The sequence below is a fragment of the Crassostrea angulata genome, chromosome 9, assembly GCF_025612915.1.
Source record: "Crassostrea angulata isolate pt1a10 chromosome 9, ASM2561291v2, whole genome shotgun sequence".
Classification (NCBI taxonomy): domain Eukaryota; kingdom Metazoa; phylum Mollusca; class Bivalvia; order Ostreida; family Ostreidae; genus Magallana; species Magallana angulata.
The window spans coordinates 6,124,841-6,247,708 of NC_069119.1; the positions used below are offsets into that span (position 1 = coordinate 6,124,841).

Sequence of the window (122,868 nt, forward strand, 5' to 3'; positions counted from 1 at the left end):
CTAACCTGGGATTTTTTTTAAAGATATCAATTCCCATTTTATGTAAGAGTGTAAGTTTATATAGAATCTGGTCATGTGTAATCACAACCCTTATGAAACGACATAATAAAGCTTGAAATTGGCAACATTTGTAATGCTAATAAAATCTAAAAATTATCTTATTTAAAACCATATGATAATGTTTAGACCAAAATACGCTATGTAAACTATTCTTAGTTTTATCATCAATTTTTATATAGAACAAAATTGATGAAAACCATTTCATGTAAAATGTTTCCTTGCAAGCCGGTAAAGATTATTTAATATTGTGGTTTTTATGAAAGTTAAGTACAAACTTAATTTTTCCAACAATTTTAAGGTTGTACTTCAGAAATTCAGTACTTCAGAAATTCAGAAATGCTTCAAATATAAGCACTTGATTTAGTTTAAACTTGTTGATGAACATCGCAACAGTTCTCAATTTAAATTAAGTTGTGCACAACCATTATAACTGGTTAGCAATTCCAATGATTTAAAATATGTGATGAAATCTATATTCAGAAATCCTGTTTAGTTACCTTTGTAACACTTTCAATATTTACATTTCTACATGCTTGTGTGTAGTCGGCAATCTCGCATTGTTCTAACCCTTGGGCTATTATTACTTTTTATGCACTTTCATAACAACTTTAAAGAAGCATGGTCACGATTTTGGTCAAATTTTATTTTTCTGTTTTTATTATTTACAATGCTTTATGAATGCATTTCTAATGATCAAATGAAATTTGGGTGCCCGTCGATGAGTTTTAAATATGATACAGGGCTCACATTTCTCGTCATGAAACAAGGTTCGTGCCCGCCTGTTTTTGTTTACATAGGTTCAATATACGAGAAAAAAATCTTTTTCAAGATGATTTGTCTATACTCTTATTCATTTTAAGCATAAATAAACAGTTCCTAACGATTAACACATACATTTTAGGCCTAAAACTGGAATTTTCAATTCAACATTCAAAATGTAAACAAAAGTTTTGTTTACTTAGCGAGGAATTGTAGGCTATGTAACTCGCTTATTACTCAACAAATGACACTTAACTTTTGGTTGCCCATTAAAATGCCTTACTGGAGCATAATAAACATATAAAATGCCACTTTACTTATCGTGATACTCTGTTCGTGATACTCTGTTGTCGTGCATACTTAGCACCTGTAAATCTGTCATTTTACGTCATTCAATGGCAAAGAAATGTAAACTTTGATATTAATCATTTCTTCTATTAACGCACTGCAAGAAAATATATATTTGATTAATGGTATCAAGTCTTTTTTTTTAATGACATTTGCATTTTTAACTCTTTTGTTTTGCATTTCAGTACCTTGTGGTGGTCCACGTGTATCTTGTCTGACTAGCTATCACTTCCTTGATCAATCATCACAGAATGGTAGAATGCACATATGCAACGCATCTGTCTTATAGTTCTAAAATAAAATTTTACACATTTTTACTTAAGGACATTCTAGAAAAAGGTTTGTGTAAAGATTAAACTTAATTAACTTGTACGATGTACACTTAGTAAAAATGAATCTTCTTTTGTGATAGTAAATGATGCAAAACAAAACTGAATGTTAATTAGTGTTGATTGCTTAAATACATGTACATGTATGTTAACAGAATTTGCGTGTTTAAGATAAGGTATCTTACTGTTAATAATAATGTCATTTATTTTTTCCGCAAATAACTTTATATATATAAACAAAAAATGCTAATAAAAACCTGTATTTTCCTTAGAATTAACATTGGTTCATGACCAGTATATATTATGGAGTAACTGATTGCATTTTGTTGTAAGTTTTTAAAATATATACCTTTTCTACAATTTCATGAAACAAATTCCATTGCCTAGTCAAAAGCTACAAGTGCATGTCGATTTGTCTTGTCCTGCTCTTGTCTCCTGGAATTCCGCACATTTAATGACCCGATCGATTTCAATCACCTAAAAACGCAACAATGAAATCTTAAATATGTTTAACAATACCCATAATATTACGATATCATTCATATTACATGCATTTAGTATTCAAATTTAGGGATACTAATATAGTGATTAAAAAACATGTTTTAAAATTAGGTATGTCAATTTTACTCGGTTGGCTTAGTCGATTAATTGGAGTCTTGTAGGCGAGCGATAGTCGAGTATTCGTTGTCTTATTTGAAAGTAGATTCCTTTAAAATAAGATAATGCTACTGTCACATACAATGTATCTTCGACTCAAAACATTTAAAAATAAAATAAGACGCACCCGATGAGCTTGATTTTGAATCAGTTGAAATTTAAAGAATTTGATCTAAATGTCCGTTACAGAATGTCTAAGCTTTTCCTTTTTCTTGTGACGATTTCACGTAATTGAGCGCCATGTCATACTAGTATTAGGAAAATGTGATTTGTTTAATATTAAGTCATTGTCCCGTCATTAAGTCAACAAATAAAGTTCAATTATTTTAAAAACAACTGCTTTAAAAAATGAATGATTAAAGAACCAAAAATTGAACTCTTTAAGTACATGTTTGCCTCAGTACATGTGCATATATTCAAAACAATAATTTGATGTATAAGCAAAAGTAATTAGTTATTAGCCAATTCAAAAAATATACCATGTTTGATGGAACAGAGTTTTACTTGATCAAAAATGCCGAAAAAAATTAAACTTTTTATTTTTATTCGGAGCACAAAAACAGCGCTGCTTTAAGGGGACTGGGGGGTGGCTGCCATTTTAGACAATATTGATCTCCGTTGAAAGAAGAGCTCCATATAAAAATAATGGAAAATGATGAAATTTCATATTAAAATACACGAAATTTTTCTTTATCAAAAAGTAGTTTATAGATTCAGAAATCACATATAAAAATTTCAAATAAAACTGATGGTTTTATATTATATTATATTTCGACCCCCCCCCCCCCCAGCCTCCTTAAGAAACAAACATTGTTTTGAATTTCTTTTTACTCTTTATAACATGTAATCGACTACAAAATATTTGTTCGATGATCGGTGTAACCGAGCGATAGCCGAGTACAATACTCGTTGACATCCCTAATTAAAATATTAAAATATCATTGCATATCATATAATTCTCTTTTGTCATAGAAAAAATTATCATAGCAAAGATATTTAATCATCTCAATTTCAAAAGACTTTTTTGATGAAAAAAAAATTGGAACCAAATTAGTGATAAGCAACTAATTTTAGATTTCAGTAAAGTATTACATTACAATAATTCAAAAAAGGTTGGGAGAAAAGGTTTTCATTTAAACATCCGTCATGCATTATAAGCACAGTCAAAATTTGTTTAATAATGTTTTAAAATGTTTAACAATTTTTATAAAAAAATTCTTACACAATATTTGAATAGCAGATTAGTGTTAATAGTAACTTTGTTTTTAACAAAGTGGTTGGAAACCTTCTGTACACAGATGTAGGTAAGCAATGGCAAGGCTATACATACGGTGCAATATTTACTTGATGACCGAACAGCACTTGAATTTTTTTTCGCACAAAATTGCAGCTTAAAAGAAAATGAATCATGAATAGCTTGTCAATTGGACAGTGTAAGTTTACATATATCTTTTATATTTACACATCACATGGTATCTTGCTCTTTGTAAAATTGTGAATATTCAAAACATTTAGAATGCAAGATACCAATTTACATGGATTTTAACGAATATTTATATATGAAAATATGGGTAAAGTAGTTAATAGAACTGTAAACCATTACCAAACAAAACGTTAATCTTATCGTCGAGACGAAAACGTTTTGATTGCGTTTCTATAAAAACAAAGCTTCCCAAAACAATACAAAATGCAATTCAGGACTTTTGTTTAACCATCAGTAAGTGCCCTTTATCAATATTTTTAAATTCAATTCAATAGAATTTGTTTTTGTAGTAATCTAACAATTGTTTTTCGATCGAGTCGGTTCAAACTAACGAACTTCCTGAACTTTGTGCATGTAGACTATCCCAGTCTTTTATCATTCCATTCAAGTGATTAATTTCTAAGAAAATATATACCATTTTGTTTTAAAAAAAACAACATTATTTAGAGTTATATTATATGTACATCATTTATAAGAATAATAAATCAAATTGTGTTATTTTATTTTCATATGAGATAAAACAAATGTGCGAACTTTGCAAATATATTCACCATTTCAACTCGTTGAAAGAACGCAATGATAAAATCACAGATATCCTTTTGTAATTCTTGAAAAAGAAGACTTTATTTTAGAAATTTAAAATCTATAAGGATGATATGTACCAAGATTAGTCTAAATTGGCCAACTGGTTCTAGAGGACAAATACAAAATGTGAAAAATTTGCGGACTGATGGACAACAGACAGACGGACGAACGGACAGACAGACAGAATGATGGACAGTCAGACGGACAATAAACAGCAGGTGATATGAAATATGAACTTAAACCTTTGGTTCGGGTGAGCACAAAGGAAGCCAACATTAACTGTTGGATGCCACAATTTATTTATGAAAACAAACTGACTTACCTGATCATTGTTCCAATCCTTTGTGATTTTGAAATATAAATTATCTGGAACTGGAACTTCATCTTGTTTTTAAGGTTCTCTTTTTTTACTACATGTCAAAGTGAAATTAAAAATATTAGAATATTGAAAGATAATCATCTCATATTTTGTCTATTTTTTCTCGGGTTCATAAGAAAACCCAAATACTACGGAAGCGAAACCATTACTGCTTTTATAAAGTTCGCATCTTCAGATAAAAGAAATATATAATTTTACTGTAGGATTTTATATTTTGTATCCGTCTATAGTTATTCATACATCTTACTCAAACGTTTACAAGTTTAATAGATATGGATTATTTAATGCAAATTGCTTTGTCCTGGTTTATGTAAATTGCACTAAGATAAATTCCTTATAAAACATTCAAATAATTCGAGATGTAAGACGTCAATTGGCAATATTATACGTATTAAAACACCATTTAAGGTGTACAAATAATCGTAAAAGTTAGTATGACGCATAATTTATGTTAATTCTTTTACTTACGTAACATTGATAAATTACAGTTTCTTTAACAATCTAAAAATTATATTCAAGCCAGCTTTAAAATCAGACAAAAGAATATTTATTCACGAGCAATTGCAATATTTGAATGGTTAAAAAATGTATACATCAGACTGCGCAGACAACGCTGACAGGTTGGCGCGCTGAAATTCATTTTACTACACATTCTTGTGCAAGTGTACGGAACAAACGAAACTAAAAATTTCAAATACCATTGATTTTATATCTTCAAACACTTTTTGTCGATTAGCGTACATGCTAAACTCATTATGTCAACCCACTTGAAAGATGAATTTAAATGCAGTCCTATACTCATTATAATGAGTTCAAACTTGAAACACTGGACTTTATTTTATTGAAAATCCCAAAAAATATGAATAACAGGATGCAGCGATCCCACTATCTTTAATGTTATCCGATCTGAAAGACTATTCAATAATTCAAAATGTGGTTTTACATTCGGCATGATCTGGGTTTAAACTTTTGTTTTTATAAAGTAATAATGCAAGTCCTAATAATGGATAATCACAAGAAAAGTAATGATTAAACTTGTTTATTCTATTATATTTCAATATTTTTTAAGATGAAACACAGTTGTATTTCAGGAAGGGGGGGGGGATGTATTGTCTTGCCTTACACTAAAACTGAGCACGTGAAAGGGGCATGGTCACGATTTTGGTAAAAAATTATTTGTCCGATTTTGATGTTTACAATGCTTCAGTAAGGCATTTTTAATAGACGACCAAACTTTGAGTTTCGGTTGCTGAGTTATTAGCATGTTACAGGGTCTACAATTCTTTGATAGGTAAACAAAACATTTTGAATGTTGAAGTAAAAATCACTTTTTTAGACCTAAAATAAATGTGTTAAACCTTAGGAACTGTTTATTTGTGCTAAAATGAAAAAAGATAGAGAAATCAGCTTGAAAGAGAAGTCGTTTAGATTTTTTTCTCTTGCGAATAGTCATGAGTGTTGGTTTGGTCGGTTTGAGTCATCGTGCTTGTACAATATAATCTGATATTAAAACACACATCTAGGTCAATGATTGTCGAATGAGTAGTACACGACATATTTCAAGTATTGGGAAAGGGCAGTCTAACTTATGGAACTTGTGTCTATTACCAAATGTATTTTTGTACAATAAAAATATGTTTAAATCATGGAAAGTATTACTATAAATCATTCCAAAAACAAAATCTTTGTGCAAAATATATGCGAAATAAATTTGTGAAAAACATACCTGAAATATATGTACAATCATCAATGTCTAGTTCCCTATCTTTAGTATGTTCCTCAATAGTGATTATGAAGCAAAGTGACTCCAAATGCAACTACAATGTATTTGTTTGTTCAAGATGACGATGTGTTTTAGTTTCGGTAAAGTTTTTATTTTTTTTTGTCATTGTTGATAGATCTCTTTCGGAAATGTACATCTTTGTGTGATCTGTCTTATCGACCTCCAACAATTTTTACATTAAATAAATCTTTAACAACTAAAGATTTGCTTTGTCAGTTTTGATATCTACATGTATATATCATTGGTGGAATTAAGAAAGAAAATAACCATAAACTCACAGGTCTCATGGAGCTGTTCGTAATTTAACAAAGATGGATTAATCCATAACTTAAGTATGTCTTGTGTTGTGATTCACAGATATGTTGACATTTATCTTGTACACTTATAGCGTGGTATGCTTTATATACAGATAAACAGTTTAGTTTTAATAATACACTATTTTTGATATACACAAGAGGTCACTATTACTACTGATAAACAGCTGGCAATAATAGTTTCTCCAGTTAGCCTAATAAACTGGTTCTCACAAAATAAAATAATCTAGCTTATAATCTCTCTCTCTCTCTCTCTCTCTCTCTCTCTCTCTCTCTCTCTCTCTCTCTCTCTCTCTCTCTCTCTCTCTCTCTCTTCCATACAAGAACTATACTTACATATAAAGTTTCTTCAAAATATCTCCTCTGATTATTTTTCGGAAATGTCTGAAATTACAAATATTTTTACTGCAGAACTGTGAAAGAAATTGCGTTTTGACACTTCGAACCAAATTGTAAAAATACTACGATATACAATTTTCAAGATTTAAGAACAGCAAATGTGTGAAGTGTTATTTCTGCAAGGTGCAATATTTAATCAATCATAGTTTTAACATTCTTTGCCCAAAAAAGACACTACAGATCACCACGAAATGATAATGCATTTTGTGCAATGCTCAAAGTATGAACTTTGCTAAAATTAAGCTTTCTATTCATCTCTAAAACTAATAATTTTAGACGGTCCATACAGTATTTTTTTAAGCCCAGTCTTTCGTTCAACAGCACATGTGCATCGATTGTAAACATAACTAAACGTAACTTTCAGCAAGAAAACGAATTTCGGCAGATTTGGCAATAAAATGATCAATAGAGACGGAGACAAAATACGAGTGCAAACTATATATCTTTTAAGAGAAAAAATCAATAAAACTCTTCTTGTCATCAATGCATCATTTATATATAATTAATTATAAGTATATTTTAGCATCTAGATTAGCCAAGTAGTTTCATTTAATTTCTTTGTTGGGTGCTTCATTCAAATAATTTTCCAAAAGCAGAATAATGATCCCCGTAGAACAATGACCTATGGTCATTTTTCGACATTAAATAATGGCCATTAAAATAAGCACACCTTACGCAATGAAAAGTGAGCCTTGTAAAATAATCACAATCCCCCTTAAAAAGTTTTGGTTTTTCAGTTTTCAGTGTCATTTCTAATTGTATCTACATATAAAATTGTATTTAGAATAGTGTCATTTTGATTGCAGTAATGAAAAAGGAATAGAAATTATAATCCATATTCAAATTAACTTAAAGTGACAGAAGATGTATATTCTCGAAAAAAAATGGTTATAACAAGATACTGACATATTGCCCGATTTTATATTTCTCATTACAACGAGTTGCATGTATTTCATCATTTCAAGTGGAATCTCATTAAACTTATTTCAAGATACAAATCATTATATAACGAAATTTTGGTAATTGTCGATTAAAGTGTAAACTCTATATTGTTCATGAATTATACTTGCTTGACGTTCATACTTTCCCCTACTACTAACTAATGGGTATGAAAGTACAGCGCTCAGAACACATGATTAATTAAATCAAAATATTGGAACGTTAACTCCATTGTTATCAATAATTAATAAATTGATCAATATTTCAAATCTACAGCTCTAAAATACATTGTTCACTGTCTTAACAACTTTCCCGCTACAGTTAAAGTACAAAAACATTCACATCAAACAATAAGGCCGGTATTGGCCTCTGTTGTGTGAAATCTTATTATAAAATGATTATATATCGATCCATGGAACCTTGATTTGAAATATTTAGAAGGCTTAATGGTCGTGACCAATTTTAGACTATATAAATCTCCTAAAGAAAAAAATGTCTAGAAATGTAGATAAGAGGTATTCATATCCTTACACAACATGTCTCTTAAGTCTCTCTTCGGACATGCAGATCATTCGTCGATTGAGGTTTTTCCACCAATGAATATTGCCAATATCATTGCAACAACTGTATCACTTTCACGATTATTGTTCGTTATCTAGCACGTTATCTCCTCTGAGAGAGAATGTTAACTATTCATTGTGTATAAAAGTGTTTGTCTTTTCTTATGTTGATAACAGAGTGATTTTATAACACCTGCACATATTCTAATTGCATATATCTTGTGTAGACTTGAGCGTTTTCTATCGGACGCAAATGTAAAGTCGCTACAAAATATAGTTCATTAGGCTGTGCATAAGTTTTGTAAATCAAATATAGTTTCCGAATATCTTATTTTATAATTTTATTCATATAATAAAGCTGTATAAAATTTTGTTAAGTGTTATAAGTATCCATGATAACATGATATCTCACATACATGTACTTTAAACTTTAAGTTAGCAATTAGATAAGTAAATGCATTTCAAATTTTTTAATTTCCTGTTAGTAGAAACTTTTGATATTGATACGGTTTCCGATTTATGCACAAATGTTTGCAAGGAAAAAGGAAATAAAATACGTATATAATGTTTTTCAAACATCTAAAACTATTTTGCGGTTAATCATACCGAAGTGATAATCAACCAATAAGGAAAAAGCTGAAAATGCTTTGCATCGTTTTGATATCATTGCTACATCTTTTCCAATCTGTGTACATGGGATTTCTTCGAGGGTAAGTAAGAAATCTTATTAACCGGTAAAATTATATGTTTGGTTTGTAGTAACTGCATACATGTACAATAGAATTTTTTTTTCGATTTTACAGAAATAAATCATTCTGTTTTGCGGATCACAAGTGGGATCATACAGAACAGAAATGCATCTGTAAGTTTATTTTGAACAACACACTATTTTTGTTAACGTTAAGCGAATCAAAGTTTAAATAAAATTTTTGTTATTGTTTTTACAGCCTGTCATCATGGCTATTTTGGATTAAATTGTGAAGCAAAATGTCCTTTTCCATATTATGGGTTTAAATGCCGATTGGTATGTAACTGTATGGATACGGACTGTCATCATGTAAGCGGATGCATAACAGGTTCAGGAGGTATGTTGTTAAATTTGTTGAATGATTTAATTTTGAAAATACCTAAATATAAACTTAAAAGGATCTAAACACAAAGTCAACTTTTAATTTACTAGCAAGATACAAAGTTCAGCATTCTTTACTTTGTAAACAAAGGTCGAGTGTTGTTTATTTACAAGTGTTGATTATTTACAAGTGTTGAATTGGTAACAGTTTTGATCAAAAGATGGTTTTTGTTGATAATAGTATTAATGAACACATTGAATTAGTTTATCTTGTTTGCCTTGAGTCATTTTGTCATTTATAAGAGATTGTAACTTATGACTTTAACTATAATACTTAAGTTTTGTTTAAATAATAATGAATTCTTGCCCTTCTGTTTTGCTTGTAACACACACACACATACATATATATATATATATATATATATATATATATATATATATATATATATATATATATATATATAATTTTATTAAATTTAAGGAATAAGGAAAGAGACCATTTATTTTTAAAAATCATAATTTGATAACATTGATGCAGGTATTAATTTCAAAGTCATGGGGAAATAAATAGCAATGATCTATATCCACTGAAAATAGTGCGGGATGATGACATAATTTGATTTCCTATATAAATTTCCTGTTTCCTTGTTTTGAATACTTCCCTTAGACTATAATTCCTGCTTTTTATTTGAATTAAGAAATGTTTCGATATTTTTAAGCCTAAATCATTTTTTTGTGATATATTCATTTACAGTTTAAGTATATGTATTTCGCATTGCTGATTTCAATCAAATTTATTAGGAAGAATGTATTTCAATGATCTAAAATGCCAAAATAAACAATGATATATCGAAGATATTTTATACACAAAAATGTAATTTGTTTAATATTGCTGACAGAAAGTCCAGACTGTAAGTCATCGTCTTTATAAATAGTACAATTTTAAAGATTAGCAAAGATAAACGATCAAATAAAAGCTTCAACATACAAACAGTCAAACACCAAAACAAGACTTTATTTAACTTTTTGGCAATATTGTTGAGAATGAATTAAGGTAGGAAATATAAACTATTTTTATTTTATATAGATAAGATTGCATATGCATTTTTTCGCACATATATTGTGCATACAATATTCGATACAGATAAACTTTTTCATGACTTAATGGATATGAACATCATTTATTCATGCCAATTTAGCCAAGAAGCTCAATTTACCAAATGTTGACTGAACCAACAACAAAATAGTTCTTCATTGAATTTGCATTATTTGAATTAACAATGTAAGATATATGAAAGAACATGTTGTTTTTTATAATCCAAATTTGACAAATTATGGTGTTTTATCCGTGCATTACAATAACTAAATCCAGGAAAATGGCTTTTTTAAATCAATAAATAACAGGAGAATGGAACGATCTTAACTTTTGTCTTTTGCCAGATTCCAACAGAACTTTATACTTCCACTTCCCCTCCAAACAAAATTAAACGGTGAATTTGCAGTCAGTCTTAATGCAACACAATTCACGTGGACAAATTTCCTTCGATGCATTTGAGTTCCTGGTATAAACATGTTTAGTAATCATATTAAACACTTTGGAAACTTTGTAAATAAAGGGTCATTGCCATAGTTATAACTTAAGATAACGTGAAAAATTTTAATCGAACAATAAAGTGCGTAATACCTTTGCTCAAATGTCTGCTAAAATACAGTGTATATAATTGAAAGTCATCGTAAAACCGTTCATAAAGTGTATTTTCAATGAGGTATATATTGTCATGCAGCTTGCCGTAATGGATATCATGGAAGAAACTGTGAAGAGAAATGCCCTTTTCCATTTTATGGATTTAAATGTCTTTCGAAATGCAGTTGCGGTGATAAAGACTGTCATCATGTTTATGGTTGTCGATATTCTTCAATAGGTAAGTCTGATTATTGTTTTTTACAGGTGATGCGGTTATTGGCTGCATCAATTATCCAAACCTAAGAATGATTGTTTTCATCATTATTACGATAGATTGCACTTTCACAAAACAGACAAAAATGAGTTTAGCATATTCAAATTATTCTCATTTCGATTTTATGTTACATCATTATACGGTTTGATAGTGTTGATGACTCATACATGTAATCTCTCTCCTTTTTATTAAGAGGCAACAATTTTGAAAGATGCTCTTTGTAAATCATAATTGTATGATTGTTTTAATTTGTACAAAAGGTAAGACAGATACTGGTATGAAAAATGTATTTCACAACAAGAACAAAATGTGCGGAATTTGAAGATTTGAAATTTGATACCAAACAAATAAACTTTACCTTTTTAGATGTGACATCATATGATCCACCCCATATATCTACAGCAAAGACCCATGAACAAGAATCATCAACATCAAGCATTAAAAGCAGTAACTCAAAAGGTCATATAAGAAGCAAATTCAAAATACATTTCATGTTAATAAATTTAGGAAAGGTATATACAAAAAGTAATGTAAATATATTGAACCATATTGAGCGAACGAGATTTTTAAAAGACTTTTTTGGTTGCATTGAATTTATGTAAAAAAATAAAATGGAATATCGTAGTAGAAAAAAAGTTTGGTTGCCACAATTTCTTCTGTTTTAAAGTTTCACTTTTTAGACGTCGACGTTTCAACGAATATCGATGTTCCCAATAAATCTACAATACCTACCAGTGAATGGGTATCATCGGTTTCAAAGGCAAGGAAGAGCACATCACAAGGTTAAATAACTAGCAATTTTCCTAGTTCAAGTACATGTAAAACTGTTAAATCTTATCATAAATCATCATTTGCATTGCTAGACTTTGACCCGTACGTACACGGGTGGACTTTGCATATATGATATCAGACATTCACGAAATAGATACATGGACACACCGTATTGTTGACATTTACACAACCAAGCTGTAAGCCTACAATAAAGCTATTAATTTCACTACACTCTGCTTAGTTAGAATAATCTAAATGTGTCTCAGGACAGGCCTTCATAACAGTTAAAATGCCTCCCATATATGGGTAATGTAGCAAAAAATTGCAGAATCGCTCCGAAACGATTTTGGAGAAAATTAATGAAGCTACACTGAAAACAATAGTAAAATTCGCGACAACAACCCATTTTGAGGCTGTAAATACTTTTCATCTAAAAAAATTGAATCATATATAGAATTCACTTACGATTTTTTTCCCTCGCTTCAAATACACACCATGTTGACATTCGGAACTCTCGGGATTTTTCACATTTAATGCATTGAGTTAGAGTTATCTTCCGTATTTTCTTAGATGAACTGAATACATGTATATTGCAAATTTTCAATGACAATTTAGACGTATTTTTATTATTGTTTCTGAGTTTATCCATGCAAATGTGATATTGTGCAAATATAGACTAAAGATCCTCCCGTGATTTAGCGGGAATGGTATGCACATGCACAAGATTGTAAAATCCAAAATATCCCGATGATTTCCGGATTTTTAAAAGAAATTTTCGTTGATTATTAATTATTGAAGCTTGATTGAGAAAAAAATAAACCAATTCGTAATCTTCAAGTACCAAGATGTTTAAAATAAATAAAACAAAAGACAGTACTCTTCCGATTTCTCGGTATTAAAGCCAAAAAATTCGAGTGTATTATTTTTATATAGTAGTATAGAAATATATTTTGAGATTCTAGCGAGCAAATATTTCACTTTAACGTTAGTAACAATATCCATTTAACCAACACTTTCATTAGTACCCCCCTGATCATTGCATATGACCTGAAAATGTCATTTTTTATTTTGATACAAAACTCAGATTATTCCGCGAAATTGAAGATTCCTTCTCAATATCCTACATAATCACGTCAAAGGCCTTTAATGTAGATGATATATGAACATAATTAATTAATAATAATAATAAATAATATTTATTTACTTTGAAATCGATTTTCCATATGAAAGATCTAAGAAAGCCTACAATACTTTATTACCACTGGCCATTGACGAAAACAACCAATTTGGAGGTAATGATTATAGCTTACACAATCAAATCAATTTCACGCTTTAGCAAATTAATATATCTGCATTATTATCACTCAAATATTCTTTCTTTTTGTTTGTTCTCCAAATCAGTTTGGAAACCTCATAGTTTTAGAATACCGCGCTTTTAACAGTATCAAAAACTATTCGTCGATATTTAGTGTGCACAATCGGTAGTTTTTGGAATTACGCAGCTAAACTTGTCATCATTTATGAATTATTGCTGCTGCTTTACTTCAATATGTACATGTACAAACGCCAAATAGGGTATCAGAAAGGAACTTCTAACACAGGTTGTATATTTTCTTTCACGTTGCTTAAAAGAAAGCCAACAGCGTTTTACTTTAAAATTAAATGATCTGAGTTATGAGTTTCAAGTGATGAACACAAGTGACATTGGTATTTCTAACTTCATGAAAAAATCTCTTATTGCAAAGAAAGTATTTCTTCCTGTCTGTTATACGAACTTATTACAGTTTGCTTATTAGATTCTATTTTTTCTATTATTCTAGGTGCTCATCTCATGATGCCATGACGTGATTCCTCTAAATGGCCTAAAGGTCAAATTAAAAGCTACAAGCAAAGACAATTTTCAGGCCACATTATGAATTCTTTTACGTGTATACAGAAATTCAGGAGTGAAAGACTTGTCAAAAATTGTGCAAAGCAGTTTGGAAACTTTTAAATACAAATAAAGAAGAATATTACAAAATGTTATAAATTCACTTATTACAGTAAATAACAAGGTTTTGTATATAGACTTTAAATAATTAAACAAATACTTTCTAACCATAATATTGTGTATGATTTCATTACACCTTTTTAAATTTTCTCTCAAGTCTCGTTCAGTAGATATACATAAAGCTGACGATTTGATCGTGCAAATTATCTCACTTAAGAGGTTTTGTTTTCTGTTACCGGTAATTGTTAGAAGAATTTATTATATTGAAATCTCAAAACATTATATCCATCCAAATTTTAACACCTCTCAACAGAAAATAAAAGTAGCTTTCAACCAACGTTAGTTAACAAAAATGCAAAATAACTACATTTCGTTAAAATCAATTTTATAAAAATGTCAAATCAAATCACCTTAAACATTGTGCTGTATAAGAATCATGTTACGAACAATTCAAAAAAAAAAATATATCATTGATTAAAGAGTGTATGACCACTTTTTTTTTCAATCTGTTAGGTGAGCTATTTCTCTCTCTCTCTCTCTCTCTCTCTCTCTCCATATATATACGAGGGTTGTTCGGAAATTATTGAGACAACACGGATATTTCCATTTCTAAGTGACGAATTATGGTGAAAGTTGGCATGAACATTAAAGAAACCTTAACAAATAATTAAAGAAAGTAATATTTAAAAAAATGTTTAATATTTTGTTTACAACGGTAGATTAACAAATCGGTGGTTGGGGTACCCGGCGCAAGCATAAACTCTGAGAATAAGAAAACTAAAACATCGTCTATCTAAGTGTCCGCAAACTTACAGCTTATACTAAAAGAAATCAGATTATATATGTTCATTTTGCTATTTATTGTGACTAACTTTTAATCAAGTTTCACGAGTGTTTGAGTTGAAATACGGATATGGTACAGATATATTTACCAAGCAATAGGAATTTGAAAACGACAGTATATAGAAATTTGACGTCAAGGCGGCGCAGCGAAAATACGAAATTTCGGAAAAAGACCTTTTAATACCACCCAACTGCTTTAACAAAAACTATACGATGGCAAGGGATAAAGAACTTCAGTTTATCGTCTTTTTTCACTAATTGTTTAGCTAGAATTCAGACAAAGTGACTAAATATCAAGTACTTTTTACACACTAACTGATGTAAACAGTTCTAAAATATGTACACAGAATCACTGTAGGAGACATTTCACAGTAATTTGACTTTTAGTTAGAAATGACCCGATTTTTTACCACAAAATCAAGAATGGAGGGAATATGCGAATGTTGACATCTTGAAATGTAAACAAACGATGAGAAATGAAGAATTAATTCTAATTTTCCTTCGTTTGTTAGGTTTTTAAAATATAGGATCAATAAGAAGCGTCAAAATGACGTTGCGGTAAGTTTGCGGTTGCGCCGGGTCACTGGGCGATGGCAATTTGGTCTGCTTACCAGGAATGATCCAATCATGCTATGGACAATTATAATTTTTTTTTACATTGATAAACCCTATCCTGGTGTACGTTTTGGTGAAATTTCAAGGATTTATCTTTTTCCCCAAGGAAATAAGAGTAAATGTCTCAATAACTTCCGAACAACCCTCTTATATATGTAAAAACAAAGTTTCTATAGTATATTAAGAATTTCCTACCGAAAATTAAACACTTCTGTTCGAAATGAAAGTTTTATTCCCCTTGGAAAAGATCTCTCAAGCCTGTCTGAATTAAATACATATAGGAAAAAACTGTTTTTCAATAGTGAATATTTTTAGAATGATGTTTTGAAAACCTTGTAGATTTGTTTATTATCCTTTTACAAGATTTTTTTTCAATGGCTTGTATATGAAAAGAACAATGTTTTACTTGACATGTACAGGCGAGACACAAATGTGGTTCATACTTTCAAGGCAATGTCCTATTATTTGATAAAAATGCCTGTGCAAAAATTTTACCATGACTATGGCATGATTATCCGGCACAGTGTTTTTGATTCCTGTAAAATGGCATTCAATTTATAGGCAGATTTTAAGTAAAGGTTGGAGAATACATCAAAGTCAGCTTGATTTGGTTAATTTTTGAAAATGCAGGTAAGCAGAAACAAATTGAAGGGAACATCCTTCAATCGCAAAATGTTGCAATTTCTTTTTTTCTGAACGTGATGCTTCATTTTATCATAAGAAATAGCCAGCAATAAAACTGATTAAAATCACTATACAACAAAATATTATAATAAAAAAAAGAAGAAATTCGGGTTTGTATCAAAACATAACTCAAAATATCTCAAGCTGTTTTTCACACTCATTGTATGTAATTGTTTTAAGATGACTTTATATCATCCTTAAAATGAATTTGCAAAAACTAGTGTATTACCTTATATATTGTCAATTTGCTGTGCATTATTTTGTACTGAATTAATCAATTAATTAAGGAATTAGATAAACAATTTGAAATGTTCAAGGACAGTAATTAATAAAGGTAAGGGAGATTAAATTGAAACAGGAAAAGGAACAAGCTTTTTATATTTACCAGCACAATGTAACATGTGTTTGATAAATTTGCGATCACCACATGTTTCGACTTGGTAATTGTTTTGTTTTAAGGAAGTGTACACCCTTGTTTGTACTTATACAACAATTGCAATGAACGTTTCCCGATCATCAGGAATAAAATTTGAATAAATGATATTTAAGTATTTTGGTAACACTGTATTTTGTCCGGGGAGTCATTATGGCTAGCCTGTAACAAAAAAGATTGTAAGTAGATCGAATAAATTCCTCAGTTTTTAGTTTTATATGTTTATGCCTTGTTTTATGTAATCCGGTTGTAAAACTTATATCGCTATCAAATGATATAAATATGGGGAACATGTATGCAAGCTCGTAGCTTTTTAAACAAAGAAAGCTAGAACAAATGAAGAGCACATTAATACGAAAGGAAAGGTAATCGACATAGACTGACCTCGAACTATCATGGGATGACGTCTTAAGACAACTAGGAAAGACAACTTGCAAAAGTATGCTAACAAAGAAAAACGTATTACAGATATTAGGTTAAAATTTCAAAACGTGTTATTCATAAAAATGAGTACAAGAACATTTTTTCTATAAAATACCATAGAATGCGTTCTTTTTTTTAACATTTAGAAAATAAAAACAGCAATAAAAAAAATTCACAGGCGAGCCAAGTATAAATTGTCAGAAAAAAGCTATAAAAGAGAACCGTAGTAAAGGGTTGATAACTTGATTTCGATGTTCTCTCTACTGATGCTTTCAAAATCTAGCTGAGTGAGTATACTACATAAATAATTACTATTTATCCTTTTTATAAGTTAAGCAACCGAAAACCATTTTTCTTACAATCTAAAAAATAAACAGACATTTTTCACATTTTAATCAAAGATAACTGATTTTCTGTCATATTGAATAAAGAAGTTTTAATATTTGCGTAAAATCAATCATGATGGTGTAATAGGTCGACTCTCCTGATTTTTGAATTATGTTTTACGCTGTGTTATGTTTTGAAGAAGAGATTGGCTGCCCCGTGCGAATTTTTATTGTGCAAGCCGAAAGTCATTTCTAGTGCCCTACATTTAACTTGCTGATTTACTATTTTTAAATAATATATGTGTATATATTCTTCTGTATTCATTCTACAACCCATTTTAGATATATAACACTTATTAACTAAAAATAATTAGTTTTTTTAGTAAAATCTTGCATAACGTGCTTTTCACTTCTTGTCTGTGTATCCTGGGGGCGATTAAAAAGTTTGCGAATTATATTAATTTATCATTAGTGTTTGTACTTTTAAATTATATAGGCGTTGTTTGTGTTTGCCTTTGTTCTCCTTTCGGGCACCAACGCCTGGTGGCTGGTCGGGAAAAATGGAAACAGCAACCAATGCCCAAGTAGAGGTGGTATTGTCGTTCAAGAGAAATGGAAAAGCTCACTTGATCTGTATATGTACAACTAGATACCTCGAATGTATTAGAATTGATTTTTAAAATGTCTGGTACAAATTGGATCAGTTTATCACAATTTCTTATGGATGGGTCTTTTTTTAAATCCTTTTTCTCATTAAGATTTATTTTTCTTGAAATAATGTGAATTTTTTGAAAGGTGGGGCAAACCCATACTACTTTGGTACTACAAGTTTATATTGTATAAAAGGCAGTAGCAGGAGCAGTTGAAAACGAGGGACTCCTTCGAGAGGAATTTGTGAGTTAAGTCATCGATTCATTTACTACCAAGGGTTTTATTTCGAGTTGCTTAGTAAGTATTCTTTTACAAATCGGTAGAAACTGTATTCAAAATTTTATACATTTTTATTAAATATAGGATGCAGTTTGGTTATAGTGCAAAATACGTATCATGCATATCTAAACGCAACCCATATTAACAAACCATATAAGACCCCCCCCCCCTCCCAAAAAAAAAACATGAGAGAATCCACTCTGTAACTACATCTTGATTCCAAGCAAAAGTAGAAAAAAAGTACTAAAACTCATCCTGGTTCAAAATTTTCTCAAAAGGAATTGCCTTTTCTGCAGGTGTAAATTAATATATGATTGGATGCATGCCCTTTTTTGCTAAATATATTTTAATCAATGATGTTTATATTATTAAAACATTTTTCAAAAGATCAGTGATAATAAGTTGATGATGGTTGGAAACTTAAATACTTACATTATTTTTAACTGCCGTCATAAAATTTTGGCTTACTCAGTATTATAAAGGTTCTTCTTTCTATTACAACCAAATTGTTATCAAATTAACTTCCACAAAGCATTATTAAACCGAGAAATTTTAACTCGTGATTTTCAGAACTCTTAGGCCAGCTATATTAAATATTTATCCCCTTGGACAATACAGGGGTGTTGGTGTTCAAAGTTTGTATCAAGTTTTTACGGGTTTGTTTAAGAAGTTTGAAAATTTAAGCTTGAATAATTTTTAAATAACCCTAGAAGTATGAAAGGAGTCATGATATATATCTAAATATGTTATAAAAACATATCTGAAAAGTATGGGAGGTATTGTCTTTTAAGTCAACATTACAGCCAATTTCAGTTTTTCATATCATTACAAAATATTTGGTAAGATGAGTATATTGTCTTGTAATCAATTAAACGTTCGCGGTATGATTCATTTTAGGCAAATAAAGTCGTCCGTCGATTTCCCTTCGTTTAATTTAATCTGTGTTTTAAAAAATCATCAAAGCTATATTCTATCATTTGTGGTTGCTTGATGATTGATTTATCGATTGTTTTGTAAATCTAAATAAATAGAAAAAATAATGCGTTTTAGAAGTACGAATTTGTGTTGGCAATGTTTCTTTCATTTTAAGGCAATTCAAAGGCATACATCGCAAGACATCGGCAAGAAGAAAGGTGTCCTGGGAGACGAGAGAGTTCTCCTGCTGGCTAAAGTGAACAAAGTGTGGATTGCATTAAGGAACTATAAGTGTAAATTTGGAAGCTACAGTGCAAAGCAAAATTTGCCAATCGTCTTTCAGAAGTCCGTTGTACCAGTGGACGATCTTGCCCTTCCTGGTGTCTCGATAACTGTAACGACGCTGTGATGAATTGAATTGATTCTGAATTGATCTATGGCATTGTAAAATAAAACTATAAACGTGTAAAAGATGAATAATCTGTAACAATCAAAGTTAAATACATGTACCAGTTTGGTCTTGGATTGGAGGAAGACAACGTATGATTTGTTTAAATAAGAAATAGTCAAAATATTCAAAACACTCGCAATAAGACTCTAAATGTACGTACATTGCTGTGTATTGGTTTATGTTTGTCAAACACATTTAGTATGGCGGTTCGGTGGCTTATACAAAATTATAAAGATAAAAGGAACTGTTGTTTTAGGGTTTGCTATTAGTAGTTGGTGTATGTGAAATTCAAGGTTAACGTCTGAAAAATGACATGCAATATAAGTTGGTACATTCTTTTTTTTTTTTTTAAATTAGTTTATATTTGTTGTTTTAGTTAATCAATTGACATGTCTTTATTATAAAGCTGTATCGTGATGAGGTAAGAGATAATAAGATTTAACATTATTTGCTATAAATTGTCGTATTTACTTATAATCTAATGCTTTGTATGAATTTAAAAAATACAATGTTCATACTTATAGCGCTTTCGCCCTGCTTGGACTTTAGCACATGTAAACGATAAAACAAGTTACAGGTAAAAGATAGCTGGTATTTGTTTAATCATTTTGGAAAAACCAAGTTTCGTTTTAAACAGAATCACAAACGAGGAAGAATGTTCGGTGCAGGTAATGGTTTCTGTCTTTAGATTCATCTTACTTTAATTTGTATAGCTAAGTTCGTTCTTTTATCAAAAAAGGATTTATCAAATGTATATAAACAAGAATATATTACATTTAGCAAAGGTCATTTTTGTTTAGCGGTAGACGAATCCTCATTCCTTCCTATGGTTACAAACAGTTAACACAAGCGTAAAATTAGTAGGATCATTTAATCAAAACTAAAAGAAACCAGAATTCGAATATAATTTTTGTAATGTGTATTAAAAAATTACAGATAAAGCGGCAACCACAACCGACGTTTTGATTTGATTTGATTCCATCAAACATTGAGCGGAAAAAATCGGGTCAAATTTGTTTTAGTTGTTAAAATTTTTGAATTTTGATAATTCATTTTTTGTAAGTTAAACGTTATTAAGTTTTTAAAGGAATTCTTCATACTGACATATTTACAAGTTGTTTAGAAGATAATAGCAATTCTAAAGCATTGATATAAAATTGAATTAACCTTAGGTGTTCTGTCGCACATAACAGGGTGTAAAAAATGAGTAATCAAAAGTTTAAATATTTTTAGATCTTTTCTTGGAGGATATACGTTATTTGCTAATTACGCCTTCTCAGCAGCAAGACAGTGACAGTGAACGAGAGAATGCGTCTGAAATTTCGCCACAAGAAAAGACTGATGAGATCTCAGAGATTCTCCCTATTCCAGGAAACAATCCGAGCACATCAAATCAACAAATAACTTCAGAACCTTCAGACACATCAAGTAGGTGTACAACATTCAGCAGACAATAATGATAGCTGACCTAACGGAGACAAACATTTAATTTATTTTAATGCTTAAATGATTGTTGAACCATGCAAAATGGTCTTGAGAATGGATTTTCTCTCTCAGAGAGAGAGAGAGAGAGAGAGATCGCGCGCGCGCGTGTGTGTGTGTGTGTGTGTGTGTGTGTGTGTGTGTGTGTGTGTGTGTGTGTGCTAGTTTACTGTTTTAAAATTGAAAGAACTATATATGGTTTATGCTGTTTTTGGCCCCCCATTCAGAAATTATTTATATTTTATGTAGTAAGTGATGGGGCAACTGTGTTATTTAAAATGTATGTTTTAAAATGTTCAGATATTCCGTTGTCATGGAAACGGACCTCAAACATTATATATAGATTTTCTGTAAAACGGGGATTAAATATAGGTACTAAAAAGACTTAGTCTTTGTAGGTCGTACATTTGCATACATATATACAAATATATATATGAATCGATGTGAACAGTCACAAAGCAACATATATTGGTAGGTAAGGGGCGATAGCAACATGGTTACACATTTTTGTAGCAAAAAGTGAGTAAAGTGTAGGAAGTTGGGGTCCATTTGAAAGTATATAAACATACAACGATTAAAATTAAAGAACAAAATACAAAGTTGTAATTTGTTTGTTTGCAAGTAGAATTGGTAGGCAAAACATTATTGCATAAAAAATGTTTCCATAGAGATCACTCATTGTGAGAGCATCATATATCTCATATTGTTTTTATTTGTGAAAAGGGATTACTATTGAACTTTTGTATTTTATCAGTGGGTAGAATAAATCAAACAAACAACTATCAATTAAAACATCTTTGAAGATGATTGTATGTAAATGTCGCTATTTTCTAATTAGAAACATTTGGAACGATCATTCAAGATTTAAAAATATAATGAAATACCAATGTCACTATAGATTTACAGATATCAATTCAACATTGTTTCAGTCCCTTCACAAGAAATGTGATATTGTTTGTACTTGTCAAATCAGTTTAAACATGTCATGTTTACATTATTACTCTTCTTAATCATAATCCAAGTCAACTTCGCTAGCATCCAGAATTGTGTCTGTTGAAATTGTAACTACTCTAGTTGGATTTTCCTGATGGCGCTCATATCCCAGGAACCAAATGACACTGGCGATGTGAGAGCAGCAACCAACTACCCTTGCACCAACTTTGCAAGTACAGTACCAAGATGTAATAGGTTCTTGAATGTCGTTGGGGTCAAATTCAACCCGCAATGTATGGGTTACACTTCTTATGTGCCGTGATTGAAATTTCACTATAACAATATTCTTGTTTTCCTTGTGAATCAGAATGTTGTAAGACCCATTACACATATGTTCTTTTGAATATGAAGGAACTCCGAGTATTATATCACGGAGACTCTCAATTGAAAGCTTTGGAAAGTTGTTAAGCTCAGGGTCATCTTCTTGAAGTTCTTTAAATAGAGTTCTTTTGTGGATAAGATTGTTCTTTTGTAGAAATGTTAGGAGTTTGTTTGGTTGTTGTGATTTTTTCAACATTTTTTCAATAAGAGGAGAATGTTGGTCATTAACTGGTGTTAACGTATCCCGGAATATATTGCAGAGTGCACATACAATACGCACAAAATCACCAACTGCTGGAACAAGTGTGTTTGGAAATGTTTTGCCTAAAAGCTTCCATTGCTTAATTCGACCATTCGCACTTTCAACCACCCAACAATTATTAATCGAGAGAGGTTAGCTTCCTCTGTTGAATGTTGCTTTGATCCTTTTTTTAAGATAAAATGGCATCTTGACGTTGAACCCTTCTTCTTCCAGAAAATCGACAGCATCTTGGAAACCCCTGTCTATTGTAAGGATATAATTTTCCTGGAACCAATTGTTTGCACTTTCATTTGTAAGTAACAAGTGTTTGGTTCTTGCCGCATCATTATTATGGTAATCTGCAAAGTAGGGTCCAATGACGTCGAGGATGTAACCATCTGTCCCTACGATCATCATGGGTTTTAGCAAAGGCCGATTCTTGTGCATGCTGTATGATCTTCTTTGGAAACTGTAATCCGCGCTCTTCTGGATATATATGTAGGTGCCATCGAGGACTGTAATGGCATCACTAATGTTAGTCCCAAACAACTTTGAAGCAGTCTCAGTCGTGTGACTTCTGCAGAACTCATTGTGAAAATATGTTCAAAGCCAAGACGTAACGGCACAAAATCATTAAACAATGTCTTTCGAACACTTGTGATAGATCTTTGAATCTGTGCCTCTTCTAATCCAAGTAAAACCGAGATCATTTTGTTTGAAAGCCTTGTACGCAATTTCATAAAACAGGATGCTATACAAGTTCTAATGGATCTCACTTTCGAGTTGTGTAGAGAAGATAATAAATCGCCAAGTCATGAAATTGTTCTTTGTTGAGACCAGTAAGAGTGAAGTAATCTTCAGATGTTAGAACAGCTGGATTATCGAAGTAAAGATGGCTGCAGTCGGCGGTCATCATTTGGCGAATGTTGGTGACCAATTGGCATATGTCACTTCTTGAAAACCAGTTCTGATCTTTTCTTGAAGCTATCAATCCATGAGCATGTCTGTTGAAGAAGCCAAGTTCCAAATGATGACTGCAACATCTATTACCTGAGTAGACAAACATTCCAGTTTGGATAAAAGCATGCGTTGATGCTGACTGGGAAATTTGTACAAGTCGAAGTCGTCTACTTCCATCCCGTCTGCAGACAGTACAGTACTTGTGTGTTCTAGGAGTATACGGTATTTGTAAAGAAATATACTTTGGACTGTTGAATACTGCAGTAGAAGCAAATATTCAGCATTACCGGATGGCTCTGGTCGAAAAAGCTGAACCTTGCTTTGGGTTGGTAGACTTCTGTAAACCCGCGCAATACATGAGTTGCACGATACATCGGTTTCCAAGCAATACTTTCCAGTGATTCGTTTTATATATCGCCTGAATTTTATGCCAGGTGGAACGTGTCGTCTCGTGTTGAGTTTACAGCGTCTCTAGCATAAACAGCAGTATTCCTGTTTTGGCATCTAAAAAAACAAAATGATATTTCCTATATTTTTTTTTTGGCAAATTATATAGAGAGCAATCATACATTTCTGTATCCAATTGTACATTAGTGAGTATAATCAATAATTTTAAAGCAAACAGCATGCATTTGATAACATAATAAATAAATCAAGAATGAAAAATTTGAATGTTGTATTTTAAAATGATATCAATATCATTACATGTTAATAGCGTTAAAATTTTATAAATTACGGGGGCCAAAAACAGCCCAAACCATATATAGTTCTTTATGAAAATATTAAACAAACAAACGATTTTCTTATTATCTTTTTACAACTGTTTAAAAAAGTAGCGCGTAAATTGTTTTGTTACATTATTTGACAGGCTAAACTTAATAAAAGAAAGTAGAACTGGTGTATAATGAAACTCGGCATTTATTCAAATAAGTTTCATTTATTTCATGTGGTTTTTTTTTTTCGGGGAAGGGGGCAAATACAAACAAATAAGGAAATAAACACATTTCTCTCGCTCATGATTTTTTAATCAAAGTAATCTAAAGTAAAGTGTTCTATGATATGCTATTCAAGTCTTATTTTAATCAGATTCTGTATGCATCCAAAACGTAAAGAAATCATCAGTCGGGATATTTGTTAAGTCACCGTCATGCACACGGTTTTTTTAATTAATTGGACTTATTATTAATAAAACATTAAAACTAATGTGAAACGTGTATAGCATATCGTAGACGATAGACTTTAAATGAATTTGACTAACAACCAATAAAGCGTTACCTTTCTGGTTATTTTAGATACGATACGTAACAAAATACTCATAAGTGCAAAAAATAAAATATTTACGTATGCACATCGGTTTGTGTATATCACCAAGTACACAATGTTTGATCTATCTTAACACCGTTTATGTTAAAAGAATCAACTGTAAAACGGGAGACAAAAATAATTAAAACATAACTATACACACAACTCGCATTTCACGCAGTATCGGCTTTCTCCCGTGGTACAGTACCCGCAACGTTATCTTATGCAACCCTATCCTATCATACCGTGTATCAATCGTATCGTGTGTGTATACGGTTCTATCGTGCATTTATCCTATCCAATATTGCGTTAATCCTATCAGATTTATCGTTCAATTTTTTCCCCCTGAATATGAAGTTATCGTTTCGTACCTTTTCATAAGTAAGTAAATTAATTTCAAAGTCGTCTAGTGCGCCATAATGGAAAATTTATTAAACAAAAAATGTACAATCTTATTCAGCATTTTATCATTATACTAATTATACTAATTACAGACCCTGACACGCACCACTACAACACACACTCGCTGCACGCTCGGTACACGCTTGCTAAACGGTTTACACAAAACGCTGAAAGCGGTTTTCGCGAAACGCTACACGCTTTTCCCGAATTGCTAAACGGTTTGCACAAAACGCTGAACGGTTTATATAAACGGTTTATATGAACGGTTTACATTTCTCACACGAGACGGTTTGCTCGCTTTGAACACGCTTTGACTTTCGTTTCAATCGGGTACTCTCGGATTTTTTCTCTGATGGTAAGAGTTGTTTTAAAATGGCTTGATATAATAGAAAAACTGATATTTGACAAATATATCTTTTTTTTAAATCAACAATATTGAAAATTTATTTGAACAAATTTAGTGAAAAATTATTCATCACAGAAATAAAACAAAACTTCTACAGAACATGCACGTACATGTATTCATCGCTCAAGAGAAATAATAACCACTCGTTTTGATGTAGGAAAAATGAAAATGTTCCGTAAAAATGAAATTAAAAAATACGTAAAAATGAAATTAAAAAATACAGAAAATGTAAATGGTTTAATAATTTTAAAACACTAAAATTGAAATCCGAATCATTACAAGCGTAAATCGATGTTTTCATTTGTCAACATTAGGAACTGGTTTGAGAGATTAAAAATGTAATATTTGATAAATATTGATTCAATTACAATGATACAAATATTAAACAATAATATAAAACAAATATTCAGAAGTAAATGAGACACTGAATTTTAAATGAAGGCTAAGCAATCAAACGATTTTTTTCTTATATCGTATCAACCGCATATTGAAATATGTTCTGCATATTAAACCGGAGAGAAAAATGAGACGATTGGCATAAACAAAATAATTTTTGCATCACTATTTAGAATTTCCTTTTTCTAAAATAAATTTAGTAAGTTATATCGGAAGGAACAAAATCAATGAATAAGATCTCAGACTCAATATACATGTACACATTACGGCTCTTTTACCATAAACTGTTTAAAATTAGTTCCATACATAAAATATATAATGTGAAAGTATATTTTCCCCTGTATCCTTAATTTTTGTTCATTGAGTTGATAAACGTTATACCATTAAAATCATGTCTGTTCACAGATACTGATTCCGACTGCTTTAAAGTCATTAATTTTTCTTATTGTGTGTTGACAAATGAGTGACGCGTGACCATCCAATGAAAAAATTACACAGCGTTTGATTGACAGGTTTAGTCGTCCTACAGGTACGTGTTATCCGATGTCCGAGTACTAACTGTACACAGTCGAAAAGTTTCAGTTACTGATGTAAAAAAAATTATTGCATGCTTATTACGACTTTGACAGTATCACAAAGAGCTGATTTCATTTTTACAAAATGATTCATTACTATATGAATACATGTGTTTTGTTTATCACAAACTAATCCGGGAAGTCTTAAACTCGGTTGCCATTTTAAATGAATTAATAAATGAGAAATGTTGCGAATGAAATTTGATGAAACGTTTCACACGATTCTCGCACGCTTTGCTCGAAACGCTTTACACGCTTTGCCCGAAAAGCTGCACGCTTTGCCCGAAATGCTAAACGGTTTGCACGAAACGCTTCACGGTTCACACGAAACGCTAAACGGTTTACACGAAACGTTTCTCATACGACACTCGCACGCTGTTTTGGTATAGTAGTACGTGTCAGGGTCTGTACCTTATTCTTTAGATCAAAATTAATCAATATCACACGTATATCATATCTGTTATCATTGGAAATGAAAAGGTAATGTAAACTATCGAAGTATTTTTAGGAACAATTCAAGATAACATATTAACTTGTATATCGTTCAATTTAAATCGTACAAAAAGTGTTTACTTGCGTAAACATTAACTTGTAAGTAATATGATTCGTTTTTGATATATCATTTTTTACAGTAAAAAGAGTATTTAGGATATGGTTTATATTTACTTAAAACAAGAGTTGTACATGTACTATAATTTAGCCGCTATTTTCCGGGTGATTTGATCTCTGGCTGAAACGGTCTGGACAATCGACTAGGATGGGAGGTAATAATAATTATGATAACAAATCGGAATGTGTATTTTTGCATAAATATTTACTTAACATGTATGTACATGTAATATAATAGGTTTTTAATGATTCATTTATTCATTCAGAAATTAATGTATTTTATATTCATTTAAAACAAAAGTTTTATTCTAATTTTACCGTGTGATTTATTTGATATCAGAATGGAGTTTCAAGGCGATCGGCTATGGTGTTCGATCATAAAAACAATGTTAACAATACAATGTTAACAATAATGTATTGTTCATTTAACTCATAATTTTTTTAAAACAATTTTATTGGTCATTCTTATACATTATATAAATGATGCAGCGATGATTAACAATTCAGCATTTGTTAATAACAAGACATCCCACGTATATCTTGATTCGTTCGTGTTCTTTTCCAAATCAGTGATTATCTTGTTGATTGTAAAGATTTTTTAATGATTATTATTTATCATCAACATCGTTTATCTTTTCATATCGTGTATCAATCCTCTCGTGTCGTGCGTGTATATTGTTCTATTGTGCGTTAATCTTATCTTATCTTGCATGAATCTTATTCGATCGTTTATCTTGTAAAAATTAACGTTGCAGGTACTGTACTCAAAAACACGTCTGGAAAAAATGTGTAACATTTTGATTCGATGTATGATATGCTATCCGTCTCCCGTTTGATCTAACATTCGCAGCAAGAAGTGCGTACTATACATATCACAGGATGAAGGATCATCTTTAAGTTCTCCTTAAAGATAGTTTAAAGGTGCTTAAAGGTAGCTTAAAGACGATCTTTAAGCCACCTTTAAGCTATATGTGTTGCTTAAAGGTGGCTTAAAGAAAGCGTAAAAATGGCATAAAGGCAGCTTAAAGACAATCTTAAAGCACCTTTAAGCAACCTATAAGGACAACTTATAGGTCCTTAATGTCCGAACTTCTTTAAGCCAACTTTAAGCTACCTTTAAGCTACCGTTAAGCCACCTTTAAGTCACTTTTATGCCATTAAAAAACTTTTAATTCAATATTGTGCTTAATTCATTAACAAAATGTATTAACTTTATGATAGAAAAGGTATTAAAGACGGTTTTTGTTTTAGAAAAAAAAATCAGTTCGCCTAAGACAAGGATTGAACCCGTAACCCTTCGTTTAGCAGCATCACTTCACTACCGCTGCGTCACGGCAACTTACATGATTTAGGTGGTTTTTATATCCTATATATTAGTGGATATTGAATCAATGTATTGAATGTGTATTTTTAGATCAATTATATCTAATTTAAAGATTACATGCATGCATGTATTTAGAATGAAATGCGGAACTTGGTCTTCGGTGAAAAAAATGTATTTTATACCTAAATGGAAACCGTTAGGCTTACTAGTAGGCCTTCTTAGTTAATAAATTTAACCGAGTAGATATACGTTCATCTAATTCAAACATTTAGCTTTATGAAATGCAAGGAAAAAGATAAAATTAGTTCTTTTATTAAATGCATTGAAACTATTAGGGTATAAGTTCTACGCAATTTCCCGGTTTTCGTGATCACGGCGCCGTCCAAGAATGTTTAAATATTTAATTGTATGTACATGATTTTTGACTATCAATTCTATAACAAACAAAATTACCGGTAACGTATTTACTGCATTCGGCAATTGCAAATGATGTATACATATACTTGTACATACAATTGTATGATGTACCAGGCCAGTTATGTGACACAGTTACCCTTATGCATATATTTAACCGCTATTTATGATCACCGGTACAGTAATTAATTAGCCCCTAGATTTTACTCTTAAACACATGTATCTGTAATTGTAAACGTAACATTTTTAAAACCCAGAGTTAGGAAATAATACTTTGAACATGAATTACAAATGTAAATAAACTTTTATTCACTAGACTTATCGTATACAGTACACACTAAAATTTCAACGCCTTTAGAAACCCTGACGTGCACCTGATCATGATTTTTCTCGTTCAAATAAAAGGGTTTTGACAATCTTAATTTCTCTACGATACGCTATATAAGTTTAATTTTCATAATTTCAGTATGCGTCTTAAACGTGAAGAAATTATTAGTCGAGATATTGCTAGTAAAGTTGTCGACATTCACACGTCTTTTTTTTTAATTAATCAGTAAAACGTTAATTATAATATTAGACTTGTATAGCGTATCTTAGGGGATACGTTTATTTATTTCTATTTATTTCTATAGCGTATCTTAAAGGAGATAATTTAAATAAATTTGACTTAATCAATAAAGCTTTACATTATTGTTTTTTGTTGATAAGATGTGTAAAACAAGTGTTCCTTTTAAAGGAATGATCGGCATGAAATATCATTGGTCAGCTCTGTTTATATAATATACGCAACATTCAGTAAACTATATGTAGCACCGTTTTATTGATTTCTGTAATGGCAAGGCATGAATGAGATTTACTGTTAGTAGGCGAATTATACTTCCGACTAATATTCCTACGCATATGTGAAAAAAACGTGATTTGAATCATTATGTATGTAACTCTATAAATGTTTTATTTTCAGGATAAACGGATAAGATTACCCTTTTCGTAATCTACGTCTAATTAAAGATTTAAATAAAGTTGTCATTGCCTAATAAATAAAATAGTGCAAGGCGCAATGCGTGCGCAGATAGGTTAATTTGCCGAATGCCTCATATTGACACAACTGTGATTGGCCGAAGCCGATCACAAAAAAATACACATAAGCGCTTGAAATAAAATACCAACGTATGCACATCGGTGTGTATAACGTCATCATCGAATCACATAACGATCGATTTGGTTCATGTTTATTTTTAAAATCGACTGCAAAACGGGAGACAAGAAGAAAATAACACATGTAAACCCACACAATTGCATTACACGCAATATTGGTTTCTCCCGTGGTATTGAAAGACACGTCTTTAAAAAACGGGGTAAAATTTTGTTTCTATGCATACTAAGCTACCCTTTACCTTTTGAACTAGTCTTTGCTGCAGAAAAAGCGCAATATATATATATATATATATATATATATATATATATATATATATATATATATATATATATATATATATATATATATATATACACGAGACTTTACGGTAATAGTTTAACACATCAAGTTTCGTCAAAAAATGTGCACTATATAGTGCATAACATCTGTAGTACATGAAGTAATGTTTAATAATGCAATGACTTTATAAAAAGATCCACCTGCCTCTCGTTTCGTTTATTGACAGAAACTGTTTGAAAAATAAAACCACTGCTTGCAAAGTATACGTACTGTCGCATTTTTTACAAAGGTATAACACCACATACTATCTTATATGAAAGAGAAAAGGCGTCTGAAATCTTGCCACAAGAAACGACTGATGAGGCCTCAGAGATTATCCCTATTCCAGGAAACAATCCGAGCACATCAGATCAACAAATAACTTCAGAACCTTCAAGCTCATCAAGTAAGTGAACAAAATTCATCAGACAACAACGACAGTTTAGCTTAGGGAGGCAAATGTTTTATTGCACAAACTTTCAACTTGGTAATATTGCATACTGTGGCAACGAACTGTTTAAACAGTGTTTCAAATGCTTAAATAATTGTTGAACAATGCGCAAATGTTTTGAGGACGAATTTTCTCTTTCAGAGATGGAGAGAGAGAGAGAGAGAGAGAGAGAGAGAGAGAGAGAGAGAGAGAGAGACTTTCCCCATATTTTGGAGTGAAAATAGTGAAACGATTTAACAAAAATATAATATTCACAACCGGTTTAAAGGAGACAAAGCAAGTAAAATTTGTGTAATAATGATTGTTATACTTTCATGTTAAATACTGAAATCTGATTGGTTAAGACGCAGTTTATAATATTTTCTATTACCCTCAGCGTTAGCAACGCACTAAGCAACGGGTAACATTAAAAAAATGTTACATACGCGAAAGTTATGCGCGTACGATTCGCTGTAGAATTCATGTTATTCCTATTTAAAAGCAGTCAAATTTTCTTAAAAATTAAGACATTCAGTATAACAAAATAAATAGTGCCTGTTTGGGAGGATAACAGTTGAAATTGACACCCCTTGAAAACCATTGTCAACCTCCGCTTCGCGTCGGTTGACAATGGTTTTCTCGGGGTGTCAATTTCAACTGTTACCCTCCCAAACAGGCACTATTTATATAATGTCGGCCTTTCATCAAATAGGTTTATGTAAATAATGCGAGTTTTCTGTAAGGGGGGGGGGGGGAGTAAATAAAAAAAGATAAAAGATAAAAACACATTTCTCTCGCTTATTACTTTCTATTTGTTCAAATTGAAGGTTTCTGGCATATTAAGTTCTCTGCGATATGCTATACAAATCTTATATTAATATGATTAAGAATGCGTCCAAAATGTGAAGATACACTGTATTATTGGACGATATATTTGTAAAGATACCGAAATCACACTTTTTTAATTAATCGGACTTATTATCAATAAAACGTTAATCATAATATTATACTTGTATAGCGTATCTTAGAGGATACATGTAGGTTTTGAATGAATTTGACTTCATTAATAAAGCCTTACTGTTGTGGTTATTTTCGATAAGATTCGTAAAAAATACTCATAAGCGCTTGATATACAATATCAAAGTTTCCACATCGGTGTGTATAACGTCATCATCGAATCACACAACGATCGATCTTTTAATCCGTGATGTACTTTTTTTAAAAAGCAACAGCAAAGGTCTGCAGTAAAAGTACAATGTTAGGCCATTTATTTTTAACGACCATGGTATGTTTGATGCTACGCTAGTGCTAAATAGCGCAGGTGAGGTTAAAAACAAATGTCGAGAAACATCTATTTCTTTCCCAAGCAAGAACTTTAAAGTTAATGACTTAACAAAGGATTTTTCTTAAAAATATGTATGATTTAATGTCATTAATCACCTGCGCCGATGCGTTTTAAATAGATCATTTGCAGTATTAAGATTCGCCTGTCACGTGATTACGAAGTACATATGACGTCACAAAAATGCATCAAATATAATGTTTAACATCGATGTCAATTAATGAAACATAGATTTTAAGAAATACTCCCAGTCAAAGTATTTTTGCGATGATTCAAATAATATTGTTTTCCAGCCGTACTTTAGCATCGGGACGTCTTAACATTGCTGCGAAAGTCTGATATATTCGACCAGACCCCCCAAAATTACCAAACACATTACTTCATTTTTATAAAAAAAATATGATTAAAAAAATCTCAAAGTACAGGGACTTGTTCTAAAAAATGCACTTTAAAAGAAATGTGTAAAATGCACAGTTTTCAAAGTGCGTGTAAACGCTTTATTTTGCGCACACTGTAAAATATGCAAAAATTAATACCAGTCTTATTTAAAAGGCTCATATGATCACATTCCTGTGTATAACTGAGCTTGCCTAATTATAAACTAATATTAAATAAATATACATTAAAAATATAGTAATGATAAAATAAATTTAATGGGTATTATTTTTATTTAATCAAAAGATTGAACATATGATAAATAATGATAATGGCTAATGACTGTTAGATGATTTTTCAAAATAAATTTATAAAATTAATATTAGAACACCGGGATGAAAGTTAAACTATTTCTAGTCACTTTTTTTACTTTATTTTGCTTTGCAGATATTCCTCGAAATGAGGAGCCTTTGCAAATAATACACATTGAATCAAGTAAGAATACGAATGGAAAAATACTTCACGAGTTGAAACTAAATGAAGAAAACCTCTCAAGGATAATGGAACATGATGATGTAAAAGACAACGTGGTTATGATCGTGTCAATTGCAGGAGCCCTCAGAAAGGGCAAATCATTTCTTCTTGGATTCTTTTTGAAATATTTAAAAGCAGAGGTAACTACTTATGCTACGAAAGCCCATTGAGCTCATTTTTGTAGGTAAAAAAAATATTTTTTTCGCGAAAGTAACGCGTTATATTGCGAAACTTTCGCGAATAAACGCGTAACTTTCGCGAATAAACGCGAAACTCTCGCGATATAACGCGTTACTTTCGCGAATAAACGCGAAACTTTCGCGAATAAACGCGAAACTTTCGCAATATAACGCGTTACTTTCGCGAATAAACGCGAAATTTTCGCCAATAAACGCGAAACTTTCGCGATATAACGCGTTACTTTCGCGAATAAACGCGAAACTTAAATATAGATATTGTTATTTCATAGAAGAACCCCTATGAAGAATAATTACTGAAAACAAATATATCAACATAAATAAAACAAAATAATATTTTATAAAGATGTAAATGAATTAGATTTAACCTTATACAAATTAACATAAATTCAAACGTAGGAAATCTTTAAAATCTTAGTACTGATTTTCAAAGGACATAATGCATCGCGCTTCACACATTCTTATGGGCGCTGTATTTTTGAAAATGAGGCAGCAACATTTTTTAATTATAACAATTTTAATTCGAATTAAACGTTTTATTAAGTATCATTTTAGAATTTAAAGGACATCATTGTTTAAAACGTTACATAATATTGTATATCGCTGCGACATAACTTAACGTCTTACGTCTAGTTTAATATCAGAAAGATAAGTCAAGCTGTGAATAGAAATTTTCAAGCTTTTGTTCAAATCTAGATGACGTAAATTCGTCCTCAAAATTTATCACATATGTCATTTGAAAATTAATACTAAGATTTAAAAGGTTTCCAACGGTTGAGTTTATATCAATTTTATAAGAAAAACATCATCAATGAATGCCTGTTCGAACTCAGGGTCTGCGAACAGCTGAAAATCGTAATATGATGCCCAATTTATTATCTACTTTGGACATATAACATATAAAAATGTTATAAAGTTTAATCAGATTTATTAATACCTATATGCAAAAAAGATAATTTTGTCTTCATAAATCAACCTAACACGGATATTAGAATAATAATTAAAAAAACTTAAAATGTGTTTGTTTTCAATCCTTTTTCATCATAAGGGTTCTCTATGAAATGACAATATTTATAGAATGGTTTCGCGTTTATTCGCGAAACTAACGCGTTATATCGCTAAAGTTTCGCGTTTATTCGCGAAAGTTACGCGTTATATCGCTAAAGTTTCGCGTTTATTCGCGAAAGTTACGCGTTATATCGCGAAAATTACGCGTTTATTCGCGAAACTAACGCGTTATATAGCGAAAGTTTTGCATTATATCGCGAAAGTTTCGCGTTTATTCGCGAAAGTTACGCGTTTATTCGCGAAAGTTTCGCGTTTATTCGCGATAAAAATATTTTGTTTTTACCTACGAAAATGAGCTCAATGGGCTTTCGTATTAAACGATATTTAAGAAACATGTTAATGTAAACATTGTGTAAACCATATCATATACATTTTTAAATTGTCAGATGAGCGATGATTGGTTGAATGAGGATGATACAATAGAAGGATTTGAATGGCGAAATGGAACAGATGCAGTAACTCATGGTATCCAAATTTGGAGCAAGCCGTTTATCGTTGAAACCGAATCAGAAGGAAAGGTTTGATATTGTTTTGTTCTTAAAATCATTTTCGTTATGTTAGATATATAAAATATATATCCCGGGTTTTTTGTTTCATATATTCAATACATTTAATGTACAATCCAACAACAACAAACTTGTACTGGTCGTCTGCAATACATACACTATTTTCATCCAAAAATTGTGTAGTTATATATCATATCAGTGAATAGTTTGATATTGTACATGTATGATAATGTTGTCTACCTAACAGTTAAAGTTTTTTCCAGAATATAATTAAACGACAGGTTTACTTAAAAATTAACATTTTGTAACATAGCAAGATCAACAAACATTCAAGATTTTAATTGCAGCAGGATGTGTTTTTACAAACATTTTTAATATTTTATTGATATATGTAATGTATCGACACATTCTTATAGAACTTAAAGCACATCATATTGAATAGAAAGTGAAGATAAAAAATTACTCTGCCTGCACATTGCCGAATCTAGTACTTCTAAATCCATCTTAAAGTTGTGATAAAAAAAATATTTACCCTTTTAAAAACTACGTTTCAATTTAGGTACACATTTTATTATTTCGTTATTTTAATTTTAAGGTCGCTATTTTGCTTATGGACACACAAGGAGTTTTTGACTGTAAATCAACAAAACAGGACTGTGCAAACATTTTTACCCTCAGTGGTTTGATAAGCTCTGTGCAGGTAATTAAAACATAAAGTGCCTTATACATTTAAGATGTAAATATTCAAAGTATGGCTGTGTATTCTATTTAGCGCTTTTGGCAGAATACGGCTTCTGCTAAATCAAGTACATCACTAAATGTTATGCGTATATGTATAAGGAAAGGCACATTCAGGAATTCGCTAATTCAAATCTACGCCAACTTGTTCAAACACTAATTTCCGCCAAATATCGTACACGCCAAATATAATACGTTTATAGTATCCTTTGAACATTTGGGAGGCGTTTGTAGGGAAAACGTCTTCTTATTCTTGGTCTAATTTGTTGATTACCACTGCAACTGCTCTGAGAAATGGCATAGAAATTCCAAGTGGATATAAACCGGATTAACTGAGATAACCTTTTTCAAATTTATCTGTTAAGGTTTACGTTTACTCAGAATAAAAAAAAATTACTGATGATAATTAAAAACCATACTAGACTTTGACCCTGCGTGCACGGGTTGACATTGCATATGATTTCGGGCATTTACAAAATAGATAAATCGAAACACCGTATATTGTTGACACTTGCATAACCAAACTTCAAGCCTACACTAATTCTATTCATTTCACTACACTCTGCTGAGTTGGAATAATCTAACTATGTCTTGGGAAAGGCCTTCACCCTAGTTAAAATGCCTCCCATATACCCGTAATGTAGCAGACAATCGCAGAATCGCTTCAAAGCAATTTTGAAGAAAATTAATAAAGATGCATTGAAAATAACAGTCAAATTGTTCATAACAAACCATTTTGAAGCTGTAAATACCTTTCTTCAAAAAGTTTAATTCTATAATTGTAGAATTCAACATATTTCAACAACGTTTTTTACACACAATGTTGACATTAGAAACTCTCAGGATTTTATTATAGTAAATGCACTGTGTTAAAGTTATCTCCCGTATTTTCTTTGATGAATAGAAAACAATTTTGCAATGAAAATTAACACATATTTGTTTTATCGTTTCCGAGTTTATCCATGCAAATATGATATTGTGGAAACATGAAATAAAGAGCCTCCCGTGAATGTTATGCGCAAGATTGTAAAATCCAAAAAATTCAGATGATTTCCGTAATTTATTTGAGGAATTTTCGTTAATTATTAACTAACGAAGCTTCATTGAGAAAAAATAAAAACAAATTGGTAATTTTCAAGTTCCAACGATGTTTAAAATATATAAAACAAAAGACAGTACTCTTCTGATTTATCGGTATTAAACTAAAAAATCCGAGTCTATTTTAATATAGTAGTATAGATACTGTGTGTTATAGACCTTCTGTGGTAGTGTTATTTTCCACTTTAAAAAAGGTCAATGACCTTCTTTTTGAGTTAATTCCTTCAAAGCTAATTGGTCGCCACCTACGAATTTATTTCAGCAGAGTTTTTTTTATACATGAAATAATTTCCATTTCTACAAGAAATTAAATGATAGGAAATATATAAGTTTATAATTTTTGCAAATAAATGAAATACATCCACGGCCTAAATGGAAATAATTTATAATATATGTGATATGTATAATAAAAATTGCTCCCAACTATTATTTAAAAAAATATTGTTTGATTTTAATTGCAGCTGCAGAATGATTCTTATAATAAAATACACACAGAACCGCCATTAAAACAACATTTTTCAAGAAAGATTATTATAATGAAATACAATATAAAATATTTTATTAATGGTGATTGCAAATTATTTCTTATAATAAACTTCATAATCAACCACTACTGAAATAATTTATTTCAATAGTGGTCGTTATAAAATTCTTCACTAATGGTCAAAATGAAGTACATCACAAACCACTATAGAAAAAAATTATCTCAATGGGGATATTTATAACAATATTTATCAATAAATAATTATTTGGTATTTAAGGGGTTTGAAGAGAAGTTCTTGCAATTTACAAGATGTTCACTCTTGTACAAATAGATTACAATATTCATAGAACATGGTATGTCTATAGAAAGACAAAGGTCAAGAAAAAATATGAAAACCAATTCTAAATGTTAATCTGCGAGGAATGGTTATTTCTGCACAACAGTGAAACTTCTAACATAAGTACATCAATTGCAATGTCTCAATTACTATTACCGTAAAACATACAAGTTTGTAAAGCCTTAATTGTGTATTTGAAATTGTTAGTTAGATAAAGTGTTTTGAAAAAAGTTTGCAAAATGATATACAACTTCTTTCTTTCCAAAAGTGTTGCAAAAGCGATTACAAAGTAAAACTTATAAAGAAATTCATAGCCAACAACGATTGAAAAATAATTTTAATAGTAGTGGTACTTCAATAGTGTCTGTAACGTTATTCTAATAATGAAATGCATCGCCAAACACTGTCAAAGTAATTGCTTTAACAGTGTTTGCAAATGACTTTTCAAATGAAATACATCCATAACCACTATTGAAATAGTCTATGGGTACACAGTTACTGGATACGTAGGATATTGCTATTGTGGGATTTCGTACTTGCTTTATCCATCTGATTGAAATGGTGTATATATTTGGGAAGCAAAAAAAACATCATTCCACACAAATCACACAACTATAGATTTTCTATTGATCTTATACGGTTTAACTTATATAAAGTTTTTGAGACAGTCCCTTAAATAATTTCTTTGACTTAATCGAATAATGCAATGAATGTTGTGTTATGCGGTTGTGACCTTGCACAAAGAAATGTAGTTCATTTTTTCGGTGATAAATATAGTTTTCTTTCAAAGAACTATCTAAGGAATGAACTGATATAAATTCATGATACAGCCCCTGAAATGATTTCCTTTGTTTTAATCAAATAATGCAACCTACGTTGTGTTATGCTCTTGTTGTGACCTTGCGCAATACAAAGTGTTACGTCTTTTCGGAGATGAAAGAAACCTTTTTGATGTAAGTATCATTTAATATTTATTCGTTTGATGAGATATCGGCGCTTCTGATAGGTCGAAAAATTTCTTTGATACCTGCATCAATAAAAGTTTTGCCGGATCTACTTTTCTCAACTGCTCTGATCTAACACTATTTATAGAAAGGGAGTTTCCAAGATACACACAATCAATAACATGTAAAGTTGTGTTTGTTTAATTGTAAGCAAAAAAATGCAACTTTATAAATTTAAAAATTGAAATTTAATCTAAAAAAATAAACAATACACATTATTTAATTCACGAAATAGAAAGTCAAGCGTCTTTTCACGATTTCGTCTGCTTGAGATCAACGATCAACCTTTTACGTCGAAGCTGGCTGTTCCTGAGACTTCCAATTCCAGTAATGATAATAACGAACATATAGGCATATGCACTTTGACGGAAACACCACAGTTCAAATTTGGTAACGATGAGTTTTAAATTAACACACTTACATGAGCGGTCATCAGAATAAGCATCGTAAAACAAAGCTATGGGTAGTGCATCAAGTGAACTCTTTCGGCGCATTTCAAGCGGCAGATATACCATTAAGTTCATTACTGGCTATCTAGTTACCACAACGTTTACAAAAGTCGTTTATACACACTATTCTTTGTCGACATATCAAATATTTTTGTCCACGATCGCCTCTCCTGGCATGGTTATATCAAGTTGCATATTCCAGTGATCTCACATGAAAACCAGTTTTCACGAATATTTCTGTACAGTGAATAATATATCACAAGCTATCGCATGTATTTTCCCTTCGTTTGTTTTTAATTCAGCCGGTTCAGATTTAAATTCACTATTTGTGTATAGGGTGATTTCACCATGCATCGGACACCTTTGGATTTTTCCCTTTGTTCACGCATCAAATATCGTCCAAATATAAATAAAACTTGTTTTAAAAGTTGCAGGTTTTCCCTTTGCTTAATTATTGGAGAAAAAATTGTGAAATTGTTAAAAATGTAGAAAATAAAGCAAATTAATGAAGTGTTGAACTATTTCACCATGGATCGGACAGTATTTACCGAGCATCGGACAGCTATAGAGGTGCAGTAGAGATTAAAAATAACAACATTTTCTGGTTTTAATGCAAAAATATAAAGGTTCGGAAAAATTAATTTATTCAATTGCTATTCATATTTCTTTAAATGTAAATCCTCAAATCTACATATAGGAATTTAGACTAGTGCTTCTGTTTAAAGGAATATTTATCATAAGGGGTTCTTTATCGTGCCAGCTCCTACAGGCACTTTGGACTAAAAAGGCCGTGTCCGTAAAACTCGATTTTTAAGTAGTTTGAGGAAAATGTTTGTATCAGTTTATTTTTTAAATTTTTATTTTACTTCACATTTAAAGTATATCACAAGGAATGGGCACATAATCTCCATATTATTAGAAGAAATCATGCAGTGAAAACTGTCCGATGCATGGTTAATTTGTGTCCGATCCATGGTGAAATGAACATATGGTGCAATAATGACCTTGACATTAATTGTTCAAATTTCTTGGACTTATTTTAATCAAATTTTTTTTCAAAACTTACTTCTTTCTAATTATTTTACGCAGAGAGTGCATTTTCACTAATTCACAACCAAACGCACAACATTCAAATAATGCTTTAGTGTAAAATCTTCGTAACTAAATTTTCAATTATGGCGTATTTGATATCATTTTACGATGTCTATATTGCTATTTCTTTGACAATGTGACTGTCAAATTCTTAATAATGATAAAGTTCATTTGTTCTAATTCATGAATATACGAAACAACACACGAGCGCATGCACATTTATTTGTATATTTATAAACAAAGTTGTCCGATCCAAGGTATGTGTCCGATGCATGGTTAAATCACCCTAATCCATTTAATTCAGCTTAATAAATCTGCATCAGCTGATGGCGCATCCTTTTTGAATATTTTTGCTGTTGTTGTTTTGTATTCATACGCGGCGCTTCATTTACATTACTTACATTTTGAATCAATGACATCTTCATTTTATGATTTGAAAATGTTTTATTAAATGATAAGAAATGAAGATAATACATGTTCTATTGATCGACGTATTAAAGAAAAATTTGACCGGAAATCTTCATCAATGCGCGTAGCACGTCAATCAATAGAAAAATTAGTATCCTCCTTTTTTCAATCACTGATTATTAGTTGATTTGCAAAAAAAAATTCCAAAAAATCGTTAATTTGAAGTGAAATGTAATGAACTAAAATAAAAATTAAACAGTTGATAGTATTTTGTGAAACAAACATTATTACTTCGAAAGTGAAAAAAAACATTGATAAGGGATACTTATTGGTCGTGAAGTACTGTGATTTCATCAATTATCGTAAATTACCATTGTTCGTGGATTTTGTTGTTAGGCCGAGCCATGAAATGAAATGTTAATCGAAGTGCTTTTTATATTAACATTTTTAGTGATAAGTACATTTTCCACAAATTTATCTTGAAATTATGATTTTCATTGAATCCTTGAAAATTGATACCCACAAATTTTCAAAAAGCCATTGTATTAGGAGGAAAAGGACTAAGTGCGGTTTTATGCATTTTTTGCCCCCAAAATCAAAGTTTTAGAAAGAGCTTTAAAAATAAGGTGAAAGATAGTTAAGGGTGTTATTTACTCAGGGTTTGAGTTCTCAAATTCCGATTGTTAAAAAGTTCAATGTAATGAGTAAAATTTGTTCTAAACACAAAAAGTATTTATGAAATGAATTATTATTGACAAATCATTCAATAGTTTTACTTTATTATGGAATTATGCTCAATCAAAAATTGACTTTTAGCCAAACAGAGGAAATTCGGACTAAATTTTGCTGATTTTGTTTTCTGCTAAAAGTTTTTTGGCAGAAGTCTAATATTAAAAGTTAGGATTTCATATTTAAGTCTACGTAATTTTGCATATTTTCCGTTGGTTTTACCTCACTTATTCATTTCAAAAATCTTATGGCACGAATAATAATAATATTGAAAAATGCTTAAAAACGATAAAAGACATCATATCTCAAAATTTTGATCATTGACCTCATATAAATTTTATGCCAACAGAATAAGGTCAATATAAGTAGTTCAATATCATAAATGTTTTTGTATTATCATCATTCAATTTTTGTAAAATTGAATCAAAAATGGGTACGGATTTGAAAACTGATAGAGGAAATTCGGACTGAATTATTTTTTTTAATTGATGCTGAAATCTTAATGTTGTGTACTTATTTAGTGCCACTACCATTCGTAAACTGTATCTTATTTTTTTAAAGTGTTTAATTATTTGTAATATTTTTATAATAAAGAAAATCTCAATCGTAGTGTAAAATTTTATGGGATTTTTCTTCATTTTTCAATAAATTGTCAATGGCCATTAACTCAAAAAGTAGGTCATTGACCTACTTTTCTGAAAGTGAAAAATAACAATACAAGCAAAGGTCTATAACACACAATAGATGGTTTTTCATTATCATCAGTGGATTTTTTTTTCATTCTGAGTAAATGTCATCCTTAAAATCATATTGGAAATAAAGGTGTAAAAGGTTATCACCACAGTGACGTCATAATGTAGATATGACGTCATGAAGATTGCATTATTTTGATAAATTGATGTTTTGCAGCGAAACATGGGTGTTTTCCGATGGTTTTTCGACTGGGAAACATCGAGCGCAGGCTTGCTCAAGTACCATATTTTAGTATAATGTGTATAACTATCTGAAGGAAAACATATGTTAAAATTGCACTTGAGCAGACCTGCGCTCTATACTTCCGAATGCAAAATATATAGCAAAAATGAGAGTATTTTCATTTGTTTGCAAATTTGCGAGATTTGGGCCATTTAGGTGACGTCATAGATACACAGCGAATGAGCAATGATGACTAAAATCATTATTAAAGTAATAGGCATCCTCTATACAATGATTTGTAAAGATTTTATTTTTATACGATACAATTTAAAAATTGGTTGAAATCGGGGGCAGATATTTGATCATACCGCACATAGTCCTTTGGTGATTTTTTTTTTGTTAACAAACAAAATCAAAACATTGCTTTCAAAGTAGTGTCGATTAGTGGCCTCGATCTAGATCAGGATTAATCTACTTGCAATGGCGGATTCAAAGGAAGAGGGCGAAACCGGCCCCTTAAAGTTGTCAAAAAATTAAATCATACATTTTCTGGCAAACTTTCAACTTGTGAGTCTTAATAATCAACTATTTGGAAACTCATGGGATTTCTCTACATTAAACTTATTTCAACGGAGTAGTATGAGGTAGTATGAATGGTGTAACGTTCATAAAAAGTCCATTTCAGTACTTATAACGATCTCCCTGGTTTCATATAAGACCAGTCACCTACCATTTAGTAATTGGTTATACTAATTTGTGTTTAAAAAGACACTTCTACGTTTATTATGAAACACTTTGACATCGATAGTTCAAAGCTATTTGTTACTACTTTTAAGCATAATCACAAGAAAAAATAACACAGAAATTTTAAATGTGAAAACTTTAATTTTATCCGACAAATATCTAGAACCCAAAAGCTTCCGGGGACTTCGACACTGGACCCCCTAAAAATAAAAGGATATGTGTTTTTATATATTTCTGCAAGACAGAGCTTTTTGATTGGATAACTACAGGTATTTAATCTAAAAACCTTTAATACCTTTGTCAACAATCGCTTTACAAGTATAGTACCTGCAACGTTATTTTTACAATCTTATCATATAGTATCGTGAATCGATGATAATCCTATCGTACCGTGCGTGTATACTGTTCTATTATGCGTTAATCATATCCTATTGTGCATCAATCCTATCAGGTTTATTATTCAATTTGAGCAGTTTTTCCGTCTATTTTATCGTGTGAGTCGTTTCATGCCTTTTCATAAGTAAATTTATTTCAAATTCGCAGGTCGTTTAATGCGCCGTACACGATATTTTATTTTTAAAAAATAGGCCTATCCAGCATTCTATCATTTTAATTTCTTAATTTTTTTTATCAAAATTACTTGTAAACAACATTACATGTAAATTATATTTGTATGCAGTAGAAATAGAATTTGATATAAACTATCGGAGTTCTTGGATTTAACTTGTATGTATTATAATTTTTTTGTTATGAATCATTTTTTACAGATATAAAAGTAAGTGTATTTATGAAATACTTCATGTTTATTTAGAACAAGAGTTGTATTTTAAATAAACTCGCTATTTCCCGTGTGATTTAATCTCGTGATATATTGTTTTTGGCGATCGGATAGGGTGTGCGGTTCTAATGAAAACAATGTTAACAAATCGTACGCGGAGTGTATTTCTGTGTAAACATTTATATAAGGTGTTCGATCCATGTTAGCCACAGAATCAATGAATTTGGGGGCAAACAGATATGTATCGCATCTTGCACATAATTCTCATGTTTAAATATCAGTATTTAAGAGCAGAATGTGTCCTAATAAATGACCTTTCCCTGTTCTTGAAAAGTTGCCTCCTTTGCTTTAAATCTATAAAAATTATTTATATAACAAATCTAAGGGGTAAAAAATTTATTTTTAATATTTTTGAAATCCTAATGATAAAAGGTAACTTTCCACCGAAGCATTTATTGATATTCTTCGTAATTACTTTTTTATTTAAAAAAATTACCTTGTCTCCATAGACCCTAATGCAATATTCACTAATTAATTACTGCTTAGTTAATAATATTTTTGAAAATTCCCCTCGGTAAATCCGTTTCTACTCTTTAATGCTTTAAACTAATATCAGACTATTTAATACATGATGAATAATCAAGGTTAGAAAAATAGGTCCCAATATGGATGGGATATCTTAATGATGACATTTACTCAGAATGAAAAAATCCACTGATGATAATGAAAAACCAGCTTTTGTGTGTTATAGACCTTTGAATGTAATGTGATTTTTTTCACTTTCAAAAACGTATGTCATTTACAGGATGCACCTCTGCCATTTAGTCAACTGAATGTTGACTGAAAGGTCTGGAAAGGTGACTGAATGGCACAGCTATGTAACCTTCAGTCACCTTTCAGATTCAATTCAGTCACCTTTCAGATGACTGAATGGCAGAGGTTCATCCTGTGATTGACCTACTTTTTACTTAATGGCCATTGAATACTATTGGAAAATTAAAGGAAAATCCCTTAAAATTTTACAGTATGATTGAGATGTTCCTAATTCTGAAAATAATACAAATTGCTTAACACTTTTTAAAATGAAATACAGTTAAAGAATGGCAATGCCACTAAATTGATACAAAGAATTAAGTTTTCGTTCACAACTTTTATAAATATTCCAGTCCGAATATCCTCTGTCACTTTTAACATTCCTACCCATTTTTTGATCCAATTTTACACAAAATTGAATGATGAAAATACTAAAACATCTAGGTATTAAACTACTTACATTGATTATATTCGGTTGGCAAATGATTTATATGAGGTCAATGATCAAAATTTTTAGATATGATGTCTTTTATCGTTTCTAAGCATTTTTCAATACCTTTGAAATCCATGCCATCCGATTATTTTAATGAATCAGTGAGATATAACTAAAATTAAATATGCAAAATTATGTAGACACAAATATAAAATCTTGACTTTTAATTATTGAGTACTACCAAAATGTTTTAGCGAAAAACAAAATCTTCAAAATTTAGTTTGAATTTCCTCTGTTTGGCTAACAATCTGTTTTTGTTTGAGCCTAATTCCATGATATAGTAGAAATATCGGGTAAACAACACCCTTAAGGAAGGAGTCTTTTCTGGTTTTCGACTTGTCAAACGTAAATTTGATCAGGCCTAATTGTTCATTAAATGAAGATGAAAGGAAATTAAAATAGTATGTTTTTCTGCCTTTTTTACTATCATACAACTTGGCATAGAAAAAGTAATCAATGTTTAGAAACTAACAAGGATTATATTTTTGGCGGAATATTGGCGTAGGAAAATATCATATGTTTCGCAATTCAGAATTGCTGCAGATTGATGCGTCTGTTTTAGCATTTTAACGAGGCCGAGTACAGAACGAGTGCACACGCTTTCGCACAGCGTTTCATTTGTATTGTGACGTCATCTTTTTGCTTGGTTGACGCTATGGCGTGATAGTTTCAACTGCAGATATTCAGCGACAATTGATAAAAATATCTCGTTTGATGCGTAAAAATAATGTTATATTGTGGAATAAACATAAATGTCTCGAAGTATAAGCAATATTTGGGCTCGGCGAAAACGAGAAGAGGGTTCAGCAAGCCTAGCCCTCTGTCACGTTTTCTAAATATAGCTTAATACATATATATTTCAAGACAGTAATCATGTATTTTATATTAATGACCCTTAATATGTGATGTTATATATTTTTTTTATTACTTTAATATGTCTGAATGTTTAAATAATACTATATAGATCACCTTTTCCGCCTTTGTCAAATAAAAAATAGCCATTATCTGACGAATCTGGGAAATTGGGCATACAAAAATCAACTTTGATAAGACCCCTGGAACAAACCAGGAGGTAAAAGGGTTTTTTTATTTGACCATTTGATGCCTTTTAGCAATAACTTTAATATGTAGAACAGAAAAAGATATCCCTAGGGCAGAAGCTTTGAAAAAAATGTAAAAAATATGCAAAATTGATGCATTTCAAGCAAAATCCCATAGGGTCCTATGTTAAAGATTAACAAACTTTGAGATGACCCCCTGAACAAACGGTGTGGTAAATGTCTTATTTTTTAATCTTAAAATAATAATTATATAAGTAGAAATTCATGTAAAAAGTTTCATCCAAAAATCTAGTGCAGAACAAATTAGACCCGGCCTCGTTAAAAACAATAACATTAATGTTGGATTTTTTTTTTACTAATTTGAACTAATGAGATGATACATGGGTTTCAGAATATATTTTTAAAATATGAGTTGCCCATCAAATTACATTTTTATAAGCTTTCTAAAGGGCCCATTCTATACATTGATTTTTGTGAAAAAATACTAAACTAAATTTGTCTCTCTTTTTAAATTGCTTTTCTGTCTATTCATATCTTTATATAGAGTCTTCATAATATATAAAAATCGGAAATATTTTATTATTGGAAATTTAAGAAAATTAGAGGAAATGCGGGCTGAGGAACATCAATTTTAGTATAAATATTTATTGCAATTTAGTAGTATAAGCTGATAAACATTCCGATATTCTATCATTTCATTGAAGAATATAATCTTAAAATCTGAACAAATTTCAACATAAATACAAAGAAAGTTAGTGACCTTGACCTGACCTTTATGCAAAAACAAAAAGGTCAAATTTGATGAAACTGTGAGAATCATTTGGTATGATGATCCATTTGACTGTGTTAAAATTTCATGAATTTCTTATTATAAGAAGTATGTTAAATAACGAGAAGACTCCTTCCTTAAGATCAAGATCTAGTAAATGATTCCAGAGTGTTTTCTTGGTGCTAGAACCATTATGACATCATAATTGATTTGATGAATCTTTTCTGGTATTTTACGGCTTTGAAGGAATTATGTAGAAAATAAAAAAAAGATTGACATTCTATATTTAGTAACGGAAAAAGTAATCCCGGTACCTATATTCAATTTTGCATCATTTTAAATAGGAGTCCAAGAGCTTGTTAAATGCAGTTTTTGGAGAGCTTGTAGGCATTCTAAATGTATTTAATTGTTCAAAAATGGACATAACTACGTGATCTGTTCGGTGATGAAAACAAAGTAACAGATAATTTATTTATCATTTAAGCCTGTATTTTTTATGATAAATTTTAATTGGTCATTTTTATACATTCTATAAACGATGCAGTGATGATCTGCATTTGATAATAAGAGGAATCCATTGTTTGTACGTGTTTTTTCTGTAAACAAATAGCCATGCTATGACCTTGAATTGTTAATATTAGAATATTATTGGTCACTATGATATTTATGTATACCTAGATACAGCGCAATGAATTGTGGTAATGGCAACTAACAGAATGAATTCTGTGACTCGTGTAGCACTTCGTAGTATTCCTAAATGATATTGTGCAACCAGGCACAGAATGCGGACACAATAATGTCCAAATTGGTAGTTTATATCATATAAATTGTCATATTTGGCGATACTGTGTCTGCATCGATAGTTCTTGTACTCTACACTGGGTTATGTATAGCATGTTTTATATATATTTTGTACCCTTTTAAACCATTAACTAATGTATACTTTTAAATATGACCTTTTGATATTGTACGTATGCGGTGCGTCATACTCAGGCGGAAGACTAAAAGCCTGCATCCCAACAACCTTAGTCTTAATTGACGTTCATTAATTAGGTATGGAATTCGGGAACAGTAAAATTCAAATTGAAAATTTATAAACAAGTAATCAACATATTGTCATATTTGGCGATTCTGTGTCTAAAATGAGGCCCCTGATATTGCAAGTTTGTCATGTAATGCTATTTGACCATTGTGTCCTTTAAGCCTGGTATGAATGAATGTATTCTGCTTAAACGGTGCATCATACCCAGATGGGAGACTTAAAGACTCGGGACTCGGATTCTTTGATAGACAGTTCTAACAGTTTTGTTACTTTATTTAGAAAAAAAAATATATCTCTGGAATTTTATCACTAAATGTTCACTCACGATCATCATAGATAGGCTGAACTGGTCAGAACTGTCAATCATAAGTAACATGTTATATATATCCATGTAAAATGATATTAAGCAGATCTTTGATTTGGGCTGCTTTTGAATGATGTTGTTATTTTGACTATACGATCACGCTTGGTCATAAACTACTTGGTAACCAACAATTGGACTTGGCGATTCTTTAGTTTGAGTTATATTGTAAGCATCAAGTAGATCAAGAAGACGGAAGGCTTACATTTTTCACATGATGCCATTATCAGGTTAAATGTATAGATCGTTTAACGAGATAAAATTCTCATTACCGTTTATCCTTTCCTGTCGTGTATAAATCATATTGTATCGTGCGTGAATACCATTATATCGTGTGTAAATCATATTATATCGTGCTTGAATCCTATCCTATCGTTTTTCTTGTAAAAAAAAATAACGTTGCTGGAACTGTAAAAGAGGTAAAATCACAAAAGTTTAAATTTTGAGACTTTCCTTTTACCCTACACAATCTCTAGAATCCATGAGCTTCTGTGGGCTTCTCCCCTTGCACCCCCACTAGGGCTTTGTCCTGGACCCCCTTTAACGTCAAATCTTAGATCCACCCCTGATTTGAGAGCTAACATTATTTTCAGGTACATTAACTACATACCTGTATTTTCTTCATTTTTTAAGAAAGGAAATCTTCCCTAAATTATATTTTTAATCAATTTTTAGAAGTAGAAATAAAAATGTGGAACATAGGGTAATTTATCAAAAACTAGGTCACGAAAGCGGAAGGTTGTTCTTAAAAAAATAGTTTTGGCCGGAAGTATTTGATAAAGCATCACCCGTTCATAAAGAAAGAGTTTATCACTCAGGTAGTTTACACCACACGTATGAGATAAAAAGACTACTTGTGATAACCTATATTGTGTTCATAGGATGAATGACCATCTGTAAGCTCTCCTTAAAGGTGGCTTAAAGATGATTAAAGGTAGCTTAAAGACGGTTTTAAGCCACCTTTAAACTACCTTTAAGTTTCAATGTGGCTTAAAGGTGACTTAAAGATGGCATAAATGTGGCTTAAAGATTGCTGCTATCAAAGCGGTTTTTGCTCTAGAAAAATTAAATGACAAAAAAAAAAAATTAAAAAAAAAGGCGAGGATTGAACCCGGAGCCCTTCGTTTACTAGCATCACTTAACTCCCTCTGCGCCACGGCAACTTATATATTTAAGGTGGTTTATATATTCTATAAATCTGTGGCTATTGAATCAATATACTGAGTGTATTTTGTACTTGAAAAGATTTCACTTCCATTCAGTTTGTAACAATCAATGATATCTTATTAATAAATTACAGGCATGAATGTATTTAGAATGAAATACGGTACTTATTCTTCAGTGAAACAAATACAGTCAAAACTGCCGAAGCGGCCACCCCTATTAAGCAGTCACCTTTCGTATGCGGTCATTTTATTTCCTCCCGATGAAAAATCCTATATAATTGCCCTCTAAAGAGCGGTTACCTGTCAAACGCGGTCAGCGGTCATCGTATTTTGATCCGAAACTGTACAGTCGACTTGCATTAGGCGGCCATTTTGGCCGGTCACATTATTTACACCTGGGGATTTTAAACATGGCTTCCGAATGTCGGGTGATAAACGTAAACAATAACTATACGCTTGAGGCGAGAAAAACCAAATAAATCGATGTATTTATAATACATAATTGGCAGATCAGATACAAATGGTATTCAAGTGAATTGTTTAAACATGTATTAACAATGTTTGTTTTATAAACATGAATGAAATAGGTGTCAAAAATGTCCGCGGCGAGGCAAGGAAAGAGAAAGAGAGAGAGAGAGAGAAAGGAAAGAGAAACAGAGAGAGATAATGAATGATAGGAGTGAACTAACTTTTAACGAGAAAGAAAAATGTTTGTTTTAAACCTGTTTTTATACCTTTTAAGTATAATTTTTAACTGATCCTTTTTTGTGATGTAATTTCATTACAAATATGATTATTGCTATAGAAAGCTAATGTATCATATTTTTATCCATTCAGATTTATAATCTTATGCATCAGATACAAGAAGATGATTTGGAAAACTTAGAGGTAAAGAATTATATTTAAAGGTAGTGTGTAAAGAAATTTTTACTTTCTACATATTTTTAGCTATATTCCTTAGGGAAAATCGATTCAATCTCATCCCGATTGGAAGAAATTTTTGATATACATGCCTCGACTCGGAAAAAAAGTTAGTTTAATAAATTAGGTTCTAAAGCTTTATCAAAGAACTGAGAACGCTAACACCCGTTTCCCGCCTACATTTTACATCCAAATATTTCGGAATTTCTGTCAGATATTGAAAAACTAATTTTTGTACTAAAAAGTATAATCAAATCCTAATCAATTTATATCAAAACAAAATTTGTAATAATATTATTTATTTTTAAACAAAAGTTTTCCTAACGAGGGGTCTAAAAAAATTCATTGAAATCGGTCTCTATGGGTGAGAAAATTTTATTTAGCGGCCAATATGTGCATAAAAACTTAATGATAACATATTTACTATATATATTAAAGTAAAATTTCATTTTAATTCATATCTGTTAATTAGTTTACGAAAATTTACAAAGCAAAATTCTTTTTTTGGAATGTATTTCGGTCTGTAGACATATGTTCCCCCCGGTGAAACAACAACCTTTAGTGAAAATATGCTAAATAACAATAATTAAAACCCCTCAAAAGGAATTTTTGTTTCACGGGGGGGGGGGGGGAGATGTTTTTAAAACATTTCCGTTTTCCGTTATTTTCTATTATGAAATGAGCTATTTTAACCCAAAATACAAAGTTATCTCGCTATGTTTGACCAAATCATTTATATTCAATGAAAATATACATAAATGTTTACATTATTATAAAAAATAACTTTAATTAGACAACTTTCAAAAAAATGACTTTTAGTTAGGCGGTTAGACAATGCTATCGTTCGCAGTCCTTTACTATTTTTTATATTGTTGATTTCGATTTAGCTGTTTTCAAATTTTCAGTTAATCTGAACTGAAGGATTTAATCTGATTTTCTAAACACACGTTTTCCGTAGTCCGTCCGGCCATCTGTTCCTTTGTATGTTTGAAAACTTTTCACATTTTTTTCTTCTTCTCTAGAACCACTCGGCCGAAAAACCAGTTACGTTAGTACTTGAAATTGTCTCTTTCTTCAAATATCATAAGAACTTTTAAAACAATGTTTATGAAAAGCTAGTTCTAAAAAAATGTTTTTTTCGAAAAGCTAACGTACGGCAATCCAAAAGTGCGATATATATGTACAGTGTATATACTTCGTCATCATTTTTGCAGTGGATTTATTAAGGCAGTCCATCCATAACAATCATATTTCATATCAAATAGATTTTAAGTTTGATCACTACTAAAATTTTAGTGAGAGTTTAAGGGGTTTAATAAATAAAAGGACTCGCTTTTGAAACTTAAAAAAAAAATTAAATTAACAGATTTATCGTATGTTGAAGTTAACATTGCAGTCTATAGGAAAAATGCATTTTCAAATATATTTCTTTAGTACAAATAATTTTCTCACATTTCTCTTAGTAAAAGATTGCAAAAGGTTCCCCTTTCTTCAAATATGCTACAATAGTTCATAGTTTACCATACATATTTTCGGATTTTTTTTTAATTTTCTTAATGGACAGACAACTATTTAAAAAAGTGTTAAGTGCAAAAACGTTTATTTATTTGACTACATACATACATACATACATGTACATCCGAGATTGGTTTATGTCAGCCTCATATTAGCTTAAAAAACGTATAGGTCAATCAAAACTGTTAAATTCGCTTAAGCTATGGATGGACTTCCTTAACATGGCACATTTTTCTGCATTAATATTACCCCAAGAATCAGTATTTCATGATAATAAATTTGAACCTTTTGCACTGAAAATTCAGCAACAGATATGCAACCATATTTTCCCTAAAATTGCCATTAATAACAAGTTATCTAGGATTGCTTGATAGATGTCAGGTGGAAGTCAATAATGTAAATGATATACTGTTTGTGAAGCCCTCAAATTATGTATCCTTAACAAGTTGGCATCAAGTCTCAGGGTTTTAAAAAAGCACCAACAAATCTGGACATGTAAAGATAAATAATAAACACATTTGAAATGCAAAAATACCCCCGTATACAACAAGATACATTTTAAAAAATATTATTTCATTGTGGCTTTAGACTCGTTGTCGATTTCATAAACAACCTCAGCAACAACCTCAGCACGTGAATTAAACCTGCATCACGTACAATTTCCAGCAAGTCCTTGCTCAGTTAAATATTACGTTGGAGTATCTAGCAAAAGACAATACCATACCATATAACGCTGGCAACGTGTGGAAAGATTCCGGTCACTCTTGCACCTGATTAGCAACAACAATATTACGAAGTCATTGCCTCTTCTTCAAATCAAATTCAGTATAAGTAGGAATTGCTTGATGTGTGCCTACTTTGGATCTTTACAGCAAAGAGGCTTTGTTGGTGAAGATCAACCAAAAGTTCATACCATTCTTGGCTCATGAATTCTTGAGTGTAATGTTTGGCCAACTTAATTGGTAAACCCAACAGTAAGTTCCAGGATTTCCTCTTCTAGATGTCTAGGAAAGTCGGGAACATCAATGTTCTTGTCATCTTCCATCCTCCAGACATATTGTTTCTTCCGCAAATTCTTTGATTCAACCTTAATCTGCAGCAGATTAGTCTGTGTAGAGAAATGACGCATCTTTGCAACTGTCTGCAAGCCATTATCCTCATTTTCACTGCTAAGAGGTAGCCTACAATAAAATTACAATTCAGTTAGAACGTTTGTAAAAGGACCTAAAATATGCTAAGGATTATGTTGATTTTATGGGCTTTGAGACTTGGGTAGCCTGGGAGCTGGGTACCGACCTCAAATGATACACTATCTAAAGTTAAACATCGAAAATGGGAAGCATGTTTGACAATCTTTTTTTCCAGAACTACAGTGTAAGTTTGTAGGATTACTATGCAAGCATCAGTGGCTATTGTTGATTCTAAAATGATAAAATCGTGACCCTAAAACTAATACTTTAACATAAAAGTTGAACATAAAAGTAAATAGGAAAATGTTTTAAAAATATTCTTCTAGAAAACTACAATGCTTGAATTACTATGTATGCATATTTGGATAATGTAGATTCAATATACTTTTTTTCGTAAATCGGATTTCCTTTTTTTTTTTTAATTGTGACCCCTTCAAAAATACTTAGGACCTAAGACGAACTAAAAGTGTAGGGTAGAAGCACATGTATATATATAAAATGTTCAAAAATCTTCTTGAGAGCTAAAACGCTTCAATTTGTCAGATTAAGAAGTTTTCTCAAATAGTATAGATTCTAAGTTATAAAAACAGTGAGCATCAATTTAATAATTGAGCCTTAGAAGGAATTCAAAGTCAATATAGAAATAGCATATGCTAGGAAATAGAATGTAACAAGGAACTGTTTACAGGTGAGCGACGTTGCCTATGGGCCTCTTGTATGATCATATATTTAGATATCCAGTTTCTTTTACAGACAAATTGGTAATAATATCATTCTACGGTTTCACACCATTTAAGATATCGTTTTAGTAGTTAATACCACTTTTCAACCACTCTTTAAAACTTTTAGTTTTTTTTAAAGAAAAAAATTATTACACCTTAGCAGTTCCTCTAATAAAACGTTTAGTCTCATTTCTGTTTTATTTTTACAATCGTTAAAAAAACAAATATCTCTCTATAAAGCAGTAGAAAGTGTTCTATCATTCTGAATCATTTAAATGTGTTATATTAGTTTTACAGATATACCAAGAATAAAGAAAAAAAAAAGAAAATCCATTACCAAAATAGATCAGGAACTGTTTTTCTGGAAATTTGATTTATACAGGACATTTCTATTGATTTGAGTCTCAAAATTATATCAACAATACCTTTACCTCTATACTGGATTCTGCCTACCTAAATATTTCTTTATTCCTAAATTTATTTTTAACAGAATTATATAAAACACTCTGTATTTTTAGTAGTCCTTTGTTTGTGAGGTTTGAAACTGGCCCGTTAAGAAGAATGTTGGTATTTATTATACAAACTTGTTATTTTTCTTGTTTTTTTAATAACTCAAATGGTTTTTCAAAATGTCAATATTGTTTTTCTAATTTTTTATTGTAACATACATTACCGATCAAACCCTACCTAACACCAGGGTAGACCCTAACTAAACCCTGGGTTTACTTGGGGTTTACTCTGGGTTTACTTTTTGGAAAATGGGGTCCACTCGGGGTTTAATTTGCGTTTACTTTGGGTTTACTCCGGGTTTACTTAGAAATCTACTTTTGAGGTCAACTGAACGCTTTATTTGTTCATCGTACCGCCTGTAATTCCTGCCCTTGTATAGTTAGCGTCTGCTTTCAGGGGTGTACTTCTAACTGGGTTTACTCTCTGTGCCCATTCTGGGTTTACTTTAGATTTACTCTGGCTTTTTTCGGGGTCCACTCTAATAAAATCGAAGTAAACCCAGCGTAAACCCAGAAAGTAAACCAGGGTTAAGTTGGGGTTTACTCTCTGTTCGGTTGGGTCTGATCGGTCTTGTACGCAACCTTTTACAGTAAAACATATACCTGTAGATCTTTTTAAATAACTAATTTCAATCAATTTCCAAGTACATGTAATTAGAACGCAGCAATTCATATCACTACTTAGTATATCATTTCTTAATGCACTCATAAATACTAGAAATCAATGTTAGTTTGAGCCTGTGGCACAATAGTCGAGGTACTAGACATTTGAAACGCCATTGTTTCGTGTCGATAATTCATGAAAACTTCATTTCGTGTGCAGCCACTTTCTGTACATTTACATGTAAGAAGTGGCATATTGAGCAACATTTTGTACGGTTGTATGAAGTATTGTGACATAAAGTTACGTACAGGTCTTCAACACACTTCTGATTTCTTCAGATAACATTATCAAATTATAAAACTTGTATATTTGTATTCTTCGTGTCTTTTAGTTTTTATAATTAATTTACATCGTTTTTTAGTATTTTAGTGTATTTGGAAATCTTATCCAAGAGAAATCAGGAATTAAGGATGCAAGCAAACCAGTAAGCTCTTCGTTATTTGAACTCACCAAAACAATATCGTCTATTGATTCAAAATCAAATTATTACATGTATGCAAAGTAACTCTTGTACTTAATGGTACATTTACATGTAAATCCTTTACTTTTATTCCGACTCATTCATTTCTATCAAAAGAGATTCTTATTTGTGGTCCGAGATTGGGGATGTCCACATGAATTTCCATACGGTGAGACTGGAGGAGAACTTTATGTTCGAAAGCAATTAACGGTAAGCAAAAAAAATCTCACAATAAATATATTACTAAGTTAAAGCACATATGATAATTAGAACACAAAAATCGTAAGGGCAAGAATATACAAAAAGATTCTAAAACCAGAAAAGCAACAGCATTAACAGCTACATGGTCAAATAAGGACATTTTACTTTTGACGAGCTCCATGAATTAGTTGCAAAAATCAAGTTTAATTATATATTCATTACTAAACAGCTTAGCCGGTCACTAAACATATCCCAAAAAGTCTCGAATTAGAGTGCACGAGACACCAATTCCCTGTTACATTTAGATGAATTACCTACCTACCTATCTAGTCATTGCTATGCCCGGGGGCACATAGGGCAAGGACTAGACTCCTCCACTTGTGCCTGTCTTGAGCCAACTTCTCCAGTCTCCCCACGTAAATTTGTGTTCCGTCATTTCTCTTTCCACGGTCCTTCTCCCAAGTGTTCTTGGGTCGACTGGGTTTCCTTTTCCCTTCTGATGTCCATCGCTGTGCTATTCTTGTCATATTACTATAGATCTAGATGAATTGATATAGATAATGCATCATAAAATAACCTTGAACTTTTCAAAATATGAGAAAGGAAGTTTGATTGCACGATAAAGCCCTACAAAACATGATAAGATAAACTTAATAATCCTGACTTTTTATAAGATAACCCATATTAAATTGATGGATGCATGGATAAAATTACCGTACTAACATACAGTATACATATAGCATGAAAAGATAAACATTACTGATCCAAGGATATTTTTTTTGTAAAAATACTTTGCTGTAATACTTTATGGAATGATATCACAATGTTATAATTGTTGTACATTTTGTATCTTAATGGAAGGGTTTCTGTTTTTAAATACTCATGAAAAACAGGAAGAAGATAATCAACATCAACAGCTGAAGATAGTTCGCAACAATCTGAATGGGGGCTTCCTCGAAATTGGTGGGTGTCTGTTACCCTATCCGGGCAAGGACGTTGCGACAAATCACCAATTTGCTGGACTTGTGAAAAGTAGGCTATATATATATATATATATATATATATATACAGTGGAGCCTCAGTTATCCGGACGCTTTCGTTCCCAAGTTGAATCGTCCGGATAGGCGAAGCGTCCGGATATCTGAAATGTGTCTATTGTTGTCATGAATGATAATGTATTTGTATGCAATGGCTCCCAGTGTTGATACTAGTTTTTTTGCCTTTCATACCATATAGCAACACATGCTAGAGTGAACGTTTTTAAGAGATAAAGAACTCTGCTTTATTTTATTATTTTGTCATGAAATATTAACCGGACAATAATGATAACCGAATCTAGCTGAATTCTTTCTGTCCAAGTGTGATATGTGTGTGATACACTGCAATTTTTCTAATTTTTGAAAGTGATTTGGGAAGTCAGTGTATTTATACAAGCTACTCATGAGGGTCTAGCACGTAAAAAAGGTGTGAAACTTAATTGACAGGGGTAATCTTTTGTACTGAGTAGGGTATCATCAAATTTTACCGACCGGTTAAATGAAGCAAGATTAGTAGTAAATTAGTGTTTTGTGGTAAAAACAGACCGTCCGGATCCGGAACGCGAAATTCCGGATAAATGAGACAAAATAACGTATAAAAAATCTGTTCCCAAATAAAATCGTCCGTAAACTGAAGCGTCCGGTTATCTGGCGTCCGGATATCTGAGGCCCCACTGTATATATATATATATATATATATATATATATATATATATATATATATATTTATATATATATATATATATATATATATATATATATATATGAATTAATATGATAACCGTAAGACCGTCAGTACAACCATTTTTTTAAACAGTTTGATTAAAATAAACCGACTATCGAATTCATTTCATGACCCAGTAGGTCAAATTTTTATTGGCTTAAGTCAGGCCTATTCAAATAAATTACACGTTGCGTGCTCTGTCTCTAAGTATGACGTTATATTAACTATTATTCGAAAAAAAAATATCTTTGGAAATATTTTAGCTATAGAAAGGAGACCTTAGGTATTTCTAATTTCTGATATTTTTTTCTTTCAATACGTATCAAATTTTAGAAGAATTTTAATGTTTATTAATTAAATTTTGGTACTTTATATGGTATCTAGAAATTTTTTAAAATTTTTATTTTCCCAATTTAAAATTTAAACACACTTTAAACAAGTCAAATTTACTGATTAGAACACCGTTGACACTACACATATGTATTTGGATAGCATAATCATTTTTTTTTAAAGTTACTTCAGAATGACGCTTTGGAAAGTTGTTAAAATAGTTTAAGGGGCATTGCATATCGATAAGCATTTGTCATTAAATGATCAAATGGAACATAATGGCGGTCAATATGGCGGGGCCAATGAGCTGAAAGAATGTTCTTTCTTAGTACACCTAATTTAATTCAGTTTTTATTGATTTTCTCATATATACGTGTTACTATTAAGCATCGCTTTGAAATGCGTGGTTTGCTCGCCTTTTTCTGCTATTGATATTACATACTTATAGAATCATTCATTATTACGAGTGTGGGTTAGTGAAATTCAATCGAGGGGACAAGATTCATGGTCTAGGACGAGGTTTTACCGAGACTTGACCGTGAATCTTGGCCCCGAGGTGGAATTTCACTATCCCACACGAGCATATAATGAATGATTTTTTTTCTCGCGTTATATTACCTTAAAAAATGATGTTAGAAAACTTTCTGTTATGACGTTTAAAGGTTTACTTTCAATTAATCCCTCCGCGTGCTTCAAATAGTGCAAGTCAAAATGAGAGCATACGACAATTTTTTAATTAAAAATATGATAAATTGTAATTAATTAAGCAATATAATTACTTAATGTATAATTCCAATGCACCATTTCGCATTTTTCTACCGCGGACATCGTTTGTTTCCGTTTTAAAACGGCGTAGTAATACACAGTGTAAGACAGAAATATCTCACACTGCTGTCTCACACCGGACAACCGATCTCACACCGCAAGAAAAATGTATATTGCAACCTATCACAATGTAATTGATAAAGCAGAAAAAATGCCATTTAATATTTTCTTCAAAATATATGTAATAACGAAGCACTGGTGAGTAAAGCAAACTTTAAGACTGTTAACCTCAATAAGAAATTATTGCAACAACCCAGCATGCCTTCTAGCATTCCGTCGAGAAAGTAAACATTGCGCTTTATTTCTTGCAATGGTCGATCAGGCTTCTGTGTTGCGTATATTAAGCAGTCGCTATAATTTCGATGTTCTAAAGTTCCCTTGTAATATTAGTTTTAAGCTCACCTGAGCTGAAAGCTAAAGTGAGCTTTTCTGATCATTTTTGTCCGGTGTCCGTCTGTCTGTCGGTCTGTTTACTTTTCTACATTTTCGACTTCTTCTCTAAAACTGTTGGGCCAATTTCAATCAAAATTTGCTCACATTGGGTAAAGGGGATTTAAGTTTGTAAAAATTAAGGAACATGCTCTCGTTCAAGGGAAAATAATTAGGCTTTATTGAAATTTTGTTGATATTTTTAAAAAATCTTCTTCTCATAAACCATTTGGCCAGAAAAGCTGAAGATGTGTTGAAGCATTCTTAGATAGTGAAGATTAAGGTTTGTTCAAATCGTGGTCCCCGTGTGTAAAGTGGGGCCAAAATGGGGGTCGAACTTTTACATAGAAATTACACAGGGCGTAAAACAATCTTTAAGCAAGTCCTTAAAGGTGGCTTAAAGATGACGTAAAGGTGGCTTAAAGGATATACAATCTTTAAGCCACCTTTATGTCACCTTAAAGCTGAGCTTATAGGTTTTGAATGTCCAAACTTCTTTCAGTCACCTTTAAGCTATCCTTAAGCCACCTTTGAGCATCTTGAAGTGGCATTTACGCTCCCTTTAACTTGTGTTTACACAAAAATTAAATTCCCTTTAAAGTAAATCCACCCTCCTGTGACGTCATACATTTTACATAAACCATGAATTCATTGAAATTCATGCAAGTAGATTTGTTTTTTCTATGTTATTATAGGTGCACATCAAAAACTCAAATCATTGTTTACTTGGACAAAGGGAAATAACTCTTTTTTACTTTTCTCTAAGTGATATATCTAAATTTATCATAATACGCGTTTTTCATCCTTATATTCGACATAATTCAATAATGAAAAAAGGGAAATAACCCTTTTCTACTTATCTCTAAGTGAGATATCTAAATGCTATAATTTTTCTAATGTAAACATTTTTTTCTTTCTTTTTTTTTAATTTAATTTTTGTTTTCTGGCATAGTAAGTAATACAATTTAAAAAGACAAACAAGTATACATTCAGTTTTAATTAAATGTTTAAATCAAAAAAGTTTGATTTTCAGATGATAATTTCAGCCTTTGGTTTTTATTACCTTACGTCTTAAATAGTATGGATACATATATATTTCATTTATTTGTTGATAAAATTAAAGTCCAATAAGTTAAAAAAGTTAAGTTTTTAACTTTGAACCCATGATTTTATAGGTACGGAGTTACCTTAAGTCCAGTTTGATCAAGCTGAACAGATTCAACTTAAATACATAAATTAAATCGGGCAGGATACTGCCGCTTTGTTTGTCTAGACATAGTTTTGTTCGTTTTTGAATATCTAATTAATGTATATTGTTTGTCCAACTTAAGAAAACCCCTGGAACTAGCACAGAAAATACAAGATATACACAATAGGTGTGTCGTCTGCCCAGGTGCACGTCAGTTTTTCTTTTAAAAAAAAAGCGTTGAAATTGTAGTATTTACGTGTGTACGATTAGTACAGTGAATAAAAGTTATTCATTTACATTTGTAAATCAATCTTAAAGTATTATTTCCTAACTCTAGGTTTTAAAAATGTTACGTCTACAAACTAAAGATACATGTATGTAAGAGTAAAATCTAGAGACTAATCAGTTACTGTACCAATGATCATAAATAGAAGTTAATTATTTTAATACATCTATATGGAAAAATATGTCACATACCCGGCCGGGTACATCATACAATTGTATGTACAAGTCATTTGCTATTGTCACGTCAGTAAATACGTCACCGGTAATTAGTAATGTTGTTTGTTATAGAATTGATATCATGTATGCAATGACATATCTAAACATATATAATTTAATTTGTTATTCTAGATCTGTTGTAAAAATATAATGATCAATATTAAAATCATAACATGCTGGAACGGCGGCGTGATTATAAAAACCAAGAAATTGCGTTGAACTTTTCACAGGATGAATCTCTGCCAATCAGTCAATTGAAAGGTGACTGAAAGGTAACTAAAATGTGACTGAATGGCATATGTGTGCCATTCAGTCACCTTTCCAGACCATTCAGTTATCATTTAGTTGACTGAATGGCAGAGATTTATCCTGTATTTACCCTAATAGTTTGAATGAATTGAAAAATAGTTAGGTGAACGTGTATCTACCCGGATTGAATTTATCATTTTAGTAATTAAGCCTAACAGTTTCCAATCAGGTATAATATATTTTTTTTCACTGAATACAATGTAACGTAATTCATTGTAAATGCATGCATGTAATTTATAAATCAGATAAAACTGATTTCTAAAAACTAAATGGAAGTCAAAATCTTTCAAAGTAAAAAATACACACACATTGCATTGATTCAATAGCCAACGATTTATTGGATATGAAAACCTTCGCTGAGAAATGAGTTGCCGTGGTGCAGTGGAAGAGAGGTGGTATTTAAAAAAACAAGAGATGATATTTGCAAACAAAGGGGCCCGGGTTCAGTACTCGTCTAAAGCATTTTGAATTTTAATTCATTAATATTTGTTCGAACAAAAACTGTTTTTAATACCTTCGATGTCTTGGCATCATTTTACTTGCGACAGAATATACATTACCAGTATTTACTTTTCTATCGTACATGTAGAATTTGGTAGAAAATTCGACAAGTGGCAGAACATATTTTATCAATATTTGAAAAGGATCCAGACATGATTTGGATGCAAAACTCGAATTATATATTTGTTAACAATCCAAATAATGTAAAGCAAATAAGTAATCATTTTTTTTGACAAATTTGTGACAAAGAAGATTCAATTTATTCGTAAATGATTTTATCAAGAACAAAAATCAACAATAGAATGAAACTTATTGTCCATAAATAATATTATGAACAAAGGAAAGCATCTTTTCATTGAAATTTATACCGATAAAATAAAATGACTCAAGCTTTGTTTGCAAAGCAAAGAATTATAACCAGTGGGAACTGTGACTCGCTTGTAACTCAATGATTGACTATCAGATTTTGAAAAAGCATTTCAAGCATCTATATAAACTATTGAACACATTTAAAATCAAAACTTATTTTTTGAAAAAAATGATTTCAAATCGTGTCTGTGTCCATTTAAACAATTATATATGAGGATATATATTTCTCATTTTATATTACAATTAATTATTGCAAAGCTTGAAAAACGAAATTCAGAATTCAACAGGGATGCTGGTGATGTCACTGTGCGTGAAGTAAATTGAAAACTTGTTTCCTCTATTTTGGAAAAGTTTTCAAATTTATAGGTGTAGATTGTACTTTCTATATTTTGGCATACGCACATGTCTTGTCTGTAGGGATAGCTTTGCTCTCATTTAAATCTTTATTAAGGTCTTCTGTTTCCAACGGAATTTTGTGCACGCGATTTTTCAAAAACTATTGGGCTGATTTCGACCTATTTTTTACATATGATTGCCAGAGGTCATAATTCTAGATATTTTTTTTAAATTTTGAAATCGTCACTTCCGGTACCGAGTTACGGTTGATTTTCTTTTTTATTACAACCTATTTTGTGTAGAGCTGATCTAAGAAACTATCAGTTATATGAATACGAAATTTTCAGGAGAGGTAGAATATAGTTTGAAATTGTGCACTCTTATGTTATTTTACGCCAGTGGCGCTTATTGCTTGGAGTTCGCCCGAGCGCAAAAATTGGTTAGGAATTTTGAATCCCCCCTATTTTCTTTGAAAGATTTCTCAGAGATGGCTTCATAGATTTTCTTAAAATTTGCAGGGGTTATAGAAAATGAAAATTTCTCGATGTTTTATTTTCATTTTTTTCAAACTTCGTTTCCTGTCGTCTGTTTCCTGTCACACAACAAAAAGCTTGTGACGTCAAGATCTCAATATTGATCAAGACTTTAATATTCAGGCTTTGTAGGATTATATACCAATAGTTGTAGATTTCTTTAAACTATTTTGTTTTGTTCGTCATAACTTCCGGACATAACCGAAAAGCACTTCAAAAAATAATGTTTTACTTTCCAACGGAAGACCTAGTAATTGTTTTTGTACTGTTTCTTATTAAGGTCTTCTGTTTCCAACAGAGGACCTTATTGTTTTCGTACTGTTTCTTATTTAGGTATTCTGTTTCAAACAGAACACCTTATTGTTTTCGTACTGTTTCTTCTTATTTCTTTTTTCCAAATTTTGTGCACGAGATTTCTCGAAATCTATTCGATCGATTTCGACCATTTTTCACAGATGTTTGGGGGTGTTCTAAACTTCATATAGTTTTTTTTCGTAGTCACTTCCGGTACCGAATTATTGGCCATTTTGTAATGTTTGACGATCCATTTTGTTCAGCTATAAACTCGGAAACCATGAAAGATATGAATATGAAATTTTCAGGATAGGTAGACTATAGTTTGAAGTTGTGCAGCATGTAGTTGTTTAACGCCTGTTGCGTCATTTCTTGGAGCTTGCCTAGGCACGAAAATTGGGTACGAATTTTCATTTAAAATTTTCATACGTTTTGATCCGTATCCTTTTAGAAGTTGCTATTTTTTAAAGACATATCTAACAAAAATAGTAGATAATCAAAAGTTCTTTCCAACAAAATAAAAAAAGAGGCTGGCTCTTTTTTAAAGGGGCCAAGGGACTCGTAAACTCTATTACAAATAACATAAAAACGATAAAGATATTGTAATCCATTATAGAAACAAAGTTGTGAATAATACCAATATTAAATAGAAAAAAAATCATTGCCACGCCCATTTATTACGTAATTAGAGATTTTAAGGGACCAAAGTACTTTAACTTTGACGAAATATACCTAGAGAAGTAGACATATTTTGTAAAGCATTGTAGAAGAGAAAATGTTAGCATTAATAGTTTAAATCTATTCCACTTATCAAAACACCAATGTATGTCCCCATAAGGGATCTAGAGGGCTGGCCCCTTAAATATTTAATCATTTGTATGTCAAAAATGAACAACAATTCTAGATGGGTGTAAGAACAAAAATGTTAGAATTCTGAAGGCCTTTTCAAAAAAAATCATGAAAAAGGGACAGGCCCCTTTAATTAGGGGCCAAGACACTCGTTAACTCTAATACAAATAACTAAAAAACAATAAAGATTTTGTAATGCATTATAGAAGCAAATTGTTGATCGTAACAATATCTCTCAGAAAAAATCATTGTCATGGCCATTTATTACGTAATAAGGGATTTTTAGGGGCCAAAGTACTTTAACTTTGACGTAATATATCTAGAGAAGGAGATATATTTCGTTAGACATCATAGAAAAGAAAATGTTTGCATTAATGGTTTAAATCTATTCCACTTATCAATACACCAATTTCTGTCCCCATAAGGGATCTACAGGGCTTGCCCCTTAAATATTTAATCATTTGTAATTAGGGATTTATAGGGCCAAATTACTTAAATTTTGACGCAATTTATCTAGAAAAGGAGACATATTTTGATAAGCATTGTAGAAGAGAAAATGTTAGCATTGATGATTTTAATCGATTCTATTAATCAAAGCACCAATGTCTGTCCCCATTAAGGATCTAGAGGGCTGGCCCCTAAAATATTCAATCATTTGTATATTAAAAGGAATAACAATTTTATATGGTTGTAAGAACAAAAAATGTTAGTATTCGTGGGACCTTTTGAATGAGTCAAGAAAAAGGGGCTGTTCCCTTAAATTAGGGGCCAAGAGACTCGTAAAGTCTCTTACACATACCTTAAAACGATCAAGATTTTGTAAAGCATTATGAAAGCAAAGTTGTTGATTGTAACAATATTAGTTTGTAGAACTCATTGCCACACCCATTGATGACGTAATTAGGGATTTTAGGGGACTAAAATCTTAAATCTTTAATGTGCTGTATGTAAAAAAGCAAAACCCTTTGTCAGCAATTTGATTTTGACAATCGTATACATTATAAAAAAAAAGGGAGGGCTCGAGTGAAAATTCTGAAATTTCATTGATATTTTAATGGTATCGTTTAAAAAACTGAACGGAAGACCTCCTCGTTACTCGTTATCTTCCGTTTCCAACAAAAGACCTTATTGTTATTGCTTTGTTTCTTTTCCCTATTATTAATATATTTTTTTTCTTCCTATTTTTGTTAACGCGATTTCTCAGAAACAGCTCGGCCAATCTCAATCAAATATTCAAATATGATAGATATTAGTATGAACCTGATTGGAAAAATTTGTGTTGATGACGTCACATCCGTTTTTGAGATATTGAGATTTCCATCTTAATGTTATAATTTAGATCCATCATTTCATCTAAGTTAACAGAAAACTTTATTCCAATTAAATTGAACGTTGTTTCTTCCCAATTAAATTTCCACCTTGTGTGGTGATTAACATTTTTTGAGAAATTTTTGCTACCTATCCATATAAGTTTTGTTTTACTGAAATTAATTTTAAGGCCTGATATTTCAGCAAAATAGTCTAATGTTTGTAGTGTACCATCTAGCGATGATGCTGACCCATCTGATATCAAGGATGTATCATCAGCTTATTGTGATATCTTATATTCTTCTCCGTCAATCTCAATTCCTTTAATATCTCTATTATTTCGGATTAAAATACCTAAAATTTCTGCGCAAAGAACAAATAAGTATGGAGATACTGGGTCTTCTTGTCTACAGCCTCTTTGAGGGTTAAACTATTGGGAGAGTGTACCATTTTGAATAACACAAGAGGATATATTCTAATAAAAACAATTGATCCACTTTTTGATTAAAACTCCAAAATAAAAGAATGTTTAAGTTTTGAATATAAAGTCCCATGAAACTGTATCAAATGCTTTTTTTCAAAATCTATTAACATCAATAGGCCTGGAATATCATTGAATTTAGTGTAACTCATAATATCATATACAATTCTAATATTTTCTCCAATAAATCTTTCTTTTAAAAAATTGGTTTGGTCATCATTTATTATTGTAAGCAGTTTTGTTTTTAACCTTTCTGTGATACAACCTGAAGCAATTTTGTAAACTACTGAGAAATTACTGAGTGTAATAGGTCTCAATTTTTTTAGAAGTTGCCTATTTTTATCAGGTGTTGGTATACAAGTTACCCCTAATTTTTGGTAATTGTAAATTCTCCTTTATTGTAAGAATCATTTATTGATCTTGTTCTATATTCACCTAAGTCTGCCCAGAAAAATTTGAAGAATTCTACAGTAAATCCATCTGCACCTGGGCTTTTATCATATTTCATTTGCTTTAGAGTTTTTAAAACTTCTGCTTTTGTGACCAAACCTTCTAAATTATTTGATTCTTGGTCTGTTAGTTTTTTGACTTTGTAATGTTTAAGTTTTTCAGCTAGATTATATCTTTCTAAAGCTTCCTTTTTTGGTATCGATTTTCATAAAACAACTTTGTTTTATTTAAGGTAACTCCATACTCGTGAAATTCTCTGATGAAAGTTGAAAAATTGAACTGATTTCAACTTAATAGACTTCAATGTCATCAATTGTTAGAAAAAATATACATGTCATCACACTTTTTGAGATGCCAGATAAACATAAACTAAAACATATTTTAGCATCAGAAAATTGTATTGATTTTTTGGTAAAAGTAAAATCCTTTAGGCAGATATGTGTTTAACTGTTTTAATTTTGATTTCAACTTTATCAGAAAAACTAAAACTACAAATGTATTTGAAAATTAATCTAAAAACTATAGGAATTAGACATACAACTGAGAGAAAAGTCAGAAAAGGGGTTATTTCCCCTTTGCATAGATAAGATGTATAAAACATTGGAAATTTAGGATAAAATGAAGCTGCGAAAATATCTTGAACCTACCAATAATTCTAATTACATCCATGTGATTATATTCACATAAGATAAATAAAACTATCTTGCACAAAGTTCAAAGAACTCAAAGTTTTACAAAAAAGTATGACATCACAGAACACTGGATCTACTTTAAAATTTCTTCTTGTGATTGTATAAGTTGACCATTTTCAATTTCTAGCTTTGATAATTGTTTATTGATAAAGTTGCGCGATTCTAGATTACAAAAATATTTTGTTGGTTTTTCTCGTTCTTCAATCCACTGTGCCCTTGATCTGATATAGTTTCCTTTAAGTTTATGTGCTCTCAAGTTTTCAAAATCAGACAATATTTGTTTGCTCGACTCATCTAAAAAAAAAATTTAAGTTTTTAATTTCATCTTCAAGTGTTTTTCTTCTTCTTTTAATTTTCTTTTATTTGTATGTGCTAAAAAAGATAGATTCCCCCTTATTTCCATTAATAGTGTATCAAAAAATAGGCTGTCAGATATTTGAAATACTATTTCGGAGTCTTTGATATTTTGAATTTCATTAATGTTATAAACAAGAGCAGCATATTGTCTTTTTATATCAATTATCAGTGTCTTTATTGTTTGTATATATTCTTTATCAGAAAGAAGAGAGTTGTTAAACTTCCAATATCCTCTGCCCTGTACAAAGTCTGTAGTTTTTATATGTAAAACAACTGGGCTGTGGTCTGAACGGTAACTATTTTCATATTCAATAGTTTGTACAAAGGGAGATAATTCACATGATATAAGAAAAAAAAATCAAGTCTTGCTTGTTTAATTGGACTTTTTCCTCCAGGTAAATCGTTTTAATTGTGGATTTGCACATCTAAATATATCACTCAAATTTAGGGATTCCATTTGAATAATTAATTCAGACCGAGCTTTGGGATCTTTTAAGTTTTTATAATTCATTGTATCTAAGTTCTTATCCATAACCATTTTGAAGTCACCACCCATAACAATGTAGTGATTATTTGCTACTGTTTCAATTTTTTCCCCTATATCTTTATAAAATTGTGGATTGTCTTCATTTGGTCCATATACATTTACTAGCAAGTATTGTTTATTTTCTATAGTTACATCTAACATTAGACTGTTACCATTAATATCTGAAAATGCATCATAAACTTTAAATTCAAAATTGTTTTTTTTTTAAAAATTGCCACTCCACGGGAATTAGATCTATAGGAACTAAAGTACATGTAAGCTTCAAAACCCCATTGTGTTTGTATCATTTTCTCACCTCTTGTATAAAATGTGTATCTTGCAGAAAAAAATGCTATATTTTTTATTATGAAGGTAGTTAATCACAATTTTCCTTTTACTTTTGTCTCCGAGGCCCTGACAGTTAACACTCAGTATTTTTTAGATAGTTTATATTATTATTATCCATTGTCAAACTTCTGATTTTGTGTTGTTTTCTTTGCTATCATCATAAACAATAAAAAAGGGGTCATGGATATTAAAAAGGGGATTGTTGAACTGTTTGGGATAGAGAGGGAAAGTTATGAATTCGGTGTCAATTTACAAAAGAATGATTAGGAGAGAGAAAAAATTGTGGTGTTGGGATATCCAAGGTGTTAGGTAATACTCAATACATTATGGTCCATTGTTTATAAAAATGATAATAAATGGATACAGTAACATTTGATAAAAGTAGTCAACTTTTCCTTAGTTTACAAAGAAATTGTTCTCTATGATCATATAAATTTACACAAAAGATAATTTATCAACAATGGTAGACAACAAAATTACCCGTTGAATATCAGTTTTCTATTTCATAGGTTTTGGGTATTTATTTTCATAAAATGTCAAGGTAAAGAAACCGACTCCAACGTCTTTACAAGATATCAGAATTCCCATTAAAAAACAATTGGTAAGGGAGAAAAAGATGGTAAATTACTTACATCACATGTAACCGTATATTAACCGGATGTTGACAGTCGCTGTATAAAACGTTAAACCCATGCCGGTTGAACCGGACAATTCTGACAAAAAGTAAAGGAGTTCAATGCAAAATAATACAGTATCCAAATATGGATGAGAAATAAATATTTACAACCTTATAATGCATAAGTTGTGTTTATTGTTTTTACATCACCGTCACAACAGCATTCACTTTTACGCCAAATTCGCGGTAGCACTCAAACCAGTTTCCAGTATATGACGGAATCGGCATGGGCCAATTTTACTATGGAACCACCTGGTGGCGACAACGAAGCAATTTTTAATATTATTGTATTTCATCTCTCGCAACAACGCCCGGCCAGCGCCATGTTCTTTATCATCATCACTGCCCTCATGCGTCACTCCTTCTGAATTAGTGAGGATGTATGCGTATACATTGTGGGTCGCGCTACTTACACGGGGTAGTCGGAGTATTTTTTTCAAGGCTTGGTTTACTTGTTTTACCGAGCTAACTTCAGCTACATATGATGAGAACCGGTTTCCGTTATCCTCTGTACGTTTTCCTTCGAATACTTTAGTTTCGATTTTGTCGCTCGAGGCATCGAGTAATTCTTTGGCTGACGGTCTGTTGACCTTTTCACGGTATACAGATCCGTTACTCGGGAACACAAGTTTGTAACCTTTGATCACCGTTGTGATTTGTCTCTCGTTATAACTATGTTGGAGATCGTACAGGCGCTTTCTGCGTTCTCTCATTTCTTCTGGAAAGTGATTGGAAATTCTCACTTGCGATTTTTTTCTTTTAACTTTGGAACTCTTGTCATGATTTTTTCTTTTTGGTGTAAATTTGCAAATTGAATAAATACTGATCTTGGAATCTTTCTATTTGTCTTTGGATCTCCTTGTCTGTAAAGTTTGATGATTCCAATATTGTTTACTTCCGATTCTTGCATTTCTAGAAAATAAAAAAAAATTGAACTAGAAGTGGAAGGTTTTCATTTTGGTTTTTATTTAATAGTCCTGTTATAATCGCATTACATTTCATTCTTTTGGTTATCATGTCAATACTTTGGTTGTTATGGAATTCCACTTTTTGTTCGAGTTTAATGACGATATTTCAAAAGACCAATTTCGTTTTTTCATGTTTTGATTCCAAATCTGTGAAATGGCCAATCGTATCATTGGCTTGCAACTATACTAATTGTAATCGTTCTTCAACTCCGTGTTTACCGTATATGTCCTGCTTAATGTTTGCAATTTTATTTCTGTGAGACTCAAAATTTATCATGAGATTCGCAAGTGTGCTTTGTATGTTTGATATGCCTTGCATAACATCTTTGAGTTCGTATTTTTCAACATATTCAAAGGACTTACGTGTACATTGCGTTTCTCCTTCACTGTCCTGCATACTATCGTGACTTCTTTTGTTACCGTCCTTTGTCCGGTCGACGGTTGCCATACTTTGAAAGATTGTTGGGTGATTACCTGTTCACTGCGCACTTCACTCGGTTTTCAGATAAAAAGTATAAACTGGTTAATTTTTCACGTGTTAATCAATGAGTTTGTTAATATCTTGACTTACTACCTCTAATTTTGATGTTTCAAACCGTCCCTTATATAATTTCTGTCATTTTTTTTCATAACACCCAGGAACTGAAAAAACACGTCTACATACCACCACCGGAACCGGAACTCCGAAGAAGCAAATATGTTTATCTTACTTTTATTTAGCCCAACAATATAACGATTTTCTCACGTGTTACGTAATTTGGGGGTTTTAGGGGTCAAACGTCCAAAACTTCGATCACCTATATATAAAAAAGGAACAATATTTTGAAATGCAGTGTAATAAAAAAAAAATGCTCAAAATGATGTACTATCAACATGCAACCTTAAGGATTTAGTTCAGCGGCCCCAATAAGGGGATATGGGAGTGACCCCTTAAACGTTTTTCACAGATATCTCAACAACTCAAGAATTTATAAAAGCCTGTTGAACAAAGTTCTTACACCTGAAACAAAATAGTGTCTGGCCCTTAAAATGTAGACCCTCTTTTCCTGTTTTAAATCATGTTTAGCTGTTAAATTGCAAAATCAAGATCGAACATAAATCTCAAGTTCTAAAATCAGACGGAAGCCCTCCTTGTTGCTCGCAACGAGATGGTGTCTAGTTTCTTTTATTTTTTCACTCTCATATAAACGTTATACTTTTTTCGATATTGTACTCTTTTCCTTCGCTTTACCGACGAATGGTATAATTGTTTTAAAAACTTTAAAAACTAAAAAAAAGTGGGTTTTGATCCATCCGCCCATTTAACTAAATAATTTCGTTTGTTATTCATAAATTTCGATTTCAACAATTTTTCAACTTCATGCCATTGTCCATTTGGCTTTTTATTATCTTTATCTTGATTAGCTCTGTCATTTGCATTATTTTGACCGATTTGCTTTGTTACCTCATCTCGATTTACATCATTTCGATTATTGTTCTGTACCTCACCATTCTTATCATTAACAGGTGGTGGTCGTATATCTCGCGGATCCTTAAATAACTTTAGGCGATTCGCATGAACCGACAATTTAATTCAATGTGATTATCACATCGACACACCTAAAGGAATGAAGTTTATGTTTTTTCCTGGAGTCAGTTTAATGATTATAAGTAGCACTTGATTTCTTATTTGAAATTGTGGTAGTTTTTCTATCATACCGTTGTTTATTTACTTTTTGTACATCTTTTACGTTTTATTTTGCGATTTCTTGAATAGTCTTTACTTTATAGATTAATTCTTTTACATATGCATCAGATGCTGTTTGTAATTCTTCAGTAGGCAACAACGCAATATCTAACGGTAAGGACATTTCTTTTCCAAAGATCATATAATACGGCGAAAACACCTTTGATTGCGTTGAGGGGCTTATTCTGAATGCCATCAAAATACTGGGCAAAACTTCATCCCACTGCGTTTGTTCCTTTTGACAATGGGCGCGTAACGATCGTGCAAGCGTGGAATTAATTCTCTCACAAGCTACATTGCTTTGTGGGTGATACGAACTTGTGACGTATCGTGTAACTTGGAATATTTTACACAAGACCTGCACTATTTTTGACATAAAATTCTGTCCTCTATCACTGACTAAAGTTCTATGAGCCTCATACCTAGTAACAATTTCCTCAGTAGCCTCCTGAGTTTTCATCGGCAACGCTTCTGACTAATGCGACCATGAATCTGTAACCAGTAGAATGTATTGATATCCTTGCTTAGTTTTTGGTAGCCCTGCCCAAATATTCATATGTCATCTATCAAAGGTACCTTGGACTGGCAAGTGATGCAATGGTGCATTGCGAGCTGATGTGTCTCGCTTAACCCTTCGACAGATGTCAAATGACATTACATAATCGTAGATATTTTGATACATCTTTGGCCAAAAGTATTTTTGCTTAATTGCCACATAAGTTCTTTGAACGCGTAAATGACAACCGCCTGCTATCGAATCATGATATAAACTGATGACATAATTTCTTAGTTTTTATGGAACAGCTAATTGTTTAAAAATTACTTCCGTTTTTGCCTTATTTTTAGTTCTGGGTTGGAATATATGAAACAATACATCATTTATAATTTCATATTGATTTGCTTCATACGGTATTGTTTTTGCATGATTTTTATTTGTTTGAAGAACTCCTTGTTGTATATAATCATAGATATGCTTAAAATATGGGCAATTTTGTTGTTCATTCTTAATTTGAGTTTGATCCGATAGTACATTTATAGTTGCGTTTTCATATCTTGTAACATTTTAAGTCATTTTTAAAATTTTCATTTTCATTTTGAGAGATGTTTTGATCTGGGCATGGCCTTTTTGTAAGAGCATCACAATTTTGATGTTTTATTCCTGGTCTATGTTTAATATCAAATGTATATTTTTGCAATTTTAAAGCCCATCGAATTAATTTTGCATTTGTATGTTTTATAGTTTTTAACCAGGTTAGCGCTTTGAGTTCGGTATTAACAATGAATTCATTGTTAATTAGATAAACGCGAAAATGATCAATAGCTGTTTAATGCTAACATTTCCTGTTCCGTAACAGAATATGATTTTCTTTATTGTTAAGCGCTCTTCCCCCATATGCGATTACATGTTCCTTATCATCATCCCCAATTTGTGACAAAACATAACCTATTGCCATTCCAGATGCATTGCAAGATAAAATAAATTGTTTTTGAAAATTTGGATACACGAAAATGGGAGTATTCGTTAAAGCTTGTTTCAATGAATCAAAAGCAATTTGACAATCTTGTGTCCATTTAAACGGCAATAACCTATTTAAAGGAAGCGCAATTTTGGAATAACCTTTGACAAATTTCCGATAATAATTTGCTAGACCAAGAAAACTGCAATCATCTTGCTGATTTTTAGGTAAAGGATAAGGTTTTACCGCGTCTTTTTAGATGGATTTACTTTTATTCCGTCTTTTGATATAATATGTCCCGAATAATTTACTTCTGGTCTGCAAATGAACATTTGAGTGCTTTTAATGTCAAAATGCGTCTCGTAACCTTTGACAAATTAAAGTAAGATGTTTTAAATGATTTTCAAAATTTTCTGAACATACAATGATATCATCGATGTAAACCAAACAATGTTTCCACTTAAGACCTTTTAAAATCATATTCATCAGCTTTTGAAAAGTCACAGGTGCATTTACTAATCTAAAAGGCATTCGTTAAAACTGATATAAATTGTCACGCGTAAAAAAGCAGTTTTATGTTTTGTTTGTTCATCTAAGGCAATTTGCCAATAACCGAAAGCCTAATCTAGGGTTGAAAATATCTGAGCTTTAGTTTGACCTACCACATCAAATACACCATCTCATCGCATAGAGGGAAATGTGTGAAATTGAGTGACCGCATTCAATTTTCTATAATCAATCGCAAATCTATACTCATTATTTGGCTTTATAACTATGACCACCATAGAAGCATAAGCAGAAGTACTTTCTTCAATTATATCGTATTTCAACATTTGTTTAATTTGTTTTTCAATTTCCATCTTTGCTTTTGGCGATGTTCTATATTGCTGCGATTGAATAGGTTTTTCAGTTTCTGTTTAAATGGAATGATAATAATTGTTGCATTTACCCAATTCTAATAAATCATTTGCAAAGACATCAATGTTAGAGACAATCATTGATTGCGGCGTCGACAGGCTCATCACTGGACTTAATAACACATTTCTTCTATATAACGCATGCACTCTAAGCAATTTCTATAGAATTTCCTTTACGATATATAAGCCAGGCGTATGCACATTTAGTCTTGCTTGACAACTTGTCGTATGTGTTGTTTGAGCATTTTGAATTCATCATGATAGAGACAGATAGAGAGAGATATTGATTCTCTGTCCTATTTACATTCATACATGTATCACAGTATCGATAACTCTGTTTGTTTACAATATCGTGTACATTATTGGTAGAGAATACTAAAAAGAAAAAAGAAAAAGTACCCCCAGAAGAAAAAACAACAAGCTCTAAAGAATCTTTAACTTTAAGTAGGTGCCTGCACAACATAGAATTTGCAGATCAACGTTTTCAATGACGAGTAGAAAGAAGCTATATATTTGATTTTTTCTTGAATTTCCTTTGATTTAAAAAAAAAATTAGTTGTTCTCAGTCTCTTTTTATGCTTGTGTTAAATACTACTCTTTTTCTATTCTAAGTTTATTGTACAAATTTAAAACTTTATGCAAAATGTTATTAGACCCTGAAATTGTTAAATGTTAACACTGAAAATTGTGCACGATTTCTTGCTTTTTTTAAAAAGAAAACTTCATTGATGTAAAAAAAAAAACCTGACCCTGTAGACAAAATGAATTGACATAATCAATAAGAGTTTAACAATCTCTAGGTGCAAGTCTGTAGCTCTTTGTCTAAAAAAGAATCGGATGGACGACCTAGGACCCAGATCGCCCATCCAAATTTCTTGAATATTGCCATTTCTTTCGTACGCGTACGCATGTTCACCAATACTAAATGGTTAGTATTTTAAGTTTTAACTGCATTGAAAGGTGATATTGACATTCCGATAATTTTGAAAATGATGAATAAAAAAAAAATAATTAAAAAATACCGTAAAATTACCGGCACCGGTCTTCCCCATGCGTGGATCTGGGAAGGAACCAGTCCCCTCTCTTCCTGCAAAATTCAAATGTATTCAAGTAACACGTTCACTATAAAATTACCAATTCGGAAAACAAAACTATTCCTTAAAATCCCCGGCTACAATTTCATGATCTTCGCCTATATTTTGTAGTGTGTGCCATACAATTATCAAAATGAAAAAGTGAGATAAAACCAGCCAAAAGTATGCAAACTTTTGTTGAGTAACAAGTAAACCTTAACTTAAAATATTACAGTACTACAAAAAATTTTCAACGTTAAACAGAATCTGAAAAATTTAGTCCGAATGTCCTCTGTTTTGCTAAAGGTTAGTCTTAGTTTGAGCCTAATTCGATTATATAGTAAAAATATCGAAGAAGATGGGGTAATAAGATGGCGCAAATGCCCATTCGGTTTAGTAGTGAAATACAATTAAATTAAATCTACATGTATTTTTCCCCAATTTAATCTATTCAAATATATTTTAATATACTTAAAGCTTTGCAAAAGCAAAATTTCTAACTATAGTCATTCTTTAATATATTTAACAAATGATAAGAAAAAAAAATAGTGTCGGAAATGTTGGTGGTATCGAACCCGTACCATAAAACCCTTAGATATATAAGGTTAGCTTATGCCAGGTACTCTAACCACTGAGCCATTTCAGACACAACAAAGTGGGCTTTTTAAATATTATGTGTGACTAAGGTCACGAACTACCGGACTTGTATTATTTTTTTCAATACAGTTCAGTTGTTGAGATACAAAATTATATTTTTAACGTATAGTGGGTCATCTCTCCACGTTTTTGTTGATTGAAATCGGTTTGTTTTCCAATAGACTTTAGTAAGACTATGAAAAAAATATGGAGCACTGACCCACTCTATAAAAGAAAATGCCTTGAAGTTCAAAAATGACAATATTTGCAGGTTTTGATAGTATGCGCCTCTTTGAGTCAACGCATTCCAAGTATTGAACATACCTATAGGTTACAAATCAATGATTTGTTAAATATATATTGTTTTAAATGATCCATCAGATTTATAGATACTTTAATTTTTCAGTTGTCTGTCCGACTGCGTATGGGCATTTTACACGCCTTATCCACCCATCTTCTTTATGTCAATAATAATTTATTTCATAGATACTTTTTGTTTTTAGAACAAATTTTACTCCTGAGATTCAGTGTGCGCTTGCTGCGTTCGATAAAAAATGCGTGTAAAATGTTTGGTCTTTTTACCTTCATACCCGGCATACCCACTGTGTGAATAAAATAGTCGTCCATATTCTGTCTATATTTGTGATCGGCTTTGGCCGATCACAGTTGTGTCCATATGAGGCATCCGGCAAATTTTACTATTTGCGCACGCATTGCGTCTTGCACTTCTTTATTTACTATGCAGTGACAACCCCATTTAAATGTTAAATTACACTTAGATTACTAAAAACGTTACTCTTATCCGTTTGCATTGAAAATAATACATTTATACAGTTACAAATATAATGATTCAAATCACTTTTTTCTTCGCATATGCGTAAGAATATTTAAAGGAAGTATAATTCGCCTAATAAAAGTAAAGCTTATTCTTGCCTTGCTATTTCAGAAATCAACAAAACGTATTTAAATGTATAGTTTTGTGCATGTAGCGTAATGCTTTCGTATTGCATTAACAGAGCTGACCAAAGATATTACATGCCGATCATTCCTTTAAAGCTATACACGCTATAATTTGCGTCAATTTTGAAAAAATTGGAAAATGTATGTGTTTGATTACTAATAAAAGTTACCTTTATGCTGTTAATTATAATGCTCAATTCGATCACGTAACAACTATATCAAATATTAAACAATAAAAAATATTTATTTTCCTGCCAGGAAAGTAATGCCTCCTCTTGAATATCAACCTATCACGTGATATCGACAGCTAAATTTAGTCTATCATATACCACAACTGGTGAACGGTCAACATCTTCATAATTGTGATAGTTTCACAAAGGAAAGGATATTTTCAGTAAAGCATAAATTTGTCCGATATACGAGTACAGACAAAGGAAAAAAATACAAGCCTGTGAGTAGATATGAATACTTCCTTTAAAAAAATGACGTAGACCTGTGTTTTCCCCTATGTGCTATTTATAGATCCTATAAGTGTTAATGCAGAAGTAAGGGTATCGTGAATGACAAACGTATTTTACTTATTATACATGTATGTATTTCAAATTAACAACTGTTAAGCATATTAAAAATCAAGTTGGATATTTAATTAGGCAAGCAATAACGACCACCTAGTTCTCCGCGGACATGCGCAATGAGGTCGGTTTCGCTCTTCCTTCATCAATATTCATGAAAAGGTATATTTTCCTGGTAGGAAAATAAACAAGTAAAAATTTATATCTTTGTAACGAGATGGAATTCACCATTGTAATTTACAGGTTAAGGATAACTTTTATAAGTAGACAAACACATGCGTTTTCACTGTCATTCAAAATTGACGTATATTATAGCGTGTATCGCTTTAAATGGAATACTTGTTAGTCAATTATGATGATTAAATAAGTTTCCTAAAATAACATGCACATTTAAAAAACAACATGCGGTGAACCAACTATAGACAACTTTAAAAAGTATTTATTTGTCTATATAGTATAGTACCACTTTTAGAGATGATCTTTTTATCAATCGCCTTGGTAATGATGCGCAAAAGTAAGTAAAATGTTGTTTGATTAAAATGAGAGGGTGATGGTCTGGAGGTAAAAAACAGATTTCTATACTGTATTATTGCTAAGAAAAAAGAAATAACTATTTTGTTTTAGATCTAATCAAGTTATGATGCTTTAGAAATAACCTAAATGGTACCGATAAGTTTCACATCCATTACGATGAACACGATGAAATACATTTCTAAGCATGCATCGTTAAAGAGTTTGCAATAGAGTCGTGCGGTAAAAAGAACAATCGATACCAGTTTTTTATCACTTCAAGACAATCCCCGAACAATTGATAAAAAGTGACTAATTAAGCCCTAAGAACCAAGAACCCACGACCAAGATATTTTCTTCCGATCTATGACCAAAAATACATGTATTAGCCTAATAAGGCTTAACGCATTAATATGGCGATAATAATGCAACATATCGATAGTGTGTCAATAAAGTTGCATGTATATGGCTCGAAGGCAATTGTACTTCATACAGAAATCATCATGAAATATACTCTTACGTAAATCAAAAGCACTAATCTTTTTTACTCAGTGTTAATACATCTAATATTGTAAAATAGTCAAGTATCAATTTTGTATTATGTCACAAGTATGATGCAGCTTCGTCGGAAGACTTAAACGTTACTTGCAACGAACCCATCTCTAGTTTTTATATAATTTCTTCTCTTCTACCAGTTTAACGTCATTTCCATCGGCAATTTAAAACAGTCTAAACGCTCTGAGCGAAATTCAACCAAACTGGACGTGTTTGTAATCTTAAGAGCAAAAGTCAAGGTCTCGGGTCGCAAACTGAGATCGAGGTACATGTAAATGCATCGTTTTTAAATATTTGAAAAATAAGTAGAAATCAATCACCCTGAAGACAAGACAATAAATGGAGTTATCTCACATAGTTAATACATTGAACTGGGTGAACACTTAAAAGTTGTGTTGAATGTATCTCTTCCGTACTATCACAGTCAAAGGAGATAAACTTAATACTTTGTTGTTCTTTAAATTATGATTTCCTGTTTTTGAATTATGAAAGTCAGAATGAGTCAGAAGTTGAGACTTTTAGATGGGGCGATGACAGAAATGGCGGTATTATTTCTACGTATTTTCCTTTCTATAGTATGTTTGTTGAAATAATCTGCATGTATGTGAGTACATTACAAATGAAACTGAATACAATAAAAAATTGACCATTAAAGTCCTGCATGTCTCTTTTATACCAAAAGGATACAATGTTTGCTGGGGTGTAGATAATGTTAGATTGTTCCGACTGTTGAACTAGCCCCCCCCCCCTTCCCCCTTTTCATGAATGATTTTTTTCCCCAAACATCAAATAATAAGAAGCAGGGGGTTCATTCAGAGGAGTCTAAGACTAAAGTTAAGACTTTAAAATGAAGCTTAAAATGCAGACATAAGATTCTTTTATATGTCAATCTCAGGGCTTTGATACTTAGGTAACCGTCAAGGCATGTTAGCCTCTGATAACAGTTCATTATATGGCAATTTTGTCTAAATATGCAGACACTTAATTAGAGATACCCGACAAAAGTATGGACAGTAATGATCTAAACCAAGTAAAATTTGATTAGTATTGTCAATACAAATAAATTATGACACAGTGTTTCTTAGAGCAAAAAAGATATGCGTTTCTAAATGAGTTGTTTTACAACATTTCCACAGATATAGAGGAGGATTTCTTGAAAGTTGTCAGAAAACTTGTACCCTATGTAATACCTGCAAACAAAGTGACACCAAAGCGAATGAACGGCAAAAACGTGAAAGGAAAGGAGATGCTTTCTTATATTAAAGTAAGAATAAAATCACATTTTTTAAAGAAGATACATCTATCTACTAGACACGCAGGTACGAATTGCTTTATTAATCTTTCTCTATCTGGAAAAAACCTGTATGTTTTCCTTTTCATTTATCTTTATATTCTATTCATTTATTAGAGTAATTCATTTTCAAAATATGTGAAAATTTTATGTAGATGATTAATAACCCTTTTACTTGCCACAAGCCTATTCCTTTCCTTAAATATCGCATCATCGAATGAGTGTGCTAACTTCATCTCGTAAAGTATGCAACCGATAAACGAATAAAAAAACGAATATTATTCCATATAAAGCAATGCTTTTTTACACAATGATTTTATCATTTTTTTTAAATAAAGTTTTTTGTATAAATAAAATCAATGCAAATATAAGTGAACTACATTGCATAAATTTGTCCCACTACATTAAAATAATAGACTCGAGTTTTCTTGCAAAACAGTATGTGTCTGATAAACAAATAGAAGACAAATATTTTTCTATAGAAAGAAATTGCATGCATACATGCGTTTATTGACAAATGTTTATATTGAAATTCTGAGCACTAAAATCTCTCTCTCTCTCTGTCTCTCTCTCTCTCTCTCTCTCTCTCTCTCTCTCTCTCTCTCTCTCTCCCTCTCTCTCTCTCTCTGACAAATTTGTTGACTGTCTGGGATTAAGAAAAACCGATTTATTATTAACCGAATGCTTAACACTGGTCGTTTAGACATAACACTTGGGTATCGATTGGATTCGGGAAAATGATTAATAAATAATGTTATTTTATTTGCCGACTTACCAGAATTGTTTATCACACAGTTATAGTCGGCAAAGAAAAACTTCAGACAAAAAGAAATATAATCAATATGAAAAAGTAGATAAAATAATTATACATTTGCAAGTTCACTTCCTATAACAACAGCTTCAATCCAACGTTTTATGAAATGTCCGCTCATTTATTTCCCGTCCATATCAATTGGTTTGACTGGAACAGGTTAAACTGACGTAAATTGTATATTTCCAATCTTGCCGGAAGTATCTAGCGTAAGGTGTATTCAAACGGAATACCTCTTGTTGTCTGCAACAAACGTCTAGTTAAAGTCTTCCGTTTCCAACGAAAGACCTTATTGATTTCGTTCTGTTTCTTATTAAAGTCTTCCGTTTCAAACGGAAGACCTTATAAAGGTTTTCCGTTTCAAAGGAAGACCTCATTATTAAGATCTTCTGTTTCCAACGGAAGACCTTATTGTTTTCGTACTGTTTCTTATTAGTTTGTGCACGCGATTTCTCAGAAACTATTGGACTGTGTTGCGATAGTATAGTGGTTACACTCTTTGAGTCAAATAGAAATGAAAACACGTCTGCACATGTTGACTGGTATATCTAGACTGATTTAAACATAAACATATTATTATAATGTTACCATGACGTCATGCTATGATGACGTCATGATAGCCGTGTTTCCTAACGTCACATGCAATTTGACAACGTATAAGATATTTACCAACATACTCCGGGCTGCAAAATGTACAAAATTACATTCTGAATTTATGTGATTCTTTCATATATTATCTTTTGACTATTTTTTAGATTTATGTCGAGTTATTGAGAAAGGGAGATTACCAGAATTTGGAAACAGCAGTTGAGGTTTGCAAATTTTAAACCGTTTAAAGAAAACCCATTGATTACTCTTGTATATATTCTTGTCTTCAATTTTTTAAAACATATTATATCATACACAATAAAGCCCAAGGTGGTCGGTGATTTATAGAAAAAATTAAAAAAGAAAACAAGAAAAACGTTCAATACAGCTTAAGGGGGAACAGGACGTCGTGGTCTGAAATTGTTTGTCAATGATCCCCCCCCCCTTTTTTTAACACATTAACATTAAAATATCCTCTACAACATATATTAATTTCATGACTACTTTCTTATCTTGCAAGGGATATATCTTGATAGGAATTATCCCCCTTTTCTGGCATTATGAATTTTTTAACGATTTTAATTTTTTGCTATAATTATTTTATTTGATGGAGTTTATTTGCAAATTATATTCATTAATATTAACGGAAACAAAGAACTATATATGATAAGAGTTAAATTTGGCTCTCATAATTCCCCATTTTTTAAGTGTTTCGGGTACAATAAAATGTTAACTAATTTTTTAGAAGAGTTGATATAAAATATATTTTTCATTTATTTATTTGATTTATTTGCTCTCACTGGCAGTACATGCAGTGTATATGACGTCAGAAGTGACGCCATTTCTATAATTCAATCAAAATCAGCCAAATATTGACATTTTTCCTATCTATTTACGAATGGGAAATATAAAGTGCATGCTTGAACAAGGACATTTTTTGTCACTTATCAGTCTTGGCTGTATACATCTCTGATTAAAATATTTTATTTGTTCAAAAATGCGCTCTATGTTTTCGGAAAGGAAAAACTGCTTGAAAACTAGCTGTTTTACGCTAAAAATGCAAAAATGGCGGGAAAGGGTTGTCTTTACAATGTCATATTTCTAAATTGTGTGCACTTGAACCAGAATGAATGATATGTAAACACATCAAATACATATCTGTACTAAGAAAACAAAGAATGATAGTAAAATGATGATGTTAATTTTAGGGGGCCATTTTAGGCCCTTATCATATATAGTCCTTTAAGAATTATTTACAACATTGTCTATTTTACATATCAATTACATAATCTTGTCAAAATAGTGCTAAAATTCAGCCCTTCAAATTTTGCAGATTTGTATTCTAAATTTGAACAAAATCTGATGGCTCATAAAAAATGTTCAATGTATTTTTCTTTAAAAGTTAAATATCAACCCTAGCATGTGCTTTATAAACTTTATTTTATTTGTAAATACATAAACAAAAATATTTAATTTCCACTCATACAAAACATAAAAGGATCGCGCATATGTTTTTCATTTGCAAATTATAATTTTGATTTTAATTATTGATGCTGCGATAAAATAATGCTCGACGTTTGTTTTTGTCAATCGTAACGTCAAAGTCTTAACTGACGACATCGTTAGACGTTGATTCCGTCCGATTTACGGTAGAAAGTTTTTTTTTTAAAATCCGTAGTGTCTTGAACATAAATTTTTAGAACGGTTTGCCTCCTTCAATTGCGATTCTACATATTCTGCAAGCTTCTCTGTTGGATATTGGCGTCCATTTACTAATGTTCTATATATATATATATATATATATATATATATATATATAAAACTTAAATAAATGAAAACACAAAGATCGAGTAAAACATAAGCGCTTTCATTTTCTTCAGATGTTTTACAATACTAACATGGTAACGTTTGTTATGACGTCATAATAGTTTAACGGCGTCTTCAAGTCTCTGAATGACGTCATATTTTCCCGTATTTTTAGATATCACAATACTAATAATAACAGATTATATAACACGGTTAAAACATGAATAAAACATTTAGAATACTCAGATGTTACATTAAGCTATTCAATTTAGGTTTAAAAGTTCTTATAAAATGTTTTTCTTTATCACGCCTTTCAACAGTATTAGAATTGTACATTTTATAGAACGGAAAAACAGTGAATGATTTTTTTCCGCACAGGTCAAGGTGTTCACTAACTTTTAGTTTGCGGTATTCCGGTTGGTTGATGTGCTGTTTGTGAATTCGGATTCTCTCCCGTAAGGTACTTCCCGTTTCTCCAATATATAGTTCCCCGCAACCTGAGCACGTGATAACGTATACTAGATTTCTGGTTTGACACGACATGTTGTTGTTAACGATAAACTGTTTCCCACCAAAATTAAAATGATGTCCTTGTTTAATATAGGGACAAGTGCCACATCGCGAATCCTGGCATTTAGTGACTTCAAACTCCGATTTGTGAATTCGGATTCTCTCCCGTAAGGTACTTCCCAATTCTAATTCTAATTCTGATACTGTTGAAAGGCGTGATAAAGAAAAACATTTTATAAGAACTTTTAAACCTAAATTGAATAGCTTAATGTAACATCTGAGTATTCTAAATGTTTTATTCATGTTTTAACCGTGTTATATAATCTGTTATTATTAGTATTGTGATATCTAAAAATACGGGAAAATATGACGTCATTCAGAGACTTGAAGACGCCGTTAAACTATTATGACGTCATAACAAACGTTACCATGTTAGTATTGTAAAACATCTGAAGAAAATGAAAGCGCTTATGTTTTACTCGATCTTTGTGTTTTCATTTATTTAAGTTTTATATATATTTCACCGACCACTGAGGTTTTTCTTGGATTTATCTATATATATATATATATATATATATATATATATATATATATATATATATATATATATATATATATATAATATATATATATATATATATATATATATATATATATATATATATATATATATATATATATATATATATATATATATATATATATATATTTATATATTTTATACAAATATTGACTGAGGTTGAGGGCAACATTGATTATATTAGCCCCCGAGGGACGAAATATTGCCCGACGCGAAGTGGAGGGCAATATTTTCGCCCCAAGGGGGCTAAAATAATCAATGTTGCCCGAAAACATAGTCCACATTGGTTTTGTTATAAGAAGAAACAAACCAAAATTTAAGAAAGTAATTGAAAACAGATCACCGTAATTTTTTCAGCTCAACATAGAATTCACGAATTCAATTTTGCGCAAAGTTCATTTCCAAAATATCCTCGACATCAATTGATCAGATGTGATATTCCACCGCCCGTAAGAATTAAGTTACAGATGTTCTATCTGATTTTACTTCAAAGTAACTCGCAAATCTTTATTTCCGTTATGATAGCAAACCGTCTCATTGCGCGTCCGTTGTTTGCTTGCTTTGACTGATTGCCTATTATGACGTCACCTTGTTTTGGAGTCGCGAAGAGTTATTTACGTCACCGTTTACGAATCAACAAATCAGAATCGATTAATTGAAAAAGAGGGAATATTGTCTAGATACTATTCCTAGCCGGTCAATATTAAAAAAATATTAACCGGTCAATATTTTTCGGACGAGCTTATATTACAATTATTGACTATTCGTCTATGTAGAGTTATATAGTGAGAATATACTACTGAATATAACAAATATATATATATTTAAAATGTTAAAATGTTAGCGTAAGACAATTGTAGCTATCCTTGCTGTACATTAATTTCACCAACAACTATTGACATATTTTTTACAGTCCTAACCAAGTCAAAGATATTGAAAAACCTGATCATATTGACAATTTCAACACGTTACGTTCATCAACATAGCATATATCTACACAGTGATCACGATGATCACACGAATTGTTAATGTTTTCCTATCAAACCATTAGAACATTCTTATTCGACAGCATTCTTTCAATGATGACATTTGTGTTATGATATCAAAAACAGGATTTTGCTAGTACAAAGAAATAAGAAATGGATGTGCCCTGTACATTACTTTTACAGGCGGGCGGGATTTTCCAAGTGACTTTTGAATGAAATCAGTGGACATGTTTAAAATTGTTCTAACAATTAGGAAAAAATAGTTTAATCTATTCAATTGATGTCATAGATGATGTGATAGGATTCATATTTACCATCAATTATTATATTTTAGGCCACAGCAGCAGCATGTAGAAAATCAGCATTTGAAAACGCATTCAAACAGTATGAGGATGAGATGGAAAAGGTAATAACAGTGCAGCTCATGAGTATTATGCATAAAAAAATTAAGTTGTATATGGCTTCACAAATAAACACAGTACAATTACAAATGTTTAAATTAAAAATTCGGCTAAATTATAAACATAGACAATGTTTCCCGAACAATACAATTAGACTGTAATAAGTAGATTTATTAAGTAGATGTATTAAAATAAGGCAAAAAAATGTCGAGTTTTGAACTGAATGTATTGTTAACAGATTTTTGAGAAGAAAAAAAACAAGGGATTCTAAAACTTTAATAAATTTACTTTAAGTGTTTTTTTTAATTAACTACACAACACTGGAACATGTTTGAACGTTATTAAATATTCGCTAAACGGTATGTTATCATGTATCTATTCGTCGGCCAGGCCTTTCTTTCTTGATGTTTACAATATATCATGCGTCTAGAACAACATTATTTTTAATTTTTTAAATATTGAGAGTATGGATGTTGTTCACAGGATTTTGATAAACTCCCGGGTTTTTCATAGTATTGATGCATTATACCATTTTTCGTCAAAAATGCAAGAACGTTGAAAAGGTTTTTTTTAGGAACGGAGTATTTTATGTACTCTAATATTATGAATATTTGAATTTCATATCTTATTTTTAAAATACTCTAAAACATGAAAAAACACGTTATTAACATCCTTATGATAAAAAAAACTGTACTTCTAAACACAAAATTGTTATAATGAGATATCTTTTTGTATAGTTTTTTTGTTTACGGTATTTTTACTAGCGTTTAGAAATGTGGAATTTTGTTTCCTTGGACGAACTGAAACTACATCACACACTTTCAAAGGAACAATCTTTGACTACATTCACGGATTCTCCCAGGATAAAAGTTGTTGAGCATGAAAATTCGTCTTTTATTGATCTGGAAAATAAAATAGAAGAAAAATACCACGCATGTGTAAAAAGAGTGCATGTAAGTACCTTTTCAATATGTCAACATGCGTAAGAAATATCTAATTACATTTATAATTACGTAACAAATATTCGAAAACCAAAAAAAAAACCCACTAAAGTGAAAGGCCAAATTGACCAAAGTTCAAAAGTACACACAACCATGTACGGACGTTGGTGTCAAAGGCAGCCTTCACTCGCATTAGTATCAATTATATTAGATATCAGACTTGATCTTTATTATTGTCCAATTTCTTCAATTTTTTATGTTGAACTTGCTTTGCCCCGTATCTCACAAATTATCATGAATATGCCTTCTAATCGCTTATAGTTACTGCAATTAACTCCGCCCTTATAAAACAGCAGAATAATATTTTTCACCTATCAATTCTGCGGGAACGGTGCATATTGCTTAATCAAATCCTTTCTCTGTGTTTATATCCCTCTGTTTATCTGTCTTAATCTCAGTTTAATAAACGTGGAAAGAGAATATTCAAAATGATATATATATATATATATATATATATATATATATATATATATATATATATATATATATATATATAACAAATAAACAGCAATGCCTTAAAGTTAACCGGGATCTGAAGTTGGTTGGTCACACGATCAAATCCTGGGAAGCCCGAGGGGCTTCTCGGTAGATTTGACCACGTACCGAACAACTTCATATACCGGTAAATTTTTTGACATTGCTGTTAATCAATTATATTTACGTTTGAAAAAGACAAATCATTCAGAACTTAAAATAACCGAGATTTTATGTTTACAATAATCCAAGCGACAAGCGATAAGCGCGTGCTATGATCATTGTGACGTCAGGAAAAAGTTCATACAGAATTGAACGTTTTCGCTAATCTATAGGTTCATATCAGAAAACATATTTGCAAATATATATATATATATATATATATATATATATATATATATATATATATATATATATATATATATATATATATATATATATATATAAAGCACTGAATAGAATCAACAACACTAGGCATCTTTAAAGTGTCGGATCTAATATATAGATACTAAGCCAGTAAACTGAATATAAAAAGCACTAAAAATGGCTAACGACACGAACAATAGAAATTGTCAAATTTTTGGGACAACCAGTCCCTTCTTCAGGACCAAAAAATAAATTACATGAGTACAAAACAAAGAAAACAAAATCTAAAGCTACTACTAAACTACTTAAGAAACTATAAAAAAGAACAGCTACATTATAAACATTTGTTTACATTCTTAAAGAAGGTGTTGCTACTGTCGCCGATCGCTCTAAAGTAATCAATCGACTTCCAGCTTCACGCCTCATTAAGTTAATTAGCTAATTAAAATTAACGTCCGAGTTAATAAATAAAAATTTGAATCCCCGTTGTTAACTCGTACGGCACTTATGATATATACTCGAATTTTTTATTAAAAAGAGATAAAATGAAAATAAATAAATAAAATTAAGAAAAAAATGATTTATAAATAAAAGGTAGTAAAGGAACTAATAAATGAAAGAGATGCAGTTGACAGATTTGATGAAATTATTATGTGGGTGTCAGGTGATGTATGGCTATTAGACGTTCATTGCGGTGAAGTCCATCTGTTTGTTCATGCCATCAGGTCTGAATGATTTGAGTCTGTGCATCCAGAACTTTTCCCTGCTTTTCCTCTCCGCGTCTGTCCAATGAGGATTATGGTCAATAACCAATACTGTCATGTCTTCCCATTTGTGGCCACTTGTATTAAGATGTTCTCCGACGGGCTCCTTGACTTTTTTGGTCTTTATGGTAGAGCGGTGGTTGTTGATCCATCTGCGGTGGTCACCTGTTTCACCAACGTATTGCTTAGAGCAGACTTTGCAACTGATGAGATAGGTGCAGTTGTCTGTGCGGCAAGAAGTGTTGCCAAATATTTTGTAGGTGCGACCCGTGATGGGGCTTTTAAAACTGTCCGCGTTGGTGCTGTGTTTGCACAAAAGGCATCTGGCATCGGAACATGTTTTAACACCACCATTTGGCAACGGGTTGTCTAATCTCGCCCTCACTACCATGTCCTTTAAGTTCCTCGAGCGTTTAAACGCAGCCGTTGGGTTGAGATTTCAAACGTGTACGGGTACGTGTACGTGAACTAGGGGAATCACCTAAATTCTTCGCGTATTACGTCATCAGTTTTTGTGACGACATGGTTTCTACACGTTCTCTAAACTTGTAGAGTGTCGTCTACACGTTAGTAAAAACGTGTAACTTTTTACAACAAATAAAATCTTATTGACGAGTGAATGTATTCTTGTGGTACATTATATAGATTTTTAAGCTTCATGTGCATAAAAATTGATAAGAAATTTGCCATTTATTTGGAATTAACTAAATAAATTCATGTCACAAAACTGCGTCGATTTACGTACACATGTATATCCTATATATTCCCAAATTATATTATATATTAAGAAATCTCAACTGATAAATTACAAAACCGTGTACGTGTACGTGTAGTATTAACACACGTACGCGTACCCGTACACGCTTTAAATCTCAACCTCTCTACTGATGAAAAATTAGGTTAAGTAGGTAGGGATTTTTTTTTATTTTATCATATTTTTTTCTGCATGAATCCTAAGAATGTTTGTTTGTGTAACATCATCTAAAAATGGTAGGATCGGGGCATTTTTGTAGGTTAGGTCGGGTAACCCTAAACACACAACATTTTTTAGGCCTTACAAAGATTTAATTTATGATGGGGTATGTTGAAATTAGATAGAATGATATATCGTTAAAATGACAGATGTCCTACGGACCCGGTTTGACCTGAGCGTAGCCTGGTCACGGTAAGATTATTCTTTCTATGTTGAAATCATTTTGAATTTACTAGGAATGCCGCGTGCAATTTTTCATCGTTATCATCGGAGTCTGTTGCAATATACATCACATTTCTGTACGTGTATATTTCATTGGCCATCTATAAACCACCCTGCAGATGTTAAGGTTACACTCTTAAAAGTATTGATTTTGACTGTTTGAGTTAAAGTGAGTAATTGCACCCCTTTTCAATGTGATTCGCATATAAATTTTAAAATCCTAATTAAATTACTTTTATCAAATATAACTATGCCTGTACGCAGTTCATTGCAAGTTTTGATCCGCCTGATGGAGGAATTTATAATGTAAGCTATAGTTTATTTCTTCGATCCTTCTTTTTACATATTTTTTTTATGAATCAGACTTTTTTCTAAGTTATAATATTCATGGAATTTAGAAATGATGGGGATGGTTTTTTTTAGTTCTTGAGAAATCAGAGAATGTATCACAGTAAGTACATCTGAAATAAATAAAAAGCTCTACTCCCTTCGACCTAGCTCTTTATTAACAGTTTATCTCCTCTTGGAAAAAATTAAAGTTTGTACCTTTTTCCTAAAATTGAAATATAGTTGTAAAGGGAAAAAAGAGGTGTTAGGTTACCCTTTCCCCCGGGGATCTCAACCTGCGAAAACCCAATAAATATTAACATAAACTATGAAAAAAGTTATCCCAAATATTAATAAAGACATCATAACTTTTTTTTGTGGGATTGTTGTTTGGGATGTTATTTAATCATAACCCATGAGAAGAAGACCTGGTCCCAGAATTATGAAGCAGTCTTAGAAAAAAGTCAAAATTTTTACACTCTTTTATTGTCTTGTGATTAAACAAATTGAAAAAATGAAATGCTAATAAAATGTGTCTCTATATTATATTATGCTGATATTTACAAATTTTAAGCGTAATTTATGATGTATTATATTTTTATTAACGATATTTCAGGTTTGATATTGGGTCCCTCCACTCCTCAAACAATCCTTTATACTGTCGGACCAAAATAATTACCAAATCTACCTTATTCTATAATAATTTAATGTGATAGACATTCATTGGCAATAGGTTCCACACCACTTCCACGATTTAAAAAATCGTCTGTTAATTTCAACAAATATATGTCTAATCATTTTTAGCTCACCTGAGCTGAAAGCTCAAGTGAGCTATTCTGATCACATTTTGTCCGTCGTCCGTCTGTCCGTCTGTCCGTCTGTCCGTCCGTCCGTCTGTCCGTCTGTCCGTCTGTAAACTTTTTACATTTTGAACTTCTTCTCTAAAACTGCTTATCCAATTTCAACCAAATTTGGCACAAAGCATCCTTATGGGAGGGCGAATGTAAATTGCAAAAATTAAAGTCCGATCTGTATTCAAAGCGGAGAAAACCTTGAAACTGTAGAAAAGGGGGGGGTGCATTTTTAAAAATCTTCTTCTCAAGAACTACCGAGGCAAATTCAACGTAGTTTAGCATAAATTATCCTTATGGGAAGGAAAATATAAATTGCAAAAATTAAGTGGTAATTTTGTTTCAAATCGAAGTTATTACGAAAATGATAATAAAGGAAAGGCGTATTTCAATCGGGCTCGGCATCCGGTAAAATGGGTAGGCAAGACTTGGCCTGGGCAAAACAAAAGATTGGCAGTTATTAATCTGCCAATCTCATTAAAATTTCAGGATATTTGATGGACTAGTATATTTGTATTCGCTGTAGATATTGCTGCAAAATAATGCGTATTTGGAATTGACAATTGCCGATCTGCCCTGGCATTTATTTTGCCACGGCCCGGGTTTGCATACCCATTTTACCAAGACTCGTATTCATACTTCTAAAACGAGGTTCTTTGTTTAAAGCAGCCATGACATTATACGAAAAAGGGTCGATCTGACTATGATGAATTTGCTTGTTGTGCAACAGTTCGCGTATGAAGGGAAGTTTTGAAACATGAAAAATATATTGGTGCCGATTTTGTGAAGTAAATTGAGGCTAAATATTTCAATGCGTTGACAGTTTTCACACATGACGTTGGTGTTAGCTTGTTCTGATTTTCGTTTCGTTTTCATTATTTATGCTTTGTAACCTGGAAACTATCGTCTGTATTTCGTGATTTTTCGTATCAAATCAATCAGAGACTTCGGTAAATCAAACAGTTACGTTAACTGTTTACCTGCGCATATTAAGCAAAGTCTGATGTAGGGGTACTGAAATACAATTCATTCTATCGGTAATTCGGCATTATCTTTTGCGTAATGTTAGATTAATGCAATAGGTTTTGTTGAGATGCTCGGCATTTTCTCTAGTTTATTCAGTTTAAATAGAGTTTAATATCGCTTACGGAAATATGTAGGTATATCCATGTATATATATATGATTCATTTCGAAAAAATAAATTGTTTTCTTTATTTGTTATACATGTAGTGCATGTTGTTTACAATTTCTATTTACTAACCATATTTGAGTGTTAAGCTTCGAATTATAAGCAAGATACAGAGAATTGCTCACAATTCTATGTTTGTACACAGATCTTAAAAGCTAAAGATTAAAAAAGTATAAAAAATTGTCAATATTTATTACGAAAATTTTCAAAATCTGTTCTTCCAGAAACCCACTTATTGAATTGTAAACTTAACCTTTTTAGCTCACCTGAGGATGGGACCACAATGGGGGGTCGAAGTTTAACATGAATATATAGAGTAACTCTTAAGAAATCTTCGTCTCAGAAACTAATCGGCCAGGAAAGCTGAAACTTGTGTGGAAGCATCTTCAGGTAGTGTAGATTCAAAGATGTGAAAATCATGACCCCTGGGGGTAGGGTGGGGCCACAATGGAGGGTCAAAGTTTAACATATGAATATAAAAAGTAAATCTTTAAAAATCTTCTTCTCAGAAACTAATCGGCCAGGAAAGCTAACACTTGTTTGGATGCATCCTTAGGTAGTGAAGATTCAAATTTGTGAAAATCATGACCCCTGAGGGTAGGGAGGGGCCACAATAGGGGATCAACGTTTTACATAGGAATATATACAGTAAATCTTTAAAAATCTTCTTCTCAGAAAATAATCAGACAGGAAAGCTGACACTTGTGTGGATGCATCCTCAGGTAGTGTAAATTTTAAAGTTGTGAAAATCATGACCCCCGGGGGTAGGGTGGGGCCACAATGGGGGATCGAAGTTTAACATAGGAATATATACAGTAAATCTTTAAAAATCTTCTTCTCAGAAACTAATTCGCCGGCAAAGCTGGAACTTGTGTGGAAGCATCCTCAGGTAGTGTAGATTCAAATTTGTGAAAATCATGACCCCTGGGGGTAGGTTTGGGCCACAATGGGAGGTCGATGTTTTACATAGGAATAAACAGAGTTATTCTTTAAAAATCTTCTTCTCAGAAACTAATCAGCCAGGAAAGCTGAAACTTGTGTGAAATCATCCTCAGGTAGTGTAGATTCAAAGTTGTGAAAATAATGATCCCCAGGGGTAGGGTGGGGCCACAATGGGGGGGGGGGGGTCAAAGTTTAACAAAGGAATATATAGGGTAAATCTTTAAAAATCTTCTCAAAAACTAATCAGCCAGATGATTCTTTATAATTGTTAAGACTTTGGCCCCAGGACAATTCTTTGGCCTCACGAGAAGGTTCAGAGTTTGATGTACGTTTATATCCCATATATAAACTATTGTTAGGGATCTTTTTTTAGATCTGCAATACTCAACATATGATATGACTATAAAATCATCCTGTTAGAAAAGGGACTAATGATTATAAACATAAGAATATCCAGGGGAAAATGGATTTTATTTATACAGGATTTACATGAATTATTGTACATTGTCCAGATAGTTTGTATTATGACTCCATTGAGCTGATTTTATCATACCTCTTGTTCCTCAGGTGAGCGATGTGGCCCATGGGCCTCTTGTTTTTCAATTGAGGTGATTTTTTTGGTTTTGTTTGCTTGTTTTGGGATTTTTTTTTCGGGGGGGGGGGCTTTGAAATTTGGTCCAACTTCCTGAATACAACAAGACCACTGGTTCAAATATAAAAAATGAAAAGATCAATACATGTATCACTATGTTTATCGAATTAGAGAGAGAGAGAGAGAGAGAGAGAGAGAGAGAGAGAGAGAGAGAGAGAGACAGACAGACAGACAGACAGACAGACAGACAGAGAGATTGCCAATCTGTAGTAAACAATAAGTAAAATTACACACCAAAAGAGCCCGGCTTTAAGTACTTCAGTACTTTGAGTTTTGTGGTTTTGTCCCAGTAATTATTCGCGAATATTTCGGGGTTTTTTTCCATAATATACTTGTGACAATGTAAAACTAAAGCTAAACTACAGATTCTGGAGAGTTTAAAAAGTAGAAAAATGTCCAACTTAAAGACAATATATTTGCAATATTATTGAGAGTCCAAAGACAGATTTTTGATATATTGTAAAGATAAATGTCTTTTTATATCTAGAAACAGATTTAGTGAATTTAAAGTGCCATTTTCTGACTTTTAAGCATTAAAAAAATGTATATTTTTATAATTTTACAAAAAGTTGGAAACATGCCAAATTCGTGACCTATCTGCACTTAACAGAAAGAATGTTTGGGAATTCTCACAAAATGATTTTCACAAGTGTATCTTGTTAGTGTTTACTCTAAATGACTTTTTGAATTTATATTTAAACTAAACTCAGAATTCTTAAAAATAATTTGGTGAATTATGCAAAATTTTATTCTTAAAAGGGTCAAAATGCTATTTTTAGTAACAGTGCTGTAGAACCAAGTTTAGACTGACCACATCAAAAAACATTCTGCGGCATATTATTTCATATAGATGCACACTGTTACACACAAAATATGAAGTTGATCAGAGAACCTTGCTCCCACCACCTGTTGCATGGTTTTCTCGTAGACATGCTCTTAAGTAGTTTAGTAGTAGCTTTAGATTTTGTTTTCTTTGTTTTTTACTCATGTAATACATTTTTGGTCCTGAAAAAGGGACTGGTTGTCCCGAAAATTTGACAATTTCTATTGTTCGTGTCGTTAGCCATTTTTAGTGCTTAATATATATATATATATATATATATATATATATATATATATATATATATATATATATATATATATATATATATATATAATTATAATTTAAAATGAGTGAACGGTGATATCACACAGTATAAATAATCAAAAAAGAAAAAGAAAACTAGATCTCCTTACGAGTAACGAGTAGGTCTTCTGTCAGATTTTGTTTTATGTGATACAATGAAATATCGATACTCTCTGCCAAATCTGAGATCCTGGTGAAACAAGGTGTTTTGTCTCGAGACCGGAAACTGGCGAACAGAAGTGATTAATGAAAATAAAAGCTAGGGTTTTTTTTATTTGCCTAGTGTACATCACTGTTTATTATCCTAGATGAAACACCAAAGACAATAAGTTAAACTTATTAAAAAAATGAATTGTATGAACTCTTCTCGTGAGTAACGGTTGACAAAGGAAACCCGTTAAACACATCTTCAATTGTCTATCATTCATAAATGTTCGTGTCTCAATCACGTACGGTGACTAAAATCTCGCTGATGTCAAATTTGTAAAAAGGATAGGTACCTGAGATATTTGATATTTGAGATCTCTCGGAGTCATTGTTTTTTGTCTCTTGACAGGAAACGGCCAAACGGAAATGCTCGGCGAAAATAAAAACTTAGTATTTTTTTAACATTAGACACTTGAACTTTATTGTTTATTAATTGAACTAAAATTGTCAAGGCAAAACAGTTAAACTTTCAAAGAGTTTGATTTGTTTTAACCCTTCCCATTAGGACCGGAAGTGACGGTTGACAAAATGAAAGCGATTAAAAGCATTTTCTATCGAATGTCTATTATCTACATAAGTTTCATGCATTGATCACTTGACTTTCTGAGAGTGGGTAAAACATTCATTTAAAAAACGCTTTCTGGGATATTTGAGATATCTCACTGGAAGTATAATTTTTTGTTTTTTTAACATCGGATACATGACATATGGAAGGATTATTACTTATATTTCAATTCTATATAAAACAAATTAAATGCAAATTGTTTTCGTACTGTTTCTTCTTATTATTTTTTCCACAAATTTTGTGCACGCGATTTCTCAAAAACTATTAGGCCGATTTTGACCATTTTTTCACAGATGATTGCCAGAGGTCATAATTCTAGACGTTTTTGAAATTTTAAAATCGTCACTTCCGGTACCGAGTTACGGCGGATTTTCTATTTTGTTACGACTTATTTTGTGCAGAGCTGATCTCTGAAACTATTTGAGATATGAATACGAAATTTTCCGGATATATAGTCTATAGTTTGAAGTTGTGCACTATTATATTGTTTAACGCCAGTGGCGCCATTTCTTTGACCTCGCCAAGGCACGAAAATTGGGTACGAATTTTCATTCAACATTTCCATCCGTTTTGATCTGTATCTTTTTATCAGTTGATAATTTGATAAGAGAGTATCGATATTTCATTGTATCACATAAAACTAAATCGGACGGAAGACCTACTCGTTACTCGTAAGGAGATCTAGTTTTCTTTTTCTTTATTGATTATATATATATATATATATATATATATATATATATATATATATATATATATATATATATATATATATATATATATATATATTGAAACACAATAAAATCCACAGTGGTCGGCGAGTTATAGATAAAAATTAAATAAGAAAACACGAAAAACGTTCAATATAGCTTAAGCGCTTTCATTTTAAAATCTTCAGAAGCTATATAATAAATTAAATAAATTGTTTACTGTTAGCGCTTTCAGCCATGTCGGCTCTTCAGACAGTTATTTTGTATAACTGTCTGAAGAGCCGACATGGCTGAAAGCGCTAACAGTAAACAATTTATTTAATTTGGACTATATATATATATATATGTGTGTGTGTGTGTGTGTGTGTGTGTGTGTGTGTGTGTGTGTGTGTGTGTGTGTGTGTGTGTGTGTGTGTGTGTGTGTGTGTGTGTGTGTGTGTGTTTTCCCTTGAACTAAAATGTCACTTTATCATTGGTTTAAACATAGCACGTGATTGCCTCATCTTTCTCTATATTTGTTCTGTGAGAAATAATATTAGGTAATATGGCCGTCATTTGTCGACGCTTCGCTTACTCATTTCGTCATTTCATAGTATTTAATACATAAACCGCATGCCGTAAGTTCTTAAAGTATTTGGAGTAGTTGCCTTTTGAAATTCTTTAAAATTAGAGTAGTTGCCCTTAGAATATTGACGTCACATTGTTTTGTCTCGAGCAAAACAAAATAGCAGCGTCGAAATGTGCTCAAATCTCTGCAGAGAAAAGGGAGAAAACATTTAGAATTGAATAGCAACAAAACATTGGTAAAGCAAAGATTAGAAAGGTGAGTTTTGAAGAGCTTAAATGAGTTAAATTGTATGATATGTTAGGCCTCTTGTACATGGCTTTGCGTAGATCATCGCTATTTGTGAATAAATATGTCGTTTGATAGTCCTCGGGAAAACAAAGCAATCATTAGGTTAGTTATATATTGGGTTGATCAATCTCATAGAGGCTTCGCCTCGCCATCTATGAGATTGAACAACCCAATATATTTCCGTAGTGAGTCAGTAACTAACGTAATAAATAATATTATATATATATATATATATATATATATATATATATATATATATATATATATATATATATATATATATATATATATATATATATATATATATATATATACACACACTGCACATAACAAATTTATTACAATTTCCTTTTAAAATGAAAAAAGAAACTTTTAATTCCGTGTAACTTAACATTAATTGATGGCTGGATAAAGTGTTATTTCAATTGTGAAAGCATGATTAGAGTCAATTCTTTCAATAATTCATATTTTATAAATTATTGTATCTTTAGGTTATAGCAGCAGAATACAGAAAATCAGCATTTCAAAATGCATACCAACTGTACAAAAATGAAATGAAAAAGGTAATACCTGCTCATTGTATTGATCTTTTAGAGAGAAAAAAAATAGAATTATAAAAAAATATAGTTTTGTGAAAGAAAAGCAAAACGGTTATAAATGAGCTATCTCTTTTATGTTTCTTGTATATTATCTATTTAATAGCGCTTCGAAATGTGGAATTTTTTATCCTTGGACGATCTGAATAAACATCACACACTTTCAAAGGAACAGTCTTTTACTACATTCATGGATTCTCTTCAAATAAAAGTTGTTGAGCTTGACACGATGTCTTGGAATGAACTTGAAAAGAAAATAGAAGCAAAATTTCATTTTTATGAAAAAAGCGCGCTCGTAAGTACCTCTTAAAATATGTGAACATGCATAGCAAATATCAATTCACACACACACACACACTACTACATAACCAATATTTGTACAATATTAAATCAGGGGTAAAGGTACAGGGATACAACATGTATAACTGTTGTCAAATAAAATCTCATACCATGGCATACAATTTCATAGATTCTAATTTTTTTGTAAAATACCATAGCATACCATAGCATACAAAAGGTTTTTACTCGGTTTAATGTTCTTTTAATCAAACGAATGAATGTTTACATTGCATATTAGTGGTTAACCATGGTTCTTATCTATTTACTTCCAAATGTTAGAACTCCTCTGCGTATGGAGGCGTTTTTGTTTAAATCACATAACCTACCAGAGCATAGCATAACATACCATATCAATAAGCTCTTCATTTCCATTTCTCATAGCAAAGCCTACAATGAAATTGACAACCCTACTTAAAAAAATATAGTCTTTATGGTTATATCCGTTTGTCCATCCGTCATAAAGTATTTTCACACACACGCATATGCTCTCTCTCTCTCTCCTTTCTTTTTCTCTCTCTCTCTTTCTCTCTCTCTCTCTCTCTCTCTCTCTCTCTCTCTCTCTCTCTCTCTCTCTCTACTGTAAATTCCTAATTTAAAGCGAGGAATTTAAATCCGCGTAAAATCGCGAGAAGCCCCAAAAGCGGATTCTAAAATCTCGCTTTAATTATTATGATCAATTGTGAACTCAAAGGATTTGAAATTCGCGATTCCTGATTTTTCTACCTAACCAGGTAGTTCTCACGCTTTATGTATGATTATTATACCATTTTAAAGCATTCGTTTAAATAAAACAGCAATTATCTACATTACATTTCATATTATTGTACTCGTTAGTCTGACGTTATTACATGAGAGATAACTCTTACTCTCGTTTCAGGCACAGTATATACAATGCATAAGTTAAAACGTTTTTATTGTAATGAGACACAACACTGTTATGGTTAAAAACAAATGATGCATAAAAATGTCCGATTATATTGATCAATTCTTGAGTCACTACTAGTATTCGATTCCGGCCATTGCCCACGCTTTCTTGATAAGTTCAATGTTTTCCGATATCTCGTCAACTGATTTCGTCACCCACTTCGCGTGTAGAGGTTTAACAACAGATAGCCGCAGGTCAAATTTAATGTCTTCCACTTTCACACCTTTTTTCATTTGATCCGCAACTTTGTTTTAATAGTAATTCTCAAAATGGGCCTTCATGTGTTTTTTAAACGGTGCGTTAATCGCCAAGTCTAACGGTTGTAATTGGTCGGTGCAACTGGCAGGGAAAAACACAACATGAATATTATTCTTCTGTAATTTGTTTAGAAACTGCTCCCCCCGATGAGCAGCATAAACATCAAAGATAACAAAGATGACAAAGAAAGATAACTCTTTTTATTTCGGAATACAACATTACACCGGTTTCGGTTTTTACTGTTAGTTAACAAGACCAGACGCGAATAATAAGTCCAACGCAATGTGGGATCGCGGTTTTAAGTTCTCGCGATTTGATACAGAACAGTCGGATCGCGGAATTAAGTACTCGCGTAAAATAAGGAATTTACAGTATCTCTCTCTCTCTTTATTTCTCTCTCTCTCTCTCTCTCTCTCTCTCTCTCTCTCTCTCTCAATAAATGACTTTGTTTTGCCTCGGACTAAACTCAAGGGTGAAACCAAGCCGTCTATGGACTTTACCGACCCCACAAATTTCTGCACATATTCAATAACAAACCTTATAAGTAATATTGTACTGTTGTCAAAAGTAATTTATGTTGGAGTTGGGTACACCAACTTTAATAAGACGTATCGATTGTGGTCAATTCGAGTTGAGTTTCATTTTATCTAGTTAGATTATCATTTACGTCCATAGGGTAGCTGGTTTGTTCAGTGATTAGAGAAGATATTTTTTGTACTGCAGATGTTATTAGTTTTTCAACTGTTGATGAATTAATAACATCAGCAGTAAAACTACATTTTCTCTTGCCAGCTACATGTACCATATCACTGTGTAGAAACAGACTAGGGTAACGCACTTTACCCTAGTCCATGATGGCGAAAGGGAAGCACGCTTCAAATTTTTTCGCACACGTATTCTCCTTTTCCATGGTTGATTCTAAAAATCATTGCGCAGTAAATGGTGGCCGGTGTTAGTTTTGAATGTCCACTCGTAAATCTGTCTTAAATTGCTCATACTTGTACAGATAACGCTTTGCGAAGACTGCTCCAAACTAGAGTAAAGTTGATAACGCGTATTTTGCGATTAGGGTCAATTATTTCTGTGACTAGGGTAAAGTTATTTGTTTTGCATAGTTTGACTTTGTTACTGCTTTTGAAAATTTATCGATTTGAAATAGACCTTTTTTCGATATCCATCACTGCTACTGTCGTTTTAAAAGACGTCACACCGATTGACGATATTTTTAAAGTATCGGATGTACAATTGAGACTGAAGCCTCGTGATATTCCGTTATGATCTCGGTAGATTACGGAGAATGGGAGATTGGAATAAATTTTCTAAATGTCGAAATATTTCTATTTTACATAATAAACAGTGAGGAATAAACAAATTATGAATTAATAAGGTTAAGTAAGAAATTCATTTGCCGTTGTATGGCGTTATTCCCCCCTCCCCCCGGCATAGTTTTGATAACGTGAAGAGATTAAAAACTTACTTAGTAAATTTTTCGGTGCGTGTGTAACGTATTCAAACGTGTTATAAGTCGTCTTAATCATTTATTTCGTAGATTTTGTTGCTCTGCATAATTTTATTTTGGATATTCGAGCGATTGCATGACCTATTTAATGAGTTTATTTTTTATCTCTAGTTTCATTAATGTGCACTCAACAAATTAAACATACATAACATTACATCTTTATTTTTCATTCACATTTATCATGTTAAACATATGAAGTGTTATTCAAACGTTTGTTCAATTTCTTTGCACGCAAGAAACACATCACATTGTGTTTTAGTATTGGGAATATAAAACATGATTTCATATATTTGATTTAAAACTACAGACTCTTAAATGTACTTCTTCACCACGTGCACACGCTCGCCAAACGGTGGTTCAACCGAAGCGCTTAACAGTTTTCACGAAACACTGCACGCTTTGCCCGACGCTAAACGGTTTGCAAAACGCTTTTGAAATTTAATTATTCACAGAATATATAGGGGTGACCTTTTGTAAATTCTAATTTTACTTGGTTGTAAATACATTCATTTGTTAATTTTGCATTTACACCAACCGAGAATAAATTAAAATTTTACAGCATGACGGGGGATGCTATTCAATCAAATGATTATTATTTTTTCTTTGATCAAAATAACTGCGCAGAAGAATATTCTCCGTACATGAAACCAGAAAAAATTCAAAACTACTAGAAGATTCGCATAACAAAATAAAAATGATTTTTTTTTTAAAACTCAAAACATTGTATTGGAAAGAACAAAATAAATGATTTAGATTTCAGACCATACATCTGTATACTAGTAACGGCGTATATTTCCTAGTTTCCTAGGACAAATTAATTGTAATCATTGTGATTAAGGATGACGTTTACTCAGAATATAAAAAAATTCCACTGATGATAATGAAAAACCAACTATTGTGTGTTATAGACCTTACACGGTAGTGTTATTCTTCACTTTCAAAAAAGTAGGTCAATGACCTACTTTTTGAATTAATGGCCATTGAATATTTTTTGAAAATTTAGGAAAAATGCATAAAAATTTACACTATGACTAAAATTTTCTTAATTGTGAAAATAATACAAATTGCTTAACTCTTTAACAAATGAAATAGTTTATGAATGGTAGTGATATTAAATGGATGCAAAGCATTAAGTTTTCAATCACACTTTTTATAGATATTCTAGTCCAAATTTCCCTTATCAGTTTTCAAATTACTACGCATTTTTGATTCAATATATCAAAATACTGAATGATGATAATGCTAAAACATTTATAGTATTAAAATAAGTATATTGACCTCTCTCTGCTGGCATAAAAGTTATATGAAGTCAATGATCAACATTTTAAAATAAGGTGTCTTTTATCATGTTTAAGCATTTTTCAATATGTTTTTTGTGTGTGCTATACGGTTATCTAAACGAAAAAGCAAAAAAAAAAAACCAACAGAAAATATGCAAAATTATGTTGACTAACAAATAAAATCTTACCTTTAAATAGTATAGTACTACAAAAAAAATTCAGATCTGAAAATGTTAGTCCGAATTTCCTCTGTTTTGCTAAAAGTCAAACTGTGTCAGAGCCTAATTCCATAATTTAGTAAAAATATCAATTGTTATGTCAATAATAATTCATTTCATAAATACTTTTTGCATTTAAAACAAATTTTACTAATGAATTTGAACTTTTTAACAATCCGGATTTGAGAACTCAAACCCTATCTACAACGTAAACAAGAGTTAACAACGTCCTGAAACATCTTACTATTTTCCGTTAAGAAGGTTGAGAAGAGTAAATAATTATATATGCATTTCAAATAATCATTTTTTTTTTCTTCTCTCACATTTCATAGATTATGAAAATGATATTTTTCACTCACTTTTCAACGAATAAAAGTTTGATGAAAAGATTGGTAAAGCAAATATTGTTTTATATGACTTGAATGTCCCTAATGATTTCTCATTAACCTGACATTTTATGCGGTTCTCGCACGCTTTCTTCGTAAGGCCTTACACCCTGATGCAACCTGCAATTCACAACTTCGCTGCAATGGTAAAAATATTTCTTCGAGCTGACATTTTGCTGAGTAAAAAGCTTAAAATTTAGATTTTTAACCCTCAAATTACAAGTTCCCAATCGTAAAGTATAGACTAAAATCAAATTACATGGTAACGGGAATATGCGTAAAGGTACATGATTGCAAGGAAAGGGGTTAAAATTGCGTGACGTCGACATTGTCATTGTAGAACACAAATTTTGTTAATAACGTTATTTTCATTGTAATATGTTGACAATTATTATTTATTTATTAGAAACCATGTATACATATGTGTTTGTCAAAGATCAAATAACAATACCTGTAATTAAATCGTGTATTTTTCAGTGTTGTGGTGTTTAACGCAATGGATTATCGGGTTTTCTACAAGAGTGCGTTTCATATCACAAAAAGCCTGTTAAGATAGACCATGAAAGTATATATAAAGACACGTATACTCCTTATATGACATTCCTTAAAGCGTTACCCTAATTACGTTTAAAGTTTTAAAAAATTTTACCCTAGTCACGAACTTGCTTATCCTTATCATAGTCGAAATTGTGCCTTGCTCTTTCGCTATTGTAAGGAAAGATTCTGCAAAATTTTTACAATTGTTACGTTTATACACTTCAAATTGTGTAAATTAGTGCATTTATTTCGTCATACTACCCCGACAAATGGATAAGTTTAAGGTAAAAAAAAATCAAAGCGTGCTTGACTATCGCCATCGTGGACTAGGGTAAAGTGCGTTACCCTAGTTCGTTTCTACACAGTGCTTATGGACGTAAATGATAATTATATGTATTATATTAACGTATATGTGTAGACCAGAATTTACATTGACTAGTACACATATTACGTAATATAGATAACAATCACATGTCTAGTATGCTTAACTCGATTATATTATTAATGATCATAAAACACAATTACTGTCTTTTTACTTTCAAACTGTATACAAAATTGTTTGCTTCGACTTTTGTTTGAATACACTGGAATAACTGTGACATCTAAAATACACAGATTTGTTATGCATGTCAATATACTTTCATTGAAGATAACTCAGATTATATATCAAAGCAAAATTAAGACAACATAGTATGAAATATCAGTTCTAAACATTTCAAAGGGACTGATTGTTGAAACATCAACACCTAACTACACATTTTGTCGATAGCGGTGTCGTATAAGAACCCGCTCAAGCGATATTTGCAGGAAAAATTAAATTGCTTAAGGTAATAGTCCATATCCCACTCGATAAGTAAAATGCGTGCACAATTTTTCAAACATGTATATGAGGATATGTTCTTATCAAATTTTACTCAGTTGGCTGGTCCATCGGTATTATTAAAGCTAGGGCCGTTGCTCAAAAAAGAACTGATTGCGGAACACGGCGCTTTTTTCCATAAATAAAGAATATAAGCTTAAGCCTGAAAATTGACTTTTACAAAATCATTTTTTGACTTATACCGTATGTAAAATGAAGGAATTATTATTTCAAAAAAAATAATTTGATGTTACACTTGCTTATTTACTAAAAAATAGATAAATCTGCTTATAAATGAGATAAAATGAAATAAATTTTCAAAGCGAATTTAATCTCTTGTAATTTTATTTACGCACAGAATTCTCTGAAATATTGATATTATTTACCCACTAACGTCCTTAATCAATTGAAAATAAAATTACCCAAAGGACCGGTCTTTACAGGATCAAAATAGGCGAATTTTTGGTAAAAATCATTAAAATATATATTTTGAAAAAAGATGTGAAAATAAAATTGTACATAGGTTTATTATATCATCACTCTAAAAAAAACATGTTTAGATTAATGTTAAATAGAAAACATGATTCAAAAAAACCATTGATTAATCTGTAATTATTCATTATGTATTATTTAAATCGCAAAAGATGGTTTCTTTTGATATCGTGTAGCGCGACCGAGCGTGCGGTCTTATTTCTCCACTATTCTCTATAAATTAATCCATTTTAATTCACCTCTAATTTCCTTCTTTGGTAGCGTAAATAAAAGTCCAATTATCTATTAACAAGTTTATTCCGTGTTACAAATTAACAATTTACACAAACGTAGGTCACTTTCTATCTCTGACTCTGAAACTAGAACTATACCTGTACATCTCATCTCACTCACGCTTTCACCAATATATACACATAACGGGGGCAGCTCCGCCGGAGCTGCTAGTACCCAGCAGCTGCCGGTCAGTGATTACGTAAAACACATACACACGCTTTTGTTGACAAACAAATCACTTTCTACAACTCCCCCCGACTAAGATTTTGGCCCCGTTCAAAATAAAAGTCAAGCAACGAAATTTAAAATAACACACACAAACACACAAACTACATAAACGAACAAATTGAAATATGCACATGAAACAATACAAACAAAATCAAGATAAAATCAACAACTTTTAAATTTTTTAAAACAATTCATAATTACACGGAATAATTTCCATGGCACTGGCGGTGTCTCTGTGTTTTAAAGTGTAGCAGAATTTCGGATAGAATGTCACTAATAAGGGCTTCCATGTCTACATCCCCGGGTGTAACGTTCTCGCTAAAGCACACATTGGTTCGGCGCTCTTCTTCCATATTCCCGTTGGGCATCACTGTTGTCGTACGCGTTAGAGATAGCGTTATCGAGTGCATGACACACGTACGTAGTTGTTTGGGAAGGACTGCCGCGGTCAGGCTCATTTTCTTCTTCAGGTGCAACCTCACCATGTACACTCGGCGCATTGTGTACTTGTGTCGGTTCTTTTCAAACACGGCTTCCTTTAAAATGTCGTCAACGAAATCCTCATGGAAATTCATTTCTGAATTTAGACTGAGAAAATGTAATGTTTCATCGTCATCTGGATTGTTAAACACTTCTTCATCTGATGAAATGTCTTCCACTTCGGGCGCGTAAATCAAATCATAGGTGCGTTCCAGCTCCATCGTGTCTTTATCTGAAGAAATGTCCTTGTATAAGGGCACGTACACCGCTTTCTTTCAGTTCATCCCTACTACGTTGCTTTGAGCTCGACATAGCGTTTGTCTCTGTTCCGTGTGCGGCTTTCAAATGTTTCTTCAAATTAAACTTTCGGGAAAACAGTCGTTCACAAAAGTCACATTTATATATATTTACACGCTCACTATGAATTTCTTTAATATGTTGATGAAGAGTCTATTTCTAAATAAAAATCCACACGTTTCACAAATCATCTGCTCATTTAGAAGTCCAAAATGGCTATGGTCAGTCTCTGAATCTGCTCGGTACTTTTATAAGGCACCAAGCCCTGGTCCGTGTAACAGGTTTGTCTGGAGTTCGTGTATTGCGCGTCTGGCGACTGTCGCTGTCCTCCCCAGCTGCAGCGCGGCAAGGGTCTGTGATCTTGTTCTTTCGGGTTTTCGCGACTTGTCGGTGCTTCTTTTATCTGCATGGCTCTTCGGAACAGGGACGGTCTCAGGCTCTTGGACATTTTGATGCTCGCAACTTTCCGCATTTATATTAATCAAAGTTTTTAGTTGACTTTGTGTTGTATTTCTTGTGCGGAATGGTTTTAAATTATCATTATGTACAATCGTTTGAAGTCTTTGAATGCTGTTTTTATTAAAGGATGTTACTTAGGCGTTTTATTATCATCCAAGGTCAAGTCCAGTTTCGCGAAAGCTTCAGTTTTGTTCCCCGCTTTTGTTTAGGTTGGTATAGTCGCACCACATCTCCCACTTCATGATTTTGTTGATTATTGTTTTTATTATACAGCTTCCTCTGTGTTGAAACCGAAGATCGAATTGTCTCTCTGGCTAAATCATGAGTTTTTTCCAAACTGTCACACACCTTTGTTACATAATCCGAATAACACTTTATATCCTTTAATTGAAAATCACTGAAATCACACAACACAGAAACTGGAACTGTCATTTCACAGCCAAAGAGCATGCGGTATCCATCCCGCCTGATCTCGGATGAAAAGCTATTGTTCGAGTTTTTGAAATTCATAATATTTCACAAAGCTGAGAAAATAGTTGGCTTTCGAATTGACTTCCATGATCGGTGTGAATTTCATACGGGCATCCATAACGTTTGATCCACCCGCGAAATACTGCATCAGCTATTGTTTCAGCCTCCATGTTAGGTAATGGATAAATCTCCGTGTACTTAGAAAAATAATATGCTACTACAAGAAAATACACATTTTCGTTTTCAGACTTAGGTAATGGTCCTGCTAAATCAGCTTCTATTCTCTCAAATCTTCCTCCCGACACATAACTTTTCATAAAATGTCTCTCTTCTTTTTGGAAGGATTTTTCTTTTCTTCACATTTATTACATGATTTTACATAGTCGCTGATATCTCGGTAAAAGTTGGGCCGATAATATAAACTCATATCGGCTCTTTTCCTAGTCTTTAAAACTCCTTGATGTCCAGATATAGGCAAATCATGAAAGTGCCACAATAAATCATTTCTTAATGTTTTTGGTGTACATATCCGTAATCGCATGGAATTTTCATGCATCGTTACCAGTTCACATCTTCCATACCAGAATCCACACTCGGGGTGCATATGAAATAATTCTTCAAATTTTGGCTCCATGTTTTTTAATCCAGTTACATGTAAGGATAAATCCTATAACCTCATCGTCTATTTGTATTTTTCTAATTCCAGAGTATGTTACGTCAACATCAGGCTCGGGTTCCGGTTTTGTTCGTCTTGGTCTATTCTTTTTTCCTCCTTTCACGGTTGATTGTTTGTTGTCAGTCTTGCTTTCAGTGGTGTTGAACAAATAATGTATATCACATATAGCTTGATCAATACACAAATCTGTCTCGCTTTGGTGTTTGCGCAACTCGTTAACGTGACTTCCTAGGGCTCCATCGTATACATCGTCAGGTTTTCTTTTACACTGTCTACACAGTCTCATTTGAGTTTACTAAGATCCTAGATAGACCATCTGCATTAGAACGCCTTTTTCCCGGGCGATGGACAATAATTATTTTATCATTTTAAAATTAAATGGTCCTATCTGCTGCAAACGTCGGCACATTTGTCCGTTGGGCTCTTTGAATCTGTGTAGCCAAGTGAGAGATCCATGGTCTGTGCGAAGAATAAATTATTTTCAAGTAGGTAATGTTTAAAGTATTTCATGAAATAAACTACTGCCAACATTTCTTTACGCGTAACACAATAGTTTCTTTCTGCTGTGGTCAACGCTCGACTACCATAAGCTATTACTCTCTCACAGTTTTCATGAACTTGAGATAATACACATCAAATAGCGTTATTACTAGCGTCAGTATCCATGATAAATTGTCCAGCTTTTGGCTCAAGGTATCCAAGGATTGGAGCACTTACAAGTTTCTCTTTCAGTGTATGAAAAGCATAGTCGCATTCATCAGTCCAGTTCCATTTAGTTTCTTTGCATTTTAACACATGTAGGCACTTTGCTATCTTTGCAAAATCCTTCACAAATTTCCGATAATATGACATCAGTCCCAAGAAACTTCGTAATACACTGACATTTGTTGGTCTTGCGGCATTTCTAATCACCTCTGTTTTAACAGGATCAGTTTTAAGTCCACTTGCTGTTACTACATGTCCCAGGAATTGAACTTCCGGTTTAAAGAATTAGCATTTCTTTGCTTTTACTTTCAAATTCAATTCATTTAGTGGACCAAATACTTTCTCAAGGTTAGAGATATGTTGTTCAAAATTCTTTCCAAAGACCACTATTTCATATAGGTATAGCACATTGTAATCCACTCAAGGTTTTCTCAAAATCCGTTGAAATGTCTCAGGCGCATTACATAAACCACATGGCATTACGGTATACTGAAACAAGCCTCCTATAGGTGTTGCAAAAGCTGTTTTCTTTTTATCTTGTTCTGCCATCGGCACTTGATGGAACGCCATATTTAAATCTCCTGTTGTAAACCCCTTAGATCCAGCGAGGGCATCTAAATCATCCTCTATACTGGGAATGGGGTAAGCATCGTTAACTGTTATTGCATTTAGACGGCGGTAATCTACACATACACGCCAGCTTCCGTCTTTTTTCTTCACCAGTACTAGTTGTGAGGACCATGGACTATTTCTCGACCAGGCCCTGTTTCTCCAATTTTAGTATCTCAGCATCTAAAATTTCTCTCTTAAAGATTGGCACTCTTCTCGGCTCTTCTTTAAATGGTTCCTCGTCCATAAGTTTTATACGATGCTCTCCTATTCTAACCCGTTCCATTTTTCTTTCTGATTAGCAAATACACGTTCTCTCCGTATAAGGAATTCCTTGAATTTCTTTGACTCCTCAGCAGTCAAGTGATAACATCCATCGTCGTAGACAGCCTTTAAATGTTGCGGCATTTCACTGTTTTCCTCATTAACAGTGCTAACTTCGTCACAACAATTTTCAATTGCTTCACTAACATACTCCACTGGTATGAATGATGATATCAATGTACCCCTCTTGATCAATCTAGGTTTCTCTCCAGGATTGAAAACACGAATAAACACAACGCCAGTTTTTGCATTCAGTATTGCTTTTGTGACAGTCATTTGATGTGATACAACAAAACTTTGCATAGGTAGTGGTAGTCCGTTGATTTCCTCTGTATATGTCAGCTTGGATGGTATACATGTAATAGCTTCGTGATCTCCAGGAACTTGTACGGTCTCTGTACAAAATATGTAATTAATTCGTTTCCCTTCCGTAGGTTCACATTTCATTAAAAGTTCATTGGTGTCATGTTCCGATACACACTTATATTTCACATAAAAGTCTTCACCTAACAAATTGTTTTTTACTCCTCCCACAAATATTCGCTGTTCTATATTCACATTTCCCTGTGTTAAAGTAATTTAAGAAGTTGCAAGAGTATTTATTTCTTGTCTATCAGCACTTATGAATTTTGTCTTTACTCGTTCTTGTACCGGCCTATTTTCAGGGATGATGTTGTAATAGGTTTCCTCAGTTATAACAGATCTACTTGCACCTGTATCGACTTTCCAAATCACCTTCGTTCCCTGTATTAGCTTTTTCCAGGAATTCGCACTTCTAAACTCTCAATTCTTGGACTAAGATTTCAGTACAACTGCGATTTATGGATACTCTTGTCCTTAAAACCTGGTCAGTTTCGTGGAGCTGCAATTCTCCAGAATCGTCTGTCCGATTAACACTGATGTGTTTCTCTTGCGCCCTACTGCTGCCATATCCAAGGGAAGATCACACTTTGCTGCTGTACAAGGCCTTTCAGGTTTCTCGACCGGCGCACGGCCTACTGCCTCGGTCCTGAACTTTTTAACGGCCGATCCACATTTTTCCTAATTTTGGAACTGTTCTGCTTTCCTCCACTTCTTTTGTTAATTGGGCATTGATATGATAAATGATCAGTAGAATTACCCTGGAAACATCTCTTTGGCTGTTTTTTTATTTCCCTCAAATCTCGGTTTCATCTGCTGTGTTGATTTGTTGGCATTCGCATTTCGGAAGGCTTCAGAAACGGCGTACACTGTGCGTCTGTTTGTTCTAGCATAATGTTGTCGAGAGTTTTCCCTAATTCTAATACACTCCTTCTGCATAAGAGCTGTAATGGCATCTTGTAGTGTCTTTGGACGAATTCTTTTAACAGCATAACGAAATTCACTGTCTTCACTACAATTATCCAAGATTGTCTTTAGGCTACTCTCTTGAAAGTACTCTCTGTTATCTGGGTATGCCCTCCGGTACAGATCTTCTATTGCTTGACCAAAATCTCTAAAGGTTTCATTGGTACATGTGTACGTTTCCTTCGCATTTTGACCTCCGCTATATAACTTTCTTTCATCACTCTATGGCCAAACTGATTTTCCATAGCTCGCTTTAATTCTGTCCAACTGTTTCTAATTTCCTCGGTCAATCCATAGGCGTATGTTTCTGCTTGTCCTCGCAGTACAGTGAAAAATACTTTTCTCGTCCTATTTTTGTTCCAGTCATTTATCGATACAATGTTCTCAAAATACCTTATGTACTCCGTCCAAATATCCTCTCCATCTCATTTGAACGTTCTCTTCACTGGTTTTTGATATCCGGATGCCGTACTTGAAAAACTGCTTGCTTCATTCCTGGCTCTTGGGTTAAATGTTGGCGTCGTTAAACTTGGAGTAAATCTAACGTTACAATTTGATGTTGATTGGTCCGTGTTCTGTGTAAATGGAGAGGGTGGTACACAGACTATATTTTCACGATTTCACAACTTTAGAACAACGCTAAACAAAATAAGGCATACTAATCCAAGTATTCCAGAAATCATGAATTCCTTGGTCAAACAAAGTACCATATATCGCGGAAAGTAGGTGTAAATGGCATAAGCAACTGCACATCCGGATAATATCACTAGAATCCGGAAGGTAATAAATCTGTTACACGAAAACACTTCCCGAGGACCATGTGATTCATTCATCTCCCCTCTATAACTATCGTCGTCAATAGGAGTACTTGCAATCATAGGCTCCGTATTTTCAATTGTATTCCTTTCTGCTATTGGGTAGGCATCTTCACTTTCTATGAATGAATTCAGTAGTGATCTTTTATCATTCCGCTGAAATCGAGGAGTTTCCGGCGTCGCTGGTTCATTATCAATATCCGTAAAATCCATTTTCCGTGACGAATACGCACTATCCTGGGAAAACATTGTTTTGAATTAACACTTTTAAGTTGTTATTCTACATCCACATGAAAGAGAACAAACAAATCTCATCTATAAATCCAGTCAAATAAATTTGAGACACGCCATGAATAAGTTCTCTCCGTAATCCATAATCATTGTCACAGTTTCACAAACAAATAATCCAGTTCGAAATCAATATTTTAGAAAGTATCCAACCGCTGCCACCAGTTGTAACGCGACCGAGCGTGCGGTCTTATTTCTCCACTAATCTTTATAAATTAATCCATTTTAATTCACCTCTAATTTCCTTCTTTGGTAGCGTAAATAAAAGTCCAATTATCTAATAACATAATTTCGTGAAACATATTAACAATTTACACAAACGTAGGTCACTTTCTATCTCTGACTCTCAAACTAGAACTCTACCTGTACATCTCATCTTACTCACGCTTTCACCCATATATATATACATAACGGGGGCAGCTCCGCCGGAGCTGCTAGTACCCAGTGGCTTCTCCATAGCTGCCGGTCAGTGATTACGTAATACACATACACACGCTTTTGTTGACAAACAAATCATTTTTTACAACTGTTAAGTACGCGGGGGTGTTAAGGAAGCATATGGAATCTAAGTTACATGTAATTTCGTGAAATCACAAATCTTAGTTATTATGTACATATTCAAAAATCTAAGCAACGAAACTTAGACCAAACACAAATAAAAAATACTGAAGACAATTTTTCTCCAGAAATTAGTTTGTATTACGTAGATTTACACATTGATGACGTCATGACTAAAAGTTGAATGTCGTGTGAATTTGATCGGAAAGCATTGTAATCATTATCAAAAAATGACTAATCTAAGAACTCTAATAAAGTATTGTGGTGTGGTTTATTGAGAACTGAACATATGAATACTGGTAAAGATGTTAGTTTTATCAATCATTCGCTAAAAGGTATGTAAATTTGCTTTTATTTCTCGGCCAGGCTTTCCTCTGTCGTTGTTTACGATACAAAAATCCGTTTAGAACAACACTACCCCGTATATATTGAACTTGAAATTTTATACGTATCGTTAGTTTGATCAATGCTTAAATTAAAAAGTGCTGCTAGAATCCCATGTTGTGTGTTGCTTTGATGCAATTTGCCGTTTTCCAAGCAAACTTTATAAAAGTTGGGGAGGTTTTACGAGAACCAGATGAATAACTTTTAAATAAGGAAAAACATAGGATTCTAGCAGCGGTTTTGATTAAACTGAGATGTTTTGCCTTCACTTGGTATGTTTATTTTATTTTGGAAACTGCGGGATAGTGTTGTTCTACCTCATTTTATGTTAAGGAATATACGTAAGCTATTTATAGTTGTCACGTGATAATGCACCAATGTGGCAGTAATGTACTACCCAATTTTATTGCACTGACATCTATTTTAAAGGAGAATACTAAGTTTTTGATTTTATTCAGAATAATTATTTAATTTCACGATTTTGAATATAACAATCAAAATAAGACGCTAAATTGCCCATATGCTTCCTTTACACCCCCGCGTATTATGGATCGAGATCGGTATTTAGAAAATGCAGTCACACACGTGGATAATGCTGATACCTGATATGCTTTTAAGACAAAACCTCTATTCAAACTTTACTTTACTGCTTTAAGGACAGTTCTTAAAATGAAATAACTTTTCTTCAGCTTCTGATTTTAATTCTGAAAACATTTTTTGTGTGCGGGAAAATGTATCTATGCTCGTTGCTAAGCGAATAAGATAAAGATGATATAGGTCAAATTATTTCCCCTTCAGGCCTTATGTATTTATCTCCCTTATGCACTGGAGTAGATCTCGGTCTGGATTTCATTTTGGATGTTTATGGACTTTCAGGAATTATTGTTCAAAGATTTGGATTAAATTCAATCTGATAATGCATTGATGTTTATGCAGGACAAAAGTAAGCGATCCCTATATTCAAACAAAGTACGCAATCGACACAACTTAGTCAAGTTTTCATTTCGCTGATTAACAGGCCTAACTGATTGCAGATGTCTTGATTTTTCATAGATTTGTTTTTAATCAATTTCTAGGTCAGCTTGATTTTTAAAATACAACTTTTGCGTTGTCTCTAAATACGATCGGGCACGGACAAGATGTAATAACGCATAAATTACGTCAGATGGTGTTTTGTGACGTATGGATAATTACCTTAATAATCCATCTCTCACAACTGAATTTAAATTTACTAACAATTCCGATATATACCGACATTGTCCTTATTATAAATTCACTGTACATCTACTAACAAAACTACGGTATTCTACTGTCTCCTGTTATATTCTACTGTACGATACAACGTATTATGGCGTAATAATAATAATGATAACTAGAAACGATATCGTTGCAACCAACGAGGAGGTCTTCCGTCCGATTTTTAGAAAGTGATAAGACGTCATCGACTTTAATTTTCAACAACAAAACATGATCTTTTCTAAGTTCTCTTAAGTTGCTTTTTTAAATACGCGGGTGTGATAAGGCAAATCTCAGCGATCGATTGAGTAACAATTCCTCTGATCATTATGACGTCACAATAAGCAGTATGATGCCATATTTTAAGGTAGCTCGCGGGTTTACCTGCTTGTGAGAAAACCTACCTTGAAAATTGGTCCACGTGATCCATAGGTTTGATAGTTTTATTTCTAAAATTTATTGAAGATTCGTCTGCGCGGTAATAATGTTATCGTGTTTCAAATACAGTGTCATTAATAAAATCAAGCAACGCCATTTCAATGAAATATATAGTAAAATTCACATTTTAACCGAGAAACGCATTACAAAACTATGCTCCAAACTTTTGAACGATTCAGACGAAATTAATCACACTCAACACAGAAACAGAGGAGATAATTATGAATCAATTCATAAAAAAATATCAGTATGTGTTCTCGGCCAATTTTTGGCAAAAAAACTTTAAAGATTTAAAAGATTTCTCAAAACCTTATATTTTCATTACGACGTTAGTCTGACGTCATCATTTCCTTACTTCTTAGAACACCAAAATTGAAATGCATTTATTGACAAGACTAGCTGTTTAACACATTTTAGAACATGTAAATGCTTAATAAACATTATTGTGAATGTTATCAAATGCAATTACTGTAAAGCTTTAAAGATACAGAAAATTGCTATTTTTGTTTTTATGAAACTCTGAGTCAATGAATGCAAAAATAAAATGCCAGACAACTACTGACATTATTTTAAAGTAAGTAATCGAATAAAACAGTTATCTCAAGCCAAATGAAATTTAAGAATTTAATCGGTAGTACAGATTACGGAAGTTATAATTGTAAAAAAAAAAAAAAGCGAAGTTAATGCATACATTCAATTTTAAAACATGACTTTAAATGGAAGAGTTCTAACGCACACTCATTCTTTATCTTTATAGAACAAAATGTGACAATGTATGTGACATCTTTCAATTTTCAGCACTTGATATTATAAATCTTTGTATAAACAGTCATGAACCGCATATAAGCTTTTTAAAATATTTTCTTTTATACTTCAAATTATCTCATTTGTCATTAAAAAAAAAATTATGAGTTTACTATGACGGTCAACTCTTTGCGTCGATTCCTATTGTGACGTCAGCAAACCCGCGAGCTACGTTAATCAGACACATGTCAATTTTTACTTTATCTCTGGTCTAAAATATAAAAAAATACAGGGGTAAAATGTCTCTAGAAACTCTTATAACTGAATATATCTTTGATTTCTCTGTATTACGTATAATTATCATTGATGACGTCACATGCATGTTAATAGCAAAGATCAATGTCGGGAGACAAATCATCGGACTGCAGTGTAAACACTGCCAAAATAAGACTTATTTCATACTGATACACACTATTTAGATGATTGTCAGTTTGGATATAATCAGGATAATATTTTGTTTTATTAGCGAGTGTTATAAGGTAAGCAGACAAACATTTATGTGGCTTGACCGGCCTTTCCTCTGTCAGTGTGTACAAAAAAGGCAAAAGTGTAACACTACCCCGAATATTCGGAAAGTTGAATTTGGCATATATGAAAAGCATATGACCTTAACTACTTGAAAATGGTGTTGCTAGAATCTTGTGCTTCGTTGTTGAAAAAAACATACGTAGTAATTTCAATGGAATTGAAGAATTCGAAGAGGTTTTCGATAAATAATGATAATATTCATTTTATGCGATTAAGAATAGGATTCCAGCAGTAATACTAACATACATTCAAATGAACTTCGGGGTAGTGTTACACTTTTTGATTGTTTGTTAAGGTAAAAAAGTTATCTATTTTCAACGTGATACCATGGCTTGACAGCTTCAAAAATCGACTCGATTCCGAAGCAGAAAAATAATATAATGGCAAACACATTCACTCGATATAGATATTCAGCACTGGTTTCATAAAAGTAAACAATTTTCAAATTAGTCGTAATATCAATGGTCATTAAACTCGGAGTTGCCTTAACCTACCTGCGTACTTGCATTTCTTCCAATTGAGATAGAAAATATTAAACTTTTTTACCTCTGGCCCCTAAAATCCATAACTAGGTAGCACATGAGAAAATCGTTATATTGTCAGGATATATAAACGTATTGTACTTAATTTTGCTTTTATAACCCATTACAATACATGACAAGGTAAATGACTGTATAGATGAGAGACTTTAGGCCCATCTTGATCCCTAATTTGGGGAGACAGTCCCTTTTTCTTATTATCAAATGAAAGGTCGTTTATTTATAAACACATTGTGTTAAACAAGTGTTTAAAAAGTCATTACCGTTCCTGATATATATGTGAAAGAAGTTATTGGGACCGATCCCTAATCTCCTTATAAGGGCCGTTTAACGACATTTTAAAGGTTGAATATGGTTTTGTGCATCATTTTGAGCATCTTTGCTTCTATACTGCATTTCCAAAGATTTTTCCTTTCTGATTTATAGATAATTAATTTTTTCGGACATTTGACCTCTGAAAACCTCTGATTATGTACTGCATGGTAAAATCATGACATTGCTTGGATACATAACTGTAAGATAACATATCTGCTTTTATTACCTTTCACAAAATATCTCTCAGACTTGAGAACCCTCTGGTCCCCTAATTTGAGAGGCAAGTCCTCTTTTCTTGATATCTAATGAAAGATCAAATATCAAATGATATATGGGTGATCACATTTTTGGACGTAAGACCCCTAAAAACCTAATTACGTAACACATGATAAAATCAATAGATTCCTTGGATATATACCAGTTGAGATCGAATCAAAATTTGAAATTTTGTTTAACGTGATTTTGAATGACAACAGTTGTGAATGGAATTGGAGATCATTTTGGAGAATAAACAGGTATTGAAAATATTTCATGCACAGGATCATGCATATGACTAATAAAGTGTCTTACATATGTAAATCTTAATGTTAAAGCTGATTGGTCCGATTTTCATTAAAACAATTGTATGCTTTTAAACGATGGTTAGGCTAAGTATGTGTGCAATTCAATATACCTTGCAGTAATTTTCCCGGTCAATTAAGCAATATTTTAATGAAAAATAATGTACATGTCGAAACTCGTTGGATCCGGATGTTGTGTATTCCGGCATGCTGTCCAATCCGGCGACATTATTCAGCCCCTTGACATTTTCCTAACATTTTTTGTTTAAAAAATATTGTGCAATTCGGATCCTGTCTATTTTGTAAACCGGCGCGATGAAAAAAAACCCGACTGCTTATAATTAGTGAGAATTATTTCCCGTAGTCCGGCCACTTACATGTATCGATCGATCGGCCTTCTGGGAGATACTCAAATATCGACCAATTTTCTGTCATTGCTATTGATTTAAACAACTGTGAATATAGATGCAAAGTAGCAACTTATTTAAGGAATGAATTCAATATTTATTAGTTTTATACGATATAAAATGGTTTGAGGCAGTTTTCGCTTTATAAAGCGGTTTATTAAAAAGCGTAAACTGTTTCAAACCATTTTATATCGTATAAAACTAATGAATTTTGAATTTATTGGTTATAATTCAATTTTTTTACTCTTTATTGTATATAAAAACGGTCATTTGACCTTTAAATTGACGTACATGTACAATTGTACAAAACGTAACCTCAGGCGTATTGATGCGTTTTTGACGTTAGTCTTACTTGGACGTAGGCAACATTCTTTAAACGATATTAAATCATTTTAAATCATTTTTTAGCCAATCAGAATGCGCGTTACAAACAAAATTAAATTATTTCAGTTTATGATTTGGGATTGGGCACAAGTTCTATACCTTTGAACGCCCTCTCCCAATACAAAGATATAATACAATATATGTGTACACAACATAAATAAAGGTCAGTGGATAGAATGGCAGTATAAACACTGTGCCGGATAATTATGCCAGTGCCAGTGAATTTATTTTAGAGAGAGGGAGAGAGAGAAAGAGAGAGAGAGAGAATATATATTGGCCATCTGAGTAGTGTCCAAGTATAATCTTTTGCTATTCCATTTCTTATCAAATGAATTTTTTCTTTCTTTTCTTATAAATTACATGTTTTCAAACAATACTATGTATAGTGCGCATACGATTCCATGAACAAATTTACAAAGCTTTGGATTTTGGTTGCACATTGAAAAAATGAGGGATTGAAAATACATGCTCAATTTGAAATTTAATGCATTGTTGATTTCTTTTACTAGACAGAGATATCTAGAAAATGTTAAAAGTATATCCGATAGTTTCTGAGATCAGCTGTGCACAAAATATGTCGTAAAAATTTACAAAATTGGCTGATAAATCGGTACCGGAAGTGACGATAAATAAAATTAAAAAATGTAATATATTCACATCTAGTCCCATCTGTGAAAAAATGGTTAAATACGGTCGAATACTTTACGAAAAATCGCGAAATTTGGAAGGAAGAAATATTAATAAGAAACAGTACGAAAACAACTTGATACGATCTGGATACAAGTAGGTCTTCTGTGCGATTTCGTTTTTAAATAATACCACTTAATTTCAATACAATTTCAGAATCCCCCCCCTCCACTTAAAACGTATGAAAATTTTATTAAAAATTCGCTTGAAACGGAAGACCTCAATAAGAAACAGTACGAAAACTATAATGCCTTCCGCTGGAAAAAGAGGACCATAAAAAACTCTTTAATTTTAACATAACATTGCAGCTTTAGTTTGTAAACCTTTTTCTCGTAACTTTAAATTGTATGAGTATCAGGCAGGATAAAAGATAACGAGATTGGTCAAATATTATACTTTTTAAACATATTGTTAATCAATGCACGGACCAATATATATATAAAATAAGAAAACGATTTAAAGAGAGTTTTGAATTATGTTACAGTATTTTGAATATCATTATCGTTGCAATAAACACTTTAAACAGAGGCTGTATAACAGCCTCAGTATATTGTAATTGTCTTGCCCGTGACGTCAAATAATAAGGATTTCTTAAGCACCATCTAGCGGTGGCCAAAACAATAAATAATCATGAGATTCAATGAAATGAATAGATGAAACATGGTGTGGTTTTTTATCGTTCGCGTATTATCAATTCTCCTGCGGAAAGGTGTCTTTCTTTATAGCTGCACACCCAACCCAACCCCGCATCTATTGATTCTCAGCCTGCTAATTCAAAACCAACTGCAGTTTGTGTGATTATCTGTGAAGCTTGAATAATATAAATCTGAATTCCCTTAAGTACTTTCAACCGTGATCGTAGTATGACGTTTTCGTTTCGTTTACCATGTTGTTTACCACTTTCTTCGATTAATTTCGTTTTGACTATTATCAGTACAGTGTTCTGGCATGCCTACCAAGCCTACTATATATAAGGATAATGAAAGCTTTAAACAGAAACAAATAAATTGAATATCCTGCAGATTTTACTCTTTAGTGCGAAATAAAGCAACACAGTCAGTACATGGTGCATAGGAAGTATGTGGGTCACGTTTGGCGAGGCCTTACCAGCCTCACGTCGATAAAAAGAGTGATTTGGGATGTCAGCGTGTTTTTACAGTCAGCTCAAGTATATCTTTTACAACATACACCATATCATAGCATAGCATTAAAATCTCATACCATAGCATAGCATTGGAATCTCATACCATAGCATACAATCTCGTAGAATCTCATTCGTCATATCATACCATAGCATAGCATACTTTTATTTGAAAGAATAAATGCTCACATTGCAGATTAGTGGTTAATTTTGGCTTTTTATCATTTAACTTCCAAATTTGTGGAACTCTTCTGTTTATGGAAGCGGGTTTTTTTTAATCTCATAGCATACCATAGCATAGCATACCATATCAATAAGCCCTTAATGTCAATTTCTCATAGCAAAGCAAAAAAAAAATCATAGCATTGCAGTAAGTCGCATACCATAGCATAGCATTAAATTGTAAAAGATATGCAATGAGTGTAAGAGTGTTGCGTGTGAAAAAAAGTTAGATACATTTGACAAAAATGTTTTCAAAAAATTAAACAGTCAACTACGGGGTCTTATAACACATATCATTTCCCAAAAATATTGTTAAAAATAGGCATGGCCACTATAAATCTAACAATAATATAAGCAATAGCCATAATAACATTAAACCTGGTTTCATTTAACTGAACTTGAATTTTCTGATAAAAATCAATAGCAAAATCATGTGTTTATTGTGTTCATGGTGCTGGTCGAGAGATTTTTATTTATAATATTGAAAAGCGACATCATTTGCTCCTTGTTTTTTATTTACCTAGCAATTTAGAATAATAGGTGGTAATAACAATTGTGTTCTCAACACAGCAACACAAGCTGTATACATTTCAAAATAGTAAACATGTATTTAATAAGAAATGAATTAAAAATGAATGCAATAAATTCTATTCTAAAAACTGTAAAACCACTATAATAATTTCCGTTTAAAAATGTCGTTTACAGACAATCTCCCCCTTAATCAAATCGGTAAGGCGGAGATTCTCCAATTATTAGGTTCCAAAGGTTGACAAGTATGCATTTAAATCACACAAGGAAACCTGAATGTCAGACTATAAAGGGAATGATGCATTTACAAGATCTCGGCCTATTATATTTAAAATAAGTTTTAAAGAGACATTAAAGTTAATTTTATTCATGTTGGTTTTTCCCGTTTTTAAGCACAGTTCGATAAAAGAATATAATTTGTTGAATAATTAAACACATTGTGTGTTCAAGATTTTTCTAAAATTCGTATGTTATCTTTGAAATATTAAGATATATAGCAGGCTCCAGTAAATGTTCTACCAACCCTCTCTCTTTACTCCTTATTAAAAGTCTGAAGAAGTGAAGGAGAAACTTCAACAGTACTGTACAACAATATACTTCAGAGTGGGGGAATCAGATGTGAATATTAAAAAACTCTAAAGAATTATTAGAAACTTTGAGGTCACAAAATCTTACCAAAATCAATATCATCAAAACGTACGATTTTTCAACGCTTTATACCATTATTCCCCATGACAAATTATATGACTGCCGTCATGAGAAAAGGGCCCTTATCTTTTGACGTCACAATGCTCAGAAAACGACGTCAAAGTAGCGCCATTGTAAACGCAGTTTTTTATTTGCTCTTTCAATTTTTTTCCGCGTCTGTGTTGTGCTTTTTGAATAACTAGAGTCTAGCTTTGTTTTAATACCGCGATTAATATTTTTTCAATCAAATATTACATGTTGATTTAAAAAATAAACATTTAATAAGTGAAATATAAACATGTAACGTCAATATCTACACATTTCGAACGCGTAAAATTGCATATGATTGATGCTGAAGTATCATAAAAATGATGCTTTTGCATCAGCTATGAAACTTAAAAACCACATTTTCCATTCTAGTGTTATGAAATATATATGCCCTAATTGGGATATCACTGTTTTTATAAATCATCTTTGGAAAACAAAGACCCGTTTCGCATACGCTTGCGCGTATGATTGAATGCGACTGATCATTGATTTACGATGATGATTTATAAAGTATAAAATCTAGACTTTTTGATATCATCGACAGTTGTTTCTTCAATAAAAATGGAAGTCGTAAAAATGCTTACCTTGTCATTGGAAATCTAAAAAATTATTTTGTTAAAAACCATTCTGATTACTCTAAAGTTGCCGTTAAAAATATACTCGAGTTTCTGATAGACAACATCTATGTAGTTTTTTTGAAATCAAGTCTACCAAAAATCGATTGCAATTCCCATGGGTATTAAATTGTGTCTCATTGTAAGCAGACCTATTTTTGTATTCTTATTAATAAGAATTTATTCAAAGCTCGTATGTGAAAAAAAATAAATCACTCGTTTTGGCCTTCAACTCAACATTCAGATATATCGATGACGTATTATCAATTAACACTTGTTATTTCCTTATTAAAGTCGACATATTCCAGTGAACTTGAAAAAGAAGATACCATAGAGTCTGCGTCATCTGATTCATATTTGGATATTTTACTGGAAATGGACATTGATGGTTACCTAACAACAGAACTTAATGATAAACGCGATTACTTCAATTTTTCTATAATCACCTTTCCTTACTTATGTATCAATAATCCTTCATCACCTACATATGGTGTTTTTGTCTCTTAGTTAATTCGATACACAAGGGCATCCTCTTCGTATGAACAGTTTATAAGGCGAGGCAAGATACGGACAAAAAAGTTGGTAAAACAGGACTATTAACAGTCTCGTTTGAGGTAATCTTTTCGTAAATTCTATGGTAGATACAACGACCTTGTCAGTAAATACAATCTGCCACTGGGTCGCATGCTGACTGACGTTTTTCATATTAATTGTTGGACCATAATTAATCACCTATTTGTCTACGGACTTTTCCGGGGGGGGTTTCTGATAACAACAAAGAGCACACGGCTGGTGTGACCGATCAGCAGAGGATGCTCACTCCTCCTAGGCACCTGATCCTACCTTTATCTATTTGGAGGTGCGTGTTGCTCTGCTTTGAATTTGTATTTCGTTAAATGGATTTCTGAGATGGTTGACGGTTTGTTATTGTCATATTTTACATTATGGAATTTTGATTGACAGCAGTTGTCAGTGAAATTGGAGGTTTATATGAGGTTTATAAAAATTGAACAGTTTTATACAAAAACACAGGCTATGAAAATAATTTATGCACAGGATCACCACACACAAGACAAATTAAGCGTCATATGAACGAAATGTTACACAGGATGAAGCTCTGTCATTCAATGGAACTGAAAAGTTGACTGAATGGCACAGTTTCATCCTGTGCTAAAAACGTCCTTCATATAGTACGACCTCGGAACATAACGTAAAATTGACAAAAAGGGACATGATTATGATCGGCAGTTCTATATCTAAAAAAAATCCTATAACAAAATGAGATTTTAATTACACTTGTAGATTCACATTTTTTTCCTTTTACATATTCATATTTTGTCTTCATCTCTTTTGACCCTTTTCATGTCAAATGCCAAAATGCGAGGTTTTTTTATTCTCTTGCAAAAAGCAACGCTGAATTGTTTTTTTAATAATGGATGCGAATACTACCACTATTACACTTTTTATCAGAAAGATGAGCTAGCAAAATTTGCTGTATGAACCGTCTAAAATTATTAATGTTAACGATAAATTGAGAACATTTTAACTCAAAGCATTATTTTTGCAAAGTTTGTACTTTTTTATTTTTGCAAGAATATCCATCAGTGTTAAAGGAAAATTGTCATTTTATAGTGTTTGCGCAAAATGAGATGTAACGTTTCTTTTATATAAACATTTTACATATATTATTTTTTGGAAAAGCTAAATTAACAAGCATTCTGAGAGTATTGCATAAGCAATACACGTTCCCTACCGGTTTGTGGAAATTGTGAAAACA

At 31.9% G+C, this 122,868-nt stretch overlaps 1 protein-coding gene and 1 pseudogene across 1 annotated transcript; both read left to right on the forward strand.

Moving 5' to 3' along the window:
- Positions 1-16,465: 16,465 nt before the first annotated feature.
- On the forward strand, positions 16,466-19,973 carry LOC128163277 (uncharacterized; annotated as a pseudogene).
- Positions 19,974-31,158: 11,185 nt separating this feature from the next.
- LOC128163278 (atlastin-1-like) lies at positions 31,159-98,963 on the forward strand. The gene is made up of 14 exons (XM_052826821.1): positions 31,159-31,308; positions 33,497-33,723; positions 35,235-35,366; positions 35,950-36,054; positions 50,673-50,723; positions 55,718-55,780; positions 55,934-56,026; positions 56,911-57,049; positions 79,592-79,719; positions 81,313-81,369; positions 85,362-85,433; positions 86,193-86,381; positions 97,143-97,214; positions 98,901-98,963. The coding sequence occupies exons 2-14, from the start codon at positions 33,610-33,612 to the stop codon at positions 98,961-98,963; spliced, it is 1,278 nt and encodes a 425-aa protein (XP_052682781.1). The 5' UTR covers positions 31,159-31,308; positions 33,497-33,609.
- Positions 98,964-122,868: the final 23,905 nt, after the last annotated feature.

Coding starts and splice junctions, on each gene's coding strand:
- LOC128163278 (XM_052826821.1), top strand. CDS start 33,610: ATGGAACATGATGATGTAAAAGACAACGTGGTTATGATCGTGTCAATT. Junction 79,720..81,312: donor AGATGCTTTCTTATATTAAA/GTAAGAATAAAA, acceptor ACTATTTTTTAG/ATTTATGTCGAGTTATTGAG. Junction 97,215..98,900: donor ACAAAAATGAAATGAAAAAG/GTAATACCTGCT, acceptor TAATTTGTTTAG/AAACTGCTCCCCCCGATGAG.